Here is a 144,179-nt window from a genome sequence, read left to right as displayed (position 1 = left end):
GCCGCGTCGCAGCGCCTACCATGCCTTTCGCGTTGAAAATAAAGGGCGGAAAATTAAGCACTCACATCACACAACTTTATTTAGTACGGAGAGACCGTTCATATCTTAACCGAGCGAAGCCAGTGAAGCAGCCCACCGATACCTTTTGTGAAAGCCTGCGGTAACGAATCGACGCAGGAATATTTTTTTATCTACAACAGGCTAGAGCGGACTCATTTGCATTCTGAAGAGGTTTCCTTTTTATTTTTCATCCCGGGACACAGGCAGCGCCATGCGGCTACCACGACCACCTATGCTGGAGCCTCTAGCAATATGGCCGCCGCCAGCCTCACTGGCTCCCGTAGGCGGCGGCTGGGACGGCCACTCAACAAGTTCCCGTGTCGCAGAAAATCGGGCTCGTGGGCGTCGGCGGCGTTGCCCGTATGAGAAAATTGAACTAATCGAATTCCTCAAAGTAAAATGCGTTCAGAAATTCGTAATGGGCCACTTGCACACAACCTCCAGGCATGATAGCGTGGGATTGTAATTTGAATGTACAAGGAAACATAATTCTGTTGCATGGAGACTCAAACACAAACGCCTTTTCCTGAAGAACCAGAAAGCGCTTGCCTTTGTGTATCGCGTTCGCCGCCAACGATTCCACGAAAACATTACGGTTACATAAGCAGCTTTTTCCGCGAAGGTGAGAAGCAGTCATGAATCTTAATGCAATTCGCAAGTTTCTCAGACTGTCACGCCACCCTGGTGCCATCGGCGAAATCTTTAAAGGGTAGCTTTCTTTGCCTCTTCCTTCGACTTTCCCACGGTTGCTGCTGCTGGGGCTGCTGCTGTCCGGCACACCAGTCGGAGGTTAGTTCAGAGGGCGTATGTAAATGGAAGGAGCGTGGCAGAGAAGAAAAGAGACGCGAGCAACTCGTTTCAACCACACCGCGTCGAATGTACACATCATCCTCTGGAGCTCCCGGATCGTCGCCACGTTTGCATCTTGACAGCTGTAAGTACCCGTGACCCCCCGCAAGCGCTTACTTTTCTACCAATGTGCAACTCCGAAGGGGAGCTATAGGTTGGCTACAACGTTAGAAAAAAGGGGGCTGCAAGGCGGAAGCCCACGAGATTTCCACCGAATGACACGCACTCTGGACCTACATCATGAGCCGGGTGGCCGGGGACCCCACCGACGGAGAAGAGGGCCGCCCGCGCTTCGATCTGGCCAAGTCGCGTCAACTGTGTGCATCAGCCCTCGTCAGAGTGAATTCCCTAACTGTTTGTGATGGTCTATCATGCCGGAAACATTACTGCGAGCTTATGATGCGGCATGTGTGCCGCGTGCATTTATGCTGAGCCGTAATCCGGCGAAGAAGCATTGCAACGAGCATCGCCGACGCTGCGCTACGCTTTTCCTGAAAACAGGATCCCGCGGCGATCGCTGAGCACACATCCGGCGTGTTTGTTCCATGTTATTTTATTTCGCTCTCGAGTGAAGTTACGACGAGGAAAGTTTGCCAAAGACTTGGGCCAACTGGTAACAGCGGGTGTTTTCGTGTACTGTGTCGTTGCGTTTTTTGTCGGATGGGGTGAAGTGATGGAGCAAAACCATTCTCAGGAGAAATCAGAAAAGTCTGCGTGCATGAAACAAACCTACGAGTGTCTCAAGAGAAAATATTTGCAGAAGAAGCCTTCAACGCAAAGATATTGTAACAGATACGAAAGGCACGGACAAGAAGAGAAGAAAGAGAAGACGAAGAGAACGAGGAGCTTGAGAGGCCGGGCTGCGCTGCGATCACGCTACGACCATCGTCCATCTCCTGTAAATAAAAGCATACCTTCGCAACTCATCGTAACAGTTGTGGTGGAAGGTGCGGGGTAATCGACACCCGAAGACGGAGGCTGAATCACAAGTTCTTCGACGGAGCCGTCGCCTTGCTGGACTCCCACCGAATCCACCGGAGTTGAATATGTCCCACGACGCAGACGAACAACGGCCCATTCCAACTGCTGCACCGACCAGTTCCATTCTGCAACTGAGAGATGCGCGTCCCTTCGCCGGAAGATCGGACGAAGACGTCGAGGAGTGGCTCATCCATTATAACCGGGTGAGTGCCGCTAACAAGTGGAACAGCGCTTCTCAGCTTTCGAACGTCGTGTTCTATCTAACGGATACTGCGTTGTTGTGGTTCGACAATCACGAGGAAACGTTCACGACATGGGGAAGGTTTGTTTCGGAAATCAAAGAACGATTCGGCGACTCCGCGACGAAAAAGAAAAATTGGAGGACGCTTAAGCTTCGCCTTCAAGAGTGGGACGCGACAGCGTTCCCGTCGACCCGCCAAGGGGTATAAGACAATGCGCTACGGCACAGCAATCACTTACGATGCGCCCCGCATCGGACTTAGCGCCCACCTATCACGCGGTGAGCGTCGAGCAACGCAGCGTTGGGCGCGGCAACGAAACGTGCGCCTGAGCGAACGAAACGAACCAAAGAACTCGGTGTCTCGGAGGGGAAACGATCTACGCCGCCAAACGTCGTGATCGGCACGGGCAGAGAGATAGATAGTAATCTAAACCGGAAGCACGGCGAAGCGTCGTCAGGGGAGAGGGAGTCCCGCGACGCGCCTGGCAGCGGTCCCAATGCGCGCGCGGCGCGCCTCCTGTCGGGGCAGCGCCGTACATTGAGAGGAGGGGGTCTTCTGTGTTTGCCGCAAGATGGCTCTGCGTGTGCGGAAAGCGCAGAAGAAATGCAGCGGAAACGCACTTCGCAACTCGTGTAATTGTGACTTCTGTACGTTACATGTTCATAATTACCGATATACACCGCAGTATAACTTTCCACGGCTCGTTTCGAAGGCAACACCGCATTCACTAGAGGCGCGTTTGCACCGCTTGGAAGCATCGAACTCGTGGCTGAGTGGTAGCGTCTCCGTCTCACACTCCGGAGACCTGGGTTCGATTCCCACCGGGCCAATCTTGGAAGTTGCTTTTTATTTATGAAGCGCCTGCCGTGATTTATCGCTCACGGTCAACGCCGCCGACGCCGACACCCGACGCCGACGACACCGGCTTTTCTGCGACACGAGCTCCTTAACGCTATCGCGTTAAAAGGGCAGAACAAACGCTACTGCAACGTGCGCAAGTGCCAGGCGAAACCTGCACGACCTACATGGAGGTAGTTATAAAACTGTGTAGGGTGGTGGACTCCGGAATTTCCAAGGAAGACAAAGTCGGGCACATCCTAAAAGGAATTGCCGAGGATGTTTATAACTTCCTCATCGCAAAAGACAACCTGGCTTCCGTCGCTGACATCATCCGGCACTGTCGTACTTTCGAGCAACTGAAGACAAGGCGCATCACGCCGAAGTTTGGCAGGCTAGCCAATGTGACGACAGTTGCTAGCGTGGACACCAACCAGCCCCTCGATCTGGCATCAACGATCCGACAAATAGTTCGGGAAGAGCTAAGCCTGCACGCGCAAGTGACACATCCAGGCTCTCATAGCTGCCGCCTATCACCAGATTTCGAGCCTAACGTAGCATCCTTCTCCCCGTATCCTGCGGCGAGAGGCACTGAGGATTATGAACTCCCGCCCCAACAGCAGCCACGTCTCTACAACAGAGGCCCTACCTATGACGCTCGGCCGCAACGAGAGCAGCCGCGTTTTCACCCCCGAGGCCCTATCACTTCTGTCAGGCCGCGACAAGAACAGCACCGACCCTATTACCACGACGCGACTTATGCACGATATAACGGATCTCAGCAAGCAGCAGAGACACGTTATCCACATGACAACGAACTTTCTCGCCGACCGCAGCTGCCTACCATTCGTTTTGAGGAAGACGCTGTGAACCGCGACCCTCCCATGCGCTACAATTGCGGTTCCGCAGGCCCTATAGCTCGGTATTGTCGCCAAGGCCGTCAACCACGTAGGACACCACCGATGTTCTCGCCACCCAGAACCCGTACTTCATATGACTTGCGGACGACCGATTTGCCCCCAATGGACCACTTCTCACATGAGACCAGGCGCAGCGATTCGCCAGCATCTGAGCGGAGTTTGACGCCACCAAATAACCGTCCCTGTCGCTCTCCGCCCTCTCGGCGCCGTTCTTCCTCACCGCCGCCGGGAAACTAGCATCCGCGGCAAGTGGAGGTGCGGTCGCCGGACGGTCTTCGCAAGAAATACCTCTGCCTGTTGTGATGTTCAAAAACAAAGTGAATGTCTCGATTGACGGAATACCGACCATGGCGTTAGTTCATACTGGGCGACTGTGTCTGTGATGAGCCTCGTTTTCAAAAACCGGCTAGGCCACAATGTTATGTTTTCTTGGAACGGTGGTATTACCTTTCGTAGAGTAGGCGGCGAGTGGCTTCATCCCCTTGGTGTTTGTGCTGTGAGTGTTTTGTTGGCTGGGAAAGTGTTTGTGTCGGAATTCCTTGTTCTTTCTCGTTGTTCGCACGACGTTATTCTTGGTATCGATTTTCTTGGACAGTGCGGTGCTTCCGTGGGCTGTGGTTGTGGCGAAATCTCATTCAACAATTTCTTTATATCAGCACATTCCGAACAAAGCTTGGGTGGTGAAGACGGAGACACAGACACACTCAGTGTTTTTGATGAAGTGATTGCACCATCGTGGTGCCTGACGCCCGTTCGTGTTTCTACAACTACTGTTGATGCTGATTGTGTTGACCTTGTAGTTAGGCCTCTCTGCGTAAACTGTGCTAAAAAAATATACTCATGCCCTGCTCGGTCGTGTGCATGACGAGAGGAGTCGCCACATTGTGGGCGCTGAACTGTTCCGCCACGCCGGTTGTCCTTCCTCGCGGTATGAAAATCGCTCTTTTCGATGAAGCCGCATGTAGCTCAATAGCGGCACTAACTACGGACGTCTCTGCAGCTTGCTCTCCTTGCGATAATCGCCATTCGAAAGAGCTAATGCTTGGCATGATCAGCAAGGCTCTCAGTACATCGGAACGGCAAGCACTGGTACAAGTCCTTGCCAGGCATGAGGCTGCATTCGACTTCACGCATGGAGATGCACCCCTTCATTTACCGTCGTCCCACGCTCGTCACAGAATAGACACCGGCTCAGCACACGCCATCCGCCAGAAGCCTTACCGAGTGTCATCGTCCGAGCGCAAAGTTATTGCCGAGCAAGTCAAGGAGATGATGAACAAAGGTGTCGTTGAAGAGTCATCTAGTCCATGGGCAGCCCCAGTAATCCTGATCCGAAAAAAAGATGGCTGCTGGAGATTCTGCGTGGATTACCGACATCTAAACGCAGTGACGAAGAAGGATGTCTATCCCCTACCACGAATCGATGACGTCATTGATTGCTTACACGCTGCTTCTTACTTCTCGACACTTGATTTGCGATCGGGGTATTAGCAAATACCTATGGACCCTGCCGACAAGGAAAAGACCGCTTTCGTGACTCCAGATGGCCTATTCGAATTTAATGTTATGCCTTTTGGCCTTTGCAATGCTCCTTCCACCTTTGAAAGATTCATGGACACAGTACTACTTGGTCTAAAGTGGGAGATATGCATGTGTTACCTCGATGATGTTGTAATCTTTGGCCGCATGTTTGAAGAACATAACGAACGCCTCAGCCTCGTTCTCGACTCCATTGAGAAAGCTGGACTGGTCCTAAACTCAAAAAAGTGTCGGTTCGGCGAACGTCAAACACTGGTCCTGGGACACTTAGTCGACAAGGATGGCGTCAGACCCGATCCTCGTAAGATTGAAGCAGTGAGCTCCTTCAAGCCACCGCAGTCAGCACGAGAACTCCGCTCATTCATTGGCCTATGTTCGTATTTTCGTCGTTTTGTTCCCCGGTTTGCCGACATCGTTTACCCGTTGACAAGTATTTTGCGACAAAATGCATCCTTCCATTGGACACCAGAGTGTGACGCATCATTCTCTCAACTGAAGTTTATACTAACGTCAGCACCCCTCTTGCGTCACTGCGATCCATCTTGCCCGACTGAAGTTCACACTGATGCTAGTGGAATCGGGATAGGAGCGGTGCTTGTACAACGTCACAGTGGCGCAGAGCATGTTGTCGCATATGCCAGCCGTTGTCTGAGCAAACCTGAACGCACTTATACGGTTACGGAACAGGAATGCCTGGCAGCCGTTTTCGCCGTACAAAAGTTTCGATGTTATGTTTACGGCAGACCATTCAAGATTATCACCGACCATCATTCTTTATGCTGGCTGGTCAGTTTGCGTGATCCCTCTGGTCGCCTCGCACGTTGGGCGCTGCGCCTGCAGGAATACGACTTTGTGGTATCGTACAAGAGTGGCCGTCGTCACGCTGACGCAGACTGCCTCTCTCGGATTCCTCTTGCGACTTCCAACTGCGATGCTGAGAATTTTGACGACTGTCTCGCTGCTGTTACTCCTACGTTCCCTGACGCGGCAGACTTTGAGCGAGAACAACGGGATGATATTACCCTTGTTCCGCTTTTTGTCGCCGCCCGTACTTCTAAAGGCAGCAGTCGCTTTACTGTCCGTGATAAATTGCTGTACAAAACTAATTACTCCGGGCATGGAGCGCGTTTTCTGCTTGTTGTCCCCGAGTCTCCGCTCCGACGTTCTACGCGCCATGCATGACGATGTGACATCCGGCCATTTCGGCTTCATACGAACGCTGCACCGCACGCAGGAGCGCTTTTACTGGCCCAAGATGTACGAAACAACCAAGCGCTATGTCGCTAGTTGTGAAACGTGCCAACGTCACAAGCGACCGACCACCGCAGCCCCGGGTCCCCTTCGGCCATTGACACTGCCCAGTACGCCGTTCGAGCAAGTGGGCATTGACCTTTTGGGTCCATTCCCGTTATCCAACAACAAGAACCGCTGGATAATTGTCTGCGTAGACCATCTTACACGGTATGCAGAAACTGCAGCCATACCGTCTTCCACTGCTGCTTGCGTGGCGGTGTTCCTGCTCCGTTCCGTGGTCCTTCGCCATGGCCCACCACGTGTCATCATCAGCGACCGTGGTCGCCAGTTCACGGCTGATGCCATTGAACAGTTGCTTCGTTTGTGCACTTCACAGTTTCGTCATTCCACGCCGTATCATCCACAGACCAATGGCCTCGTTGAAAAGACGAACAGAACGCTGAATAACATGCTTGCCATGTACGTCTCCTCCGATCATAAGAACTGGGACGACGTGCTGCCTTTCATCACCTATGCGTACAACACGGCGAAGCACGAAACCACGAGAGAGAGCGTAAACTTTTATTTCAAATCAGCAAGATTTGAGTCCGGCGTCTTTTAGTGGGTCTGGGCACCCGCCGCGGACGCGGTTCCGAGACCTTGTCTCGAAGCGGCTTCCTCGGTTCGCTGGACGGCCCAGAGTTGTGCTGTCAGGTCAGAGCTGAGCAGTGCGGTCATCCAGCGTGACTGGAGGCTGGCGGTGGAAGAGACGGAGGGGTCGGCACTGCCCGACTTGTTTGTTAGGTCCCGACACTCCCATAACATGTGATTTAGTGTGGCAACCTCGCCACACGATGTGCATCTGTTTGTAGTTTACATGTCTGGATACATGATGTGCATGAGTCTGGAGTTTCTGTAAGAGTCTGTTTGTAATTGTCTGAAGTGTACTGCTTGCGTCCTGTCTAACCTAGCTTGAGGGAATGGGTATATGCGTCTTTGTAATTGGTAGTGTGCCGTGATGTGAAAAGTGGTCATACGATCCTCCCATGCCCAGACGTTTGCAGTACCCCGCGGGGGCTCTTCCTCCGATGATGCTCGGTGAGTGAGGCCTCGAGCAACGCCGTGAGCCGCTTCGTTGGGGGTGCTCATTCCAGTGTGTGCCGGGATCCATAGCAAATGCCTTCGGTTGTCAACGTCGGCCTCTCCCTGGTGTATGGGATGTCGCTGGAGTATCTGATACGCCTCTTGCGAGATGCACCCATTTGCTAAATTGCGAATTGCCGTTTGCGTGTCACAGATCACGTATGTAGCTTTGGTTTGTGTGAGGGCCAGTGCTATGGCCGCTTCCTCTGCCGCTTCGGCATGTGCCGTGTTCACGGTGACGCTCGTCAGGTGGTTGCCTCGGTGGCTAGTAACTGCTGCCACGAAACTCCTCCGGTCTCGGTAGCGGGTTGCGTCGGTGAAGACCGCCTCCTTGTCGTTAGAGTAACTTTTGTTCATTTGTTGTGCCCTGGCTTTACGCCTCCCCGTGTGGTGTTGGGGGTGCATGTTGCGAGGCAATGGGGGTAGGTATAGTTGCTCGCGTATGGGTCTTGGAATGTCTACTTTGACGCCGTGTTGCGAGTGGTATGTGATGCCGAGATTTTCAAGCACGTGTCTGCCCGGGCGGGTCTTGGATAGGCGTTCAAGTTGGGACACTTGTTGCGCCTCCACGAGTTCTTCGAGCGTATTGTGTAGGCCTAGTTCTAAGAGCTTGGTGGTGCTAACTCCAGGCGCAAGTCCCAACGCACATTTGTACGCCTTGCGTATGAGCGCGTTGAGCTTGTTTTTTTCCGCAACCGTCCATTTGTGAAACGCTGCCGTGTACCTTATCTGAGAAATGACGAAGGCTTCTATGAGTCGGATGATGCTGCCTTCGCGCATGCCCGCGTGTTTGTTGGTGATGCGTCGAATGAGCTGCATCGTGCTGGTGGCCTTTGCCGTTATCTTGCGAAGTGCTTCGCCATTGCCACCCTTATGCTCTATCATCATTCCTAGTACCCGGATTTTCTCTACTATCGGGATGGGTAGGCCATTTGATGCCGTTAATTGGATCTTTTGCTTTTCCAGGGGGGTGTAGCATTTAGGTGGGCGCCCCTTTCTGGCTGGTCTATACAGCAGCAGTTCGGATTTTTCGGCCGAGCAGGCGAGTCCCGTGCCCACGAGGTAGTTTTCTACGCATTGGATGGCCTGTTGTAAACGTTGCTCGATCGCTCCGTCGCTGCCCGTTGTCTTCCAGATCGTAATATCATCCGCGTATAGCGTGTGATGCAGTCCTTCGATTTGAAACAATCGGTCGGGCAACCCCAGCAGGACGAGGTTGAAGAGCATTGGCGAGATCACCGAGCCTTGCGGGGTGCCCGAGCTGCCGATGTTGATTCGCTCTGACTGTACTTGCCCCACTCGCACGCAAGCGGTTCTTCCCGTGAGGAAGTCTCGGACGTAGTTGTACGTGCGCAGGCCGAGATTTAGCTTGTCTATTTGTCGCAATAAGGCAGCGTGGCTAACGTTATCGAAGGCCCTCTTCAGGTCCAGCCCGAGGATGGCTCTCGTCGAACGCCCCGGATTGCCTATGATTTGGTGTTTTAGTTGCAGAAGGGCCTCTTGCGTGGAGAGATGTCTTCTGAACCCAATCATGGTGTGTGGAAATAAGTCGTTGTCCTCGAGGTAATCCGTGAGTCTATTGAGAAACGCGTGCTCCATTAACTTACAGCTGGAGAACCTGCGCCCCATCTCCCTCACGAAACCACGAACCATAGCCCATTTTATCTCCTGTATGCAAGGTTTCCGCGAAGCCCTCTGGACACTTTCTTACCCTTCGTTCTGCACAGTGATGATTCTATATCGGAGACTTTGTGTCTCGCCGAAGAAGCGCGTCGAATAGCTCGTATTCGTACTCTGGCCTCGCAAAGTCGTTCGAAAGAGCGATACGATGACCGTCACGTACAAGTATCGCTGCAAAAAGGTGACTTAGTCCTTCTTTCGACACTGCAACGCAAGCGTGGATTGTGCCAAAAGTTCCTGTCACAATATTCAGGCCCATATGTAGTTGTGGACCGCCTGAGCGAACTCACTTACGTCATAGCTCGCCTACTGTGCAATGGTCGGCGATTAAGCAGAACTCAGCTGACTCACATTGCTCGCCTGAAGCCTTTCTACTCTCCTTGTCCGTCCTGACTCGCCCCATGGGCTTCGTCTGCTTGCGGGGAAGTGTAACAGATACGAAAGGCACGGACAAGAAGAGATGAAAGAGAAGACGAAGAGAACGAGGAGCTTGAGAGGCCGGGCTGCGCTGCGATCACGCTACGACCATCGTCCATCTCCTGTAAATAAAAGCATACCTTCGCAACTCATCGTAACAATATGTTGCCGTCAACTTAGCGTGAAGGATCACTGTGAGCAGCGAGATACCGGAGCTTCAAGCGTCGGTGTTTGAGCGTTTTGTAGCACCGTCGATTGATTGTGGTCCACCAGTGCTCACTGCATGTGCAAGCTGTAGAATGTGTTCTGTGACACAGCCATGCATAAGGTGTATTGCCAGCGCTCGATGTGCTTTCCCACAACACAGCTCCGCGCTGTTTTTCGATTCTCGTGATAAGTTGCAATTAAAAATTCCTAAGACAGTATTAAGAGAATGGTAAAAAGAAAAAAAAACATACGAGAAGTAAGGCACAGCAGCTTGTGAAGCCGCTCCTAATACTCTCTACCCGCGTTTGTTTGCAAAAGTGTGTGTGTGTTTTCTTGCGTTTGGACTAATTTATTTATTTCCCACATTTATTCACATATGAAATTTTTTTAGTTTGGACGTTTTTGTGTGAATATGAGCGTGCTTCCATACGTGTCTGACCTTACTCTTATATCTGTCCTTTTATTTTATATTAGCATTTGCTTTTGCTAGTTTGCTTTCAGCAGTCCTTTTACACATTTTTATTAACCCATCTTATTCAAAGCACTAACTCTTCTAAACTACAGGGCTGGCCTGTTCAATCTCATTAAAGCATTTGTCACTGGTCTACCTCGTCTTCTCAATCTACCTACTCGCTCTTTTCTGTCCTTAACGTGTTATTGCCGTAATGTGATTAACCAACTTGCTCAGAGCAAATGTTGATCACCCAGCAGAAACAGATAGGTTTACAGATACATTTTCTTATATATAGGAAGAGGGCCAGGGAGGAGAGGAGGCAGAGAATTGGTAGTACCGACGCAATCGCGTCGCCACTCTTGCCACTCTTCGGTCGCACTTCTCATACAAATGCAAAGGGGGGGTGTGGAGGGAGGGATACGGATAAGGCGACGTGAGAAGGCAAGAAAATGCTGGATATGTTCGAGATACGGTACGGGGCGTTTTGCTATTTCTGAAAAATAAAACCATGCAAATATGTCTAGCGGACAACTTCCGCAGGGCGTACAGACAAATCAACACTTCTGTGCTCGCTGCGATGGCTTTGCATCATACAGGCAAGAAAAGTCATTCGAGCTCTACCTGCTAGAAGGAATGCCACCTGACTGACGAGGCAACGAAGGTTTTTGTTGTTTTTTGTGTTTTTTTTTTCGAGAATCCCCAGCCCGCAAACTTTTGTTTATGACTTTTGGTATCGGCGACTGCACATATGTGGGGTAGCCAAGAATAAACACTGGAGACAGTAGACCACTTCAGGCGCGGAGTCTTGGTGGACTCGGATCTGCAGTCGGTGTTCAAGAAGTGTAATGAGCAGACGACGCTACTGGCGGACCTGTTATTGCAAAGGAAATCCATCCTGGATATTGCTTTAGGCCACGTCTGCTGGAGAATTTCATCCACAAGAAACTCGTGAAAGCTTAGACCAAGGATTATCTTGGCACTCGACTTGCAGCATGGTACGCAGCAGTCCGGAATGTTACTGAAGAATACAGCAAATTATACGCGGAATCTTAGCCCAGATTACAAAAACAAATTGCTGGCCTGAAGTCAATGCGGTATAAGAACGTGCAAATTCGTAGGAAAACATATATCCTCGTCGCACAGGGCCTCCAGCAGCAGCATTTCCAAGGAACAGGCAGAGTAGTTTGAGGCTTGAAAGAGAAGTCGCTTCAGAACCACTGATGCCTCGTGGGAACTTCACAATGTAAACGTGACGCGCGTGCAAGCGCCCCGAGTAATTAATATGGCTGGAACATCAGAGCGGAGAAAATATATTGCAAAATTGTTATTATTACGGTGGTGTCTGCGTATGAAGGCTTCCGAGAACATAGCACTCAACCAGAGAACGTATCCATGCAGTGAGCGCGATGATGTAATACGTTTACTTTGAAAGAGAAAAGCGAGCGCAAAAAGAATAAGAAAGAATGGCAAGCGCGGTAAGGGAAAGGGCTTAGGCACAGCGGTCACTCATTTGCCGGAATACCATGTCTCAAGGCATATGCAATGCGCCAGATTAAGTCGCGTAAACACCCTGCCTGTGCCTTAGTGGTATCTCGATCGTATTGTGCTACAAATAACAACCCTCACTGTTGAAAAGCGACCTAAAATACAGCAAGTTTTAGCAGCCAACACGTTTAACTATTCTTAAACGTCGGCTGTAGCAGAGAGCACAATTCTAGTTCATGAGTTTGTGTACTCGAAGCGGCGGGCACTACTTAAAAAAAAAAAGATTGAAATGCATAATCAACTAATTAACAAAGATTGGCTAATTTTTAGCTAATGAGCTAATGACCTTATGGCCCATGTTGCAATTTACAAATTCTAGCTGTGGAGTTCGCAAGGGGGTACACTGGGAACGAATTCTCAGAATTACACCAGTTCCGAGATAATAACTCCCGAACTTTGCGGAGAAATGCATTGGCATTCCAGATACTTTTGTGCTTCAATGCGCAAAACGACGTTTTGTTAAGAAATTAACTGGAACGCCCATGCGTTTATCCACGAAGTTCGGTAATTAATATCTCGAAATTGCTGTCATCCTAAGATATTCGTTCCAAGTGGATCCGTATTACGCACTCCACTGCTAGAATTTGTAACTTTAAATATGGGCCATAGGCTCTTAGCTAGAAAGTTAATCTGATAGTCTTTGTTAATTAGTTCATTATGCATATCATTTTTTGCAAGTAGTGCCCACCGCTTCGAGTAGACCAGCTCATGAACTAGAATTGTGCTGTCAGCTACAGCCAACCTTTAAAATTTTGGAAAGTGTTCGCTGAAACACCTGGTATATAACCATGTGGAAACTAGGGGGGCGGGGTTACATTGCTGCGCACTGAGCGTGCTCCTTCGTGCTTTTCCATGCGGGCAATTCTGGCCTACTGCGGTGTCTTCCTCGCTCGCTTGCTTCGCGGCGTCAGACAGACACCGCCGATTTCGCGAGCTGGAAAGGGCTAAAACCCCTTCAACTTCGTCAAGTAGTGCCACGCTTTGAAGAACGCCTCTTCCTCCTTGCGCGCTCTGGCTGAGGCCGACGCCGCGTCGCTATTGGCCTAATAGTATTACGTGTGCCCTCAAGCCGTGCATCAGCGCCATTTTTGCTCGGGAAGCCACTACGGCGTGGCGAGCAGCACATGTCGGCGCCGTTGCTACGCTCGAGCAGTGTAGGCGGCGCCACGGTCAAGGAGGGAGCGTGAAAGAAAGGGGAAACGAGGAGGAGGGAAGGCGGAGGAGGGGTGTGTCATTACGAAGTTTAAGGGCTTTTAGCCAGGGCGAATTCACACCGCCAAGCGGGAAACCGGGGATGCGTGGCGGCGCGAGCGCGGAGTTGTTCAGACCGCCGCGTGCGTCTATTTGTCGCACAAAAATCCCTCGCGTGACCTGATCCTAGGCGCCTAGGAACAGCGTCGTTTAGGGATTTTAGAGAAGGCGCCATGCTGGCGCCGAGCGACGCCGTGGCGTGATCGTTCTCTGGACCGCGCGTTGTTCAACATTGCTCATGTGATTGTACGTGCGTTGCTTGCTTGCGTGTTAATCATATTGACCGCAAAAAAGACGGGGACATAGGAAGAAAACACATAAAAAGCACAGGCGGTACCGCCTGTGCTGTTTATGTGTTTTCTTCCTATGTCCCCGTCTTTTTTGCGGTCAATATGATTTGCAGTAAATACCAACTAGGCCAAACTGAAGTTCTTCTGCTTGCGTGTTGGTTGTAGGTTCTGTGTTACTTGGCGGAAAGCCGTGAGTAGTGGTGGTGCGGCAGCACGGCTTTGGCCTCGATGAGCTCTGGCAATACAGAAACTGCATTGTGTGACCCGTGCTTTCTTGAGAACCCGGTGGTGGTAACAATTGGAAGTATCGAAGTGGCCTAGAGCCTCGGCAGCGAAGTTCTGCGAACCGCGATGTGGCGTCGCCGTGTCCGACTTTGCTTAATGGACATCGATGGATGTGCTGCTCGCTGCTAGTCATGTAAATGCAAGTGCGTCGACCGCCTACTGTTCAGCGCTGAATGTGTGTTTGTTGTGCTGTGCTTGAAACGAGTGGTGCAGCCGTGCAGCGGGGGTGGTGGAGGAGCAGAGGGGCTTAGGGGCTCGGTTTGCGCGTTCACAGACATGCGCTCCCTTCTTGGTCTCATTAGCGTCTGTCGCGGTATTGTGGTGTGCTAGCTCCTTGCCTAGTATGAAGTTTACGACTCTAACACACAGCATGTTCACGTTTTTCCGCGCTATATGTCATTTGCATGACGGCCGAGTTGAAAACGAGACGTATGTCTATGTTCTTTGCGTTTGTGTGTCGTAAATTACCTTCTATTGTGAATGTTCTGGGAGTCTTATTACGCAAGCAGTGCGAACGTAAACATAAACACGTGTGTCTGAAATTTTGAATTACCCATAATACCCTTTAGGACTGATAAGCGGGCTACACGGCCTATGTGAATCAGCTATCGTATGTTGCGACGCTCTTCCGTGTGGTAGACTGATGCATGGTGCGCGTTTATTTCTGTACTGTAGTGAAAACCATCCCTTTGTTCACTCAAAACAAATGTACGGCTTCTTCGCCGCAGTACATTTTAGTTAGGCGGTGAAGCATATTAAAAGTGGGAGGCAACCGCTAGCAGCCAGCATAGTATGTCCACTTAGGCGACCTGAGAGGCGGCGGGTGCGCGAGTGTGTGATTGAAGAACTCTTATGTCCAGTGACAGTGGCCCCTTTTCACTTTTAGTGTGCTTCACCGCAGTACATTGCTTAGGCTTCACGGCGAAATGTTAGTGTGTTGCGAAAAAGATAATCGTAAAAAGCCTAATTAGGCAACGTTTCTTTCGTAGCTTGCTACACCGCAATACAGCGGTGTAAATAAGCATATTGCAGTAAAGCATACTAAGAGTAGTAGAAAAGGCACATAGGTTTCACTGTGCTCATTATTTTCAGTTGTTACATAATTTCCAAGTGTATCTGTGCTCGATTCATTGACAAATATTTGTACATTACAAATTCATATTGCAAGGAAGCTTACTAAAGCACATTCGCCATATTGTAACATTATTCACCTTCAATGCAGGAGCACAATGCGGATTCTTGCCCCCCTGCTTTTGGCTGGACTGCGCATGCTCTTTGCGAATTGATTCATTGTTCATAAGTGCACTGGTACTTAACTATAAACTGGAGGGCTCAAGCTCATATGGAAGCACAATGTTTATTAAGGGGACAAGATGCTGCCGAGACGGGTGCAGCACAGCTTTTTTGTTTCTTCCAGGCACCTTTTCTACTTGAAGCTTCCATGGCAGTGTTTCGAGCCTCTCTGAACCAGCACATAGTGTATATGAAAATTGGACACTGGTTGGGAACATAACCTAAGTTCATGGCTATCTATAGTAAAAAGATTTAGCACGACCAGACAAAATAAAAGAAGGGGGTGGGCTGCAGCAATATTAAGTGTTAAATGGTGCTTTATCCTTTCCCTTTAGTTTTCTGTTTTTGTGCTTTTTATAGATCCTCCGCAGTAACCACGCGAGTGCCGAACTTGATCTTTTTGGTTTTAAGTCTCATTGTTGTTACAACAGAACAGTGTGATAAACGAACAAAGGCTTGGAAGCATCCGTTCACCTTGCTTGCCTGATGGTGCTGCTTCATAAGCACCGTGAGCATCCAGGCCAACTGGGAAAGGACGTTTGTTGCAGTCGCTTCTGCACTGTATTGCCACCAAACGAACAGTGCTCTCAATGACAGCTTTTGGACAGTAGAATGCTTGCACCCAGCAAAGTTGTAAGAAGGAAGCATTCAGGATGTGCAAAGTGGGCTTTTGAAGCTGGCAGCATTGCTGAAGGGGCTTTGCCCATCTGCCCTCTTTATGGATACACAAAGATTATTTCCTCTTAAGGAGGGATTGTTTCAGAGGTCGTTACATGGCAACAGTGTTGGGTGTTTAGTAGCTTGTCTTTGCCCACTGTTAATAATATGTTCCTTCTCCAGTGCCCCTGTAAAGTGCCTACTTTTTGGACACAATGTGCTCTCCATGCATGCATGCATCTTTAGCTTGTAAAGAAATCTATTACCTCTTGCCTCATGCTGGTCCTTGCTGATGTCACCCAAGAAGACAATGGGGAGTATGGCAATGCACACTTACAAAACACTGTTGATACCAGTGAAACCAAATAATGGAGCTGCTGTTCTTTTTTTTCCACTCCATCCTGGTTAGTTACAATAAGCAATGTCCAAACAGAAGGCATATGTAGTTGGTCGTGCATAGCCTGCGCACTAAGACTTGTTGGCATGTTATGACCTTAGCACAGTGTTTATATGTAAAAACCTTCTGATGTGTTGATGACTTCCTTCTCTTTATCAAACTTTGCCTGATGGAGCCTGCAAGTGGGTCAATCAGATGTTCAACAGGCTTGCCACTAGTTTTCCCAGTCTCCTTTACCAGGGTGCTGCTCATAGATAACTGTTTTCTTGACCTTGCACTGCACTTCAACCATGGCCACACCTGCTAAACCTACAGCATGCGATCAAAAAAGTGCTGTACATCATGTTGCTCCAAACTCGTGGCCTATGCTACAAGGCCTTGAGGAACACCCTCATTTATTTACGCCCTCATCATACTGTACGAAGCTTTGCATGATAAGTGCAATGATTAACATCTGCTGGTTTTTCCGTGTTATTCCTGTCCAGTTTTCTGAAAGCTATGCCAAGTGTTTCAAATGCAAAAGACTGCTGCTGGAGAAGTGCATAAAACAAGGGCCGCTATAAGCACATATGTCACACAACATGAAAGAAGGGCACTGAGTGTACAGGCGGTTTACTTTATATGCAACAAGCTTGGTTCTCCCTCTGCAAGTGGGTCAACTCAACTTGCCCCAAAGACATGGCCTGTGACAAACTATGTGTCAGATGCTGTGTCCCCTGCAAAGATGAAGATGTGTACAAGATCCTGACACCCTTCAGTAGCTTCTACATTGGGCAAACTGATCACTATAAAAACGACTGCCTTTACTAACATGCTAATAACATGAAAACAGGCAGAAATGTGGCTATTCATTGGCCCCAACTGCAGCTGCAACCTATTCTTCCACCAGGTGTGTGTTGTTCACAAGAACTGGAGCTATACAAATGCAGATAAGAAGAATGATGTTTGAAAGTAGTAGAGTTGCACTATATTCTGGACAAGCAGTGCTACCTGCACCTCTAGTACCTTATAGCCAAAATTTACGGCTGCACTACTATGCAAAGGCACTATTCTTGAATTAACTTCTATTTATTATATTTATGGTGGCCATATACTGAAAATGTCACATCTGTCATGCCACCTGCAGTGGGTAGCAATCTTTCAAGCTTGGGTGACAGAGGGAAAACAGCAAAATCCTATAATCACACTCAAATGTAAAACAGCCTTGGAAACCATAAACCGACATCATATTGCACAGAATGAAAGGGCAAGACTCCATATAAGAACAGTCTATGGCACCACATAATTGACATGGTGTAAAACATGTTGACATGCCTTACCCATAAAGAAAAAAGCAACAAACACAGAAAACACGCCTTAAAATGCAATGTGCAGAGTCTGAAACCAAGAAAAAACAACCCGAAAAAGGTTTCGCTAAGTCTTTCAACGATTAAAATTGTCAAACTGTTTAATCAATTCTTAATGACCATGCACAGCTGAAAAGGAAGGAAGGAAAGCCCAATAGCAGGTCTGCAGAAAATGCCACCAAATAAATATACTTTGCTTACCAAGGATACCTGTGGTTTAGTTGTGGTCTGTGTATAAACTAATTGTGTATAAACTTTTCTTGTTTAGAATGGTTTAGCGGATAGGGAAAAAAATGACCATAAGAGCACCAGGTGTATGCATAGTCTACACTCAAAAAGCCACTGCTTTCTTTTTTTTTCTCTCCACTACTATTCATGAGTATTTAAGTGCCTTAATAGCACTGCTAACATCCTACTGCAAAACACAAAATTGGGCAAGTTGTGGCATAAAGAAAATTGCAGTTTCACTCATAATGTGAGACAATGATGCAGTAGCTGATGAAATATGCGCAGGAAGCTTGCTTCATGCAGTGTTTGTTGAAGTGAACACTTGCCACTGCAAGTCGGTAATCTCCTTTAAAAAGTCAAACAAGTAAGAGTCATATTTATTTGTGGGAGTTGTGCCTCCCAGTGTTGAAGTGGAAAGACTCGGCTTTTCTTCCTCCTCTTTCATATCTGGACTTTACCACTGGTCTACACCAAACATCCCTTTCGCTTCTTACTGCGGAATTCGTTTTGGTTTTCTCAAATCTATGTTTAGGCTACCCATTGCTAGGTCTCGCGCTTAATCAAAGAATGAATCAATGAAATGACTCAATTCTGAAAGAGCATGTGCAGTCCAGCCAAAAGCAGGGGCAAGAAGCCGCATTGTGCTCCTGCATTGAAGGTGAATAACACGTACCATAATGGCGAATGTGCTTACGTAAGCTTCCCTGTAACGTGAACATTGTTTAGCTGCGCGAACAAACGAACCACAGAGACAGCATGGGACAAGGACTGCGCCCGTGCTTGTCCCAAGCTGTCTCTGTGGTCCATTTGTTCGCGCAGTTAAACAATGTTCGCTAATATGTACCAACTCTCCCAACAACAAGTTCTTCTAAACCTGCAATATGAATTTGTAATGTAAAAAGAATTGTCAATGAAGCTTACCACGAGCACAGATGCAGTTGCAAATAATGTCACAATTGAAAATAATGAGCGCAGTGTAAATCTATGTGCCCTTTCCACTCTTAATATGCTTTACTGCACGATGCTTATTTACACCCCTGTATGGCGGTGTAGCTAGCTACAAAAGAAACGTTGCATAATTAGGCTTTTTTACGATTATCTTTCTTGCAACAGACTAATATTTCACGATGAAGCCTAAGCAGTGTACTGCGGTGAAGCATACTAAAAGTGAAAAGGGGCCACTGTCACTTTATTTATTTATTATTTATATTTATTTTACAATACTGCAGGCCCTCGTCGGGTCCATGCAGGAGTGGTTACAACATGAAATACAGTACAAAAGAAAAGAATAAAGGGAAACTAGTGTATCCAAAACAAAGAGCATTAGAACACACAAAAATGAGCATACTCAATAGATATATTCAGTTTGTTTAAATGAGCCGTCCGGGAAGCAGGAGAAACAGCGTTTCCCATAAGAATGCATGTACAGAGGCTGCATATGAAATACAGGTAATATCGCCATTCGAATTCCAGCTTTTCAATACTGTCAATAAATGCATTGGCAGATGGGCAATTTATGGCTCTAGAGGGCAATATGTTCCAATGGGAAATGGCGTGTGTGAATAAAGAGTACTTGTGAGTGTTATTATGGCTGGGATGGTGTCGTATTGATTTATTAAGGTTGGTTCGGGCAGAAAATCTGAATGGCATTTGAATGTATGTTGCTTGTGGTATTCGGTAGGAGCCGTGACAAAGTAAGTATAGAAATTTCAATCTGGGAGTCGTTCTACGTTGAGCCCGTGATTGAACGTTAGCCTTGACGCGCAGGTACATAATGCTCGTTTGACGTGAATATTGTGAATATCTAATAATAATAATAATAATAATAATAATAATAATAATAATAATAATAATAATAATAATAATAATAATAATAATAATATTGTGAATGTAATAATATGTAAATGCTAAGTTCTGTATGCGTTCTAGTTTCTCGGTTAAATACATCTGTTGCGGGGGCCAAATAATGTCGGCATACTCTAAAGCGGGTCTAATGAGGGTTCTGTATGCATTTAATTTAACACTAGGAGGTGTGTTTCTAAGTTTTCTTCTCAAGAAATGTAGTTTACCTAGGGCCTTGTCATATATGTTATTTATATGAGTTTCCCAATTTAATTTCGTTGTAAGAGTGACCCCGAGATATGTGACCTCCTCGTATTTTCTTAGTGATATATTCTCTATAGTGTATATAAACTGAAGCGCATTTCTCTTGTGTGTGAAGGCGATACAGGTAGTTTTTGATGGATTCAGTTTCATCCCGCATATGTTGCAACAATTTTGTATAGCAGCTAAAGAATCATTTAGTTTTACCTAATCCTCTCTGGTATTCATTGTTGTGTACACTGTGCAAATCGGCGAATAGACGCATTTGAATAGGCGGCTGAACGCATGAACGAATATCATTCATGTAAATCAGAATAGTAGGGCCGCAAGAACTGAGGCTTGTGGAACACCAGAAAAAACGTTGATGTTATCAGACGTATTATCATTCACAGCTACGCATTGCTTTCTGTTTTCGAGATGGTTCTTGATCCATGATACTGTTTTGCCGTGTACACCAATGTCAATTAGCTTAGTAATCCGATCTGGATGAGGAACAACATGAAAGGCTTTTGAAAAATCTAAGAAAATGGCATCTATTTGGCTTCTGTTATTTATTGCGGTAGCTACATCATGGGTTAACTCAGCTAACTGAGTAAGAGTACTTAGACCTGAACGGAATCCATGTTGGCGGCTGCATAGTAGGTTATTATTCTCTAACTGCAATATTATTGCCTTATAAATAATATGTTTTATTTATTTATTTATTTATTTATTTATTTATTATACATACTTTCAAGGCCCTAAGGCACTACAGAAAGGAGTGGTACATACAAAGCAATGTAATATGCAGACAATGGTATGCAGGCAACGTTAAGCCATAGTGTGGTAGACTGCTGTTTTGAATGAAGTTGCATCTGTGATCTGAACGATGGAAGCAGGAAGGTGGTTCCAGTCGACACTTGTGCGGGGTAAAAAAGAATCATGATACTTGTTCGTTCGGGAGGATGGGACGGCAACTTTATATCTGTGGTCTGAACGGGACGAAGTGTAGGAAGGTGGGGTGATAAGTTGATTCTTGAGCACCTGGTTTGAGTGATAAACCTTGTGAAATAGGCAAAGACGAGCACATTTGCGGCGTAAAGAAAGATCTGGCAGATTCAGGGTTATTTTCATACATGTAACACTGGAATGGCGGGAATAGTTAGATAATATAAAGCGAGCTGCTCGATTTTGAATTGCTTCAAGTGTTACGGTTAGTGATGCTTGATTGTTATCCCAAATGGCAGATGCGTATTCAAGTTTTGAGCGAACTAGGGTTTTGTAGAGCGTCAATTTTACCGAAGTAGGAACGTTAGAAAAGTTACGACGAAGATATCCTAGCATACGATTAGCATTAGCAGTAATATAATTAGTATGCAAATTCCATGAAAGATCATTAGTTATGTGAAGGCCAAGATATTTGTGAGCGTTAACGGATGCTAATGAAGTGTCATTCAGTACATATCGACACTGATTGCTATCGCTGGTTCTACGTGATATGCGCATTGATTTACACTTGTTAGCGTTAAGTTTCATGAGCCATTTTTTAGACCAGAGTGATATGTTGTGAAGATCTTCTTGCAGTTTATCTGAATCATCAGGGTTAGTAATCTTTCGGTATATTACGCAATCGTCTGCGAACAAATTAATTGATGATGACTTTACACAGTTAGGGAGATCATTAATATAAATCAAGAAGAGTAGAGGCCCCAAGACGGAGCCTTGTGGCACTCCGGATGTAACTGTTAACAATGCAGATGAAGAGTTATTGGTTGTGACATACTGAGTTCGATTAGAAAGAAACTGTTTAATCCAAGACAACACATTTGGGTCAATATTAAGCTGATTAAGTTTATGGATAAGTAGGTTATGACACACGGTATCGAAAGCTTTGGCAAAATCTAAAAAAATACAGTCAATATCGAATCCTTGATCTAAGGCGGCAAACAAATCGTTAGTGAAGCAAAGAAGTTGAGTATCGCATGAAAAAGTTTTTCTAAAACCGTGTTGAGATGGATGGAAGAACGAGTTGCTTTCCAGGAAATCGATGAGGTGAGAATAGATTACGTGTTCTAAGAGTTTGCATGGAATGCTGGTTAATGAGATGGGTCGGTAGTTCTCGGGACATAATGCGTTACCTGATTTATGGACTGGAACCACCCTCGCCGTTTTCCAGTCTGAAGGAAGCGATGAGCACTGTACTGACTGAGTATACAGTTTAGATAGAATTATAGATGAAAATAATGCAGTACATTTTAACATTTTTGAATTAATAAGATCAGGACCTGCAGAAGCTGAGATCTTTTGATTATCAATCAAACGGTTAATACCAACCCAATCAAATAATTCGAACAATTTACTGGATGCACATGTTAATGAAACAGGTCTATAGTTACTTAGGTCGAGTTTAGAGCCACTTTTTCGCACAGGTATTACTTTAGCCCTTCGCCAGTCGTCAGGTATCACTGAAATTTCCAAAGATCGTCTGTAAATTACGTATAAGTATTTTGACGTCCAAACTGCATGTTTTTGCAAAAATGCATTTGATATAAGATCAGGGCCACAGAGTTTCTTTAAATCCAGTTTATTTTAAGAGTCGAAAAATTCCTTGTTGGTCGATATCTATTTCAGGCATTGGATTCTCGAACTGATACCGTGGAGAGGGAGAGGGACCGTTAAAGGTAGTTCTGTTAAATACAGATTGAAGAAATTCATTAAATTTGGTTGCTATGACGTCAGGCTGAACAACTGTCTCGTTCGAAACAGTAATCTGCGATACGGTGTGCCGCCCCCTCGATAGGTAGCGCCAGAATTTTTGTGGTTTATTCGTCATGTAAGAAGGCAGAGTAACAGTGAAAAAACGCTCCTTGGCCATGTGGATCTTATCTTGTAGTAAGCGTACGAGATATTGAAGGTCACGTGTGGTTTTCTTTCTGCGCTTCCTTTTAATTTTTTGTTTTAAATTTATTATTTCGTGCGATACCCAAGGATGTTCTCTGTTCACTCGTTTCATTCTTGAGAGAATGTATATTTCTTCACAAAACCGTACAATACGCTTAAAACGTAACCATAATTCATTTACATCATGAAGCAATGAAAACTGCAGAAAGCAGGCGTTTAAATATTCTGAGATAGCATTGTCATCCGCTCTTGAGTAATCCCTGATAACAGCAACCGATAGCTTAACGCGTTCACGGTTTCCTAAAATTGGGCAGGAGAATACAATCATTTTATGGTCCGAAATGCCATTTTCAACGTTTAATGTGTTTCGACTCGGCGTCCTTTGGGAAGCGACGACTTGTTGGCGAGCCTTGACAACATGTACGACCCATCCTCATTCTTTCAGCGGGTCAAGGACTTTGTGCGTGAGGAAGTTGCGCGCCAACTTTCTTTAGTCCCCTTCACTCAGGAGCCCACCTCCCGTCTTCCAAACACGCTCCGCACCCTCATTTCCGAAGAGGTCGCCCAAGTTGTCCCTTCCGCACCACATCAGCCGCCTGCAGCCGTGAATCTCAACTCTACGCGGGCAGTGCAGCCTGTCGCCACGCCTCTCACCTATGCGCAGCCAGTCCTGACTGTGGCCGCGCCTCTTACTTACGCCCAGGCAGTACGCAGGCCTCCACCGGCGTCTTTCACGACCCAGTCCCAACCGCTGCCACCGGAAGCCCATGCTACATCTTGGACCGCACCGCGAGCTAATCCTTGGCGGACACCTGACAATCGACCCATCTGTTATTCTTGCTGCACTCCCGGACACGTCGCCCGATATTGCCGCCGTCGTCCTCAAGCGTTCGGCGACGCCTCGCGGCCCTTCCAGTACGGCAGCCAGCCATTTCGCCAATACGCCACTCCTTCCCCCCAACCGTGCGCTCGTGCTGACATCCCAGAATTTCCTTCGCGTCGCTCGTCATCCCCTCGCCGACGCTCGCTCTCCCCAATGCGTCGGCGACCCGCACCACCTGACCAGGAAAACTGAACGTCGCAGTTCAAGAGGCAAGAACTGCGCCCCATTCGAACTGTCAAAGTCCTCGCGCCTCTCCTGCTAACGTGGTCGAAATTTGTGTAGAAGGTGTTCCTGCATTCGCGCTTGTGGATACCGGCGCAGCCGTTTCTGTGATAGCCGCCAAACTGTGCCGTTCGCTGCGCAAGGTGACCACGCCGCTTTCTGGACTGTCGCTTCGTACGGCAAGCGCGCAGCCCGTCACTCCGCACGCAGCCTGTACTGTACGTGTGCTTATTCACGGCATTGTTTACATCGTCGAGTGTATTGTTCTTCCCACCTGCTCGCATGACGTCATCCTCGGATGGGACTTCTTATCCAGTCATAAAGCCGTGATCGACTGCGCACGCGCCGAAGTTGAATTTTCCCCTTGTGACGCACCCTTGGACGCAGATTGCGACCGCCCTTCTAAACTTACCGTGCGCGAGGACACAGATATTCCACCTGGCTCCTTCGCCCTCGTCCCCGTCTTTTGCGATGCCATCGCTGATGCAACGGTCCTCTTCACGCCGTCCGACGTCTTCATGAGCCGTAAATCTCTCCCACTACCCTTCGCGACGCTTGACATGGCTGGCGGCTGCAGCAATATCTACTTTTACAATCCCCTCTGTGCGCCTCTTACGTTGCTCGTTGGTGAATGCCTTGGCTTCGTGGACCTCCTCGACTCTTCGTCTTTGGTTGACGTCCCTGGAGACTCTTTTGACGTCGACCCCGGCCAAGCATCTTCGATGTCCGCGCTTGAAGAAACGTCCAGGGTTGCGTTCTCGCATGCCATCGCCGATACCCTCACACCTGCCGAACGCGCCGACCTTCTTGATCTCCTGCACGAATTTAGAAGTTCATTCGACGTTTCACAACCTCACCTGGGCCGCACGTCGGAAGTGCAGCACTACATTGACACCGGTTCACATCAGCCGTTACGTCAACGACCCTATCGCGTCTCTGCCGAAGAGCGTCGTGTCATTACCACCCAAGTCGAAGATATGCTGCGCCGTGATGTTATTCAACCTTCGCACAGTCCCTGGGCATCTCCTGTCGTTCTCGTTCGCAAGAAGGACGGGTCTATTCGCTTTTGCGTCGACTACCGTCGGTTAAATAAGGTAACGCGCAAAGACGTCTATCCTTTGCCGCGCATCGATGACGCCCTCGACAGTCTTCAGGGCGCAGAATTTTTCTCGTCCCTTGACTTGCGCTCAGGGTACTGGCAGGTCCCCATGGCTGCGGCCGATCGCCAGAAAACCGCGTTCATTACACCTGACGGTTTATATGAATTTAAGGTGATGCCTTTCGGGCTTTGTAACGCCCCTGCCACCTTTGAACGGCTCATGGACAACACGCTGCGTGGCCTCAAGTGGTCTATATGTCTGTGTTACCTCGACGATGTCGTGGTTTTCTCGCCTGATTTTCCTACTCACCTGCTCCGCCTTAGACAAGTTTTGACCTGTCTAACGAACGCTGGCCTTCAACTCAACCTCAAGAAGTGCCGCTTCGCCGCGCGAGAGCTCACCACTTTAGGCCACGTTGTGTCCAAGCACGGCGTTCTACCCGATCCTGCAAAACTTCGAGCAGTCGCCGAGTTTCCGAAGCCTCAGACCATCAAAGAACTTCGAAGCTTCGTGGGCCTATGCTCATATTTCCGGCGCTTTGTTCGAAATTTCGCATCGATCATGGCGCCATTGACTCAGCTTCTACGCGGTGACGCCGGCCTCTCCTGCTGGTCCCCTGCATGTGACTCCGCCTTTGCTACGCTGCGTCGTCTTCTCATCTCCCCACCTATTCTTCGCCATTTCGACCCGTCAGCTGCAACTGAAGTACATACAGATGCCAGCGGGGTCGGTCTCGGCGCCGTACTCGCCCAACGAAAGGCGGGCTACCCCGAATATGTAGTCGCCTATGCGAGTCGCACACTGACGAAGCCTGAGGCCAATTACAGCGTGATCGAAAAAGAGTGCTTGGCTTTAGTATGGGCACTTGGCAAGTTCCGACCATACCTGTACGGGCGCCCATTCGACTTGGTCACAGATCACCATGCGCTTTGTTGGCTCGCCAACTTGAAAGATCCCACTGGCCGCCTAGCCCGTTGGGCACTACGCATCCAGGAGTACGATATTCGCGTCGTCTACCGCAGTGGACGCACACACTCCGACGCAGATGCCTTGTCTCGTTCACCTTTACCTCCAGACTCGGCCTGGGCAACAACTTCCGCACATTCCGTGTCATCTCTCGACATGGACTCCTTCGCAACCGCACAACGTCGTGACCCGTGGGTCGCTTCTCTTTTCGGCTATCTTTCTGGATCGTCGACCATCCCTGTATCCCGAACCCTCCGACGCCAAGCAGTTCATTTTGCCATTCGTGACCAGCTGCTGCACCGACGCAATTACGCTCCTGATGGTCGTCGGTGGCTTCTGGTGGTTCCCCGCAGCTTAAGGTCTCAAATATGTGCCGCTTTCCACAACGATCCGCAGTGTGGCCATGCCGGAGTCTTCAAGACGTACGAACGAATTCGCCACCGCTACTACTGGCGCGGCATGTACAATTTTGTACACAAGTTTGTTCGGTGCTGTCTTGACTGTCAACGCCGCAAATCGCCGCCTTTACGCCCATCTGGTGCCTTGCAGCCGCTCCCGTGCCCTGCCACACCCTTCGATCGCGTCGGCATCGACCTATACGGCCCGCTTCCTATGACACCAGACGGCAATCGGTGGATCGTCGTTGCTATTGATCATTTGACACGCTACGCCGAAACTGCTGCTTTACCAAGTGCTACAGCGCGGGATGTCGCCTCTTTCGTCCTACATCGCTTCGTGCTTCGACACGGCGCACCTCGGGAACTCCTCAGCGATCGAGGTCGCGCCTTCCTCTCCGAAGTCGTCGAAAGTTTGCTTTCGGAATGCCATATTATTCATCGGACAAGCACGGCATACCATCCACAGACTAACGGGCTCACAGAGCGATTTAACCGCACACTTGGTGATATGCTCTCTATGTACGTGGCATCTGATCATGGTAACTGGGACCACATCCTTCCATTCATCACGTTCGCGTACAACACCACGATCCAGGCCACTACGGGATTTTCACCTTTCTTCCTCCTGTATGGCCGCGAGCCTACGCATACCATAGACACGCTCCTTCCATACCGTCCTGACGCCTCCGAGTGTCTACCTGTTTCCGACGTCGCCCGTCAAGCCGAAGAATGCCGCCAGCTAGCGCGCTCCTTTACGGCAGAGCAACAGCAGCGCCAAAAAGAAAACCGCCTCGACACGCATCCAAGAACGACCTACGCTCCAGGCGTTCTTGTGTGGCTGTCGGTCCCTTTCCAAACGCCGGGGCTTTCCTCGAAACTCGTCCCAAAATTCGAAAGGCCTTACCGAGTCTTGGAGCAAACATCCTCGGTGAATTTTCTCATTGAGCCCCTGTCACCACCTGAAGACTTGCGCCGGCGTGGACGTGACATTGTCCACGTCTCGCGTCTCAAGCCTTACCACGACCCTCTGCCTCCCGATTCTTAAGGCGCCAGGATGGCTCTTTTTGTCCCGGGGGAGATTGTGAAGAAGAAGACGCGCCTCGCGGCACAGCCGCATCACCAACGCGCGGCTCATCTCGGCTCGCGCTGTTGATTGCTGGAGTCCGTTTGGACAGTGCTTCGGGCTGCTTCGCCGTTCCCGGTTGCTGTGCCGTTACATTAGGAGCCGCCAATAAACCTTTTCTCATTTTGAAATAGACTGCTTACGAAGATCAGATCAAGCACAGAACATGACGGACGAGCTATTCTAGTCGGTTCGGAAACTAGCTGGTCTAGAGAGAAGGTAAATGACATAAACAATAGTGATTCAACACTTTTTGCGTCAGAGCTGTTGTGGGAAAGATTAGACCAATTGATTCCTGGTAAATTGAAATCACCTGTGATGATAATATTGGAATGTGAATTAGTGTGTTGTGCAATGTAATTGTGCATAACGTCTAGGTATTCAGGGGGTGCATTCGGAGGTCGGTATACGCCACCCAGAAATATGCTGTTTCCATTAACTGTAAGTTTACGCCATATGCTTTAATGCTCAGGTATGCTGTTTAAAACTGTGAATTTTATGTTAGATTTATTTGCGACAGTTACACCTCCCCTCCGCGATTCTCTGTCTTTCCGTATGAGCCGAAAAGAAGGTGGAAACATTTCGGAATCCTGGACGCTTTCGTGAAGCCAGGTTTCCGTGATGACTATAACGCGTGGTTGATGGGCTGCAACTATGCTTTCAAGTAGGCTGAACTTATTCACTACGTTGCGCACAGTCAGTGATAACACTCTTATACATTTCGTACGTTGTTATCACGTGCCATCGCGAGCTGCTGGGCCAGCGTGTGCAGAAGTTATCGGTTTAGAAAGTTCAATTCTTCGGTCCTCAAACTCATTCCATATAAAGGTTTTCCCATTCATTTTTAGTTTATCGAAGGCCAGAGATACCTTTGCCCCTTTCGCCTTGTCACTTACTGCAGAACGCCATAATTTAGCACGTGTGTCGCGTTCTTTCTTTGAGAAATCTTCGGATATTGAAATCTGGGTGTTTTTCAGCTTGCAGCAGCTTGATAATATTTTGTTTTTCTCATCGAAGTTGAATAGCCTGATAATAACGGGGTGTGTCCTTTGGCTTTGCATTGTACCGATTCTGTGAAATCGTTCTATTGAGATAATTTCTATTCCTAGAATCTTCTTAAATATACTGTCTCGCACTCCTTCTTCAAGTGTTTTAACATCTTCATCAGAGATCTCTCTTAATCCACAAATTACTTGGTTATTCCGCCTACTTCTATTTTTTAAATCATGGGCCTTCCATGCCAGAAATTCTACTTGCGTCATGATAGATATACAAGATTCCTCGCAGTGTCTTCGCATTCTTTCCATAATCCCCTTTCATTCTCAATAACTTTCATTCTTTCTTGCAAATATGCAACTATCATCTCCACGTGCTTGATATTTGAAGACAGTTGTTGCAGTGTTTTGTTCGTTTCCTCTTGTTCTCTTAGAATGCGTTTCATTAGTTCCCGTTTCGAACATTCATCTGAATCAGAGTCAGGGCCTGGATTTTGTTCAACGTCTCCGGATGCTAGTAACATTAAGCGGACAACGTTAAAACAATCCCGCAAAATAGCAACACAGCATTGTGGACTTGGGAGCACCGTTAACGTTACGTCATTGTCTCTAACTGAAGAGACTAAATGCTTGTCACTAACCTGTGCGATCAGAAAAAAACTGATCAGCATCAGTGCTCGTTCGGTGCTTCCAAGTCCACTGAAGGGAACGTCGAAAAGGCTGCTGCTTTTATCCGGGTGCCACGATGTCTCCGTCGACGTCACCGTGCTGGTCAGGTGGTCCCAGTGCCGTGCACTTGGTACAGCTTGCTGCGACTTATTTCGTCCGATGAAGCCAGCAGGGCAGACAGCCGGAGGTAGCAGTAGCTGGGCCTGATGCAGCGCATGCTCAGACCCTGCGTCGATGAATCCGGTCCTCGACAGCACGATCTCTGCGATCGCAACAAATTTGACTAGCATCCGTGCTCGTTCGGTGCTTCCAATCCACTGAAGGGAACGTCGAAAAGGCTGCTGCTTTTATCCGGGTGCCACGATGTCTCCGTCGACGTCACCGTGCTGGTCAGGTGGTCCCAGTGCCGTGCACTTGGTACAGCTTGCTGCGACTTATTTCGTCCGATGAAGCCAGCAGGGCAGACAGCCGGTGGTAGCAGTAGACAGGCCTGATGCAGCGCATGCTCAGACTCTGCGTAGACGAATCCGGTCCTCGACAGTACGATCTGGGCGATCAGAAAAAAATTCATCAGCATCCGTGCTCGTTCGGTGCTTCCAAGTCCACATAATAAGAGTTCTTTAATTATACAATCGCGCACCAGCCGCCTCTCAGGTCGCCTAAGTGGACACACTATGCTGGCTGATAGTGGTTCTCTCCCACTTTTAGTATGCTACACCGCGTAACTAAAATGTACTGCGGCGAAGAAGCCGTACATTTGTTTTGAGGGAACAAAGTAATGGTTGTTACAACACTGCAGAAATAAACGCGCACCATGCATCAGTCTACCACACGGAAGAGCGTCGCAACATACGGTAGCTGATTCACACAGGCCGCGTAGCCCGCTTATCAGTCGTAAAGGGTATTATGGGTAATTCAAAATTTCAGACACACATAAGTGTATGTTTACGTTCGCACTCCTTGCCTAATAAGACTCCCAAAATTTCCACAATAGAAAGTAATTTACCACACACAATCGCAAATAACACAGACATCTGTAGCGCAGCTGGTTGGCGGAAAGCTTTGCGTCTGGGAGTGAGCGGCCGGAGAAATCTGGTAGGTGTTTGTATGGCGGACCGAGCAGAAAGATGGAATGTCCAAACTTGCTATTTACTACTGAACGACGCTTGTATAAGGCAGATAGCGGGCACGCTTTCCCGACAGTCAGAACGAATTGGAGCAGGAGACATGGCCTCAAGCTCACGGCGAACAATTCGCGTGGTATCTTCCGGTCCTGTGGGCTGAACGAAGCGCGGCTGGTCTTCGCAAGAAGATGTCGCGGCGGTATTGGGCGACTGGTCGAAAGTTTGAGCGATGCGGCGGCCCTTCGCTTGTTCGAAGCGCCGGCACTCCTTTATAATTGCATCTACAGTGGCACAATCCTTACACATCAGGAGATTGTAGGCATCGTCTGTAATATCTTTCAGTATGTGACCAATCTTGTCTTTGTTGGTCATGTTGTTATCAGCCTTGCGACAGAGGGCCAGGACATCCTGTATGTAGACGACATAGGATTCTGTGGACGTCTGAGCGCGACATGCAAGTTCTTTTTTTGCTGCCAGCTGACGACCGACAGGTCTGCCAAACAGCTCTCGCATTTTTTCGTTGCAGACATCCCAGCTCGTTAGGTCAGCTTCGTGTGTGTCGTGGCATTGCCTCGCAGTTCCTGTTAGATAAAATATCACGTTTGCTAGTATCATCGTTGGATCTCACCTGTTGTTGTCGCGCACTCGTTCGTACATCGTAAGCCAGTCCTCGACGTCGGCGTTGTCCGTGCCACGAAATGTCCCTCGGTTCCGCAGATGAGTGAGGGTGGCCGTTGGCACGGGCTGCGGATGCGTTGTCGCTTGTGGCGGTTGATTTGCCATTGTGGCGGCAGGTAGATGGCGTCCGCTGCGAAGTTCCGTGATTGTACCCCGCACCTTCCAGCAAAATGTTGCAGTAAGAATGCAGGCCCACGCCTGTAAAATAACGTATATTTACAACTGGCGTATATGGCGTTCAGGCAACTGCCAGACTTCGTCTAGTCTAATTCAGCTTCTTCGTTCCCTTCACCGTAACAATATTTCAATTGTCAACACCACCGGATTCTCAAGAAAGCATGGGTGACACAACGCAGATTCCTTGCTGCCAGAGCTCACCGAGGCCAAAGCCGCACTGCCACACCGCCACTACTCACGGATTTCCGCCTAGTAACACAGAACCTACAACGAACACACAAGCGACGCACGCACAATCACTTGAGCAATGTCGAACAACGCGCGGTCCAGAGAACGATCACGCCGAGGACGAACCCGCCACGGCGTCGCTCGCCACCAGCGTCGCGCCTTCTCAAAAATCCCTAAATGATGCTGCCGCTAGGCACCTAGGATCAGGTCACGTGACAGATTTTTGTACGACAAATAGACGCACGCCAGACCACCCGATGGGCCGCCCGCGGCGGAGCCTCGCGCTTTCACGAGCGCCCCGAGAGCTTGCGCCGCTTGCAGCACTTTCGACAAACGAGCCGTTCGTGCGCTTTCGCTGCTCTCGCTTGCTAACCACTTGTGAAGAATGATCAGCTCGAACGAAGAAGACGAAATAGTTGGCATTCAAGTCGCCGCTTCTTTAGCAACTTTTCAAGACGAGCATCAGAAGGCTCGAAGGGAGACAGCCCGCCAACGCCGCTGGTGAGTTCGCTGCGCCTTGCAAGAACGAGAGAGAACGGGTCATGCCAATGCATTGCTGCCTCATGTTCATTCGCAGTATGTGCAATACTTCAGACAGTGAGTCTCCATTCTGCACTCCTGCGATTTGTTGCACTGTCCTAGTTCAGGCGCGTACATGACACTCTAGAGCGAATCAGTAGTACGTTACGCAGCACATGTGCTTTTTCTGCAGCTGTTTGAGGATGCCCCCGCACTTCATCGACACGTAATTACAACTCCTGAAACCACGAATACAGAAAGCTGACACAAACTACCGAAGGGCAATTCCTCCAGAGCACCAGCTGGCGCTAGCTGGCAGGAAAGGCTTCAGTGCTATTATTTAGGGCTTTTTGTTGCTTTTATTTTCTTAGCAAATGTTTTCTTACTCGGCGACTGAGCGGCACCGTGCGTACACTTTCGTGTTTTTCAACGCGTCTTTTGGCTCAGGTTCTCTTGGCTGCAGGGGAGACGCGGCGCTCCTCATTTTTCTATTTTCTATCTGGCTGGTTGCCTGATTGTCGCCGAAGTATGCCAGCCCATTTTGGACGTCCTTGGGCCGATTTACGTCGCTCGGCCATCTACCGCGGATGAATGGCTAAAGGTAACCTATTCGGTGTCGTCTATGCATGGTTAATGTTACTGTCGATGTTGCTGTGCACTGACTGTATTGCACAAATAATTGAAACATTTGGTAGCAATGTTATTTATAATAAAAAATTAATTTTTTTACCGCATCTCCAAAGGGCTAACTAGATCTCAATTTCTTACCTTTTGCGCTGCTGACCACAGGAAGCGAGGGACTTTGAGGACAAGTGGAACATGCCACGTTGCCTGGGTGCGATAGACGGAAAACACGAGAATGTTGAGTGTCCGTCAGACTCTGGAAGCAGAGACCGAAACTACAAAAATTCGTTCAGCAAGACGCTGCTCGCATTGAATGACGCCAACTACAGGTACGTTTAATAAATCGTACCATCTCGCTCAATAACAGTTTGAGCAAGAAGTTTAGTTTAAAGAAATGTTGTTTTATTTATTCTTCTAAGCTTTAACTAACCAGTATGACCACTATTGAATACCGTTTCGTGCTACTTTGATGCCAAATCGTGTCCCCGTTATTTCTCACAAATAGGGTTATGCACAATGCCTCTTCGCGATTTTCTTTACACTTCAGTATCCAAGTGGTGTTCACTGAGAATTGAATCTGTGTGAAATCATGCATCTAATAAAAAATTCTGTGAAAGTTATCTGATAGTTGTTCAGCCTTTGCGGGGCAATTTTTTCACGAAATGCGGGTCAAGATTTAATATCTTCGTAGAGAACTGTCCTGAAAAAAAATTGCGTAGTTTTTATAGAAACCGCATTATGACAAAAATGATTTTCGCGGTAAAGATGTATTGCTTGTCCATGAATAATAAGAATAAAATAATAAAGAAACTTAGAATAAGAATAAGAAAAGTAGATGCACTGGAATGAACATAATTCCCAGCGGCAATCAGTTTTCGCGATCCTCAAGACAGGAAACGCGCAGGAATGCCGGCAGCGTTTGTACATATCAGCGCCAACCTGTGAGCAGCTGTAGTCGCAACCCTGTGTGCAATAAACAAACGAGCGTCAAGAAATCACCCTTTGAGAGGCTGCAAGCCAGATAGACATCACTGCCTGCAAGAGCGCAACAAAGGCAAACATCCACTGAGATAAAATTGAAGCTAAAATAGAGGAAAAATAACGGTACAGCAATATGACCTTTACTCCACCACTTTTCTGCATGGACTATTATTCATTTCAATTCATCTATAGCTCAAAGTGCTCATGAACAGTTAGAAAACTTGGTAAAAGAGCACTTGATGTTCACAAATAAGAAAACAAAATTAAACCTAGTCATCGGTGCAAGACGTGTATATAAGGAAATGCTTTATGTAAATACTAAACAGAAATCAATCGAAGAGTACACACTGTAATGAAAAGGTTGTGCTGTTGCTTTAAAATTTTTAAGATGACAAGAGAAGCGCGTCCAGTTTCCTTTTACTCTTACTACCACTCCAAAAAGTGAGAAAGATCTTATGTCAACACGGCATCCTAAATCATTATTTGTAAATTTTGCACAATTTAGTTTTTCTTATACTGATGAATGACAGATCTCTTACGTATCAGTGATATGTTTCTGCGTACCAGTTCTCATTCCAGCTTCCTGCATGTTGAAATCAGCCACCATGAAAGCGAATCAGATGGTGGCATCTTCAGCAGGAGCTAGGGCTACCGAATCCATGTGGTAGCCCTAGCGAAAATAACAAAGATTTTCAATAGCGAGTGCTGGGCCAAAGGAGACTTGCCCCAAGAGTGGAAATTGGCTAAAATAATCATGATCCCCCAAGAAAAAAAGAATCCCTCGATTGACACACTTCGGCCGATGTCGCTCACGTCCTGCCTGGGTAAGCTCTACGAAAGGTTTATCCATAGCAGATTGCAGCGATACCTGGAAGAGCGAAGCTGGTTCCCGGACTCCATGATAGGATTTCGCAAGGGTTTATCTAGCCAGGACGCGTTCCTCCTACTTAGAGACGAAATTCTAACTGATATACCGTACGGCAACGAGAGACTAGTCCTAGCACTAGACCTCAAATGAGCTTTCGACAACGTCTCGGCCGCCGCAATATTGGAGGAACTCGAACTCGCGGGTTTTGGTGAGCGCACATACAATTACTTAAGAGCGTTTTTTTCCAACCGCGAGGCGAGCATCAGTATTGGCCAAATCACTTCGGATTTATTTAAGATGCCTAACAAAGGAACACCTAAAGGAGCTATATTATCTCCTCTTCTCTTCACCATGGCAATCTGTCGCCTCGCGCGCAATCTGGACCGGGTACCCGACCTAGGGGACACGCTCAGCGCGGACGACATCACGCTGTGGACGAGCAGAGGTTAACTAGGGGATAAGGAATATGCACTCCAAAGCACGGTATTAGCGGTGGAGAAATTTTCTACATGGAGGGGTCTTAAGTGCGCACCCGCAAAATCTGAGGTCATACGGATACACGCGAAAGGCTACAAATCCAGAGGATCGATTAACATTGTGGTTGAGGGCCAATCAGTCCGAGAGGTACCCACGGTGCGAGTTCTGGTTTTGTGGCTTCAGAGCGACGGGAGAGCAGTACAAACACTCAAGACCCTCAAATCCACAGTGCACAAAATAGCTCAAATGATACGTCGCGTAGCGTATCGAACAGTGGGAATGCGAGAAGACGATACCCTAAGGCTCGTACAGGCCTTAGTGATTAGTCGAAAAACGTATGGCTTACCGTACCAAATCCTGAACAGGGAGGAGGAAAGGCAGGCTAAGACAATAATCCGAACCACTTTCAAAGCTGCTTCGGGCCTGCCTAAATGTACTTCAACGGAGCACATGTTAGCTTTGGGAGTACACAATGCTTTGGACGAACTGAGGCAGGCCACCCTGGTGCGATAGAGGGAGCGCCTCAGTTTCACAAAAACTGGTAGGGCAATATTGGCTATACTCAATATGCCAGCATACCCCGTTTATCTCACAGAGCAGGCCGTACCTCTCGCTCCTTTGATTAGATCCAAAATTACAGTAGCTCCAATTCCAAAGAACATGCATCCCGAGTACAAGAAAGAAAGGCGCAAAGCACGCGCACAACACAATCAATCAGCGTACTCTAATAACCATAGGTACAACACGTACTACACCGATGCAGCTGTGTATGCAGAGGCGACCGGGCAGCGCTACCAAAGGAAGTACGCCCTGGAAGTCGTGAACGCGATCAGCCAACAGCAAATTACCGCGTCACCCACGGCGGATCCCCCACCTCGGCTGATATATTAGCCGTGGCGATCGCACTCGCTCAAGCGGAACGTTCGCAAAGGGACTCGGTCGTGGTCACGGACTCCCAGGAGACACGTCGCATGTTTCTCAAGGGGCACGTGACTGCGGCTAGCCTCGCGATAATCCCCAAATCCTTCAACCACCATCATCGCCTACTCTGGTGCCCGGGCCGCGCGGGGGTACAAGGGAACGAAAAGACTAATGCGTTACCTCGAGGGTTCACTAACCGAGCGACGACGTCCTTTTCTAACCCCAACCACCCGCACTATCCTTCACAAAATTCCACCAGTTTAAATGCCAAAGACATCCTTGCTCATCAGCGCGGAGTCCGCAGAAAATACCCGCCGCCTCACCCTCAAATTAGCGGGGAAAAGGCCGCCGATTGACGTAAAATAGAGACCGGGGTATTCCCGCATATAAAATTGCTAAACGCCATGTATCCCACTCGTTATAGGGCCAACTGTCCTTGGTGCGATGGCATACCTACCCTAATACATATAACCTGGAAGTGCAGTAAGCACCCTCATAGGCCAACTACCAGTACGATAATGAAGCAGTGGGAGGCACAGCTCACCGGCTCCGACCTGGCAGGAGAAAAGCCCTTAATTAGCCAGATCAGGCAGGCGGCAGAGGCCAGTGGGGCCCTGGACTGAGAGGCTCCGGCCACCCCTCCTTCCATTCTTTTCCATTACAATAAGGTTTCTATCTATCTATCAGCAGGAGCAACTGACAAACAAAAATTATTGTGTCGATTAACGCATCCAGTGATTAACGCATCCTCGTTAACGCATCCGGTGTCCAACCAGATCCGGATAAAGTTCGCGCCGTACGTACTTTTCAAGTGGCACGTTCTGCTTCTGACATGCGCTGCTTTGTCTGCCTCTGTTCTTCCTCTCGCCGACGTTGCTCGGCCTTTCAGATATTTTCGAAAGAAGAACACGCCATTTTCATGGGGCCCGGAGCAGGCTCACGCGTTCGCCGCTCTCCTCAGGTTTCTAAGCACCCCTCCCATACTTGCCCACTTTGATCCTTGTGCACCGACCGAAGTCTACACTGACGCAAGCGCCCACGGCATCGGTGGTGTTCTCAGCCAACAGAAGAATGGTACCGAGTACATGATAGCTTACGCGAAGCGCCTGCTGTCACCTGCCGGGAGAAATTACTCCATCACTGAACGGGAGTGCTTGGCTATAGTTTCGGCTGTCACCAAGTACCGGCAATATTTGTACGGCCGCACGTTTTCGGTCGTTACAGACCACCACGCCCTCTGCTACCTGTCTTCCCTACGGGACCCCACAGGACGGCTTGGTTGCTCGGCTTTGCGGCTCCGGGAATTTTCATTTCTTCTCAATTATAGGTCTGGACGTCTGCACAAGGAAGTGACTCATGCGTCACCCCGTGGATCCCCCTCATCCTGTTGCGCATGATCTGGTGACCTGCGTGATGGCTTTGACTGACATGACCGGGATGCGCGCTGAACAACGACGCGACGCATCCTTACAGTCCATCATCGCCGGTATGGAATCTGGCAGCACCGACGGCATGTGCCGCATGTTCGTGCTGCATCACGGCATCCTCCATTGCCGTAATATCAACCCTGACGATCCTGAGTTGCTCCTTGTTCTTCCTCGTCATCTGCGAACCGTCGTGCCCGAACAACTTCACGATGCACCGACGGCGGGACACCTTGGAGGTAAACGTACATACGACCGCGTGCGACGCCGGTTCTTCTGGCCACGTCTCTACCACTTTGTGCGTCGTTATGTCGCAACTTGCGAATTGTGTCAGCGCCAGCAGAAACTTCCCTGCCACCTGTCGGCCGACTCCATCCAACTGACGTTCCCTCTGAACCATTCTTTCGCGTAGGCCTTCACCTTCTTGGCCTTTTTCCGACGACAATTAGAGGGAATAAGTGGATCACCGTCGCTACCGATTACGCGACATGCTACGCGATAACAAAGGCGTTGCCGACTAGTTGCGCAAGAGACGTCGCTAATTTTCTCTTTCGCGACGTCATTCTCCACCACGGTGCACCTCGACAGTTACTTACAGACCGCGACCGCTCGTTCTTGTCTCGAGTTGTAAACAAACTCCTCCGCTCTTGTGCCGCTGAGCACAAGCAGTCCACCGCCTACAACCCACAAACCAACGCTCTTACGGAATGTCTTGACCGAGCACTGTCGGTTGATGCTGTCGATGTACGTTTCTAACGATCACCGCGACTGGGACGCCACGCTGGCGTACGTGACATTCGCCTATATCTCGTCCCTACATTACACCGCAGGATATTCACCCTTTTGTCTTTTGTATGGCCGCGACCTCAGATTGCCCTTTGACACCATCATAGGTTCTGTGCCCGGCGTTGCTACTGAGTACGCTCACGAGGTCATCGATCGCGCTCACATGGCGCGTCAAGTCGCCCGATCTTCCTTATTAGCCTCGAAGCATATGTAAAACGAGTGTTACGACCGGTGCCATCACGATGTTCAGTTCGCCCCAGGTGCATGGGTGCTGCTTTGGTCACCATGTCGTCGGGTCGGCCTCTCGCAGAAGTCTCTCTCTCGCTACCCAGGGTCTTATTTTTTTTATTTATTTAAAATACCTTACAGGCCCTATGGGGGCATTGTGTAAGGGGGGTTACAGAGTAAGCAGCCTTCTAAAGTGGTATACAAGAGATACACCTCAATACAGCGCTGACCAACATTACTATCAAGATTGAAACATGAAACAAACAACTGAAGTAATGAAAGGCCACAAAGGTACACTTAAGGAAATAACTTGAGTAAAACTTAATGTAAGGCATTATTACAAGAAAGTAAAACACACAAAAAATGAACATATCAGGGAGTACAATTCTTGAAGTGATATTCAGGGAAAAAGACGCAAAAGAGCAATAATATATACAGGGCATACAAGTGAACACACGACACAGCATAACATAGCAATTTACAAGAGCGAGATAGCAATGCATCAAAAAACAATATCACAAGAAGTTCTAAGCAGATTGCCAAGTGTTAGAAACAAGATAAAGTGATTTGTAAGTGCTATTATGAAAAATGCTCGTGTAGGAGATGTCGAAATTTTTCTTGATCTGACTCGGAAGCAATGTGATCAGGCAGATTGTTCCACAATCGAATGGCCGTAGGGAGTGCGGAAAAGTTAAACGCATGTGTCGTACCGTACATGCGCGCAAAACTTAAGTGGTTATTTAATCGACGAGACGTGCTCGAGCCGGTCTGGATATGTAGTGTGGATTGTGTGGCATTATAAACATATTTGTGAAGCAAGGATAACAGAGCGATATAACGGCGAAGAACTAAAGGCTGTATGGAATGATCCAGTTTCATTTGCGTTACGCTGGAGTGATGGCTATAATTACGTGAAATGAAACGGGCAGCTCGGTTCTGGACTGATTCAAGCATGTCGATTAAGTATGTAGGATGTGGGGACCAAATGGATGATGCATACTCGAGCTGTGGACGAACAAATGTCTGATAGGCCAATTTGCGGATGTTTGAAGGTGAATTACCCAGATTACGATATAGGTAACCTAATGTCCTTGAAGCTATTGCGCAAACGGCTGCAATATGGTCTGTCCAGGCGAGTTTTTCGGTTAGGTGAACACCCAAATATTTATACGATACTGTATGTAACAATTCTTTATTATTGACGTTGTATAAAAAATGTGAGTTGTCACGCTTACGACTAAAAGAAATTACCTGACATTTTGATACATTTAAAGCCATTAACCAGGTGTTACACCAATTATGAATTAGGCTAAGGTCATTTTGAAGGGCCAGGTGGTCATCAGTACTGTTAATTGATCTGTAAATAATGCAGTTGTCAGCGAAAATACGTAAGCGAGAAGAAACATTAGGTGCCAAATCATTTATGTAAATTAGGAACAGTAAAGGGCCCAAAACGCTGCCCTGAGGCACACCAGAAGTAACGTAAGTAGGAGACGAGGCAATAATATTAACTACTGTGAATTGTAGACGATTCGAAAGAAAATTACGAAGCCATGTTAAAGTGAAGGAGTCAATTCGAAGAGCAGTTAATTTAGCAATAAGGCGACAATGAGCTACACGATCAAATGCTTTGGAAAAGTTAAGGAAAATGCAATCGGTCTGCTGGTTATTGTTCATGTTAAGGTGCAGGTCAGTCGTGAATTCGAGTAACTGTGTCTCACATGATAATCCTTTCCTGAAACCATGTTGATGGCGAAAAAAGAAATTATTGGACTCTAGGTGGTTATAAATATGAGAAGCAATTATATGTTCGAGCATCTTGCAGCAAATGCAGGTCAATGAAATTGGGCGGTAATTTTCCGGGGAGTGTTTATTCCCAGTTTTAAATATGGGTATGATTTTCGCCATTTTCCAGTCATTGGGCAGCTGTCCCGATAACAAAGACTGCTTGAATATATGGTACAGAATGTTACTGGATATAGAAATGGTATTTTTTAATATCTTGGAACTAATATTGTCAATACCAGATGAAGTAGAAAACTTCAAATTATTAATAAGACATGCAATTCCCTCCACCGAGATTTCAATACTTTCCATGAATTTCCAGTCATAATCAGCAACATCAGGTACATTGGTATGATCCTCGCGACTGAAAATCGATGAAAAAAACGTATTAAACGCAGAGGGGCACTCATTGTCAGGAAGGGGAGTATTTGTATCGCTATGCAAGGCTATCCGGTTAGAGTCACGGTCAGGTGATATAACTCGCCAAAACTTTTTCGGATTCGAATTTAAGAGAGAAGGTAAATCTGTGGAGAAATATTTATTTTTAGCTGCAGCTAAGGCAAAACAGTACGTTTTTAAGCAAAGGCTGTACCTTTCCCACGAAGGAGCAGTATTGACGCGTTTAGCGGTATTGTACAGACATTTCTTTTTATTCCTGAGCTTACGTAGGGCATTAGTAAACCAAGGATTTGTTTTGTCATTTGTTATCGAGATCAACGGGATATATTTGTTAATTAGAGCAGACATTTTATTCTTGAAACATACCCAGTTATCTTCCACCGAGCGATTATAAAAAGAAGGAAGTAGCGTGTGGTTGAAAAATACTTCAAGTTCATCGTTTATTTTAGAGTAGTTTGCTTTGTTATAATCACGTATTATTTTCTTTGAGATCCCTGAAAAGGGTAGGGGAACACTGATTGTTAGCTGAAGTAGATCATGATCGCTAAAGCCGTTTAGATGAACTACGGTTTCAATCGTTTCGGGAGTGTTGGTGAGTATAAGGTCTAGAATGTTAGTACCATGGGTTGGTTTGTTAACGACCTGGAACAGGTGAAGATCTAAAGTTAAGTTAAGAAAATCCACAGATGTTCGACAAGACGATGATAAATTACGCCAATTTATGAGCGGAAAGTTAAAATCACCGAATAAGTAAACAGAATGCGCAGGACAGAGCTGTAGGGCCGTGGTTATGCTATTGCGTAGTTCAGTAACGAAAGAAGTGCTGTAGTCAGGTGGACGGTAACAGGCACTAGTCCTATGAAGTCCTACATAAAGTTAACGACGTCAATTACGAGATCGCGCCGTTATAGTTTGATCCATCTTCAAGTCCGCCACCTGTTGACGTCGTCCAGGTTTTGCGGCTGAAACCATATTTCGCTCGCCGTTCTTTGCCTACCATGCGCCGAGACGGCGCTTTACTACCCGGGGGTCCTATTACGGAAGGATGAACGAAGAGAAGAAGATCGCGAGACGCTGGCTGCTGCGGGTTGTTGGTTATCAGCCATTTTAACTACTCGGACTTATTTTGTATATGTATTGTAAATATAATCTTCTACACTCCCAACATCCCCGTAATATTATAAATACTTTGGTATATGGATAAACGAAGGCAGTATATATGTGGAAACACAGGAAGAAACAATAATAGTAAAGGGAAAAGAAATGCGGTAATAATGAAACTCAGAGTGCTGTGGGGATACGATAGGTACCAGGTTCTTTGTAGTACTTGGAAAGGCGGAATGGGTTCCAGACTTGCATTCGTAAATGTGGTTGTTGGTTTGAAATCAGGGCTTAAATCAGGACTCGATGGCAAGCAAAGGTCAATGGGATGCGTCGCATTGGGCGCTCACGGGAAGACTACAAGTGACACTGTGCGGCGTGATATGAGCTCGATAAGCTTCGATGTGAGAGAAGCTCACAGTAAAATTGATTATGAAGAGCGACTGAGGAACATGGAAGACAGTAAATGGGCTGGGAGAGCTTTCAGTATTTGTAGAGTAACAATATTGATTCACAGCGGAGGAAGGGAACTAGGAAGCTTACCAGCAAGTATGCGGCCTGTATGGTGTGCAACAATGCAACAAAGAACGTCAAGCGGAACGTCAGAAGCCCATGAGGTAATCTCATTGGTGCCGGCTATGGAATAGAAACGTGCAATGAGTAACTACATAAGAAGAAAAAACGCAATCAGGAAAGAAACAGTTTATGGTAACTAAACGGGAAGCTCATTACTTTTCGAAGCGAGATCAGGATGCCTAATAGAACACGCGCTTATTAAGCGAGATGTAAGAAGAAAGAAGAAGCATGTGCTTGCTGCGGTAAAGCTATGGGAAACCACGGAGCATGTATTATTAGAATGTGAGCGTATTTGCCCAGGGGTCGATTTAGGCGCCACTGGCCTTCTTGAAGCGCTTGGGTTCAACGAGAGCTGGGGGAAGAGAAACATGTCCGCAATGAAGATTACTACGAGGCAATTGGAAGATTTGTGGAAGAAAACTAGGGAAACGACGACAACTAAAGGCTTACAAAAACAAAGTTCACAATAAGGGTTCAGAAACTTTGATCAGGGGAATTCATCGCGAGTTTCTTTTTTTTATTTTTATGTTTTTTAACCATAGGTAGGAATAAATGAATGACTATGTGCTGTTCAGTTGCGCAAGGGCCAGATTTGAACTAGGGTGGTTGCTTGGGCTAGTTGGTCATTCATGACCAACAATAACGTACAGCGCGAAGGACAAGAACAGCGATAGACGACATATACAGCGCTGATTTCCAACAATATTTTATTGCATTGGCACATCGTGTGTATATATACAAGAAAGGGCATGCGCAAAAATGTAAGACAGTCACATGGGGTGTTCTAACAGCAAGTCACTGAACTAAGAGCATGGTCATCTGAAAAAAATAAAAACATTAAGCATTACGATTTGTATCTGTTTAGATATGTGACTTCCCCAGGGGTCAGCGCGATAGAGGGGGCACTAACGCAAATACTACCAAGTTTTCTGATGAAATCAGCTTCTACAATTTCCCGGGTGAGCTGCGAGCTATGTCTCGCTAAAACTTCAGTATCTTCAAAGAATGGCACGCAGCCGCAGTCCCGGCAATGGATGCCCAAGTGGCCTTGTACAGTGCTGCGGACGCTGTTACAGTGCTCTCTTAGTCGATCGTTCAAGCACCTGCTTGTCTGTCCAACATATTTACTGCCGCAAGACAGGGGAATCTGGTAGGCTACATTCGTTGTGCACGTCACAAAACGTTTCCTGTGCCCGACAGAACAACTCTGATGCGATTTAGGCGCGTTTACACGCTTACAGAGCCTTGCCAATTTTTTCGGGGCTGAGAAAACGACTGTGATTCCTGCACGCTGCTCAATTTTCTTTAGCCTTTGGGAGGCATCATGCACATACGACAGCACTGAAAACCTGCGTCTTTCAGCCCGCAGGTTGCCTGATTGCGCGGGATCATCGCGATTTGTGCGCCTCAGAAGCTGTTCCGCTGTGGCTTAAATTAATGCCAAAAGGTAACCAGCCCAAGAAAGGCGATCAACCTGAGCAGCAAGACTATGTGCTGCATCTGGTGTTGGCACGATTTATTGAGGCTGGTAACGAGACATAACTTTTTAATACCTCGCTTAACGAGTTTTGAGTGTGCGGAGTTAAAGGGCAAGAGTGGCTTCTTACTTCTCGGTTCGAAGCACCAGCGCACATGTTTGTTAGCAAGGCTCAGCCTGAGATCTAGAAAGCGCAAGGAATCATCAATGGGGGTCTCATGCGTAAGTTCTACAGGCTCCAGGTCTTTCTTAAACATCTCCAAGACTTAAGAAACAGCCGGCTCAAACGTACGTACGTAACTGATAAACTTCGTCGGTGCGCCCTCTTTTTCTGAGGGCGATCACGGAGTGAAGGAAAGAAGTTATCCATAAAGATATGTGAGAGTTCGGCAGTAACGCTAGTCACCCACCACAGAGTCCTACAAGGGGACGCTGCAGGACCTGCGAAACACGGCCTGCAAACGCCAGCTGTACATTGCCACTATAACCAAGCATGAAATAACCTAGGTTGGCTATTCACACAAGGTTAACCCTTGCTGCCTGGAATAACTGGAAGTAAAGGGGAAACCAGAAGAAGACAGGAAAGGTGGAAAGTAAGGGAAAGACGAAGGTTGTAGGGAGAGAGAGAGACAGGAAAAGGCAAACCATAGGTAGGACATTAGGCAAAAAAAAAATACCAAGAGCCTGGTGGTGCAACCCACCGCCCCGTTCCTAAGGGGACGCTCATAACATCCATGCATCCGTTCTCGCATTGTTCCTTCGTGACAACTCCGCTTTGAGACGCTGTCGTTGAGGCGTTGCGCCTCTGGTCGCATACGCAGGCATGGCACTTGCTTCCAAGTACGTTGCTCTAGGGTGCCTCGATGTCCTCCTCGCCCCCAGCTCCGTACAGAGCAGCGGGCGAGGAGGACATTGAGGCGCTCTGGCAGTACCACCTAGAGAAAAGTTTTCTAGAAGGTGTTGGCTCTGCGTTGCTTGAGGAGATGGCGCTCAAAGTACCGCTTGGCTTCCGTGTATGGGTAAGGGAAGCGCTCCCTACAACATAATGCAATATTGGGGGTGAGGACTTAAGGAGTCGCCGTCTATCGGAAAGAACATGTATGAGCAGTATGAGGGATAACGTATGAGGGATAAGCAGTATGAGGGAACACAAAGAACGGTACGAGGGATAACGCAAAGCTCTCCTCATAGGTTTGATGTCTGCGCTCAATAAAAACACCATGCGGGAGACGTCCTGGGCAAAGGAGGAAATGGGGTATTAAGGTTACTCCTTTAGGCGAGGCATTTATCTGCATCAACCATTCCTCCCTTTAGGGGGTAAGTGCTAGGCGATGACCTGTTACTCCCCATGCCATTACTCCTCCGAGGACTAACAGTTGCCCTTTCCCAATGCTCCTCACGGGAGCAACGGTAATTATTTCCGATGCTACTTAAAGATGGAATTAATGAAATTAGGCATTATACCCTGATAATAAAGATTACTGTGCTGAAAAAAAAAGAAAAAGGGGGCCCGGAAGTACAAGTCGAACTCACGTCCTCGCGCTCACAAGTCAGGTACTCTAACCACTGCACAACGGCAATCTTTTGTTTTTCTTTCTTTCATGGTATTAATTATAGTAGCATTCAACCCGACGTTCACCAGTTCTGCATAGTCAAAGAATGGAGGGGACAATAAAAGTCACACACAGAAAAGGCAGCGTTCATACTGTGAGTAGAAAGGTTGGTTTCACTTTAGAAGGGTGGTAAGGATAAGCACCTCACCAAAATAGGGTACCAGTCCGCTTTCATATCGAGTCCATCGTAAACATGTTTAGTTGTAAAGTCATTTGGATAAAATGTACCCTTGTAGGCACCATCGCTTCGGCGTTCCGGTCCATCATTCGCGTTTTCCACGAATTGTGCATTCCCATGTGAAAAAAAAAACATATCGAAAGGTGCACTATTATCAGAGGTTGGCAGCAGGTATCGCACAGTATGAGCGTTAATCTCAGTCTTACCTTAAAGTTCGTTGGAGGACATTCCAAAATATGATGGCGTTGGTGCAGCTAATAAAACAATGCTCAATTTTCTCTGGTACATCACAAAGGCGACAGTTAACAGAAGAGACAAAGATACCCTTTTTTGTAGCCATGCTTTCACCGGTATGGTTTCAGTATGAAGTTGATAAAAGGATGTTTTGCAGCAAGGGGATAAATACATTTTGCGAAATCGCTTTAGTACATTGTGGCCTGGCCATTTAATATATAGTAGTCGCTAAAATGAAGGCGGAAATAGCATGGACAGTCAATCTTTGTACAGCGTTTTACGCTACACAGCTTACAAGTATTCAGTGGAAAACCAAACTGTCAGAAAACGAACCGCCATGTTCTCGTTCTAACACAACTTGCCCTACCTACGCACTTAATGATTGCCTCCTTCAATCCGTTACATGCTACCGTTATCTTGGCATTCATATAACTAGCGATCTTTCTTGGATGAGGCATGTACAATATGTAATATCTGAAGCTAACCGCTCCTTAGGACATTTGAAGAGAATTTTTTCGTTTGCGCCAGTTTTATTAAAACGGTTGTTGTACACGGCATACGTCCACCCCCAATTAGAATATGCCTCCTCCGTTTGGGATTCTCGTCAGATCGCATCAATTAGCGAAATTGAATCAGTGCCAAATCGCTCTGTTCGTTTCATCTTAGCTAACTACCATCGCACTGCTAGTGTTACATTAATGAAGAGTACCGTTGAAATACCATTATTATCTCTTCGCAGAAAAGAATCACGCATTTCCATTTTTTGTAAAATCTACTACAACAACACATTTTTTCGCCCTCTTTGGATCCAACCTGCACCTTATTATTGGGCTCGTCGTGACCACTTACATAAAGTTAACGTACCCCGTCATAACACCATTTCGTGCTCACAATCATTCCTTCCTAGGACTACAGTCGACTGGAATAATCTGCCTACATCATTAGTAGGCATCAGTGACCCCACTCGCGTTAAGAAAGAAGAAGAAGAATTTGAAGTTTATTCAAAATAGGAAAGTACACAGGAAATGTTGTACAGGACCTCTGGATCCCTAGCTCAAGGCTAGTTGGGATCCATGCTAGTTATTAATTCACATTCTTAACATCAATACGAAGAAGTATAAGTAAGTCATATATACAAGAATGCACATATATATATTATATATATATGCACATATATATTCATATATTAAGAATGCACTAATCAACATAAAGTAATGTATGGCGGCAAATGGCATGATTATGTACTTATTCGTGAAGATTGTCTGCTTGCTAAAGTGTATTCTTTCCGTATTTTCATGTCATGTAAGTCTCTGTAATTTGTTATGAATGCATTACTACTTTATTTCATATTGCTTTTGTTCCTTGGAAATTCCTGGAACTCATCCTGTATTTTTTACTCTTGGAGTGTATTCTCTCCCCTCCCCTCTGAAATGTACAATTATGTACCTTGAGGGCATCACAAATAAAAATAAAATAAAAATAACCTTGTTCAATGAACCCCCACAAGCATAAACGGGAAGAAAAATTTGAAGAAACAACTAAATCAGGTGACGCATTAACAAGTGCGACTTGCATATATGATCAAATTATAAGATGCGAAGTACTGCGAAAAAAAGAAGAAACGAGACACTATTTATCGCACATAAAGATATACTAAGCCCCGCCCACCCTCACTAACAGGCCTACAAATATTACGACAGAAAGCTGTACTAGTTGGTAAGGATTCATTATGCCAAAAGGTGAGGCGTGCAGACAGGACACAAGTGGACAACACGAACGCCGACTATCAACTGAAGGGAGCACTGAGGCGAAAAGAATAAAGATGATACAAAACTCATCTGCGCAAGCTCTGGAATGGTATCACCACGTGTCAGTCGGATACATGTGCCGGTCTACGCTAGAGGTAGCTGTTAAGGCACTTAACCTCTTCCTTACGTAAAGTAATCGAAAGCTGACTCACGCACGCACTTCCACCTTTATAGATGTGCCAAGCCTCTACCATTAGACCCGTATCTTTATTCTTGTGCCTGTACAATATCGCGCATTCATATAACTTTGACGTGCAGTTACAAACCTGGCAATGTAAGGAAAGATTAGAAGGCGATCCACCGGTTACCGACCTTTTTTGTTCCATTAGCCTCTGATTGATACACCGCCCCGTTTGCCCTACGTACAACTGGTCACAGCAAAGGGGAATTTCAGAAACCACACCCACACGACTGTCCATGAAACTGTTGTTCTTATTGTGCTTTACTGGACAAGTATCTGTTCTTTTATTGCCTTCTACCTGCTCCTTTTTCCTCTGTACGGCACTGCATATCTTACCTAGCTTATTGGGAGCAGTGAAAGCAACATTACCATCATATCTACTTGCAATTTTTTAGCCTGTGTGTCACTGAATGAATGTACGGAGTAGCCGCTACTATTTTTTTTTTTGCTATTACTGCTTTCTGTAATCACGTCCGTCCCCCTCGAAACCGACTTCTTTAGGCGCTCAGCCACAGTGGCCACTGTGGCTGAGCGTCAGTAAAGCTTTTGTTCTTATTGTGCTTGACAGGACAAATATCTGTTCTTTTTAGCCTTTTACCTGCTCATTTTTCCTCTGCACGGCAAAATGTTGTCTGGCCTCATGGGCTAAAAAGTTGAAGACCATATGAAGGTTGCAAAGATACGGGGGAAGCGTTGGATGTATAGTCAAGCACAATGAATAACTTGCAATACATACTAAATTTTTGTTGCCAAGAACTTGTTGCAGGCTTCGGCTTTCCCAAAGATAGAAAGTCATTGTGGAACGAATGTCTGGGCATAACTTTGTAGGGCCGAAACCCGTTATTTCCAATAGTGTGCGCTTAATTTATATGCGTCTAGCGGCACGCCAAGAAACTTTGGCGGGACATCAGTCCACATAACGCCTGCAAACTATTCTGGTCTATAGCACCGTGAGCCAAGCCAGAAGCCTAAACTTTTTGAGGGTATAATTCGTGCTCCTGATACGCTGCCAAATCGTTCAATTGTCGATGCTACCTTTTCAACACTGGACTTATCCGTGCAGAAGAACGCTAGATCATCTGCATAAGCTAAGACTTTTACTTAATTACCCAGTATATTAAAGCCATGGATGTAACTCGACTGTATTACACTTAAGCATAGTGATTCCAGGTAAACGGCGAATAGCAGTGGGGGACGTCGGGCACCCTTGTTTTACTGATGAGCAAATAGAAACGCGTTCGGAGAGTTGGCCATTAAGAACTAAACGAGTAGTACAACAGGTGTAGCAAAGCCTAACGCTTTTAAGCACAATGGAGCCAACATTGGCATGCTCCAGAAGAGGAAATAAATAGGCGTGACTGACACGATCAAAAGCTTTAGCAAGGTCTACCTTGAGCATTGCAAGCTGCTCAGTAGAACCATAACAGTATTGAAGAAGTGTACGTGCGATATGTATGTTGGTTTGAATTGATCGGCCCCTTATTCCACACGTCTCATGGGAGCCAATTAGAATTGACATCGCAAATTGCAATATATTAGATAAAACTTTTGCAAAAATTTTGTAATCGACGTTTTACAATGTCATTGGTCGGTAGCTTTCAACAGAACACAGTTTCTCTTTATCTGAACTTTTGGGAATTAAAACTGTGTGGGTCTTGCAAAACGATTGCCGAAGGGCGTGCGCCTCTAAACTTGTAATAAATGTGACCAATATTATGGGGCTGATAGTTGATTTGAAAGGTTTGTAAAATTCACTGGAAAGTCCATCGGGGCCGGCTGTTTTCTACAAAGGCAGCTGATCAATAGCTAGCTTAATTTCTTGGATCGTAAGGCTACCACTGATGACTGCACAGTCATCATCCTGTAACGGTTTTACAAGAGATACAAAACTTTCTTAAGCTTTTGCATTGTGATTGTCTGGAGGGGCACTAAACAACGCAGTGTAGTAAGTTTCGAACTGAGAAATTATGCCATTCGTATTTGGTAGAAGACTACTTTCGGAGAATATTTCCGGAATTTAGAAATACCTTGACATCGTTCGCCAAGTAAATCTTGACGTGTTGGTTGCTCAGACTGCAGAGCACGCCTATTTCGGGATCGAATTCGCGCCACCTCTGTAACGCAGTGCATCATACTTTTGTAACTCACATTTAAGAATTTCTATGTCAACAATGTAAGTGCCTGGAATTTCGCATTCCATCTCAAACAGGCTACATAGCTCTTAAGAATCACTTTTTTCTTAATTCTTTCTATAGAATGATTTCACCGATCCAATTTATATGAGCCACTGCACGAACCTCTTGTTTAACGAGCTCCCAAACTGCAAATAATGGTAAGTCAGTGGAAAGAGAATTTGTTAGGGCCATGCGCACGCGATTAATAAATTTCTGATCATTTAGGAGCTCAGAGTTAAAGGGACACTAAAGGTTAATATTATGTCAACATGGACTGATGAAATACTATCTGAAAAACCTCGAAATGCTTGTTTCAAGCGAAGAAGAGATTTATTTTAAGAGAAAATGCGTTCTGAAGCGTCCGGGTACCTCTAGCGCAGTTCAAATCGCCCGCCCTCCTATCGAGGAGTGGTGACGTCATAGTCTCATAGGGACGTTGCGCCGTCAGTGAGTAAAACGGCGCCCGCAGACGGCGCTACAGCTTTTCTGTGCAAAACGCAAACGCGCGGCCAGAAACAGAGCCACGACAGAGCCGATAGCAGCGCGAAAGCGGAACTATGGTGGCTGGCGGAAGGGAAAGCGCGCGACGATAAGCTGGTTCTTTATTTTATGACCCCAACTTTGACGATTGTTGCAATAGACGACCCTGACAACGACACATTGGCTCGCCATACTGGGCGCGACCTCAGCGATTTAAGCACTAATTAACGTGGATGGATGGATGAATAGATGTTATGAGCGTCCCCTTTGGAACGTGGTGGTGGTTTGCCCCGCCAGGCTTTTTCTACTATACTGCCTAATAGCCTACCTAGGCTAAACAATGAAAAAGAAAACACTATCAACTACCATGCCCAAATTTTCTGATCCCCTATTGCGAACTGCACCTTTGTACGTCTCCGTCTTTTGTCGGTTGCTTACTTTTCTTCCACCAATCCTCCAATCGCCTCTTACTAATGTCTGTTGCAGACATGTTTACTTTACCACTGCTCCCGCTGAACCCAAGGGCTTCAAGGAGGCCAGTGGCGCCTAAATCAACCGCTGGGTAGACGTCTTCACATTCTGATAAAACGTGCTTCGTCGTTTCCCTAGCTTTACCGCAGGAAGTACATGCTTCTTCTCCCTTCTTATATCTCGATTTATAGGTGCGTGTTCTAAGGCATCCCGATCTCGCTTCGAAAAGTAATGAGCTTCCCTTTGAGTTATCATAAATGGTTTCTTTCCTGATTTCATTTTTTCCTCTTAAGTAGTTACTCATGGCAGGTTTCTTTTCCATTGCTGCCACCCATGAGATTAATTCAGCCTCTCTGACTTACCGCTTGACCTTCTTTGTTGCTGTGTTGCCCACCCTACAGGCTGCATACTGGCTGGTAAGGTTCCTAGTTCTTTTCCTCCACTGTGAATCAGTGTTTTTCCTGTACAGATACCTGAACACTCTCTCAGCCCATTTACTTTCTTCCATATTCCTCTGCCGTTCTTAATACTCAATTTTACTGCGAACTTCCCTCACTTCAAAACTAGTCCAGCCCATATCACCCTGCACAGCTTCATTTATAGTCTTCCCGTGAGCGACCAATACGAGGCGACCCACTGACCTTTGATTCCCGTCGAGTCCTGACTGTACCTCTGATTTAAAGCAAACAACCGCATTTCCAAAAGTAAATCCTGGAACAATTACACCTTTCCACATACCTCGGAGGACCTCGTACCTATTGTATCCCCATAGCGCTCTGTGCTTCATTATGGCTGCATTTCTCCTCCCCTTTACTGCTATGGCTTTTTCCTGTGTTTCCATACAACCATTGCCTTCCGTTCGTAGAAAATTGCTACAAAGGAAACCTTTACGGGTTCCTGGAAAGAAAATGGATATTCATTACTTCTCTCCACCTTGCGCGTTTCCGCAGAACTACTACGTCAAACACTTGCCTTTGCTTCGTGTTGTCGACAAATTCTACTTCGCCCTGCCATCTGCTAGCCGCCTGGTTAGCTCAGATGGTAGAGCGGCTGCCCCGGAAAGGCGGTGATCCCGGGTTTGAGTCCCGGACCAGGACGAATTTTTCTTCAACCCTGAGCCTTTTCTTTCGAGGAACCCGTAAAGATTTCCTTGGTAGCAATTGCTACGAACAGGTGGATGTCTGATTTTCCCATTATTCCTGTGCGGGGAGAGTGTAAGGTTGAGTGTACAAGCAACCGTAAGCGAGCGCGAAACGAAATCTGCCTTTGTATTCTTGTGGTGATTTAAACTGAGGCACGACGCGATGTAAACGTGTAGCGAGCTCAAACGGGGCGCCTAAGACGACAGAGAAGGCCAATTTCTCTGTCGATTAGTGTGTGCCGTGTGAGCTACACATCGCTTCAGTTGAGTTCGTAATCTCTTTGGAACAGAAGGAACTTAGGTACTGTTTACCAGCAAAATCTGGCAGTCTGTTAATGATTTGCGCGTTTAATATGTATCGCTTACTTATGGCGTGCGTACGAAGAGCATGGCTCTTCACAATCCAGCTTTTAAATTTCACGTAATTTTCTCACGAAGAGGCAAAGTGCTGCTTTGCATGTAGTTCATTACATAGTGCACGAACTTCGACCTATTCACGACTTATAGATAATAGCGTTTTTGCCGCAACACTCCACGACACGGACGAAAACAGGCGGAGTGCATGAGCAGGAACTGTTGCCGTTCGTCCTCCCGTTGCTTTTTTTCCGAGCAGGGACTAAACACTTACTCTGAGAAATTTGCACACGGCACGCGCATTCATGCAGTTACTCCCTTGAGGGACGAAAGCGCCCTTTTAACTGACCAGTTTCTTCCGTTTTCCCTGGGATTTTTCTTAGAGTTGGATATGCTTTCGAAACGAGGGAAGTTTTTTTTTACTTTTAAATAATCACCTTCATCAAACAGCACAGAATGGTTTACAGACGCTATCTCTTTACTGGGTACGTACAGTGAACGCCCTCTGCGCGCGGCCGCCACCATAGTGTCCCAAACCGGTTTCTTGCGTGAAAGGTAGGCAGTCGCTGAGAGCAAACTATGTGCTGACAGCGAGCTTTCTCTGTAACCAAATAGACCATAACAGAACCACGCCGCAATGCAGTGATCACATTGGTTCGCAGCGGTGGGTGGCTCCTCTGCAGCGGGTCCGTGCACAATGTGTTGCTTTCGCTGCCAGCCCATTTTCACGCAGTGCTGTTAGTTTATAGGTCGCAGAATATGAGTATTTCAGAGTACACAAGAAACAATTGTGGCGTGGAAGCTATCACAGTTGGTAAAAATAATTTCACTATAACTATAGGGACTTCAACATCTACATCGACTTGTGATATGCCGTCACGACGATTCAACCATTGTTTCTTTTCTTCAAAATTTTTGGACGTTTATGCATAATTTCCCAAGTTGCGTCGCACTGCATGTTTGTCGGCCTTCTCAGCGAGCAATTTCCGCTGCTTCTTTTTCTAAATCCAGTACATGCATTGTTCGCATGAACACAAGCATCAGCATATGCAATGCCTTTTTTTAATGCGCTTCTTACCTTTCTCTTTCCATTCTAGTGAACATGTCAGTATCCAGCATCAACAAGTTCATAGACCAGAGTTTCATGACATTAGCCAAGCAGCGCGCGCACACAAGCGTCTAAGTGCGTGCTTTCTGCTACTCACTGCGAACATCGCAGCCTCGACTTCGTAGCAGAAATCTTCCTCGCTGAAGTGCCTGCTGCACAACCGAGTTGCAGCCGATGGCTGCTTACCGGTTCTCATTTCAGTGATCCACGCTTCACGCAGCTTCTTGTCCTGCGGATACGAGTGAAGGCTGACACGGTGCTGCATTGCTTACGTCTGGCACTGCGGATAGACTACCGCGTTGGATGCCTTGAAAGGCAGCCACTACGTATTTAGTGCTTTCAAGTGTTATCAAGCAAACACCCGAAGAGGGAAAACCTCTCCACTTAATCAGAATCAAAGCCCAGGTGGGACTTTAAACTTTCCTTTCAAGCTTGCTTGAGCTGTTTCCAAGCAACTGACGCGGCCGCCGTGTCCACGTGATCCCTCATCCCACGCCGAGCCGACAGTGGCGCCAGTTTCTCCAGTGGTGGACCTCGCCCATAATAGTGCCGCAAATAAACATCCACCAATGCCTTCTTAACGTATTCTTGAAAAGTAAGTGGGGTTGAATCGGGATAATTTTAATGCGATAGCGCAATAGGAGTGCGTGTCGCAGAAAATCTGTCGTCAGCGTCGTTGCCAAATAGGAAGAGAACTTGGCACCCGGAGGTACCGCGTCCCAGACCTTACATTTACTCAACCCAACATCGTTCGGTACATTGAGCTCTGCGCTCCCCATCTAGCTGGGTTGACTGGGCGGGGGGCTTCAGTTCGGGCCAACGGTCCTTCGCGCACAATATAGCTACTGCACTCAACACACGAACAATCATTTCGGTATTACAAGACACGAGCCTGACGTTCCCTCGCACTCTGTTCCGTTGTCAGGGGGGGAAGAAGACTTGTCACCAGGAGGTGCCATGTCCCAGAGCTTATATGTACTCATCAACCCAACATAATCCGATACATTAACCCCGACACTCCCCCTCTACCCGGGCTGACTGGTCGGGGGGCATTGGTTCGGGCCAACGGTCTTTCCCAGACAAGGGGGCTGTTGTGGCAAAGCACAACTGAGTTACTGCGCTCAGCACGCAAGCATCCATGTCGGTTTTACAGGACACAAGCGTGAGCGACCCTCGGACTGCCTTGATGCAAAAGAGGTCAATGCATACAACCATGGAAACCACCAAAGCCATCCGCGGAGCAGCGCGACCACACGATGGTGCGCCACGACCGGTTCCAGCTATGGGTTCCACTGAGACAAACAAAGCCTCGTAGATCAACTGGCACACACGGCCGAGTCGGGCGTCCTTCGGAGCATCCATCACAACTTAATGGAGAGCTGTCCACATGACTCATCAGAACTCACAGTAGGACGAGCCCACACTTCTAGAAACTTCTTTTCGCCTAAGCGATGCCGATCCCGGGTGAGATAGAACCCGACCTCCTTCCGTGCTTCGTTAGCAAGCACTTCGTTAAGACCCGGCGCCCGTCACTCGAAAATTGCATCACAGCGTGCCAATCAAACTAGGTATGAGCACTCAGCGAGAAGAAGCTCGAACTCGTTGATCACCTGATTAGGCGAAGGGTGCAGAAGGCTGCGTGGCACCATGGTTCGAATGCCGGTGTCGCGGAATTTGCCACCGGATTAAAAAAAAAATACGCGTGTTGATAAAATTGCATAAACAGGCCTGGAGTGCGGCTTCATCCTGGTGACCGGAACTGGTAACACTCCCTTACCAGAGTAGAATTGGCCACCCTGGCCAAGTACTCGGCCACAACTTCCTGTATGAATAGAATTCCAAGAAAAGGGAAGCGTAGCAGGGGGCGGCAGAAAGTTCGGTGGGCAGATGATATTAACAAGTTTGCAGGGAGATGGCTATAAGAGAACATGACCGGGGTAGTTGGAGAAGTATGCCTTTTCTCTGCAGTGGGCGTAGCTAGCCTGATGATGATGCAAAAACCGAACCGTCTGATACGGGACACCTGGGAACTTGAAGAGACTAGCAATCCATTGGAGAAGAGCTGCAGAAAGCAAACAGTGCGTAAATATATGAATCCAGTACATGCGACCGTAACAAGAGGTGCACACCTCACGATCCGGTACGGCTGTGAAGGGCCTGTACCTCAACGGCAGGCACCTTCCGTCCGGCGTCCCGCGCGATGTCTATGGCCGGAAGTCGTTTCTGGAAAAAGATTTCGGAACGACCCATATCTAGGCCATCCATTTAACGCAAGGGAATTACTGAATCAATTGAATTTCTTAAGCTAAAATACGTGAAAATATCGTAAACTACGACAAACACTCAACGTACAGATATGATTCCTCTCCTATTGTAATTTGGCTATACGAGTAAACATAATTCTGCGAAACCTCAAAGAAACATCTTTTCCTGCGTTTCCGCATTTCACAGACCCACCGCGGCATCCGCCATTTGCGCACGCCGGCGCGTGTGTGTTTCGGGGGCCAGGGAGCTGCGGGCCCGGTTCCTTGTAATACCTGCAGCTGGCGTTCGCAGCCGCCGCATCGCTGCCCACGGATGAGATCTTTTTTTGACTAGAAAGCCCGCCTTCGTGCATAGCGTTCGCCGCGAGCATTTCGAAGCAAACAGCGCGGTTAAATACGCTGCAGTTGCCGGGAAGCCTGAGAAACAGTCACAGATCTTTGAATGCTGTCGCGTACCACTCTTAAAGGCGAAGCTTAAGCGTTCTCCACAATCCTTTTTCGTTATCCATTAATATCAAACATTTCAGCAGCGCAATTTCACAAGTATGCGTGTCGGACTTTGGGTTCAAAGTGTTAGTTTAAAAGATGTGAAGGGCGCTTAAGAATTTTTGTCCTAAAATTCCTGTGTTGTGGTTGCCCATAGTGCTAATGAAAAGTATAGACGAAATTAGCAGACGAATGGAGGGCCAGGCTATGAGCCTTCTTCGTTCGCTTGCTTCACGAGCTGGCAAGTTACGCTTGCGCGTGAAAACGCCCAAGAAGTGTCTTGCGGAGAAAACTGCATGGGAGTCTTGTGCCAGCGGCTACACGCGTATACCGCCGATTGTGTTGCTGTATACGCCTTGAAAAGTGTCGGCTCTCTGTAAGAGCATTTTGGTGCAATAGAATGCAATGGTGCTTGAATGCAATAGAATGCATTCAAGTATCACCAAAATAATACATGACCTAGGACTCATCCCATTGCAGACTAGAAGAAAGATATCTCGGCTAACATTCTTCCACCAGCTTTTTCATAACCCAAATATATTCTCTCAGGCACACATCTTACCAGCCAAAAGAAAATTCTCACGAATTGATCACGAATTTAAGGTCGAACAACCATTTGCACGTACCAACCTATTGCAGTTTTCGCGTCTGCACTTAGCCATTTCGGAATGGAATCATCTCCCAAGTAATATAGCTGAAATAACTGACCATATTTTATTCAAACAAGCACTTCATGAAACATTCGTGAATTAATAACATTAACATTTCTTCTTGCCTTTCTTCAGATGTCATATTATTGTTTGTATAATTTAATAATTATTGGCGTATGATGTTGTCGAATTAGAAGTGATGTTAAGGTTGTATAGCATTGTACTACTTCATATAAGGATGGTCGACTTACAATGTATATTGTATATCATTTTATATTGTATATCAATTGTTCTCCCCCCCCCTATGTAATGCCCAAGCTGGGCCTTTAGGGTAAATAAATGAAAAAAAAATGAAAAAAATGAATGCATAAAGTAAATATTTTTCTAGGATGAGAAAACCCTACTTAACAACGGCAGTTCACCGTTTCAGCGATATACAATTTGCGAGTCAAGAAGCTACGAACGCCATCAGAATTTAAGTTAGCGATCACTTTTCCATTTCTGCGTACTCCAGAAGCAAACAGAAACACTTTTTTCGTAAGCACAGTAACATTGATTTCCTTGGAGCCACTTGTGGTGCCCACGGCGACGGAAGACACTTTCACGTTAGCGACACCGCAATTCGCCGCACACCGGTTCGCAGACCACAGGCCGACTGCGGTCTTGCTGGCAAATGGCGAGATCTCTATGGTACACAAAGAATCGCCCTACAAGATCTCCCTGCGCTAGAACGATGTGGCCATTCAGTGACAGACGAGTGGTCGCGGCTACGTTCTGGCGTCGCCGGCAGCCTGACAGTCGCTCATCGCTTGCCACCGATATCCTCGTTGGACCTTTTTGCAGCTCACATGGAATCTGTTGCTGACGGCATTTCAGAAGGAACCAGTGACGCTCTCAAGCAGCAATGTTTCGTTGCGTTGGTTGCCTCTCCTAGCAATAGTTTCACACTAAGAAAGCGTGCTGAGAATTTCGGCAGCTGCAACGCGAGCGCGGGCGTTTCGGTTCGATGTGCGCCGCCATGCACTGCAGCGGAATTTCTATCAGAACTCTAGTTGGTGCTAAATGTTTAAACGGGGACATCGTTTTTTTTTTCAGTAAAAGGAACAATACGCGCCACTTGAGCCTGGCATAGAAGCTGCGTAAGCAAGGTTAATGTCGCCGCGCGACGCACCATCGCAGCCTCCGTGCGCAATTTCTGCAGCAAAGACTCACCGTTTATGTTCACCCTGAGACTGCATGATTTTGTCAGCAGGCACTGTCAAAGACACGACGCAGCACTGAAAACCCAGCGGGCATTCGTATACACTGGCTGGCGCTGCCATTAGGGCGCACCCCCAAAAATGTCGGTTGTATTTATTCTTGCACTAAAAACATGTATGCATTTTTCTATTAGAATGGTTGCAATTTTCGCTTCCAATGAAATGAAGTGCACACGGATATCTTTATGGATGAGCTGTCTAGATAGTTGGAACGGCATGCGATCGCGCTTAGGGTTGGCGATTTCTATGGATGATTAACCGATTAAATGTATCTCGCAACACGCTTTTTTCTTCATTGATATCGACCATTCATTTGATCGACTTAATGAATTATAACTATTCGAATAATCGTTTCGGGAATTTGACAGGAGTGGCGTGAAAATTTTGAAATGGTAGTCGAATGGAGGCGTGCGAGCAGTCACTTTTGCACGGCTGTGGTAGACCGACTGTCGACTGTTCTTCCGAGTCAAGAATGATGCCGAGCCGAGTGCAAGCCCTCTCTTCCCCCAAACCGCACACGCCGCCAGAAGTAACCCAGTCATCAATCATGCTGCCACTCCTAATCCACTAAATACGTGGCACGGCATGCACGCTGGTTTGAAGCATGTATTTGACAGAGCAATCCAGTTCATGGCGATTCTAGCAAATATATAGTATCCAAGCGTCTATTTTCACATGCTGGCTGTGTGGCCATTCAAAAATGGGTTGGTTTCAGCCAAACATCCCAGCCACTTGACATTCATTCGCTCTGTAGAGAAATTAAAAATCATAAACCAGTAACTTTCTTTTACCCCGTGCACATTGCAATAGTTGAACTTCACCTTTCAATTTTGCCATTTTACAGGGAGGCTGTTCATGGCCAGGGTTCCGTGCATTTTTGGCGTCTATCAACAAATCTGTGTGAGCGAAATTTGTCAGCATCAGCAGTGGCTCGTGCCACTGCTCGCTCAACCATCGTCTTCTTGCACCGCTGGCTCCGTTGCCTCTCATCATGCCAGCGTTCCCCCTGCGAAGGCACTGACGGCACTGGCCCACTGTCAGTCAATGCGGTGATATCGGTCTGAAATTCTTTGCCTGAGTATATCGCCAAATAAAAACACGAATGTATGTAACGAATGTATAACACGAATGATCGCGGATGTATAAAAAATTGGAGGACGCTTAAGCTTCGCCTTCAAGAGTGGGACGCGACAGCGTTCCCGTCGACCCGCCAAGGGGTATAAGACAATGCGCTACGGCACAGCAATCACTTACGATGCGCCCCGCATCGGACTTAGCGCCCACCTATCACGCGGTGAACGTCGAGCAACGCAGCGTTCGGCGCGACAACGAAACGTGCGCCTGAGCGAACGAAACGAACCAAAGAACTCGGTGTCTCGGAGGGGAAACGATCTACGCCTCCCAAACGTCGTGATCGGCACGGGCAGAGAGATAGATAGTAATCTAAACCAGGAGCCCGGCGAAGCGTCGTCAGGGGAGAGGGAGTCCCGCGACGCGCCTGGCAGCGGTCCCAATGCGCGCGCGGCGCGCCTCCTGTCGGGGCAGCGCCGTACATTGAGAGGAGGGGGTCTTCTGTGTTTGCCGCAAGATGGCTCTGCGTGTGCGGAAAGCGCAAAAGAAATGCAGCGGAAACGCACTTCGCAACTCGTGTAATTGTGACTTCTGTACGTTACATGTTCATAATTACCGATATACACCGCAGTATAACTTTCCACGGCTGGTTTCGAAGGCAACACCGCATTCACTAGAGGCGCGTTTGCACCGCTTGGAAGCATCGAACTCGTGGCTGAGTGGTAGCGTCTCCGTCTCACACTCCGGAGACCTGGGTTCGATTCCCGCCGGGCCAATCTTGGAAGTTGCTTTTTATTTATGAAGCGCCTGCCGTGATTTATCGCTCACGGTCAACGCCGCCGACGCCGACACCCGACGCCGACGACACCGGCTTTTCTGCGACACGAGCTCCTTAACGCTATCGCGTTAAAATAAATGTGTGCGCGTACCGTTCGTCACGATGACCACCGATCGAGACAATAAATGCATTCGTACCTTGGTTCAAAATTCTGTGTCACCTTTTTGTCGTGTGCTGCACAGTTTCGGTGGTCATCCACCTCACCAGATCGGGATGGCTGATAATTCTTTACAGCGAAGCTGTTAAGGGCTACTTTCCCCACTATCGTTGCCGCGTGTAGAAAAAAAGTCCCGAAGATAATGCAATCCCGGGCCGACCCGCGGCAGAGGTGAAGCAGGCATTAAGCACTCCCCATAGGAGTTACGATCCCGAAGATAGTGCAATGTCAAGTAGGCCCGCGGTGGAGGTGCAGTTCGCCATTAGGGGCCCACACACACAGCTTCACTGGTCATCCTTCTTCACAGAGTGGAAAGCACTGAGTTATTGTTCATCTTCTCAAAGGCCATTAGTGCCAACTCTAATTAGGCTTTAACAAGTGAAAGCTTATTCTTTATGAAATCTTTATATATTTGTGTTTCAAACTTGGTTCCGCCTCTAAAACACAAAAATAAGGTCCTACAATAGTATATAACTCTCTTTCAAGTTTTAGTGTCACCGGCAAAATTTGCATTAGTCAATTATTCGAAGAAGCAACCTGCATCGAAAGCGATTAATTGATTCTGTAAAGACTAAAGTGATGAATGATTTCATTTCATTTATTATATCCTCAAGGCCTCTGAAGGCTTTAAAGAGGGGAGTGGGTTACAGGTAAATTCAGAACAGTAAGTATTACAAGAGAAAGAAATACAACATAAAAATACAATTTGACAAATAACTCAGTAGGAATACAATGAGCAATTACAAAAGCTATTACGAAAAAAGACAAGAACCGTTAATCGAATGAAAAAGTTAATCGGCATTCCTAATATCACCTGCCTGAATGCAACGTCGCCGTCACTCATAATCGTAGTTTTCACGAAAAATAATAGAAATATATGGTTATGTTACGGCTTTTCAAGTTGTGGCAATTAACGCCGCAGGAATAACGACGGCCTTGAAGCTTTATTTGACGCGGTTTTTGCACTGCGTACCGCCGCTGGCTATTTTCGTCTGATCGTATGACAAAGAAATGAGCGCGATGTGCGCAATGGGGCGCTGCGACAGCTCGAAACTCCAGCACTTCCGCATATTTGCAAACCTGCCCTCCTCGAAAGTTTCGCACGTTAGTGCCATCAGCTAGACGCAAAGATTTCTGCGGAAACGGCTCGCGTGTTCCAGCTCATAATTAACGCCATAGTGCATGAATCGCATGGCACCCTTCTTTCAATGCTCTTTGCTGCAGTGCGACCACATGCTCCTCGCCCCTTCCTTCCGTGCACGTGCGCATGCAGGTGGTCTGCTCCTCTCGATCACGTGAGCGGTTTCCTTCCTAATGGACCCTGCTCCCCCTCACTGCTCCGGAACAAATTGCACACCCTCGCTTCGATTGCTTGGGTGGCGGCCGCCCGTCGCGCGCTCCTTCCGCCGGATTCAGAGGGCGAAAGCGACTGCAGGTACCTTTTCTCTTCCTGCCTCGATCGTGTCAATTCCAGCGCTCTTAAGACAACCCAAAAATTTGCTCTGTTCTTGTTTCGAGGACTTCGATTGGCACATCACGATATATGAAATGTGGGAATCCATGGCGTGCAGGTGTTACATAAAGAGGTGCACATAAAAACGGAGAAAAGCTGAAATTGTGGGCCAGTTGGCTATTCAATGCTTCTGATAAGCGCATGGTTTTGCACAAAACCAATACAGGAATGTCCTTGGAACAGAACACGGCAATAACCACACACAACATGGAAAGGGGTGCTCTAAAAATTGTGCAGATCCCACGCACTGTGGGAATTGGTGTACGCGAAGCTTTCCCTGCTGGATGCTTTGATTGACGATAATTGGCGGGGATGTTGACGGCTAAAGCTTAACTTCTTCAACGTTTAGGCAGAGTCCTTCCATTTTTTTTTCTGGTCACGAAACTGCCGCCTTAGTTTCATATAGTGCCAGCGCCCGCCGCTAGAGGCGCAACCGTGTATGAGAGGGCATGCGAACGCCGCTACCGCTGTGGTTGTGTGTGTGGCAGCCTCGGTATTCTAGCTTTCTCAACTTCCTCAACCGTCGCTTTAGTTTCACGTAACTATTTTTAACATTGAATATGCTTAAATTACTGCCTGAGCGCGTCTTCTGCCGTGATATGAGCGCCTGGGACGAAAAAAAAAGTCGCTCATAACATGGAGCTTGCGGCGGTGTCAGACAAAAAAAAAAGAAAAGACATCTGGGATTTTAAGAGCCAGAACCGCGATACGATTATGAGGCACGCCGTAGTGGGGCACTCAGGATTTATTTTGACGCCCTGGGATCCTTTAATATGCTCCTAACTTTAAATAAACGGGTGTTTTGCATTTCGCCCCCGTCGAAATGCGTCCGCTGTCTCGGTCCAGATTTCTTCATCATCGTCGTTCGCCTCAACACTTCGGTGGGCTCCGCTTTTTAATATTTGCCTGAAATTAAATATCGCGCATTCGCAACAAAGCGCCAGTGGTCCCACTTATCACCAGATGCAAACATATAGGCTGGTGCACCCTCGCTTACTCGTAAGCGCCAATTAACTCTCCGTTGCGCATAGCGCCAGATTGTTCGCCGAGCACAGGTATTCACTTTCTGTTAAACTGTGGCAGAGAAGGACTCTGACTATGGGCAGTATCATATAAGGAGATCAAAAGAATGAAAGCGTTATTGCTAACGGCTGCTGCCGTAGAATACTTAATCACAAAGAAAAGGAAATTGAGCTGCTCCGTGCGCTTAAGATTCCTCTGCAAAGCGATGCCATTTCTGAATGAGGTTTAGGTAGGATTAATGCAAGACAAACGTCGCTACTGAATGTCTTCGGTATGGCTTTTAGCAACGCATTACCCGCCCGAACTTCAAGGTGCACTGCAGTCTGCAGACAAGGACACACAACTATGGGCCGTCCAGCAGGCCCGGGGTGCGCTCGAAAAGCACAAGCCTCATGACCCACTACAAACGGGCCCAACTGGGCTAGTGCAGAATAGGGTATAACCCCGGGTCGACGCTTGGCCAGCGTCACGACGCGTTAAACCATCGGTTGCCGGCACTTTATTGAAGTTATTCCTTAAGGCGAACGTGAAGTGCTATGACCTGCGCAGTTGATACTAGCTGTACTGTAATTAGGCAATTACCACAGAGCTGCGTGACTGGCACCTTCTTTGAGACATGACAGAAACGAAATTAACCAAAACGTCAGTCACATTACCATTTCAACTTTGTTTAGGGCCTGAAATTTAATTTACTAATAATTTGTTAAGGTTGCTTTGAGCAGTGCTCCTCTTTGGCTTCCTTTCTGGCGCTCACTGGTTATGACCTGGGGATTAATTGTATTGCTACGGAACAGTATTTGCGATCACGAAGAGGCGAGCAGTGTAAAGACGACGACGACGATTAGAGGCTAGCGCAGGCTGTTGCCTCTTGGCCAAGTGTGGCGTATTTTCTTGTAAATATAGCTGTTCATATCTTTTCATCTGCGTCTTCTTACGTAACATATCTGGTGGAGGTGGATGTTCCCTGTACCTCGTCACGGAGCTTCGCAGTGGACGGTCCGTCGAGCCTTCCTTCATGGCTCCCGGCGACGACAACTCGACTCCGCCGGCTCCGACACCTGCTGCAACTTCGGCGGCCTACATCACTCTCCGCGCTCCCCGTGATCCTGGCGTATTCTCGGGCAAAGATAGGGAAGGCGTCGATGACTGGATCAGCCTGTACGAACTCATCAGCCGTAATAACGGGTGGGACCCTACTATCATGCTCGCCAACGTAGTCTTTTACCTCAGTGGTACACCTCGAGTTTGGTGGCGCACCTCGTGGCACACCGCGAGCTTCGAGACTTGTTCGGCAACCCCTACGGCCACCAACTTGCCGCGCAGAAGGCGCTTTCTGGCCATGTGCAGACGTCAACAGAGCCCTATGCCACGTTCATTCAGGTCGTCTTGGCTCTGTGCCGCAAAGTTCACCAACACATGACGGAGTCAGACAAGGTTTCCCACATCCTCAAAGGCATTGCCAATGACGCCTTCCACTTCCTCGTTTGCAACAACATGGCGACGGTGGATGCAGTTATAAAAGAGTGCCGCTGCCTGGAACTCGCTAAAAGCCGCCGTATCGACCAGCAGTTTGCGCGTCTGTCCAAAACCCCAGCGACATCTTCCTGTGCCGACGCTCCTCCTTCCAACAACCCTGGCGATGTTACCAGGGCCGTCCGGCGTGATATCGAGGCCGCCTATCCGGCAGCCTTCGACTCCAGCCCCACCAACGCACCTGCCGTAACGGTTTCCCTGATCCAGGCAGTTGTCCGCCAGAAGTTCGAAAACATGAGTCTTCACACCATCTGCTCGGCCCATCGCCGCGATACTCACCCGGCTTCTTCGATTCTGCCCCGTCCCGCATCTTCTTACTCACCACGTTTCCGCAGCCTATCTGAATTGCGCACTGCTGACGACAAGTACATTTGTTTTCATTGCCATCGAATCGGGCACATTTCTCGGCACTGTCGCAGTCGCTGGAGTTCCGCAACTCGATCTACTTATGGTGCCTAGTCTCGCCCCTCCAAGTGGCCCTTTTCGTGCCTATGCCACACGCTCCGATAATTCCGCCACTGATTCTCCTGCACTGAACCGCCCCAATTCTCGTTCGCCTTCGCCCCAACGACGACAATCTCACTATCCCCAGCCCCGTCGCTCGTATTCGCCGACTCCCTTCGGACGCCGCTCCCGGCCGGAAAACTAGACGATGCAGTGCCACGAGGTGACGTTGCATTGCTCCCTACGCCGCCAAATCCTCTACTGACGTTGCCCACTCATCTGAACCTTCTTGACGTGCAAGTCGACGGTGTATCTGTGTCTGTTCTTAAAGACACTGCGGCGCATTTGTCGGTAAGGAGCGCTGACCTTCGTAACCGGCTCAAGAAAATAATCCCGCCCGCCACGGCACCTGTTGTCCGTGTCACCGATGGCGGAACAGCACCCGTAATTGGTATGTGTACCGCCCGCGTCTCCTTCGCCGATCGCTCCACTATAGTGCTATCCACAGTCATCACCCACTGTCCCCACGACATGATCCTCGCCTTAGACTTCCTCTCCGCACGCTCTGCTCTCATCGAATGTTCCGCCAGTACTTTCCCCCTTGAGCTGCCTGTTCTGGATCCCGCTGAATCACACCCCAGTCACCTCAGTTCTGGTGACTTCGTTCGCTTGCCACCTTCGGCACTGACTTACGTTGATTTAGTGTCATCCCTACCAGTCCCCGACCGTCACTACATCGCGGCTCCTATGCAAGACGTCCTCCTCACACACGGGATCACAGTACCTCATAAAGTTTTATCTATTACGGCCAATTGCGTCTGCCTGCCAGTTGCCAATTTTGGCTTGACGACACAAGTGCTGCCACAGGAGATGTCTCTGGCCCAGCTTTGCTCATTCAAAAATCTCTCAGTAGCATCTATTGTTGTAGGCGACTATTCATCCGATCGTCCTCTACTATCGCAGTCGGCAACTTGTACCATCACCTATTTACAGAAAATCATCGGGCCCGAAATGCCGTCCGAGCACGCTCGTGAGCTCTACCACGTTCCGTTTTCGTACCACGATATTATCACGTGGCGGCGACGTTCAAGAACACAGTAGCAATACTGTGAAAGACAAAACTAACTTTTATTGGGCGAAACTGTGCCCACAAAACAGGCTACACTTCTAGCACAACGATAGCGGCGAACGCGGTCGGCGATCGTCGAAAATCTGATCAGCGGGTCAAGCGCGTCGGCTTTTATAGATCAGTCGTCGAATGTTCCAGACTAATCGTTCGGACCCGTGTGCCTCCCACAAAGTTCTACACCATTCGCCTCACGCGATGAAATCAGATAACGCAAGGTTCGGCGACAACAGACAGTTGGGTAGAAGCATCGATAACTTTCCAGAAACTTCGGATACAAGCAGGCGCGTCCCGCGCTGTGCGATTGCATTTGTTAGGCGGCGAAACGTGGTCGCCCAATAAAGATGAGTACACTTGTCAATATTTTTGACTTTAAAGACCGTCCATTGGCCCAAACTACAGCTGTTGAACATCGCAATAATACAGGCGATGCCCCTCCTATTAATCGCCGCCCGTATTGAGTGTCATCGGCTTAGCGTCAAGGTATTCACGCAGTAGTTCGCAAAATGCTTGCCAAGAACGTTATTGAACCGTCATGTAGTCCATGGGCGTCACCTGTTGTACTGGTCAAAAAGAATGATGGCTCATGGCGCTTTTGCGTAGCTTATCGGCACCTTAACAGGGTTGCCAAAAAGGACGCGCATCCCCTACCTCGGATTGATGACGCCCTTGATTGCCTCCGTGGTGCTCGCTATTTCTCCTCTATTAACTTTCTTTCCGGCTATTGGCAGAATACTGTCGAAGATCTCGACCGCGAGAAGACTGCTTTTGTAACACCCGATGGTCTTTATCAATTCAAAGTGATGCTGTCCGGTCTATGTAACGCCCCCGCCACTTTTGAACGCACGGTGGACTCCCTTCTTCGTGGCTTGAAATGGTCCACGTGCCTGGGCTACTAGGACGATGTTATTGTAGTATACCCAACGTTCGCTACGCACCTCGAGCGTCTCTCAGCAGTCATTTCATTTCATTTCATTTCATTTATTGTACCTTCAAGGCCCGAAGGCGTTACAGAAGGGAGTGGAACTAAATATACAGCAGGTGCAGATAACAGGGTATAATAATAACAAGAAAAAAATTAGAAAGTGCGGATTAACAAAAGTATTCTTCGATATAGTCGTGGATGTTTTTCGTCCAGCCGGTCTGCAACTCAACGCATCGAAGTTCCAATTGGGCCGTCGCCAGATTACCGTCCTTGGATATATCGTTGACGCGAACGGAGTGCAACCGGACCCACGCAAGATCCATGTTGATACGCACTTCCCTTTTCCGAAGTGTGTCAAGGATGTGCGCAGCTTCATCGGCCTTTGTTCGTACTTCTGCCGTTTCTTGAAAATTTTCGCCGCGATGGCACGACCACTAACCGAGCTTTTGAAAAAGGTCGCCCCTTTCCTCCAGTGGGGCGATAACGAGGCCTCTGCATTCTCGCATCTAATCGACCTTCTCACAACGCCTCCCGTTCTGGCCCATTTCGATCCTTCTGCGCCTACCGAAGTCCGCACTGATGCCAGCTGTCACGGAATTGGCGCTGTACTGGCACAACGCCAGGGGTGCCATGACCGTGTTATCGCTTACACCAGCAGGCTCCTTTCACCCACGGAGCGCAACTATTCCATCACTGAGCGTGAGTGCCTGGCCCTAGTTTTGGCGGTTACGAAATTCCGCCCATACTTATATGGCGGGCCCTTTTCCGTTGTCACGGACAATCACGCGCTTTGCTGGTTATGCTCGCTGAAAGATCCTACAGGAAGACTTGGTCGCTGGGCGTTACGCCTCCAAGAATATTCGTTCTCTGTCACCTACAAATCTGGCCGACTACACAAGGACGCTGACTGCCTGTCTCGCTACCCGGTAGACGAGCCTGACGACGCCGACAGTAGTACCGCCGACGGCATCTTCTCTGTGTCTCCCTTCGCTAACATCGCCGATGAGCAGCACCGAGACCTATCGCTGCGAGCATTCATCAAGCGTCTGCGCTCTACACCTACCGACGCATCCGTTCGCCAATATGTCCTCCAGGGCGGCATTCTGTATCGAAGGAACTTCCTCCCTGATGGCTCTGATCTTCGTCTTGTCGTGCCAAAACATCTACGACAGACTGTGCTCTTTGAGATGCATAATGCACCCACTGCAGGACATCTTGGGGTAACCCACACTACGACCGCGTCCACCGCCGCTTCTATTGGCCTGGTCTCACTCGCTCCGTCCGACACTATGTTGCTGCCTGTGATACCTGCCAGCGTCGGAAAACACCTCAGGTGCTACCTGCCGGTCATCTCCAGCCGATCACGGTCCCTGTGCAACCGTTCTTTCGTGTTGGATTAGACCTCATTATTCAAAAGACTAGCGCGAAATAGCGCTCGTCCTGTCGTCTTCTCTGTCTTTGTCCCTGCAATTTTGCGCTAGTCTTTTGGATAATGATGACACACCAACTAGCCCAGCTTTCTGCCTTGATGGATTAGACCTCCTCGGTCCCTTTCCCACGTCGTCCTCTCGGAACAAATGGGTAGCCGTGGCAACTGATTACGCCACCCGATACGCTATCACGCGGGCTCTCCCCACCAGTTGCGCCACTGATGTTGCGGACTTTCTCTTACGTGACATTACCTTGCTTCATGCGCCCCGCGACAGCTGCATACTGACCTAGGTCCAAACTTCCTCTCGAAAGTTATCGCCGGCATTATGCGTTCCTGCTCCATTCAACACAAGCTGACCACCTCATACCATCCTGAGACCAATTGTGTGACAGAGCCGTTATACCGTACACTTACCGATATGCCGTCCAAGTACGTTTCCAAGGACCACCACGACTGGGACATCCTGAGACCGATTGCGTGACAGAGCGGTTAAACCGTACACTTACCGATATGCCGTCCAAGTATGTTTCCAAGGACCACCACGACTGGGACATTGGCCTTCCTTACGTCACATTTGCGTACAATTCTTCCCGGCACGACACCGCCGGATTTTCTCCATTTTATCTACTATACGGTCGCGAACCTACCTTAATCCTAACACAGCACTTCCTCTTGCTGCGATCTCAACAAGCGAGTATGCGCGCGATACCATCGCCCGCTTGCCCGCTCGCCAGCTTGCCCGTGCTCGACTGACAGCCTCACAAACCACTCAGCAGTGTCAGTACAACGCCCGCCATCGTGACGTAGTTTTCGCCTGCTGCGCTCGTGCTCCTGTGGTCGCTCTCTCGTCATGTCAGACTTTCAGAGATAGATAGAATAAACTTTAATGTCCAACGGAAAAGGTGATCTACACACCCCCGACACGCAGGTCAGGGGGCGAGTGCCACCGCCTCAGGTGCAGACTGGGAGGTCTTGGGTCCCAGCAGCCTCTTCAGCCAGTTGGACGAGCCGGAGCTGGAGCTCAGAGTTCGAGTTGCACAGTAGAAGCTCCTTTCGCGATACACATGGCCCTACCGCGTGCTGCGCCAGGTGACGCTTATTACGTACAAAATTGCTCCTGTGTGGTCAACCTCGTCCTCTACTCTGGCATCCAGTGATGTCGTGCATGTCAGTAGGCTCAAGGCCTAATACACTGATTCTGAGTCCGGCCTTTAGTCGTGTCGAGACGGCGCTTTTGCCGCCCAGGGTAGTGCTACGTAACAGTATTTGCGATCACGAAGAGGCGAGCAGTGTGAAGACGACGACGACGATTAGAGGCTAGCGCGGGCTGTTGCCTCTTGGCGAAGTGCGGCGTATTTGCTTGTAAATATACTTGTATATACCTTTTCGTCTGCATCTTCCTACGTAACAATATTGCCTGGAATATATCGAGGGGGGGGGGGGGGGGTTGGTCGCTTGACTCATCGCAGTTCGGGCGCTGTGCGGACTCGGTGAATAAAAATTGGAGGACGCTTAAGCTTCGCCTTCAAGAGTGGGACGCGACAGCGTTCCCGTCGACCCGCCAAGGGGTATAAGACAATGCGCTACGGCACAGCAATCACTTACGATGCGCCCCGCATCGGACTTAGCGCCCACCTATCACGCGGTGAGCGTCGAGCAACGCAGCGTTCGGCGCGGCAACGAAACGTGCGCCTGAGCGAACGAAACGAACCAAAGAACTCGGTGTCTCGGAGGGGAAACGATCTACGCCAGCCAAACGTCGTGATCGGCACGGGCAGAGTGATAGATAGTAATCTAAACCGGGAGCACGGCGAAGCGTCGACAGGGGAGAGGGAGTCCCGCGACGCGCCTGGCAGCGGTCCCAATGCGCGCGCGGCGCGCCTCCTGTCGGGGCAGCGCCGTACATTGAGAGGAGGGGGTCTTCTGTGTTTGCCGCAAGATGGCTCTGCGTGTGCGGAAAGCGCAGAAGAAATGCAGCGGAAACGCACTTCGCAACTCGTGTAATTGTGACTTCTGTACGTTACATGTTCATAATTACCGATATACACCGCAGTATAACTTTCCACGGCTCGTTTCCAAGGCGACACCGCATTCACTAGAGGCGCGTTTGCACCGCTTGGAAGCATCGAACTCGTAGCCTTAAAAAGGAGTTGCCCTTAAGTGCTTTCGGAATACGCTTCCTGCCATGCGCGGAACCAGAGGGAGTGCCTGTCGATCTGTTAATGCTTTTGTGCATGCACAGTGTGTGGCGAACGCGTATGGATATTAGACATGAGCGCATTGTTCAGGCCCCTGCACATGAATATTTCATTGAAAGTGTGTTATATATACGCGAATTTTTCTGTGCACAGAGTGACCCTCCTGATTGGCTAAGTGCTTTGGACAAAGTGACTAGCCTACATCGTTCTTATCACACCACACTGATCCGGCATTGACTAGTTGTTTTTATGGCCATGTAATACTCACATTGTACCTTCTTTTGCCAAGCCGGTAATAAAGAAAAAAAAAAAAAAAAAAAACTCGTGGCTGAGTGGTAGCGTCTCCGTCTCACACTCCGGAGACCCGGGTTCGATTCCCACCGGGCCAATCTTGGAAGTTGCTTTTTATTTATGAAGCGCCTGCCGTGATTTATCGCTCACGGTCAACGCCGCCGACGCCGACACCCGACGCCGACGACACCGGCTTTTCTGCGACACGAGCTCCTTAACGCTATCGCGTTAAAATGTTATTTCCGAGCCTACGACCTGCAGCCAACCCTCCCTCCATGATGGCCATTGGACCTGGTCCTCCTGGCGAGCCCGGGACTTCGAGCCGGAGCTGAGCCTGCTGAGCGGCCAAGGCCTCTTCAAAGAGCGCTGATGGGCGCCCTCTTCATGGCGGTGGACGGGTTGTTGTGATCAGCCGTTCGCCCCGCGACACCCCTCGGTCGCGGCTCGCACGATTATGGCGAAAGGGCAGACGGCCTCGTAGGGGTGGTTCTCGACACCGATGAGTTATGGCTAGCGCGGGAGTGCCTCGTCCGTGAGAGGTATAAAGTACGAGTTAAAATACACTCATTTATTTACAGGTATCCATCTTGATCACTTCTTTCTCTTCCCCCCTGCTGTTCTTGTCTCTTCTGTCTTCTTCTTCTTCGCCGGAACATCACATCCTCCCGGACTTCGGTTTTCATCCCTCCTGGGATGATAGGGTATGACATTTCCCACTGTTGCTATTTCAGTTTTTCCTTCCGGTCCCAAATAGTGTAGCGATTTCAAGATTCCTTGTTGCTTGACGGTCTTTATCACTGTGTAGGGCCCAGAAAATTTGGACTTCGGTCCATCTAAACTCCTCCGGACTAAAACTGTATCTCCAGGCTCTATTACAGGCATCTTTGCGCTATGTCGCAGATCGAAGTGTCTCTTCATTGTTGATCTGTAGCGTGAAAGCTCCTCTTCTGTTTTGCGCCTTTCCTGCAGATCTACTTTCCCAACGATTCCAAGGTCGTAGTCGGCCGGTAGCCAAGTTGCTTCGCCTGATGCAGCAAAGTTAGGCGTGCATCCTAATCCCATGGTATGAGAATGATTGTGGTGCCTGACTGCTGCTTCCAAGGCACACTTCCATCTTCCATGGAAATCATGGTAAATTGCGATGAATGTTTTCAAATCCCGAATGAGCCTCTCAGCTAGGCCGTTTCCTTCTGGATGGTAGGGTGTGGCAAATCTCAGGGCAATTCCTCTATCACGGGCCCATTCTTGAAGCTTCTTACTGCGGAAAGCTGGCCCGTTGTCGGAGACCACTACCTTGGTGTTCTTGAACATATTCCGCTCCAGTAACGTCAAAACAGAATTGGCGTCTTCCTTTCCTGGCTTTGCAGCAGCCATGCGTGTGCATTCATCTATTGCGACAAGGAATACCTGAGTCTTACTGACTCCCTCTCCTCGCTTTTTTTAGTTCGGCAAAATCTAGATGAATTACTTCAAATGGGACTTGGGAATGATGAGCGATGACCATTTGATTCCCTCTTGGACGATACTTGGCCTTGTTAATTTGGCACTGGTGACATGTTTGCACGTAGTTCTTGATATCTTCCTTCATATTTTTCCAGATGAATCGACTTTTTATCTTCCAATAAGTTTTCCAGAATCCATCATGCCCTCCTGACTCTGGGCTGTCATGGTACAGCTTCAAAACCTTTTTCACCAAAGTTCCTGGCACACAAGATTTGCCATTATTGCAAGTCAGATCTTCGTTGCCTTCCCACAAGCTGCAAACATGTTCATGATCAGATGTTCTCACTTCTGTGATGTGAAGCCTGGAAAGTGCATCTGCGTCAGGAAGCTTATCACCAGGTCGATGGCTTACATCGAAAGTGAACTGTTGTATTTCACTGATCCAACGCGCCACTCTGCCCTTGGGCTGGGTTAATCCCAAGAGGTAGGTTAACGCTCGGTTGTCAGTGAAAAGCCGGAAATGACGACCCTCTATGTAGCTTCTGAAATACCGGAGTGCCATCACAACAGCCAGAGCCTCTTTTTCTGTGGTCGTGTAATGTTCTTGAGCTTTTGAGAACGTAGAAGAATAATAGCCAATCACCTTGAGCTGGCGTCCTTGCTGTTCCGATGTGTCTCGTTGATATAGAACGGCCCCTGTACCATATTGTGAAGCGTCCGTACACAGCTCGAAAGGCTTGTTGAAGTCAGGTAGCACAAGCACAGGATCCGACGATATAGCTTCAACAAGGTACTCGTACGCTTTCTCGCACTCTTCACTCCAGATAAATGGCACATCCTTTTGCGTCAGCTTGGTGAGGCATCTTGTTTTTGCAGCGTAATCCTTAATGAACGCACGAAAATGACCGGCGAGTCCGAGGAAAACACGGAGTGAGTGTAGGTCATATGGCTTGACGAGCTTCTTCATCCTTTGTATAGACTCCTCTTTGGTTGTTTTAGTTTTGCCGTCAAAAACTCTTCCTAGAAAGACAACATTTGTCTGAAAAAATTCACTCTTGTTCTTGTTAATCTTTAACTTTGACTTGCAGAGGGCTTCTAACACGCACGAGAGGTGTTTTTCATGTTCTTCTCTTGTACGTGAGTATATGATGATGTCGTCAATGTATACGTTACAAAACTTTCCCAGGAACTCATCAAGAATGCCATTCATCATTTTCTGAAACCAAGCTCCAGAATTCTTCCAACCGAATGGTAAGCGGTTGTACTCGTACACATCGAAAGGTGTTACAAAAGCAGTGTACTGCTTGTAATCTTCTTGTAGTGGCACCTGCCAGTATCCTTTACAGAGGTCGATCCGAGAGAAAACATTTGATCCACCAGTTTCATTGATGATCTCGTCTATTCGGGGCATGGGAAAAGGAAACAAATCAGTCTGGCCGTTGATCTGCCGGTAATCTGTGCAAAGGCGAAATGAGCCATCGTCTTTCGGTACTATGGTGACTGGTGACGCGAAAGTGGATGTTGATGGCCTTATAATACCGGCATTTAGCATTTGCTGCAGTTCGGCCTTTAGCCAGGTCTTTTTCTCGAGGGAAAGACTGTACGGCTTTTTACGCACTACTGTGACGTCACGAAGCTTAAACGGTACCTCGAAGAGATCTGCTGCTGGCGGGTACGTCTCAACACAAATAAGTTCGGGAAAATTTGTCAGTATCTCATCAGCATTTCTAACTCTTCGATGTGAATTTTCAATTCCACGCAAGTTAGGCTTAAATGATCCGTCAATAGTCACTTCGTCTCTCCAAGAAATATTCATCTTCAATCGCTTCATATCAGGCCGAGATAAAAGAAACAGGAAATCAACACCCTGCATGACAAGGGCATCTACTTTTAGGTGATGTCCACCAAATTCAACCTCTACTTCTGCCCAGTGTTGCAACCTTCTAGTTTTTCCATCATAGCTTTGAACACTAACTATTCTTCCTTCATAAACCTTACTCGGTTGGATGATTTCCTGATTTACCAAGCTTACAGATGCTCCAGTATCAACCAGGGAGTCCAGACATTTTCCATTTACCATCATTTTAACAAATAGGAGATTTGACTTCAGAAGGTATACATTTTCCATCGTGTCACATTCGTTGGACTCGGTATTAAAATATTCTACCGTTTCGCCATGTGCGTCAATGCTCAGTGGTAGAGTACTATGCCTTTTGATGGGACCGTGAATCAGAAAATCACTGGACACATACTTAAGGCAAGCAAGTAAGTCATCCGTGGAGGTTGGACGGTGTACACAAACCTCTCTTTGCGATTCGTTAGTCATGCCTTGAATTATCAGGGGAAGGATTGCAGAGTCTGGTAGATTAGGGTCGGCAATGTAGAGTAAACGTCTCTTCTCGAAAAAATAATCCATGACTGTCCCTTCTCTGTGTCTGAAAGCTAATGCGTCGTCCCATCTGTCAACCGGATTTCGCTCAAAAGCAGAAAGAAAACTATCTTTCCACTTCTTCCATGAATCACGGCATTGACTTGCGATTCGCATGTCCCACCATGTTCTGGCATTGCCAGATAAAAAACGGCGCATGTTACACACTTTGTCGTCCAATGACGTCCAGTGGTTTTGCGCACATGCATATTCATAAAATCTGAGCCACAAGTTGGCGGCATTAGACACCCCATCGAAACTATCGGGCTTGAACTCTTCTTGATGTGGTTTCTGTGCTCTTAGTGAGTCGCTAACTGCTTCGAAAATCAGTCGCTGTTGCTCATACTGCGTGGTCTGCTGCTGAAACAGCGCTTGCAACAAGGCGTTATGCGAGTGCTCAGTCTCGTTCTTGGAATCTATCCTTGAATGTCCCGGAAACATAACCTCAAATTCAGACATAGAAGCATCGATTCTTACCACACCTTTCTCAACGAGGGCTGCTTCGTTCAGTTGACTCTTCTCAGCGATGATGCGAAGCAGTTCCGATGAAGTCGCTGATTCCTGAAGAAGCACTGGATCTTCGCCGTCAAGCTGGTAGGTCTTCACGGTCGTCTGCCCATCTGTTCTTCTTGCCAACGTTACTTCGAGCCACATGGTCAGCTGCGCCAAATATAAAGTACGAGTTAAAATACACTCATTTATTTACAGGCATCCATCTTGATCACTTCTTTCTCTTCCCCCCTGCTGTTCTTGTCTCTTCTGTCTTCTTCTTCTTCGCCGGAACATCACGAGAGGTTTCAGCGATTAGCCAAAACTGGCATGTCCAAACGAGAGATGCGCTCAGTATGCCCTGGCCCGCTCAGTATGACCCTCTCAGTGTACGATCAGCGTCGGTGAAAAGGGCGACCTACCTCCGGATTAGTGGGACCTGATGTCATCGACTCCCTGGTACTAGATTGGGCGAAGTGACTAAACAAATATCACACACGGCATAAAAGGTGCTACTGACGGCTGGAGAGATGAGCGACTACCACTTTATCATCAACTTTTCTGTATTTCTTTGCATTTCTCTGTATTCCTTTGCATTTTCTTGCACTTATGTAAATATATTCGTTTTATCCAATCGTCCTGAGTATCGGACCCAGCCTCACGTTCACTTACCCCTCCACGAGAAAAAAGGTTCTCACGTCTTCGAACCCCTAGTCACAACAACTCTAAAAGCTAGGGCGGGTATCGCAGAAGTGAAGCGGCCGATTTACTCTTCAAATCGCTGTTTTACTCTCAGAAAATGTCGAGTGGAGTGAAATGCATTGTTCACTCTACCAGCAAAGAGAGAGCGAAATGTGCTTTTCACTCTGCCCTGAGTAGAATGCCAGTTCTACTCTTGCGGCAATAGAAAACAAAACGAAGCGTAAGCTTCTGCTTCAGCTCTAGGAGGCTGGTCCCGAACATGGCGATGTATCACTCACGCACGCTGAGCAATGAACACACCGTTTTGCTTCTAAGAGAACAGGCAGCCACAGTTCAAATCAACGTGGAGCGAGTGCTCTACTTTTTCGCTCGGACTTGCTCCACAGCGCGCGCGCTCAACATCGCGGATAAGCACTGCACCGGAGAAAGTTGATCCGTCCAGCGAGCATCAACGAAGGCCATAGGGAGATCGTGTGTCAGCCATGTAGCGCCGCCGCGAAAACACAACAGTCATTCGTCATTCGTTGGATTAACAACAAATCCTCCACGGTAAGCGATTTCTAACTTAGGTGCGGATTCTGCGTATTTGACGTTCTATCGCCAGGAGGTGGTCGCGGCGCTTGGTCGACGCGATTGACAATGGACTAGGCAAGCGCGCTGTGTCTGTCGATATCAATCGAAAAAGCCAGTCGTCGCGATAACTGCTTGTGACTTCATAACTTGCCGCTATCCGTAAGAGCTTGAAAATCGCAAACGCTGCCGGAACCATGGTTAGTTGAATAAGGCGTGAGCCGAAAGGAGGCTTAACATGGTTTGTTCGCCAGCCCTTGATTCCGAGCCTGTGCGGATCGTTTTTAGCGTGCGTTTTGTATGTTTGAATTTATTCAGTTTGGCAGTCTACTGGTGTACGTAACGATGTTCAAATAAGGAGTCACATAACAAAAGGCTTCATTTTGCTGCCAGCATGTTTCGTTATAAATAAGGCACGCGCTTGATGGTGTCTCGCCCATGGTTAATCTGCGACCACTGAAGTTACGTGCAGCACCAGTGTCAGTTAGAAATTTTGCCGCAGGCATTATGCTGAATGCTGCATAAGGTCAGTTGGGCGCGTTATCCTGAACTGACTGAAAACGCATGAAGAATACATGTTTTACGCTGAATAAAGTATAAACCCCCTATAAGCGATCTTGCGCGCGACAGCTACAAGCGATGCGATGGAGATGCCAGTCGCGTTCGATCGTCGCCTACAAGTCGTACTCCGTGTGAGCGACGATATTGAGCGACGTCTCCCCGGTTGTTGCCGGGATGTAATTTTAGTTGATGTATTTTACTGTAAAAAGTGACATAAAATATTTCTGAAAGACTTGCAGTAGATTCTTGTCCTTGCACGAATAAAAAGTCAATCGCTTGCTCCTTCCGCGCGACAATCGGTAGTATTTGAGCGATGTACATCCACTTCCGGCTTCGCGCTATTGGCTAGGCGCCCATAGCACTTCCGGGCGACCAGCGACGATTTCAAGGTTTCCAGAACTGAGCGATCCGTTCGAGCGATGGCCCGTTTTCTCGCTCGTCGCCGTCACGCACTAAATCGCTCTCATGGGGTTTAGCCCTAAGACAACTGCTTTTGCTCATGTACTGAAATGGGGTGGTTATATGTCTGATTTTATGTCTCCTGTTGCTGTTTTCGAGCACGGTGCGAACTGAAAAGGGGCTTATGTCTACGAACTAGGGGAATTGTCAAGCAGCGAGTTATGCATCGGCGTCAAATATAACGGCTGCTGTGTGGAATTACAATTGCAGGGGCGCCTTGCATACGCTTATTGTTTTGGACATGCCTGTGCATTTGCTTATATAAGTTGGTGTTTCAGAGTTAATTCATATCAACAGCTAAATCACCCTTCCTCTGGGGGTTGCAAGCGTAATGTGTGCATCTTGCTACTGCATGGCAGACCAAAATGTGTTCGTTGCTTTGATATTTTTAATGGAGAAAATAAATATCAAAATAAAATGTTGCTTTAATTCCGTGTTACCACTCGTTTGTCGCACACAAAACGAAGAGTTGGTCTAGTACACTAATAACTGCGATCTAACGAACTTTTACATGCCTTCAAGAATATAAAATGCTAAATTTCAAACTGCAGCAGTAGTCGGGTCTGTCAGCAAGGAACTCCATTGCGCACCTCATAAATGAAAGTAAGTACATGCTTTTTAGTAAGATTTAATGCTGGCCGCAGTGAGCTTTCTTGTTAGTATTGAAATGCGGCTGAGCTTGCCGTAACAAGTCTTGTTGCCCTTTCTTATAGGCACATCCAGTCATATCCATTGAACTGGAGGACCATATTTTCATCCCTGCTGAGCATCATGTTTGCAGATATGATCCTCAAATTGCTCTTGTTGTGCGACTGCTCAACCATTCTGGTTGAGCAGTCGCACAGCCAGAGATGGTGCGGGGGGCACACTAGGCACGTGCTTAGGATGTGTAACAAGTGTTGTTTGCAACACATGAGACTAATGACCGACTTATGACGTCTGACATTGGCCAATATTCTATTTCTTAGTAGGAGTATTTTACCATTGGTGTGGAGCGAGGATGAATTGTCGGTTATTCCTTTTTTGTTTAAATCTAAAAATTGAAGTTTGTTTAGCAGTTGACTGTTGCAGTCATTTAGATATTTCGCGTGCATTTCAGCAGGAAGACCAAGAGCTAAGCCTTTCTTTTAGTGCCATGACCTTACTTGACTGTCTTGATGTTGTGTTACACCATGTTCTGTTGACTTTTGCACATGATATCTTTCGGGCACCCGCTTTATATAACGCAAGAAGGCAGCTGCAAGGACACAAGGATGTCAAAGAGCCAGCCCAGCGTGACTCCACGTAGTGCATAGGAGCATACGCCAAAGAATCAAAATACATTGCCATGCAATTTGGACGAGAAAACTAGAATGTGGGTATATTTCGTGAACCATTTGACTAAATGTCAGCAAAACTTTCAAAATACAGTATGCCACAACAAGATGAAGAGAGAGAGAGTGAAAAGGAAAGGCAGGGAGGTTAACCAGATGTGAGTCTCCGGTTTGCTACCCTGCACTGGGGATGGGGGATAGGGGTTAGAAAGATGGCAGAGGAAAACGCTAAAAAAAGGAAAAAAAAAGACACGCACAGATGGAGGCGCACACACAAATGGCGTTCCAGTTAAAGTCGTTCACACAGGCCGGTAGATCGTAAAAAGCGCAATAGCGCTTGCACGGCCTTCTTCTGTGACGATAGGTCCTTTCGATGTTGTAGAATTAATTTTTCGGATAGCGGTTGGTCATCCAGTTGGTCAAGTGCGTGGCGAAGGCATGCCCTCTGGGAACTGTACTGCGGGCAGGCACACAAGATATGGCCAATTGATTCTTCAAGGCCGCAGTGGTCACAGGTTGGGCTGTCGGTCATCCCTATGCGGAATGCATAGGCTTTAGTAAAGGCAACGCCCAACCAAAGTCGATATAAAAGCGTGGCGTCTCTACGGCGAAGCTGTGATGGCGGTCGAAGACTTAGTGTGGGATCAAGTGAGTACAGTCGCGTGTTTCTTAAATGTGGCTCATTCCATTGCGACGCGGTGCACTGCCGAGCAAGTAGGCGGAGCTTCCGTACTGCGTCAATTCTAGAAAGAGGAATTGGGACGTGGCGCTCCTCAGTATGGGCTGAGCGGGCAGCGTGATCCGCCCGTTCATTGCCGATAATCCCGCAATGACTTGGAAGCCACTGAAAGGGTATTTCTCGCCTGCATCACTTGTATGTTGTAACATTTCTGTAATATGGAATATTAGCTGTTCGTGCGGTCCGCGTCGTAAAGGTGACAGCAGAGACTGCAGTGCCGCCTTCGAATCGCAGAATATTGTCCATTTGTGTGGTGGTTCATCACCAATGTCTTGAAGGGCAGTAAAGAGCGCTGCGAGCTCTGCTGCCGTCGATGTTGTGGCGTGAGTCGTCTTAAATTTTATTGTTGTAGCTTTCGCTGGTATGACAATTGCCGCCGCGGAGCTTCTTGGAAGGACAGATCCATCTGTGTAAATATGCGTAGAATCACGGTAGTTCTCGTACAAATATAGTAGCGTGAGCTGTCTAAGGGCTGGCGATGATAGATCAGCTTTTTTCGAGATACCAGGTATAGCGAGGTTGATTTTTGGCTGAGCGAGGCACCATGGAGGAATCGAAGGTCTCGCAGCCGGGGTGAAACAAGCTGGCAATGACTCATTATATGCGGTTATCGTCTGGCTGAAAGATGTGTGTGGTCTGTCCGTTGTTAGGGAAGCCAGGTGGTGACGGGGAGTCCTGGCCAGATGCCTTATATGTGTCCTGAGTACTTCAATTTCAGTGTGGGCCCTGACAAGGTGGCCACTGTCGCTGCACTCTGAGGCAGGCCTAGACAGATCCGGAGCACTTGACCCTGAAGACTTTGTATTGTGCGTACATTTGTTTTACCTGTGCTGCTTATTGCTGGCAAGCTGTATCGCAGAAATCCTAGAAAAAGCACCCTATACAGTTGCAACATGGCACTGGGCGACATTCCCCAGGTCTTGCCAGCGAAAAACTTGAGCAGGTGACAGATGCCTGTCAACCTTTTTCTCACGTATGATACGTGTGCGCTCCATGACAAGTCCCTGTCGATTATGACACCTAGGAACTTGTGCGATCGGACACGTCGTATTATTTGGCCATTTACCATTACGCTGTAATTGGCCATGGGTTTGCGCGTAAATGGCACTAGTGCGCATTTCTCTGAGGAAATTTCCAGGCCTCGATTACGGAGGTAGATAACAGTTTGTGTGGCGGCTCTCTGAATTCTCGCTCTCAACTGTAGGCGTGTTACTGCAGACGTCCATATGCAAATGTCATCGGCGTACATTGAAAGCCTGACTGTGGTTGGCACGTGCTCAAGGAGAGCAATTAGTGTTAGGTTAAATAACACAGGGCTAAGTACACCGCCCTGGGGGACGCCGCGGTAGCTGTAATGTAGAGAAGTATGGCCTCCCTCGGTGCTTACAAAGAAGGATCGCATGGATAGATAGCTCCGTATCCATTGAAACATTTGACCACCCACTCCTACCTCTGCGAGAGCAGAGAGTACGGCTTCATGCGTAACGTTGTCATACGCCCCTTTAACGTCGAGGAATAAAGAAGCGCAGAGACGCTTACGGCCTTTCTCATGTTGAATGTAGGTGACCAGGTCGATGACGTTACCGATCGATGATCGACCACGTCGGAAGCCCGCCATGGCATCTGGGTAGGTGTTGTGGTACTCCAGGTACCACTCCAGACGTCCTAGGACCATCCTCTCCATTACTTTGCCCACACAGCTCGCCAAAGCGATCGGGCGATAGGATGAGAGCTCCAACGGCGATTCGCCAGGCTTCAGCAGTGGAACAAGGCGACTTGCCTTCCAGGTTGTTGGTAGCGTGCCATTTCTCCAAGATTCATTGTACACCTCGAAGAGAACTCCTCTCGCTCGCTCCCCCAGGTGACACAGAGCTCGGTAGGAAATTCCGTCTGGTACTGGCACTGATGTGCGGCTACACAAAGCTAATGCTGCCTTAAGTTCGTGGACTGAGAATGGTAGATCCAACCGGTGATCACGTGGTGGCGGACAGCTGCTCGAAGGTGATAGAATGTTGGTAGCTGTGAGTTGGCCGGATAGTCTGGCGCAGAAATCCTCTGCCAAGTCAATCTCCGATCTCTTTTGAAAGAGGGCAAGCGCTTTGAATGGGAATCGCTGTACGGGAAGTGTCCGGAGACCGCGCACCGTTCTCCATAGTTGAGATAAAGGCTTGCGTGGATCTAGCGACTCACAGAAGGCAGCCCAACGTTGCGAATCGAGCTTGTCTAACCGGCGCTGTATCTTCTTTTGCGTGCGCCTGGCGGTCCGTAGATCGTCCATTGTCTTCGTACGTCGGTATCTTCGTTCAGCACGTCGTCGGATTGCTCGAAGTCGTTCTAGTTCCACATCAAAGTCATTCAGTCTCGAAGAGCATGTGAGAGTACGCATAGTGTCTTGCACCGCGCTCTTGATTGCCTCTTCCAAGTCGAAAGGTGGATTGGCGTCGCAGTGTTCTTCCATAATAGATTGAAATTTAGGCCAGTCCACTCTTTGGATCGTATCCCTTATTTTGGAAGGGGACAATCCTCTGATCTTGATGTACGTGGGGATATGGTCACTTCCGTGCGTCTCTATGTCCGCAAACCACCCTGCGCGTCTGACTAGGCTTTGTGAGATGAAAGCCAAGTCAAGACAGCTGCTGTACGTGGAGCCACGTAAGAACGTAGGACTTCCATCATTCAGCAGCCAAAGTTCATTACTGGAGGCGAAAGATACCAGAGATCTGCCTCTTCCGTTGATCATCGGACTTCCCCAGATTGTATGGTGGGCGTTGAAATCTCCAATAATGACCCAGGGATGGGAGGTTGAGGAAAGGATGTCTTGTAGTCTTTTGTTATCAAATCGACTTGACGGAGATAGGTATGCGCCCACAAAAGTAAAGGCCAAGTTCTTTTTCCTTACGTTTAGGCATATATATTGGTTATTGTCATTAGGTGGGACAGGCTGATGAGTGTAGGTGAGGTCACGGCGAATACACACCAAAACCTTACTGTTTTCAGAAACAGTTGACGACATGAATAATTCATATCCAGAAAGCCTGATTGTGTTCGATAAGTTCGGCTCGCAAATGACGATAATGGGAAACAGATTGGCGTACACGAAGAGACGGAAATCCGAAAGGCGCGCTCTGAGTCCGCGCGCATTCCACTGGAAAACAGCTGCTTGTCGGACCTCTTCCCTAAAAGACCGTGGCTGTGGAGCCATGATCTACTCAAGGGTTGCCAGCACAGGACTCAGAGCGTCCAGTACTTGAAGCGCACTTCTGGCAGACGGTGTGTGCATGTTGCTTAGCAACACGCGAATGGCATTCATTAAAGGCCTAATAAGTGCTATCACTTGCTCATCGGTTTTCCGCGACTCCTCGGATACAGCACCTTGCTGTACAGGGGGCGGCTTCTTCTGCGGCTCTTCTGGCGGTCGTGTACGCGGAAGTGGCGGCCATTCCTTTGTGGAGAGAGATGTGGCAGTATTCTCCCTTCCAACATCGGTGTTCGGAGTGCTGGAAACTACCGCTGATGATGATGATGCTTGACGCATTGACTTTTCCTGGAAGCTTGACGTTTTCCGTCGTGAAGACCTTCGACGGTGACGTCGTCTTCGCCGTACTTTCACAGCGGCCTCTTTGTGGGTAGAATTGTCTCTCACCATTTGTTTAAGAATGGTGATCTCTTTCTTGACCTGGGGACAGTCTTTGAAAGAGGCGCAGTGATCACCCTGACAGTTAGGACACTTCAATGTGGTTGCGCTGCAGTTGTCTTCTGAGTGGGGTTCGGCACATCCAGGGCACACGGCCGAATTTCTGCAGACACCCTTCACATGACCAATCTTCTGACAATTGTAGCATTGCATTGGTCTTGGGATAAATGGTCGAACCTGGTGGCGAAAGTGGCCGACCTTCACGTAGGGTGGAAGGCAGTCGCCTTTGAACGTTAGCCTCACACAACGTGTGTTGCCGAGGCGACAAATATGCACAATCACGTTGTGTTCACTTGCTGGTTTTATGAGAACTGGGAGGTCTGCATTAGGAATTTCATTGTCAATGTCATAGATCACTCCTGTTATTGTGGCACCATTCGTTGGCATAATGGGTCGGACCTTGATGTTTCCCAGCTGCGTTACATGTTGTAGTATGGTCAGCGCGCTCGGGTTCATCACATCGATTGCCAGGATGTTGCGCCTAGTGTTTATCCTGACATCCTTGATCTCGTTTGGCACAGTGCTTTCGAGATACACAGAGAGGGCTTGCCTGTTGAGGACGCGCAGGTTGTCGCTAGCGTTCTGTGGCACAAACAAGATGGAGTGAGGCCATCGTTGAGGCGCTGTTTTCACAGTGTTCGAGCTGGACGCCGAAGATCAGTTGATAATTCTTCGCTTGGCCTTGCGGTATTGGACAAGTCGAAAGCTGTCTTCCGAAGACTCGTCACCTGATGCGGAGTACAGCTCTGTGTCCTCGCTACCACTCGACGTATTCCCTCGCTTCCTCGAACCGATGTCCGCGGGTGAACGGGAACCGGGAGGATCCTCCGGGTGTTGCACATCCATCACCGTGACGGAGGGGGCTGTAGACCTCACAGGTGCAGTGAGAAGTCCAGAAAAGCACAGAGACGGGCGAGATGTGTTCCACAAGATGAAAATTCTCACATGCTCTAGGCAGTGATCTTAACATGGTGTATTTATGTAATGTCTCTGGTGGAAAAGTCAAAATTAAGTATGCTCTCTGGAGACAGACAAAGGAGCAAGTGTAATTGAAAAGTTAGAAATGTGTTTAAAGAAAAGCTTATTAGTTTTGTGAGAAATGACTGATGCTCGTCTTGCCTCTCAACAGATATATCCATGTGATAAAAAATAGTGGTACAATTAAATTGCATATTTCTTTAGTGCATGATACATACTTGCAATAAGCACAGTGCATGCGTTGACTATAAAAAGCAACAGCTCATGCTTGGTTAGGTGCTTACATGTATTTAACATTTAACAGCACATAAATGCAGGGGGTGCGAATACAAACCACTGTCATTGTGTATTTTAAGCGCTGACATGAAACAGACAGATGTTCATGTCTTCCTTTTTACCTATTTTTGGCACCTACTTTTAGAAAAATGGCTTCCTTTTAAGCTCCAGAAAGGAGAAGCATTGGGGGAAGAGAGTACCGTGTTTAAGAAATGATTATCGTTTACGTGCATGCTCACGAAACCAATTCATCAGAACTGCTCGTGCCTCCCGAAGCGAAAGCAAGGAGAAATTAAGACCGTTAACTGTGTATAACGTGCTGCACACTTTACGTCTTAGAAGCCGGAGAGTCACTTGGAATTGAAAAATTTTTTAAATGTAAACTTGTGGTTTCTCCTTCTGTGAAATATTCATATGATAGGTTCTGGCAGGTGTTTGATATTATGATTAGGGTGACAGCATCTACTTGCCAACCAAACATGGTAGTGGAGGTAGAGATGCGCTCAGTGCAAAGAACTGAGAGCCTCTGAGTAGAACACTTGTTCATCAATTGGCGGATGTAAACATGTAATGTTAAGCAAAAGCCCCTTAGTTTCGTGGCGTCTGTAGACACATCTTTTATAAGGCAAAATAAAAGTGAAGCATTTTTGCACACGGTAACTTTCTGGACATTAGATAGAGGGCACAGTCAGGTGATGTATTAAACTTGACAGACACATATCTACTTGTCCTGAGACAAAGATTCTGTGAAGTGCGATACTTTTTGTTACTTTAGAGCATTTTACACTTCAGTAGAAAAAAAAGTTTTGATTTCAGGCAGTTGGTTCATTGTGCAAGTACGAGCATACTCGCATGCAAAATCCATGGACGGGATATTTGAAACAGGATGGTGCCTTTTTCAAGTTACGATTTGCTTCTTTGTTTGTCTTTTTCGTGTCCTTCCCTGCCTGTCCTTATGCTTATGTCGCCTTTGGTGCATCAGATTCGTCACATCTGATTTTCAGTTAACATCTGAAGCCATGCTATACTTTAGTAGATTGCATTTTCAACGAGTCACAGTAATTTATCATGCAACTATGCAAGCTGCTCCTCGGAATTATGGCATTCTTACCGTAATTGTAATGAAAAGCTACTATATGTCACAAGAAATTTGAAGCGCAAGATTTTAATGGCATTGCTCCTTGCACTTTTATACTCATTTTCTACACAGTAGATAATATTGTAAATTTTATTTATTTGTGAGAAAGTCTAACGGATAAATGCCAACAGCACCAGGAAACTACTTTCGTGAGGAGGCGAACCGAATAGGGAATAGTGCGCCCCTGTACTGCTGTGAGACCGGGCAGGTTATTGCTGCAGAACCACGACAAGACACACTTAGAAAGAATGGGGTGCAGCCCATACATGATTAAGTTTATGTGCAATATAAGCAAAACTAGCTAGACCTGCGGCTTCACATGAGAATGTACAACACAGTTATAAATGCACTGTACTCTCACCAACATCCATACGCTGCACAGGACGTTATCAAATGAATTGCTGTCTTAGAATTTGGCACACAAAAAGTTTTTTTGCACAATTTATCTACATTACCAGCCCCATGCTTAGCAGCTCATCTGGTAACCTCTCCAAGTCCACGTGTTTTGTGCCAGAAATGCGTTTGCTGGCCAGTAATGTGGCGCATATTTCTCTTCGATCATAGTGTCAGTACTTTGTAGGTTTACACACATTTGTTCTATGTTTAACTTTCCATTGTATATTTTATTTTTGAAGAGAAAGAGACAGTTGATATAAAGTATATTTCTACACTGTAATCCTGCAATAACTTCAGACAATATACTAATGTTTTATTACAAGATCTATTCTAAAGTTCACGGGCATCATTGTAATCTGATTTTCTGTGTTGGTCAGTATGTTTCTCAAATAATCAGTTTGTCTTGTGACTGATCGTTAAAACTGTTCACCCTTTAAGAGAGAAAAGGTTTCGTTTCAGTAACTCGACTTCTACAGATTACATCCCATTCACTAAGCTTAAGTGCAGTAGCTGCTTATGAAGCAATGAAATATTCCCCACATGCAAGTATTGCAAATCCCTTCTAACGTGACCATGGATCTACATAGTGCCTTCACTCTAATGGAAAGAGTACTAGCACTCTGTCCTGGAGGAGTACAAGCACTCTGTTCGGGGGAGTAGAAGCACTCGGTCTCGGGGAGTACTATTACCCCTGTGGGGAGGATATTAGCACTCTGCAGAAGAATACTGGCACTTCCTCGAGGTTGGAGGAGTTATCCTACTCTCTCTCAAAGAGGGTCGATCTACTCTCGAAAATAGAGGGACATATAGGACAAACACATACTCTCTCGAAGAGAGTACCTGGATCTCTCTCTGTTTTTAGAGTGTAGGTGCACATTAAAAACCCCAGGTGGTCAAAATTTCCGGATTCCTCCATTCCGGTGTGCCCATAATAATCAGGTGGTTTTGGCCCGTACAACCCCATATTAAATTTAATTTTATAAGACTTTCCTTCGGAGTGCGCTTCAGTACGCATCTATGAATTGCGACCCGCATACAGAAAATAGCATAAACTCCCTGCAAATAATTCAAAGGAAGGGATGCAGTAAGTTTTATTTCCCACATATCAAGCAGATTTGATTCTCTTACAAAACTAATGATTGAAAACAATATTACGCTTCTTTCACAGCGCTGCAAAATAAATCTTATTCCTCCGCCAAATTCACTCGCAAGAAGTAAATATTCCCATTCCTAACTATATTCAAACCTCAACTTCCGGACGAACGCGAAACTCTAAGGAACACCAGTTACAGCTAATCTTTGCCTGAAAAAATTTATTCAAGCACAGTTTTTCCCCCAAACTATCTGATATGAAATTGGCTTCCTCAATCGCTCTTTCAATCTGCTAATTTTAGCAAGTCATTGGAATGTCATTTGCTTGATTATGTTGTATGATGTCGCACAGTTATTATAACTATTTTTGTTCGCTTGATCTCAGTTAACTATCGTGTGTCGTGTATTTTTCCGTCTTTTTCATCATTATCATCATCAGCCTGGTTACGCCCATTGCAGGGCAAGGGCATCTCCCATGCTTCTCCAACTACCCCGGTCATGTACTAATTGTGGCCATGTTGTCCCTGCAAACTTCTTAATCTCATCCACCCACCTAACTTTCTGCCGACCTCTGCTACGCTTCCCTTCCCTTGGAATCCATTCCGTATCTCTTAATGACCATCGGTTATCTTCCCTCCTCATTACGTGTCCTGCCCATTTCTTTTTCTTGATTTCTACTTAGATATCATTAACTCGCCTTTGTTCCCTCACCCAATCTGCTCTTTTCTTATCCCTTAACGTTACACATATCATTCTTCTTTCAATAGCTCATTGCGTCGTCCTCAATTTAAGTAGAACCCTTTCCGTAAGCCTACAGGTTTCTGCCACGTACGTGAGCACTGGCAAGACACAGCTGTTATAAACTTTTCTCTTGAGGGATAATGGCAGCCTGCTGTTCATGACCTGAGAATGCCTGCCAAACGCACCCCAGCTCACTCTTTATTTCTGATTATTTCAGTCTCATGATCCGGATCCGCAGTCACTACCTGTCCTAAGTAGATGTATTCCCTTACCACTTCCAGTGCCCCACTACTTCTCGTGAACTGCTGTTTTCTTCCGAGACTGTTAAGCATTACTTTAGTTTTCTGCAGATTAATTTTTAGACCCACCCTTCGGCTTTGCCTTTCCAGGTCAGTGAGCATGCATTGCAGTTGGTTCCCTGAATTACTAAGCAAGGCAATACCATCAGCGAATCGCAAGTTACTAAGGTATCCTCCATTAACTCGTATCTCCAATTCTTGCCAATCCAGGTCTCTGAATACCTCCTGTAAACACGCGGTGAATAGCATTGTAGAGATCGTATCTCCCTGCCTGACGCCTTTCTTTATTGGGATTTTGTTGCTTGCTTTATGGAGGGCTACGGTGGCTGTGGAGCCGCTGTAGATATCTTTCAGTGTTTTTACATACGGCTCGTCTACACCCTGATTGCGCAATGCCTCCATGACTGCTGAGGTTTCGACTGAATCAAACGTTTTCTCGTAATCAATGAAAGCTATATATAAGGGTTAGTTATATTCCGCACATTTCTCTATCACCTGATTGATAGTGTGAATATGATCTATGGTTGAGTAGCTTTTACGGAATCCTGCCTGTTCCTTTGCTTGACAGAAGTCTAAGGTGTTCCTGGTTCTATTTGCGATTACCTTAGTAAATAGTTTGTAGGCAACGGATAGTAAGCTGATCGGTCTATAATTTTTCGTGTCTTTGGCGTCCCCTTTCTTATGAATTAGGATTATGTTAGCGTTTTTCCAAGATTCCGGTACGCTCGAGGTCATGAGGCATTGCGTATACAGGGTGGCTAGTTTCTCTAGAACAATCTGTCCACCATCCTTCAACAAATCTGCTGTCACCTGATCCTCCCCAGCTGCCTTCCCCCGTTGCATAGGTCTTAAGGCTTTCTCTACTTCTTCCGGCGTTACCTGTGGGATTTCGAATTCTTCTCGACTATTCTGTCTTCCATTATCGTCGTGGGTGCCACTGGTACTGTATAAATCTCTATAGAACTCCTCAGCCACTTGAACTATCTCATCCACATTAGTAATGAGATTGCCGGCTTTGTCTCTTAACGCATACATCTGATTCTTGCCAATTCCTAGTTTCTTCTTCACTGCTTTTAGGCTTCCTCCGTTCCTGAGAGCATGTTCAATTGTATCCATATTATACTTCTTTAGGTTAGCTGTCTTACGCTTGTTGATTAACTTCGAATGTTCTGCCAGTTCTATTCTAGCTGTAGGTTTAGAGGCTTTCATACATTTTTATGGTGAATATTAGGTTGTATGACCCTTCTGCTTAGGTCACTAGACCTTTTGTCTGTTGAAATTAATTAATTTCCAAATATTTATTTGCCAAAATTCAGACTATCAGTTAAACTCGCCTCACTGCTCCATTCTTGAGAACCATTATATTTGGGCTAGATGGTGCATACTTGAACGAAGAAAGAACAGCGCGAACTAACACGATCGCGAGCGGGAGAACGACACAGGACGAGCGCCAGTTTCATGCTCGTGATCATCTTACTCGGCGGCTGTTCCTTGCTAGTTCACTGCTCCATTCGTCTACCATTATGCTTCGTCCAGAAGGGTAGGTTGCCCTTCACGCGGTTTATGTTATTCCCCGTATTCTGAATGTCCCTTGATTCCAGTAGTAGTCTCTTTCGCCAGTTCGTCTCCGTTTGAAGGATTTCAGTTTCCTGGAAAGCAATTTTGTGGTCGGCGTCTTCAGAGTGTTTAGCGACGGCGCTGCGAATACGGTTGAATGTCCTGACGTCGTTCTCGTGTTGTCTGATCCTTTCTTTTAGATTTTTGGTTTCCCCGATGTACGACGCCGGACAGTCGGCACAACTGATTTTGTAGACGACGCCTTGAGCTTTTTCTTTAGGTGGACGATCTTTTGGTTAGGGAGGAGGATATTGAAAGTGTTTATTGGTTTGTGTGCCACTTTGAGGCCTTCTGTTTTTAATATTCGGCTGAGCGCCTCGCTGGTACCTCTGACGTACGGGATGGACACTCGCTTCTGGGGTTGGGGAGAAGTTAACGGCTGAAGGTCCCGCATTTTGCTGCTTCTTTTTTGTTTTCTGGTTGTTCTTCGAATGAAGTCATCTGTGTAGCGAGTCAGTCTCAAGTCGTAATCAATTTCCCGACCAGACAGGCAATTCTGTCGATTTGTTTAGCTTCAAGGCTTGTATGGCTGTATTGCAGAATGGCTTGGGTGAGCTCTGGTGTAAAGGCTGTTCCTCTGTCGGTGATGAGGACTTCTGGGGCACCATGTCGCAGCAGGATGTTCTCGACCAAAATTTCACCAATTCGGCTGCGCTGCCTTTCGGTACAGCATTAGTTTCAGCGAAGCGGGTGAGATAGTCCGTCGCCACGACGATCCACCTATTTCTTGATGTTGACGCCGGAAAGGGTCCCAACAAATCCATCTCGATCTGCTGAAGTGGTAGGCAAGGAGTAATGATGCTGGCATTGTTGGTGGTGTCTTTTGTCGCTTACGGGCTCGGCATGTCTTGACTAATACTTCTCCTGTACCCTCGACAGCGTTAGGGAGAAGCCAAAATGCCCAGTGGTTGGATCGCCATGTGGGGCGTGCAGTACTTCAAGACGCAGCGCTGACGGAGCAAGAAGGTAGCTGGCGCAGAGTGCTGAGAAGTTCTTTACGAGCAGGTTGTTTTGTAACGTGAACGAAGACAATGCGCGCCTAAATGCCCTACGGACTACGTCGGTGTTGCCTTCCAAATATTTGACGAGGCCTTTTAGCTCTGGGCCTGATCGTTGCTATTTAGTGAAGTCTTCCGCACGTATTATTCAGAGGAAGGCGTCGTCGTCATCATCGTCTTCCGGCGTGGGATAGATGGGGCGCCTAATAGGCAGTCGGCGTCAGTGTTTTCGTCCGGACTTGTAGATTACCACGACGTCATATTCTTGCCATTTGAGGCTCCACCTCGCCAGCCGTCCTCAAGGGTCCTTTAAGTTAGCTAGCCAAGACAACGCGTGATGGTAGCTGGCGACTTTGAATGGCCTGCCATAGAGGTAGAGGCGGAATGATGCTGTAGCCCAAATGATGGCGAGGCATTCCTTTTCAGTCGTAGAATAATTGCCTTCCGCTTATGTCAGCGACCGGCTAGAATAAGATATCGCCCGTTCGTGGCCGTCTTCTGGACTAGGACGCCACCGAGGCCTAGGCTAACGGCGTCAGTGTGGATTTCAGTATCAGCGTTTTCATCGAATTGTGCAAGTACCGGCGGCGACTGCATGCGTCGTTTTAGCTCTTGAAATTCGTCAGCCTACGGCGTTTGCCTTTTGAACTCGACATCAGATTTGATTAGATGCGTTAGCGGCTCAGCGATGCATGAAAAGTCCTTGACAAAGCGCCTGTAGTAGGCACACATGCCAAGGAATTTACGAACTGCCTTCTTGTCCATGGGCTGCGGGAACATTGAGATGGCAGCTGTTTTCTGCAGGTCGGGCCGTACTCCGGATTTGCTTATGACTTGGTCTTGGAAGAGAAGCTCACCGTAAGCGAAGCGGCACTTTTCCGGCTTCAGAGTGAGCCCTGATAACTTGATCGCCTCTAATACTGTGTCGCAAGCCGCCTAAGGTGATCGTCGAAATTTGCGGCGAAGACAACGACGTCATCCAAGTAAACAAGTCACGTCTGCCAGTTCAATCCTGCCAACACCGTGTCCATGACGCGCTGAAACGTTGCAGGCGCCGAGCACAGCCCGAATGGCATGACCTTTAACTAGTAGAGGCCGTCTGCCGTGATGAAGGCGGTCTTTTCGCCATTTCTCTTGTCTACTTCTTTTTGCCAGTAGCCAGACTTGAGGTCGTTCGAGGAGAAGTATTTAGCGTTGCAGAGCCGATCCAATGCGTCGTGTCTCCATGGAAGGGGGTGTACTTCTTTCTTCGTGATCTTGTTCAGTCGCCGATAATCGACGCAAAAACGTAGGGCCTTCTTCACCGTCACTACTACGTGACAATGTATTAGTGTAGCGAGTACACTAGGGAATCGACAGCGACTTGATGGCACCTAACAGAAAAGACAAAATCAGTCAGTCAGTCAATATAACGATCAAATTAATCGTTTGATTTTTATTTATTTATTAATTTATGTATTTATATACAGCATACTGAAGGCCGTGTGGCCCAAGCAGGAGGGGCATGGTAACAAATAAAAGTACATGTATAAAAGGCAGAATTGCAAAAATATGAAATTCAAGAAATTAAACAATATAACACGAAACAGCAATGTTAGTCAGGAAATACTAATAATATGAGTTTGAATTGATTCAGGTGAGTTCAGGTGATGGAAAGGGATGAGGTTCCATTCTTCTATGGTTCGAGGAAAGAATGAAAATTTAAAGAGGTTTGTCCTGGCAACGTAAGGGGAGAGAGCGAGGGGGTGGGAATGACGGGTTTTCGTGGATGTGGAAACTGTTATGTACGGACTGGGATCTAAAGAAAATTTACGGTTTATCAAGGAGTAGAGGAACTGCAGGCGTATTATTTTTCGCCTCGTTTGAAGGGTGTGAAAGCCATTTGTCCGCAGTAATTCAGAAACAGACTCTTCTCGGCCGTATTTGGAAAAAATAAAACGTATGGCTCTTCTCTGTATCCATTCAAGGGCGTAAATGTTGATTTTGGTAAACGGGTCCCAAAACACGCAAGAGTATTCCGATTCAGAATCAGAAGGAATCAGGCATATGAGGGGAACTTTTGCTGTTCATTCTCATGCTCATGTGCACACTTACGCACTGCTGTTTAGGCCTCTCGAAAGGGCTCACAGTGTCATTAAATGAATAAATAATAAATTTGATGTTGTTTCTACGATCGCTTTACGCGATATTGATATTACGAATGTAAAATATAATAGAATTGTTCTCCTTCAGCTGGTTTTTACGTTGAGGTGGACATTAGTTGCGCAACAAATTACACTACAATCGACCTATCTAAGAAAAATTCACTAATTGCGGTTTTAAGTAATAACTCCGAAATTGTGCGTTGAAAATAAAACGGTTTCTGATTCTGGTTCTGAAGGTAGGTAGTGATGGCCGATCCGGATCATGAAACTGAAATAATTAGAACAATAGGAATGAGCTGGGGCGCGTTTGGCAGGCATTCTCAGACATTGAACAGCAGGTTGTCATTATTCCTCAGAGGAAAAGTGTATAATAACTTTGCCTTACCAGTACTCACGTTCGGGGCAGAAACCTGCGGGCTAACGAAAAGGGTTCTACTTAAATTGAGGACGACGCAACGAGCTATGGAAAGAAGAATATTGGGTGTAACGTTAAGGGGATAAGAAGAGAACAGATTTGGTGAGAGAGCAAACACTAGTTAATGACAGCTTAGTTGAAATCCAGAAAAAGAAATGGGCATGGGCAGGACATGTAATGAGGAGGGAAGATGACCGATGGTATTTTAAGGTTACGGACTGGATTCCAGGAGAATGGTAGCGTAGGTAGGGGGCGGCAGAAAGTTACGTGGGCGGATGAGATTAAGAAGTTCGCAGCGACATCATGGCCACAATTAGCACATGACCGCGGTGGTTGGCGAAGTATGGGAGAGGCCTTTGCCCTACAGCGGGCGTAGCCAGGCTGCTGCTGATGATGATAACTTGTGTCACGCAGAGAATTCGTTGGAAGTGGATACACTTTTGCACTTTCATGGCTAAAATTTTGAAATTCGAATGTGTGCAGTTACGTAAATAGTTACCAGCTTATATAGTGAAATTTTGTTTTTAATCGATTATGCATTTTCATTGCTTGTGCAAGTAATCTCCGCATTTTCGTGTAGACCAGCTCAAAGACTATAACTGTGCTATCTGCCACCGGCGATGACTAACACTTGCTTGATGCCTTCCCAGAAACATCTGCAAATTTCAGATTGATGAACATGAACTGAAATTTGATGCAGCCATTTTTCACTAGAAGCTTAGTTTTCGATTCGTTTAGCTTGGGAAGAAGTTCGCACTGAAACCATCTTCCCTGTTTCAAGGCGACTATTCCGAACAGTGGAAACCTCGATGTCTACCACGGAATCTGGAGATCTTCTTTCACCAGCTTCCACTAAACGTTGCAGCGGCATCATCCAAACTTACCATCATGTCACATGAGCGAACATTGCGGCTACTCGCCTCTTCTTCGTCTCATGATGGTCTCAGTAACGATTTGGATATTGAAACCGCACTTCTCCGTTTCACGAGTCTTTCGCGCTGCTTCTCAGAATTATACCAAACACGGCAGCACACGAGGACGAAACAGCCGGCTATTAGTAAAAAATTAACGGGTATTTCAACGTGCTCCTAAAGCTAAGTACACCGGTGTTTTCGCATTACGCCCCCATCGAAATGCGGCCACCATGGCCGGGATTCGATTCCGTGACCTCGTGCTCAGCAGCCCGACACCGTACCCACTAAGCAACCACGGCGGGTCCGGTTATTAGTAGCAAATGTTATTAGGTCCTGTTATTAGTAGCAATTATGCGCCTAATTTATTTCTGTGTAATGAGTCAATATGCTTGATATCTAAACTATGGCCCACACATGTGGTTTCATCAAGATATTTTCTTTTGGAGTAGCCGTCAAGTTGCAACAGGAACTGTTACAACTTGGATCACCTCTGACACTTATCCTGCTAGCGATAGCGTTACTAGATCATCATCCACTCTGTTCTTTTTTTTCTTTTTTCTTCTGCGCACATTCCGCTGTAGCCTTTATTCTCCTTCGTCCCATTCGCTACAGAATAGCATGTAGGCGAAAGTACGCCGGCTAAGGACTGCTTTTCCAATAAACAGCTCTCTCTCTCGCTCGCTCGCTCTCTCTCAAGGCAAAAATGCATACTTTTCTAACTAACGCAATGCATGAGCATTATTTGCTTCGAGTGAACAGCTCGTTTCTTAATGCGTTCGCGCTTCTAGAGGAAGCAGGAAAAGCATGAAAATAGATAAATAAAATTCCGTTTCTTTATTGGCAGGCGCAAGGTGGACATTCTGTCGAGTAGCACTACTTGTAGAAGTCAACGTCATGTGCCTCAAGCATGACTTCCCATCGTGACCGTGCGCCGGGCTGCGTGTCCATTCGGACACGTCGCGTACCGCCATCGATGTGCCCGCGCCACTTCCCACCACGCAGAGGCAAGGTTACGCCAACACCATCCGGACAGGTGGCACCGTAGGCACTCGCGTGGCGCCAATGGATGCGTGACGTCACGCACACAGAGCGGCGGGAATGTACCGTTGCCCTCCCCCCGCCCCTTCGCTATGCGTCGGGTGGCAGTGCGCGCGTGGTGTATGGGCCGCCGTCGCGGCAAGGTCTCACTGGTTGCCCTGCTGCGCTTGGCTGGTGACGGCCCATCCGGCCACCTGCTAACCACGACCGGCGTCACCCGCGATGCGCTCGAGGCCATGCACGCAACTTCGAAGTTCGCGTTACACAAACGCTATTAGAAGGAAGCCGTGCACGGACGCATTTCTCAGGCGTTCCTGAATGTCATGCACTTGTTAAGCAGGCTTACTACCGAATAACACCTCCATCCGACACAGTGTGCTTAGCCGAAGTCGACAGCAGCAGACGACGACAGGAAGCCGTGTTTGCGACGCATGGGCTCGATGAAGTTACGCGGGCACCTTCAGACCTGCACATTCCTGCAAATATGTTTACATAAATGATTGCCCGATTCGCTATAATTATGTGTGGGTTACATACGTACCTTGGTCACACAAAGGCGCCAGCAAACAATTTCGGGAACTGCCCAACGCGGCGAGCCTGCGGCTTCTGTCGAAGGGAGGCGATCACTACACTTCTATGCGAAACAACTGTGCCTTCTCTATTCAACAGTCTGATCCGCCAAGGCAAAATTAATTTCAATTTGATGGCTGTACAGAGAGAGGGAAACATTTATTATATTCCAGCCCCCTTCTTGTGTACTACTGGGTTTTGTGATGGCAGGGAGATGCTACTAGAGACGAGCATCACGTTGCAACATAGATGACGTCGTTTCTTGATTAGAGTAGGTCCGCTTCGTCTTCCTTCGAGCCTTCGAGACTGTTCACAACTGGGCCATATAAAGGGTGATCATTTTAAAGTTCTATGGGATATTTAAAAATCGCCTATGGCAGCCAGCATAATTCTTGTCGCTGAGCTGGGTTATTCCAAGAGGCGGACATTACTAGCACAAGAAATTATAACACATGTTCAACTAATTTGAGAAAAACAATATTTCTTTCGATTTTCCAGTTGAGTAAGGTGAGCCTCTAGCCACAATCCAGATCATGGAGTAGAATTATATGATCTGCAACAGCCAATTACTAAAGATCCCAAATGATCTCGCTGTACATATAGTTTCGATTGGTTTATTGCGCGTCGTGGAAGCAGCCTTGATTGAGGATTTATAGACTCATTTCATGTTTACTATTCCCTGCAAATTAGCATGTAATCAAATAGAAGATGGTCATTTGCATTTTGATAAGCTCCTCTGTCTCTCTAGGCAGGGAGATACGATCTCTCCAATGCTATTCACAGCGTGTTCACAGGAGGTATTCGGAGACCTGGATTGGAAAGAATGGGGTATAAGAGTTTTTAGAGAATACCTTAGTAACTTGAGATTCGCTGATGATACTGCCTTGCTTAGTAACTCAGGGAACCAACTGCAATGCATGCTCACTGACCTGGAGAGGCAAAGCCGAAGGGTGGGTCTAAAAATGAATCTGCAGAAAACTAAACTAATGTTTAACAGTCTCGGAAGGGTAGAGCAGTTTACGAAATGTAGCGAGGTACTGGAAGTGGTAAGGGAATACATCTACTTAGGACAGGCAGTGGCTGCAGATCCAGGTCATGAGACTGAAATAATCAGACGAATAAGAATGGGCTGGGGGTGCGTTTGGCGGGCATTCTCAAATCATGAACAACAGGTTGCCATTATCCCTCACGAGAAGAGTATATAACAGATGTGTCTTACCAGTACTCACGTGCGGGGCAGCAACATGAAGGCTTACGAAAATGGTTCTACCTAAATTGACGACGGCGCAACGAGCTATGGAAAGAAGAATGATGGGTGTAACGTTAAGGGATAGAAAAGAGCAGATTGGGTGAGGGAACAAACGCGAGTTAATGATATCTTAGTTTAAATCAAGAAAAAGAAATGGGTATGGGCCGGACATGTAATGAGGAGGGAAGATAACCGATGGACATTCAGGTTTACGGACTGGATTCCAAGGGAAGGGAAGCGTAGCAGGGGGCGGCAGAAAGTTAAGTTGGCGGATGAGATTAAGTTTGCAGGGACGACATGGCCAGAATTAGTACATGACCGGGGTTATTGGAGAGGTATGGGAGAGGCCTTTTCCCTGAATTGAGAGTAATCAGGCCGATGATTATGATGATTCTCGCAAACTATGTTTTTTCTTTAAGGAAGCTTGCAAAGGCAACGGTGAATGTTAAACTTCAAGCGTACAATGTCATTATCAGGTGTAAATTGGAATATGCATCCGTTGTATGTGATCCCCACACACACAAAAAAAAAGCCTACAGTGCTTGGAACACTTGCAAAGGAAAGAAATCAGTTTTCTATAGAATAAATATAAAAGGCTGGTTTCTCCAACTAAGCTCATGATTGCGCGTAACATCCCCACATTAATTGCACGCAGAAAATCGAGTCGACTAATATACTTCCGCAATATTTTGTCTATAAAAATAAATATATCTGCACCCCCATATAGGCACCGTCTAACGTCCACAGCAAAAAGACCAACGCGTAACACAAACACTCCCTACAACCAAGTATTGCCGAAGCAGAGGTCTTTAAACAGTTTTTTCCCACGCACAGTTTTGGATTGGAACACCGAAACTGTCTACCTGAATTTGTTTGTGAGGCGGAAAACTTTGACGAAGCCCTTGAACTGCATTTGTTGTGTTAAATGTCGACCCAGCCAAGCTGTTGTATTATTTCTAGTGCAAGTACTGTTGTAACTTATTTGCGTTGTTCTTTTCATGTGTGCCTGTGATAAATATCGTCCTAGTTCAACCAATGTAATATATTGTGCGAATGTTGTTGGAAATTATTTCTTTGCCGTTCTTTTCCTATGTCAATGTATTTCCACTCCTGCTTGTGCCACGTTGTCCTGCAGTATTGTGAAATAAAAAAAAAAAACATGCACATGACAATGAATAGAAGTAAAGGCTTATATGGCACAAGACAGGGCCGCGAAAAAAAAAGTTGAGTAAACACGTATTACATTTTTTTTATTTTGATAACAAATCAACGAATAGTTATTTGGGTTGGGCTTTTTTTAACATAGCTGCAGCGCTCGAAGGCACTATTGCAGGGGCTATGAATACACAGTATGGTAGCCAGCGTGGAAAAAACCACAAACTACCACATACGCCATTATACATCCAACAACAAAGCTGCAGACAACACTTCAGTTCAGCATTCAGTAATTTTTTGTGGCAGTTGATTCCATGGATTGATAGTTTACGGGAAAAATATTAGCCACGAAAGACATTTGTTCCACAATTATTTTTTCGTATTTTCCATTGATGATCCCGCATTTGAGATGAATGGGCTTAGCAGCACTCCGACGATACGATTCACTGACGCCCGACGCCTTTTCGCATTACAGGTGTTCACAAGATTCTGCTTTCCCGTTGGCACCTGCTGTTCTGCCGGAGTCACAACAAAGCCTACGGGCACGCCCGGCTTAAGGTGTGTTGGCTTGCGGGATGCACTTACCTGGCGGATCATTCTCGGTCGTCTGCCAGGGAATTCCAATGCTTACCGACGCTCGGCACCGTCTAACGTCTACAGTCTGCCTTCATGCGAAGTGTAGACTCGCCCTACCCTTAACGCGCTGGTGCTACAGACAGGCTAATCTCGTCTACCCTCCAGTGCTCCTAAAATGACGCAAGCGCCGTGGACTACTGCGCCGATGCGTCCTCGAACGGAAATTCACCGCATTTATCGTCTTCATGCAACCCTGCCTCAGCCGACGCATCGACAGAGACATCAACCTTCACGCATAAAACACGTCACCCCCTCGCTCTCATCAGTGGGCTTGCCAGCACTCCGAAAATGCGGTTCACTGACGCCCGACGCCTTTTCGCATTACAAGTAACAACCAATTGCACTATTTATGTGCGTCGTTCCTGCTATGCCTCTTTGCTAGTGCTGCTAAGCGTAGGCTGCTGCATTACCATTCTTTGTGACTGCATGCCTGTTATCCTTCAACTTCTTGCTCTCTCTGGCGACATAGAATTGAATCCCAGCCCTAACGCCCGTTCCAGTTCTACGCACGCATTCTGTGACATAATTACAGCATTGGAGAAAATAAGCTCAGGTCAGGCGTCTCTTCTAAACGAAATGAAATTAATTTGTAATAAACTATCACAGGACGATAGAATGTTTGACGACATTAAGAGGCGACTAACAAATTTGAAGTTGTTTTCTCCATAACTGCACTGAAGACCGAAATTGGTTGTATCAGGACAGTGGTCAATGCAAACACAAAAGCCATTTGCTACATATCATCACAACAAAACGATTCAGAAGATAATGCTCGTCGTTGCAACCTTGTGTTTTTTGGGGTGACTGACACTGAGCGTGAAACGTGGCATGAAACAGAGAACAAGATTGTGGAACTTTGTACTTCTAACTTATTATCAAGTTAGACCCCTTAGATATCGAGCGCGCTCATAGAATTGGCAAATACAGCTCTAAGAGAAACAGACCTATAATTATCAAATCACCAGATTTCAAAGTACAATAACCTATTCTTTCAAATGCTAAACAACTAAGAGGCTCAAACCACAGCATATCAGAAGACAACTGCGCTAACACTCGGCATGCACGTAAACAACTATTGGAGTTCGGCAAGTTGCAGCAGAAACCTTTTAAACTTCGGTACGATAAACTAATCTTGGAAAACAGAACTTACAAGTATGACAACACTGCAAGCAGAGTTATATGTTATTCATAGCTACCATCACGCACTACCGCAAAACCTGATAGCAGCCCTGTATCATTCTTTCATATTAACATTAGAAGTTGGTTGCCCAAACGAGAAGCACTCTATAACCTCATCGATTCTTCTGATTGTAAGCTTCTTGTACTAACACAAATGTGGCTGAATTTTACCGTCGATAACACAGAGCTTAATTCTTTCCTCCCTGATCTTGACATCTTTAGGCGAGATCGTGTAGGCAAACGTGTAGGTGTTCTCATGACTGCGCATCGCAGCCTTTGTTGCTCCTTTGTCAATATCATTTCACCTCTAAAAATTTTATTCGTATAGTGCAATGCATCATGCCTACAAATTATTATCGGTGTATGTTATCAACCCCCCCGACGCAGATGCTTCCTTCACTATTCATTTCCACGAGGCACTGCAAACTGTTACGACGTCGTTTAATCATGCGCAACTACTCCTCTTAGGTAACTAACTTTCATGATATAACATGGTCCGAACCAGGCATAACACTGTCTAAGAATATCCTCGAGTGTAATTTTCTTAACACATGCCTCACCTTTGGTATGACGCAGCTAGTACCAACCCCAACGCGAAAAAACTAACAGTGCTCTAACATACTCAACCTTATTTTAACATCCCATTCCGACAGTGTTTCTTCTGTAACACATCTACCAGAACTATGTGATCACTCAATTCTGCATACATAATTATCCTGGCAGCTACCTCAGTGCAATAAAACAAAAACGAAAATAACACTTTACGATAAAGGTAATTACGTCAGCATCAACAGTGCACTAACCAAGTTTTACAGCTGGAGCATTATAGATTTCCCGAAGCGCACAGTAGACGCCAACTGGATGCTTCTTAAAAATAAAAGGATCAAACACACTGAGACTTACACACCAACTATCATCTCAACAGAGCGACCATCGTCCCCATGATTCAACAACACGATAAAGCGACTAAACAATAACAAAAAAATTGTTTCGTAAAGCAAAGCATTCCAGTACCGCTCCTGCCTGGGAAAAATATTACGTCAGTGAAAAGGCGTTTGATTCTTTGGCCGCAACAGCTAAACGAACCTTCTACTCAACAATACACGGCGCACATCTCTAGTGTATTTTTATGCCACATCTTTCAGGAATAATTATCATCTGGAGTGGTGCCGCAAGTCTGTAAAATAGGTAAAATATTTCCAGTACCAAAAAAAGGATCATCATCATCGTGCCACAATTACCGTCCAATTTCCCTCGTGAGTGTTTGTTCTAATCTAAGGGAGCATATAATTTATTCTCATATTGTAAGCTATCTAACATCCGCAAATTTTTTTAATCCTAATCAGCCTGGTTTTCGAAAAGGCATGTCCTGTGAAACTCAACTAGATATTTTGGTTAATGACATCAAGCTCGCATCTCGATCAAAACATACCCATAGATATCCTCTTCGTAGATTTCCAAAAGGCTTTCGACAACATTCTTCATAAACGGCTCTTCCTAAAACTATCGCGTCTTAATCTCAGCCCTTATGTTCTCCAATGGATACGCAACTTTCTGACTAACCGTCAACAGTTCGTTTACGCCAACCAGTGCTCGTCTAATTTATCACCCGTTATCTCTAGCGTGCCACAAGGCAGAGTCCTGGAGCTATACTCTTCTTAATGTAGATTAACGACTTACCAATAGGTTGTTCTTCCAAAAGTCGTTTATATGCTGATGATTGTGTAATCTATCGTCCTATTACTAACGACGCTGGTTCTCGTGCTCTCCAGTCCGACCTTAACGTCATTGAAACTTGGTGTAATAATTGGCCATTGTCCCTCAACGTCAAAAACACATCGCTACTTACTTTCCATCGTCGCCAATAATTTATTTCAGCTAATTACGTTATCGCCGGTTCGGAAACATGTGCTGTGATTTCTCATTAGTACTTAGGTATTAGCTTGTCCAGTAACCTCGGTTGGCCCTCGCAGATTTGCAGCATCAGCAATGATATCAATCGTGTACTATGCTACCTGCGCCGTAATTTACGTCTTGATGAATAAATTGCGGTCACTGACCAAGTCAAGGTGAAAATAACACACAGACGTTTCGGGACCCGTACGGTTTCCTCGATCACACTAAAAAAGTGTTTTAGTACGATCACGTCTCTGTGGTATTTTCGCCTTGACTTGGTCAGTGGCCACAATTTCTTTCATCATCATGTTACCTGACCAGACTAATTTTCGTCGAACTCTTGACTCCAAGGCTACGTCTTGTCCTCCCCCCCCCCCATAAAACTTCCCGCATATTTAAGAATCGTTCCACCCAAACTGGAATACGCATGCTCAGTGTTAGACCCCCACCAATCTAACCAGGCAACAACACTGGAATCCGTACAGAATCGTGCAGCAAGGTTCATTCATTCTGACTACTCTTACCACACTAGCATTACTAAACTTAAGTCTTCCCTGAACCTTCCAACCCTCGAGCACCGCCACAAAACCGCAAGACTGGGCCTCTTTTACAAATTTTATCGCTCTCTGCTTCACCGGACCTACATCACGCCTGCGCATCGCACTTCATCGCGTTATAGCCATTCAAAGCCTGTTTATCCCCCTCCAGCTCACACCACCGCTTATCTTAACTCTTTCTTCGTCCTAACAGCGAAAGACTGGAATCATCTACCTGCTGAAGCGGTGCACCACTCCAGTCAGTCATCGTTCAAGGCATTCATTGAAAATATTATCTAAATATGCCCACCCTTCATGAAAACCCCAAATGGGGTATTTGAAGTAAGAATAAATAAATAAATAAATAAATAAATAAATAAATAAATAAATAAATAAATAAATAAATAAATAAATAAATGTAAAATGAGGAGGCGATATGTGTCTTTGCCTGCCTACTTTTATCACGCCAGAATAAAATTTGAAAATATTGCATGTTCTATTTTCAATGCGCCAGCTTAATAATTTCCATCCCAGCCCATGTTTAAGTGTAGTAACACTAGAAGCAAAGTAATAATTGTGAGAAACAAATCGAGCAGCGCGGTTTTCTGCGAGTTCAAGCTCATTATAAAGGGTACTAGTTTAGTGGTCCCAGACCACACAGGCGTACTCTAATATGAATGTTACATTAGTAAAGTAATTGTCCAATTTCGGAAGCCGCTGTCCTTGCAGTTGTGTTTGACGAAATTCGGCATTTCGCAAGATCTCACTGTTACATATTCAACCTGCTGATTTCGAGTCGGATGCAAAATTAACGAGATATTTATTCTCACTGACTCGTGATAACTTTACAGCATCTAATGTATCAAACAGGTATGAATTGCGTTTATGTGTGGAGGAGATGAACTGACCCTTACAAGTGACTAATGCACAATGTGTTCTGCATAAAGCCGCAAGATTGGTGTGCTGTATTACTTAGCCACTACTCGAGTGACCAATTAAATGGTACCCCCATGAGCTCTGTGAAAGAGAGCACAGAAACCGACAGTCAAGAGGCCACAATGGCTCAGCCTCTGTGTCAAACGTAAACTGTCCTACAAAAAACATGTATTATGGCAAACTGGGTTTGCATTCACATGTATTATTCGTACCGGCACATAACAAATAAAATTGCATTTCTTCCCGCATTGCTCACCATTGTAAAATTAATTATAAATAATTATAAATAAATAAATTGTGAAATTGTGAAATTGCAGAGCTGTATATGTGGGTATACAACGCACACACACAATAAAATGAGCTGACAAATCAAAGCTGTGGTAATTCAGTATTTTGAAAGCAGCTTTGTATGCGCCTTAGATAATTTAATCCTCGTACATAAGCGCCACCTTAGTATCAGCCCCTTTCTGTACTGCACGCTAACTGTTTATACATGGTGCCACCAGGCACTATTTTCCTGCGAACCCACTAGAAAAAGTCGGCTGTGCAGAAACATCCCTTTCGACCGATCTGAAATGATCGTGGTGCATATTTGCTATCAGAATAGGCTTATAAGCACAACCGTCTAGAATTAAAGAAAGCCTGTCAAATGTAAGGGATGATGACGCTCAGCGTTGCTGGTGCCACGTTTTACACTTATACGGCAAGATCACATCAGTGGTTAGGTCAAACACAAAACTAAAACTTGTGTTGTGACCTTCCAGTCACAATGCAGGTAGTTTTGTGTGGTTTTCTCTATGGTAATTAGGAATAAAAATATGAACAAACCTGTAAATTCAAAACTGTTGTAAGTAAACAGACACCATGAAAAGCTAAATAACACTCAGGTGTACAGATGTTATTTTATCACATCAGATTTTTGTGCTACAGGTCACGGAGCCCCGAAAAGCACAGCCCGTGTTCCTACAGCACCATCTCGTGCTATCTACATGAAGCGCCTCAGAGGCGAGCACATCCAGAACACACTGCCCCTATTCTAGTAGACTGTACTTATTCTAGTACACTGTACCGTCGTCTGCTACAGCAGGTCCAGCACGGGCGTCGCCACCATCGAGGCCGCGACGAGCGGAGGAGAGATAAGTCGTTGGCGCTACTTTTGCAGATGGGAGAGGTTACCCGCAGTACGTGCCACATGGCTCTACACTAAGCATGCCCTGCCGTCGCCTAGCAACGGACACAATGGAGACGCGTGCTCCGCGATCGCTGCCGGAAGCAGCCGTAGATACGTGAGCGACTACACACTCGTGTTTAATGCAGCGTGCGCTAGCATACGCCTAGTGCAGACGACTAAGAGGACCCAATAAAATATGTCGCTTTGCAGCAGCCGAAATGAAGCTTCTCAGAACTTGGAGGATACGAAGGCTGTCAGGTAGGCATATCTTAAAGAAATATTGCACCTCGAGCTGCTGCAACAGGCATTTATATGTGCTGCATGCAGACAGCCGCAGCCACCCGCGGCTGTGTCCTTCTTTGGTGAAGATATTGAAGGTTCGCGTGAGTGTTGCTCTACTCCATCCGCACGTTTCTCCTGTACAGCTCATTCATTTGAGCGTTTCAGTACTACCTTATGGTAAACGCGGCAAATATTGCAATAGCTAGCACATGCAAACCTGGTGTCGCTACCACTTCGCAACGGTAGCAACGGTGATGCGCTTCTTTATTTATCGTACGGCTGTTCCGGCTGCGTTAAAACTGGGTCTCAGGGGGGTGCGCTGCTGCGGCGGATGCGGGTATGTCCAAATAACGCACGTATTGCGCAGCATATGGGGCATATGGCTTCCGCATTTGTCTTTGAGGGCCAGTATAGTGGCCCCCAATGCCATTCAAGCGAGACATCCACGCATGTACAAGCAAAATATCTTGAACAACAACAACAAAAAGCCAACACTGGCAGCCGCACTGACCACTTCATAAATGGCTGTTGTGCGCGCGCACATTACGATTATCGCACTAATGCACGAAGAGAAAATTAGGACTGCCGACCACGATGCATGAAGAGTCAGAACATAGTTTATTTCTGCTAACACATCCTTAGTATAAACACACACAACAGAATTAGGAAGGTCGCGTATTCGAGGACTTGCCACGGCAAGTAAGACAAATGTTGCAAGAAGAAAGCTAGATTACAGGCATACATTTACTATACACTATTATAAATGAATGTAACAAATTGTTAAATCAGCATAAGGCTGACATTGGAAAGTAATGAGTAATATATATATACATATATATATATATATATATATATATATATATATATATATATATATATATGTATATATATTTTTTATCAATCGATCAATATTTATTTTGACAAAAGAAATACAAGATGGGTATAAGTACAACATTCGGAGGTCCCGAAGTAACAACTGTCGGGGGGACCTCCTAACAAAACATGAAAAGGGGATAGTAGGATCGAGGCAAACAGTGAGTCATGTGATATATTATAGTTTCTACATTGGAAATAAACGATAAGATAGAAAAAAATCTGTTAACAATATCACAGGTATATTCACAGAGTTAAGAAGAAAAAATAATTGAAGAAATCTTAAAAATAACATGCAACAATTAAAACGAGGATAAATGGCACGTAAAGCTAACAACGAGGAGAAGTATCATTTAAGGCAAAATTTAGTAACTTATGTGAGCTAAGTGAGCTAAGTACACATAGGCAACACAGAAATAAATATATCATGTCATATACTACAAAAACACTGCAGCAACCCACAAAGACAGCATGTCTTCATCTACCACACAAGACACACCAGGCAGGGGTAAAGACAGACACGTGCTAACTTCCAAGAGATTGATTTGCAGAAGCGTCCCACACATATAAATGGCGATGAACAAGGGCATGCACAATTGCCTTTGTAACATTTCACGTGATACACGCACGAAGAAGAGGCCAATACAACAATCAAGCAAAAGTTGACTTTCCAAGCACATGATGGATAGTTCAGCTGTAAACTGCAATAAAGAAACTAAAATTTTTGTCGGGTTGTTTCTTGTTGCGCTTCCCGCCAAGTGTTTCACTCCATTAGGTTGAGATAACTTTTTGTATTAAATCAACCAAATGTGCGCACTCACACACATCTCCCCCAAAAATGTTCAACCAAGATTCTCAAAAAACATGGAAGGCTACGGCGACCACTATTTCCAGCTAAGTTTCAAATAAATGAAATACCAACACATTTCAAACGTCGCACATTGTGAAGGAAAGAAACAAATGAAGGTGTCACGCAAAATGTCTCTGTCATCCTGCCAAATATTACAGTCTACATCTCACTAACCTAACAGTACGAACCAACAAAGAATATAACACTACATAATTGGAGCATTCAATACGAGACAGTCACAGCTAAAAAAACATTGGCATACAAGCTACGAAGGATGCAAATGAAAAAAACGGATTTATTTATATTAGTATTTTTACTTCCAAGTACCAAACATATATGTATGCTTACAATTATCACAATGGCGATTTGTAAGATTCCCTCACAATTTCAGCCTTTCTGCCCACCCTTACCCGGGAAACCCAGTGCTCATTCTGGCGGAGATTGTCCTTATGTATCTGCAATTTCTTCATTGCAATTCCAGGTGCTGGTGATGCCAATGCTCTCATTTTTGCTTTCACACATGAGCACCCGTTTGTAGGTGAACCTCTAAAAGCAATGCCATTGCTCGTGGTGACATTTTTTTTTTCAGCGACCATTCTTAGCTCATGTAACGAGCCAAACAAGTGCTTGAACACTGTGTAATAATGAATGTAGTGCACGGAAGACAGTATGCTCTTCGTTATAACCCTTATCTTCGATTTGAAATGGTGCCTGCTCTGTTCAGATGTTTTCTGCAAATCACACTCAAGATGTTCAGTGACTACATCACCTCGCTCTTCAATGTATCATGTGCCAGAAGATGTGTAGCCTGTAACAGCATGGGCAGCCATATTCGGCCCTTCCCTGTATTCTACAGGTAGACGTGATAAACATAAACCATAAACATAAACATAAACATAAACCATAAACAAGCAAAGAAACTGCAACAAAATGCTTGCATGACACTTTTGACCTGTTGAAGTCGAAGCATGTACAGCTCGAAGTCCTGAAGTTAACTTTATGAAAGCCCTCATCCTCATTCACAGAACGAACACGGAACGTTCCTTCTTCTCTGCCAACTTCCATGTCTTCGGACCTGTAATCAGACGTTCGTGCAAGGCGCTCCATAATGTGTTTTGCTACAACAGGGGGCCTCCCATGGAGCAACTCAGGCAGAGCATGTTGGTAAAGACGGTATGAAGGTGAAGAACTCAGATTCGCCAGCATGAACTGCACCTCTTTCTCTGGAAAAATTCAACCAAGACTTTTAAAAGCCCCTGCAGATTACGGCGAAGCTATGTCCAGCTAAGTATGTCCTAAGCTCCTTGTTTTTTTTAAAATTAGGTTTTATTGTTCGTGCCAAAAGGGAGGTCCATCCTATACATCTTTACCCACATTTTCTTTACTGAGAGCAATTTACTGCTTATGCAGGCTTGCAACTTGTCATTTTCCTTCCATTGTGGTGCCGGCTTCACAGCTTCAATCGCTATTGTTAGATCATCCTCATTCATGCTGGATGCTACTTGCCTGAGCATTTTATTCACAATGTCGATATCATCTATTTCACTTTCTTTTTCCGAAATCCACCTGTGCTAAGCCTGTTCTCTGTGAAAATCACACAGGTCTGGCCGACTGCTCGGGAGGGCAGCAGAAAGTGCGCCGATTTCCGCCTGGCTGTAGTTTACTATCCAAAACTTAGGACTCAGAGTTTTGTTAAAGGCCTCAAAGGTGTTTAGCGCCTCTTCGATGCTATCAGCCGTTTCAGACTGTACCATGAAGGCACCTGCAATAGCATGGGAACTTGCAGTCTTCACTGCCATCAGGAATAACGGTAGGGCATAATCCGTTGTTTCACATTTAGCGTCAAGACATACCACATCATCACTATACATGAGCATCAGTTCCCTCATGAACTCAGTCTGAATGCAAAGCAGCAGTGTCTGCTCGCATTCCTGTGCCACAGTTTCCAAAGCGTCACAGTAAGGTAACTCATCCTGTGGCTCCTCTTGCCATTCTGAGTGATTTTCCATTGACTTCACATGACAGGGTAGAAAAAGACATCTTGTTCCAGGTGCTTTCTCAATCATTTGTCAACATACATTGCTACATTTTCGTTATCAACTCAACTGAATATATCCTTACGGAGTGCCTTCTGGATATTATTTTGTATGTCTGTCTTTGTAGGGTAGAAATCTCTGCATGTTGTTCGGGGGCACTGCTTGTTTGAGAATAATGCATCTCAGACAAAAAAACCTCAGACAGCCCTCAACTGTTTTACAGATGTCACACATTGTTGTACAAGCTCACAATGTTTTTGACGCTTCTGAATTTATTGGCGGCGCATAGCCTGCATACTGTGCATTAATGTCGTGGTTCCAGTGACTTTGCCTGTCGGATATTCAGACATTGAAGCAATGCTGGCATAGCACAGGTTTAGCACTAGCTTCTTCTTGCAATGTCAACCTCAGCCGGGACATCGCTTCCTTCGAAGCTGTCTCGTGCGGCCATTTGGTAAATTGTTTTGAGATATTAATCTAAAGAAAACAAAAGAGCAGATTGTAAAGAGAGTAAACAAAATTAAGTGGTTCTGAATTTTGTCTGATGCAAATGATAACCTTTTTCAGTGATAGAGAATAGAGATGAAATCGACCAACAAAATAAAAGGCATGAGAGCTAAAATGCATAGGTATTAGAAGCTCATGTCATTATATTGGTGACATTACAGAGCAATAATATCAATACAATACTTCTACAATAATGCTAAGCAACATTTTACAGCTTTATCAGCATTATCTAAGGGGTCTATGCATGGCCAAGCATTCTTTATCCACAAATACTGGAATTCAGTGCTGTAAAGCACACTTTTTTTAATGCTTCTCGACCGACACTTTCATCTGTGGCATCAAATGCTAAGATCTTGCATCAAGAATTGCAGTATGAGTAAGTGAAAAGATCCAAACAAAGGCAAGAAGTAATAATGACAACAAACAAGATGAATTTTGTACATTTACGCAACAGTCTATTGTATTACAAAATTGAAGCTGCTCATGTTTGTCAAGAAGCATTTCAAGATGTCTATACAACACTCTTGGTTTTCTGGGCCTTGTAACACGCGTTAGCAATTGCACTGTGAAATCAAACTCATGCGCTGACCCAGCGTTCCAAAAGAAGTGTAGAGAGGGATATATCTCATCTCAACAAGCATGCTTGGGATTATAAGGCTTTTGTCATGACACAGAAAGAATTTAATAAAACACGTAGTTACGTTCACAAGCTTAATAACATGACATTCAGTGATTGCAAAAACAGTCACAAATAAATGTAGGTTGAATAATTGTCTACAGATCTCCAAAAAATGTATTATTAAAGCACGGGTTCAGAGGCGGAGACATGTACTAAAATTTAAAATTGCCGATACTCATAGACATTACCCCGTCAGTACAGCCACTTTCAACCACTTTCAACCAGACACATTTCCCCACTCGAAGAGCATCAAAGAATGTCATTCAGAACTGGCTGCATAATCCACATGCATTCACAAAAACATGTCTTTCAAAGCGCATACTTCAAACCACAAGTTTCTTTCACAAAATTAGGGCCAGCTAGTCTTCCGCAATGGATGCCCCCAATTTTAACAGTATAAAATTGTCCTAAAATAATTAATTAGGGTCAATGCATGGATAGGGTAAGAGCTTTTTTATGGAAAAGAAAAAATGCGAATTTAGCCATTGTTTGATATTCGCTGCATGTAAGTTCATTAGTTATTTGACTGCAAAAATCAACATTTTATTCATGGCTGCTAAGATGATGAAGTGATTGGCTATGCTAAAATGGTCCAATTTCAAGTCCCGTAATTTAAAAATAAACATGCAATTAAGCAAGGCTGTTTACGTTACCATCAATGTTGATCTTCCGTGGGTTCCAGCGAGTACATAAATCCCAAATTGAAAAAGATATACATTGGCGATATGTGTTTTTGCTTACACAGAATTCCGGGAACCACTCCACTTGTTTTACATGCATCATTGCAGTGCAGCCCTTCCTCTTCGTTCCTTGTAACTTCCTCTTTTTTGTTCGAAGGTAGCTGCTGACCACTCTGCGTCTTTCTCCTATTGAATGAAGTGAGATATCGAACACCAGTACGCTATAAATAACAATTACATTTGGATGACTGCATGCAGCTGGTGCATTCATTATGAGTGCAGTATTAGTTCCTTGCTCATGCACGTCCTTTATGGAACAAAGTCTCGTGGTCGCTTTCGCTCCTGCCAGTTGTCAATATTATAATTTAGCTTCGGAGCCGCGCGCCGCATCTTCCCTTGGGCACAGGCGCCACACCATTTGGCTCACATTTAAATTGCCATTATAGATCAACCCTCCCTCCCTAACTCCTCCGCTCTTCATCCCCCCCCCCCGAATTCCGTGGTTTTTACAACGAATGTTATCGTGTATACTGGTAGAAATGCTAATAAGGATGGGTACTTAAACACATTAATCTGATTAACACGAAACGTTGGAGTAATTAACTATCTTTTAACTATCGCTTTACTGATTTACAAGCATATAGTACATAAAAAGGAGGAAAACTGCATTTGAAGGACTCAAATCATTTTTAATGATGTCCACTTTCATATAATTTGATGCTCCCTGTGCTACTCATTTATGGATTTGCCTCACCTCTGCTGTGTTAATTTTGCAGCATGCCTTTGGTTACAAATAAACCCTGCAGCAAACAAGCTGGTTCTTATGTGTCTTACAATACACAAGAGAGTTCATGTTCACTCCTGCTTTTTAAGCAGTTCCTAAGGCACCAGAAGAATGACGTGGATAACATATTCTGCAATATCTTCACCAATTTGTTTCGGGTTAATGTCGACTTTATTAACGGGACACCCACTCGCCTTCGTAATTTTCCGTGCTACTAATAGCAGGCTTACAAATTTCACTCACTATATTTTTCTGTGAGTTCTTCCATGAAACACAGCATTGGAAGCCCTGCTACTAGAATACGCTTTACCTCAGTCTAACCACTCACAAGTGCTTGTCACATTTTAGATGGTATTTTTGACTGATATCAAGGTCATTGTCATTATGGCTATATTAAATTGATCAACAGGTGAATGGGTAAATTTCGACACCATGAATATTAACTAATTTCAGAAATATGAAAGCATCCTGAATAAACATTAAACGTTAAAATGTTGACAAGCATATACTTGAATGGATGCATGCTCCTCTTTTGTTTCCTCAGAAGCATCTCCATTGCTCAGTTCTAACAGTATTTTATCATTACAGAAACGATATAAATACTTACTTAGAATACTTGTCCATAAATCTGTTTCAGGTAAGCTCCTGTTCTCTGTAAGTACTCACGACCAGTTTCCTCACTCCACATCCACCCAGTTCACTTCTACCAACAGCTATTCATTACCACAACCTAGAACTAATTAGGGTAAATTACCTACTAACTTTTCTGCCACACAACTCAGGAGCTCATTAACTTGTCGTAATAAGATACACTCTCATTTAAACGAGAAGAAAGGGGGTTAACCCAGAAGCCCAATTTTTATTAGTGATATCATAAGAAGCCAACAAACACTGACACCAAGGACAACATAGGGGAAACTTGTGCTTAATAAATGAAACTAAAGAAAAGATAAACTAATGGAAATTAAAATGGATAAAAAACAACATGCCGCAGGTGGGAACCGAACCCACAACCTTCGCATTTCGCGTGCGACGCTCTACCAACTGAGCTACCGCGGCGCCATTTTTCCATCCATTTTCTTGGGTATTTATGTGTCCTAGTAGAACCCTGGGAGTGTTAGCCAGCGCCACCATTCACAGACTTTGGCGGCGGACGTCCGCCGCCAAGGTCTGTGAGTGGTGGCCTTACAGTGTTAACTACCTTACAGTGTTAACTACCTTAAATAACTCACAGTGTTAACTATAGTTTCTCATTTTGAGACAGTGTCTTGTGTGGCATACAGGTGCCTTGTATTTACTTAGTAACGTGACAGCGTTAAGGAGCTCGTGTTGCAGAAAAGCCGGTGTGATTGGCGTCCTCGGCGTTGGCCATGAGCGACAAATCCCGGAAGGCAATTCATAAAGAAAAACAACTTGCAAGATCGGCTGGGTGGTAATCGAACCAGGGTCTCCGGAGTGTGAGACGGAGACGCTACCACTCCGCTATGAGTTCTATGCTTCAAAGCGGGACAAAGGCGCCGCTAGTGAATGCTGTGCTGCCTTAGAAACGTGTCGTAGAAAGTTAAAATGCGGTGTATATCGGTAACTATGAGCATGTCAATTACAGAAGTCGCAGTTCAAGGAGCAGTGAAGTACGTTCCCGCTACATTTTTTTTTTTGCGCTTGGCGCACACGCATCATCATCATCAGCCTGGTTACGCGCACTGCAGGGCAAAGGCCACTCCCATACTCCTCCAACTACCGCCGTCATGTAGTAATTGTGGCCATGTTGTCCCTGCAAACTTCTTAATCTCATCCGCCCACCTAACTTTCTGCCGCCCTCTGCTACGCTTCCCTTCCCTTGGAATCTATTCCGTAACTCTTAATGACCATCGGTTATCTTCCTTCCTCATTACGTGTCTTGCCCACGCCTATTTCTTTTTCTTGATTTCAACCAAGATATCATTACCTCCCGTTTGTTCCCTCACCCACTCTGCCCTTTTCTTGTTGTGTTCATATAGGAGGTTGTGGCCAAGTACTGCACCAGGGTGGCCAATCCTGCTCTGGTGAGGGAGTGCGTTACCGGTTCTGGTCACGGGGATCAGGCCACACTCGAGGCCTGTTTATGCAATTTTATCAACACGCGGATTTTTTTTAATTAGGTGGAAAATTGCACGGCACCGGGATTCAAACCATGGACCTCTTGCACGCGAGGCGGGTGTTCTACCTCTACGCCACCGCTGCACGCCACAGACATCGCACAGACATCTTGCGGCAAACACAGAAGACCCCCTCCTCGCAATTTACGACGCTGCCCCTTACAGATGGCGTGCCACTCGCCCGCTTCTCCCCTTCGTCTCGTTTGAGTGCATTGGGGCCGTGCGGGGACCGATGCGAGGATGCCCCGATACGCTTGCATTTAATAAGTTTTCTCGCTCTCTCCCCTTCCAACTTCCAGCGTGCGTCACTCGAACCTACGTGTTCAGGCGACGCGGCTCCTCTTTCCGCTCACAGCGCGATTCCTAGGGGCAGCGTCCGATGCGGGACGCCTCTGACGTGATTGCTGCGCCATAGCGGGTCTGGTGGGAAAGCGTCCCTTCCGATGTGTACCGTGCTGCTGGCGAGGAGTCATGAGTCTGCGTGGTGCTCCCAGGCAAGATCCCATCGAGGCGTCAGCCCCATGATCGCGGCAGCCTTCATGGTGCATCGCGGCACGGCTGTTCGTGCCGATCACGGCGTTTGGCTCGCGTAGATCGTTTCTCCTTCCGAGACACCGAGTTCCTTAGTTCGTTCCGCTTGTTTAGGCGCACGTTTCGTTGCCTCGCCAAACGCTGCATTGCTCGGCGCTCACCACGTGATTGGTGGGTGCAAAGTCCGATGCGGGGTGCCTCGTAAGTTGTGCTGTGGACTTAGAAGTGTTTTATATGAAAGCTATGTCTTTGTGTGACTCAAGAGCATGCTGAGCGAATGACTGGGCGGTGCGAACGGCGGGCTGCGATAACACTATGGCATTCCACTCTTGAAGGCAAAGCTTAAGCGTCCTCCAATTTTTCTACTCATCTCTAGCGGAAGGTTCTTTGTAAATTCTGTCGACTATGGTACCTTCCGCTTTATGCATGTATTATTCCCATTTAAAGCCTCTAAAAATTCATAGCCTTATTTCACTGCAGTGATGCGGATGGCATATACGCTATCGTGAATGCGCATGAGCAGACTTTCGTGCGACGTACCGATGCTTGCACGCTTCAGTGCGTAAGACAGAAGCGCGTTCTACCCATATCTGCTCCATGTAGCATCCATGCAATTGTCACGTACTTGTCGAGCACTTCTTGAATCTTGCACCTTGTGAAGGTCTCGCCCAAAGAGGCAGCCCCTGTCCACGGTTTGGATAACATTAAAAGGCATGTCCTCATTCACGACCACACGTCTGCGCTAATTGCTGCACATCAGCCTACCTTATATAAAATAAATATTTGTATCATCATACCCTCGATCCTGACACGGTACGTACGTACTACAAATTATGAACAAACCATGTATTAATCTGAAATTTTCATTTCAAGGCACAACATTAGAGCGCGTTCGCAAGCAAAAATTTCTTGGTGTTTGAGGAAAACATGTCGTGGAATACCCATGTGTCCAGGCTTGCTTCTGAATTGGGCAAAACTGTAGGCTGTCTGTACAGGTTATCAAACCTAGTTCCATTATGGCTAAAGAAAGCTATATATTACGGCCACTTCTACTCTCGCTTGTCTTACTGCGCGCTAGTATGGGCAAAAACGACTGTTCAAAACCTAAACAGACTCGAAGTGTTGCAGAAGAAGGTTCTCAGAATATTTGAAAATTTTTATGGGCACCCTCGCGAACTGCGTACTCATCAGCTATTCATAAAGCACGATATTACTAGAGCAAGTGATCTTTATACATATAAACTACTACTTTATACAAAAAAGGAGAAGCTTTATGAGCATTCATTTGATAGCTCCCCCCGATACTCTCTCCATAATCAACCCTTACCAGTTCCTTTTTCCCGTACAAGCTACGGAGAATGTCTTCTTCAATACCAGATACCAGCAATACTGAGCAAATTCATAACTTGTACCAAATTCGAACTACCAGAATATAAATTCAAGAAACATGTGCGAAATATGCTTTTAAACAAGTAAGAATCATTGGAACAACATCTTTATTTTGCTATTTGGTATATATTTCATTTTGATGTATAAAATTATTTTTTGCCTTTGCACAAGTGCTTATAAGGATTTTGTGACATCTGCATTATATGCAACTATGTTGTGCACTAAAAGTGTTGCGTTGCGTGTATTATATTTCATGCCTATATTTTTGTACAGCGTTTCAGATGATTATTTTTGCAATCTGTCTGCTGCTGTTTAATGGGTCCTTGGGCACTCTCAAGATGTCTGCGACATCTTTTCGCCCAAGAGCCTCCGACTCGGTGTTGGAAATAAACTTCACTTCACTACACACTTGCGATGAACATACCTTATGGCTTCACGGAGTGCTCAGTTTGGAAGCACACATTGACAGCGGCGAGGTCCCTCAGAAGCACTTCGTATACTTCTTTGGAGTGTACATAACCTGTCAAGGTGTTTCCACACTTTTTTCATGTCCCGCACGTACCTCTTTAAGACTTCTTCAGCTGCTGCCGGCACGTCAAGCTCCATGGTGCCCCCCGCCACAGAAAAAGTGGCGCGATAATCTGCACACGGTGACGCTGCAGGCTCAATAAATGTTTTCCCAATCCAATCCAGTCACGGCATTGGCACGCCTGGTGATAAAGCCGTATAATATAGTTTGCGATTCTCCAGATTCAACTTGCGCGCGCTCATCCGATTCTCGTCTGCTGCACGCGCCGGCGCAAGCGGTGGTACCGTTGCTAGGCGATGGCCGGGCACGCGCAGTGTAGAGCCATGTGGCACAATTGAGGGGCTTTACTATGCGATGGAGGCAGCGGCCTCTGGAGGTACTGCAAAGAAGCGGGCGCGCCGCTGCATGGTATCCAAGACACTCGCGTGAAGCCACATGAAAGGCGCACATCGCGGTTGGTCTATTGATGGTAGAAAGGCCGGGAAGGGTTTTTTTTTAGTTTTCGCGTAACAGAATTGTGTTTTCTCGTATAGTCAAATTACAATCCGACGCTATCAAGTCTGTAGGTTGCGTGAAAGTCGTATTTTACAATTTTCTATATACTTAAGCTTGAGAAATTCAACTAGTTCAGGGACTTCCTTGCGCCACATGGAGGGCCTGTGTATGGGTGATCCGAGATCTTTTTTGCTGAAATGACGTCTGATACCGGACGCCCCCAGCAGACATTCTGCGACTGAGGGCCTTAAGGCAGGGGGGGGGACACTCCGTATACATCCCATTGGCCGTTTTCGAGCAGACGCTCTATCGACGCTAGCGCCAAGGTCCCCTTCAGTTACGGCCCTAACCAATGGGCGACGCATTAGGCAAAATGGCGGCGCGCATGATTGTTTACGTTGTCATGGCAACAGCAGCAACGCGGCACCTCCTCTCCCAAACGTTTTTCTTTACTTTTTGTTTATATTATGCCGACCTGCTCCACTCTCTTTCCCCCATGCCGCGCGCGCCGCTCTTTTTTTTTACCGGTAAGCTGCGCGTTTTTTCTTCTTTTTTATAGCGCGCTTGTTACCACGTGCCAGCTCGCAAGCAATGCGCGTGCTATGCCACGCATTGGCATTACTTGCGAGCTGGCGCGTGGTGCGCCGTGGGCTATGCGTTCGCACGCACGCAGTCTTGCCCATACTTATATTATACCAGCATGTGCCGGAACATAAAAAAAATTCCACTTCCAACACAACAGATGTTTAGCCTCGCTTTATTGACTTCGTTTCCGAAAAGAGATTTTTCTTACAACGTGGTGTGATACACGCTCAAAAAATGAGCAAAAGTGAGAGGTGCATGACATATACAGGAGTACTAAAAACAAAAGTGCACAGATGGTGAAATAACAAAAGAAAGTGCTAGAAAACGCGAAGGCCATTTCATGTACACACATATAAAAACAAGATTTTTATATAACGTCCTCAAGACCTAAATGTAGACGAGCTCCTGATATGTGCACTAAGATATTGCACAAGATTGGACGACGTGTATGACATAGTCTTGACAACTATAATAAGGGAAAACTCACTAGTAATGGCAAAAACAATGACACGCAAAATACCTGAAAGATAGAATAAAATGCTAACATTGTTTGATTGAGAGCCATACCAAAAGAAAGCTTACTTATGAATCTGCACGAAAGTATATGAAATGCTTGACATGTTCATTACTGCTGAACAAATTGAAAAACATGGCAGAAAAAAATAACATTGTACTAAAAACTGAAACACACATTATCACATTATTTTGCACTTCGCCACAACTTGAGTAACGGTGGCAAGGGGAACAGAAGATAGTCGGCTTTTGCAGCAGCACATAGAAAACATTCGCAGAAAGGCTTATTCCTCAATCAAAGACCAGGTAAAACAGGCCAACACGACTTTTCTTTATACCCGAATGCAATGCTTAGCAATAAAATTACGTCACTTAAAGGGGTGGAGACATCAAAATTTTCGTTCATGCGTTTGTTGATTCAAACGTTGCGTCATGCTCCAGGGAGCACGATACACACAGCGGGATTCATATATATCCGATAAATAATTTGATAATAGCAGGCACGTACCCAGGATTTTTTTTCGGGGGGGGCCCACCACCTCCATCATCATCATCATCGTCGTCATCATCATCATCATCAGCCAGTTTTATGTCCACTGCAGGACGAAGGCCTCTCCCTGCGATCTCCAATTACCCCTGTCCTGCGCCAACCGATTCCAACTAGCGCCCGCGAATTTCCTAATTTCGTCGCTCCACCTAGTGTTTTGCTGTCCTCGATTGCGTTTTTCTTCTCTTGGTACCCATTCTGTAACCCTAATGGTCCAACGGTTACCTAACCGGCGCATTACATGACCTACCTAGCTACAATTATTCCTCTTGATGTCAAAAAGAATATCGTCTATAGCCGTTCGATCTCTGATCCAAGCCACTCTCTTTCTCTCTTAACGTTATGCCTAGCAATCTTCGTTCGATCGCTCTTTGCGTGGTCCTTAACTTGCTCTCAAGTCTCTGCCCCATATGCACTGGCAAAATGCACTGGGAAATGCACTGGCAAATGCATTGGCACTGGACATATTGCACTGGCAAAATGCACTGATTGCATACCTTACTTTTCGATAGTAATGGTAAGCTTCCAGTGAGGAGCTGGAAATGTCTGCCGTATGCGATCCAACCTATTTTTATTCTTCTGTGAATTTCCTTCTCATGATCAGGGTTCCCTCTGATTAATTGACCTAGGTAAACGTATTCCTTCACAGTCTCTAGGGGCCTACTGGCCATCCTGATCTCTTGTTCCTTTGCCCGGCTATTTATCATTATCTTCATCTTCTGCATAATAATATTCAACCTCACTCTTACACTCTCTCTGTTAAGGTCTCCAATCATTAGTTGTAACTTGTCTGCATTGTTGTTGAATAGAACAATGTCATCGGCAAACCGAAGGTTGCTCAGATATTTGTCGTCGATCTTTACTGCTAAGCCTTCCCAGTTTAATAGCTTGAATTCTTCTAAGCACGCAGAAAATAGCTTTGGAGAAATTGTGTCTCCCTCTCTGACCCCTTTCTCTATGGGTACCTCCCTGCTTTTCTTGTGTAGAATTAAGGTAGCTGTAGAACCTCGTAGATATTCTAACGCGAAAGACGAGTCAGTAAGACGAGAAACTATATACAGATTATATTTACAACAACGGTTGCAGCGCTGACCGGTTAGATTCACAGCGCGAGTCCAGTTCGTTCTTCCTTCTCTTTTCTGGAGTGATGGCGCCTACGCGCCTCGTTCAAACAAACAGATACCTCACGCATGTAGCAATATTTTCTAAGCTTTTTACGTAAGCGTTCTGTACTTTTTGATTACGTAGTGCCTCTACGATTGCTGGTATCTCTACTGAATCAAATGCATTTTCGTAATCTATATAAGCCACACAGAGAGGCTTATTGTACTCTGCAGATTTCGCGATAACCTGGTTGATGACATGGATGTGATCCATTGTAAAGTATCTCTTCCTGAAGCCAGCCTGTCCCCTTGGTTGACAAAATCCAGTGTTAACCTTATTCTATTGGAGATTAATTTGGTACATATTTTATATAATGCTGGGAGCAAGGTAATGGTCCTATAATTGTTCACTTCTTTAACGTCTCCTTTTTTTTGTGGATTAGTATAATGTCTGCATTCTTCCAGTTTTTTGGGACCCTTGCAGTCGATAGACACTTCGTATAAAGAGCCGCCAATTTTCCAAGCATTATGTCGCCTCCATTTTTGATTAAATCGACTGTTATTCCACCTTATCCTGCCGCTCTTCATCGTTTCATGTCTTGCAGGGCCCTTCTGACCTCATCGCTAGTTATAGGAGAGTTTCTGTATCCTGTTCATTACTGTTTCTAAGTGAACTATCGGGACTCCTTTGGGTACTGTATACAGGTCAGCTTAGAATTTTTCCGCTGCTTTTACTATATCTTCGAGATTGCTGATGATATTATCCTTCTTATCTTTTAGTGCATACATCATAGTTTGTCCTATTTCAGGTTTCTTTTTTACTGATTTCAGGCTGCGTTCATTTTTACGGCTTCTTCAGTCTTTCTCATGTTATAGTTTCGAATATCAGTTATTTTCACCTTGTTGATCAGTTTTGACAGTTCCGCGAGTTGCGCAACGCCGTGCGGCCGCCAGTCCCATACAACCGCGTAGATCGCAGGACTCTGCGATTCTAGACGTACTGCGCTCACTGCGAAAGGTTAGAAAAACACCCACATAAGCACAGCAGAGAAGTGGCTACGTGTGGCGGTTCGACCGATAACTGTAGAAGCGTCATTCAAAACAAGTAATCGTTCTCCACTTCCGGCGGCCTTTCCTCTACTTCCTTTTTCAATAAAAAGATGTTGATCCATAAATATTCTCATAAACAACGGTTAACTTTTTTTTATTATTCGCTTTTGCTTGCAGTTTGGTTGTTGCCTTGGCTCTCCCTTAGTAGATCGCTTAATTTCTCAACTCCTTGCGATTTTTGTTTCCAGTTGCCAATTTTGCATGAAAAGTGCTATACAGTTAGGGAAAAACAGACGAGGTAACGGGCGACAGTCATCTTGCTTATGGGTTTAAGGGTTATTGCAGGGTTTCATGATGGACGCTCTTTCACATTATTTCCCACCTTATCTAACCCATATCACGTGTATATGGTTCCGGGCATCTGCCAGCGTCGGGGTGAGCCGTAACTCAAGGAAACAATGAAGCAAAGGGATAAGTTAAACGCAATTGACGTTTTCTCCGGCCGCAACTCGTTCCATGAGAGTGCAGACCAGCTGAGTAACAGCCGCATCCCTCTTATGGTCCCAGGATCAGCCTAAACAAAGAAGGTTGAACTAACAAAAGCAACAGCTATGCGCGTGACGGTTGAATAGGTGGTGACAACTGACCGCATCTCGAGTTAATCGCGCGGGTGCGGAATCTACGAGAAACATGTCCTTCACATTACAAGAGATGCCGATAACTACCGCCATCTAAAAGGATTGAAAAAGGCAGCATAATGCTGAAACGATGAACAGCTGCGAAGTCTCAACATTGATCTGGCGGCGCTTTAGGAATGTGTGAGGAGTGGTGGCGTGGGTGAGGAGGGGGGGGGGTGTATGCCACTTGATTTCGGGGGGGGCCCGGGCCCCCCCGGGCCCCCCCCTGGGTACGTGCCTGGATAATAGCATTATTATACCGAGCGATTTCGGTTTCGGTTTCTGGGGGATGCTATGACGTCACAGAGGAGGAAACGCAACATGGCTTGGTCACGTGGGCCACAAAAAATAGTGACGTAAAACTATGCTGCGTCGTCTGCTCGCGCATACGCGTGCTCTGCCAGCAGAGGTCAACTGGCGATTCGAAGTGCATGTCGCGATTATTATAATTATTGCGAAGAGCGACAACAACGGTAAGAAAATATTGCGGCTTGTGAGAGTCGGTGATTCATTCCGAAGCGCCGTAAGCTTTAGCTTCGAAGTGAACCGGAAAAGGCCTAGCCACGATATCGGCGGCGCCGAACGATCGGAGGCGGTGAAGCTGCCGTCGGTGCACAGAGTGACCACTACTCGGACGCTGATTGGCCGCTTCGCCGTACGGCTGCCGCACAAATGGGTCCCGGGCCCGTGCTCTCTACGTCTAGGAAATCTCGCCGTTCGCGAGCAAAACCGCCGTCGCACGGGGGCCCACGAACGGCAAACGGCGTGCGGCGAGTTTCCGTGCCGGTAGACGGGCCTTCACATTGAGAAAGGCCAAGCGAAGGAGAGAGCGCTCCGAGCTGCCGAACTCGGCGACTATGTGAGGAGAGAAGCGGACAACACGAACGCCGCATATCCTGGGTCCGTTTCGGAGTCGGCCGGCTACTGTTTCACACTCAAACGTGCAAAGGCCCGTCGGCACGGCAACTCGCCGTACGCAGTTTGGCATTCGCGGGCCGCCGTGCGGCGTTCGTGTTGTCCACTTCTCTCCTCCTGTGTCCTTGTCTGCACGCCTTAGCCCTTCTTTGCATTAAGAAAGGATTTCTATATGCCTGTAGCTCGGTCATAGTGGAGGCTATGCTCGGTCGCTCGGCTCAGCAGGCTCCATAATCGGCATTTCATCGCTACTCATCATACGTCACGTTCTTGTGCTGGTGTGCTATGACGTCAATATTTTCGTTCCTCCTCTGTGATGTAGTAGCTGCCGCGCTAGCGATGGGTCTCGACTACGAAAAGGAGTTTTTAATGACTTTTTGGAGCTGAATTAAAATTATTTTGAAATGTTTGCAGCGTCCGATACCTCGTTCTGGGTGTCCCTGCATACGGAAGCAGCCTACAACATGCTTTTTATAGCCTCAAAATTTGGTGTCCCAACCCCTTTAAGGCACGAAGTCGTACCTACTGGGCTCTCCCTTGTATAATAAACACGAACTGCCAAAATCTGCATGTAGGACACTTGCAATGCTCATGCTTTCCAGAGGAAGAAAAAGCGTATCATGCCTACACATGAAGGTTGTTCGCGCGGTTTTCCCATCGGGGGTTACTGAGATAGTACACAAACACTAACAGTAATTTTTTAGCTGTTAGTTGGTTTGTAGAACGTGATACACAGAAAAAGCACTGAGGGCGGTATGGAAAGCTGGGCAAGTTACTGAAGTTGCAGAATGAGACTTGGCACAGAAAAACGCAAGTCACAGACCAGGTGACAATGAGGAGGAACATCTATTTGTCAGCTTTCTCTACCGGGAAGAGGCAAGTGTAGCACAATCAAGGCGCAACGACGTCCGGAGCCTCATAGAGTACACAAATGGACAGGGCTGTGTTCGTGTACATGCGCCTTCTGATGTCCTTGGGTCTGAGCGCTCACCTGTTGTCTTTAGGCACCCGGAACAACCTTGCAGGACTTGTTTTTTAGGTATTTGTGCACCATTGCACGATGCACGAGCGGTACGAGTCGTGAAACGGGTAAAACATCGCGGAGCACAAGCACACAGCTACCGAGGACCACAGAACTGACGAAACTAGCCACGTCGGACAACGCACAGCAGTGCACGCATCTCGATGACAGTAGATAACAAAAATAAAGCGTTACGTAGCGGACTAAGCAGCAGCCGGGCCGGCGGGGATGGCACGGCGGCGCGGGCGCGTAGACAGTCGAAGGTGAGGGAGTTGAGAGGGTATTACGAGAGAGGGCGTAGGGAGAGGAATTGAGTGGGGGGAAGGGCTTGGCCACCTGGATCGGCGCGCGTGCGCGCGACGATCTACTAGGCCATGCAAGGGAAACGGATTTTTTGCGTCGCCCATTACAGAGATGGCGCCAATTTCCTGTGCCACCGGAACCGGGGAGTGTCCCCCCCCCCCCCTGCTTAAGGCACGTTTATAGCATAGAGAAAGGAATTCAACAAGAGCGGACACTCCCATAGAGCCCAGCGGCCGAATTGACTGCAGTGCACCAAGCCGTGGATGTTAGAACCTGAAGCACACTTCCGGTTTCGGTATTGTGCCCGCGTGTTTTGAATTCTAGCTGGTGCGCGTCACGCCGGCTCCGTTTTTTTTTTTGCTTTTGCAGCAAATATTTATTTACATATTTATCTTTATTTATTAAATATTTATTTGCAAATTATTTTATTAAGTAAAATTGATTGCGCACGATCTTCACAAGCCTCCATTGAATATGTGCCACGTGCAATTTGATAAAGACGCAAGACACCTTGTGAAATGTGGAAAAAATTTACGTTTATTCTTTGCAAATGCTCGTTGCGGTCTTTTTGTGCATTCATCCAGCGTTGTGGCACCAGGTAAGCAGCAGTAGTTTTCCGCAGGAAGCTCCACCAGACGACGTGAGCTGAAAAAAATTACAAGCGTTATTTTGGTATTAACATGTAAGAATAATGCCTGTAGAGGCGAAGCGTGCGAAAGGGGTGAGTGGGTGGCATTACAAACAAAAGCAATTCTTATTTACACACACGGCGTAGAAAATACCCGACTCATCCCAAGCAATACCGTACATACCACAAACACATTCTAATTCGAACCATTCCGCTCTTCCCAATACTCATTTCCTGCATTTTCATAGCACGAATGCGCGGGCAACGGCGCGTTTCGCGAACTTGGCTACAACCAACGCGATAGTACGCTACGAATACACAGAGGCGGCCACAACACAGGCTCTCAACAAGAGCATACTGGACGCTCGCAGAATTCCTTCTACTCGCACTCAAGACAAAATGCGTGGGTGCCGTTCAGAAGACAGAATTTTCGAGTTATTAGTTCCTTGCGTTTGAGCTCCTTGGCTTATCACTTGTGCGTTCTGCAGGCGCAAGCAACGCACTCCCGTGTTATCACTCTTGATGATTGCTCGTCGCGTTTTCGACAAGCGTGGGTACCGAAAGAAGGCTTAAATTGTTGCGGAAACATAAAAATTGCGACAACTTTGTCGCAGTAAGATTCAGTACGCGCCAAACTAACTGTCACCACGGCCGAGCTGCTTTTCACTGCGTCACAACAGGCGCGGCGAGCGGGCCTCATAACGTAAAAGCATCGAAAATAATTTTCAACAATGTTGGGCGCCAGAGAAAGAAAAGCGCCATGAACTTGTCAGTGTATTAAGGCGCGAAACTGCGCACCGTGGCCGAGCTGATTTTTGCTAACCGAGTCACAGCGCCAGGCTGTGACTCGGTTAGCAAAAACCGAACGCCCACTGCGCTCGAAAGGTAGCCAAAAAGTAATGAAATTAGTTTCAATAATATTGGCAGTCAGAGAAAGCGCCAAAACTTGTTGCAGTAAAATTTAGTACGTGCGAAACTGCGTCACAGCACCCTGTGCGACTAGCGTGCCCAAACGCAACCGAAATTAGTTAAAACAATATTGGGGCTTATAGGAAGCGTCGCAAACATCTCCCAGTACGATTCTTTAATTCAAATTAACTGCTCCACGATGACCACGCTGTTTTTTCGTTAGCCTAGTTGCCGGGCAGTAAGCCTAAGTGCTTGAAGTTCGTCGCAGACTGTCGAACAAAGTTTCTCACATATCTCACATATCCAAATGCCCGTATTCTTCTTTTTGGTGATTTTAATTACCCGGATATTGATTGGCAGAACATAGCTAGTTCCACAATAACGTGTCATGCAGAGGCGAAGAACTTCATCGATGTCTGTTTAAATTTTAACCTCACCCAATTAATTTCCCAACCAACCCGTGTCTCACGAGATTCAGCAAACACGCTCGACCTGATACTAACAAGCAGCCCCGAGAATGTATCATCCATCAGTTACCTTCCTGAAATCAGCGATCACAAAGTCATGCATGCTTTATTCCCGTTTACCTCGACTCAAAAACAGACATCCGATAAAACGATGCAACTCTACGATAAGGGTAACTATAATGCAATAACTGAAGAACTTAACACCTTTTTTCCTGAATACGTATCCGCATTTCACACTCGCTCACTTCATGAAAACTGGCTGATATTCAAGAACAAATTAAATCATCTCCCAAATATGTTCGTACCAAGGACTACCTTTCATACTAATCGCAATAAACCATGGTTTACCCAGCACTTAAAACGACTCGAAAACAACAAGAAACGATTGTTTCGTACCGCCAAACGAAACGACACGCCTGCCGCATGGGGAAAATACTTCGAGGCCGAAAAATCATACCTACTTTCTGTTCGTAACGCGAAGTACTCACTTTATCACAATGACTTACCAAACTTACTTATAAGAAACCCCAAGCAATTCTGGCAAGTTTTAAACCCAACACATCCTCCCGATATTAAACTGACGAATTATTCACATGAAGCGGTGATTGACCATGACTGCGCAGAAATATTTAACCATGCATTCACATCTGTGTTCACTACCGAACTCGACGCACCTTCACAATTATCACTCTTTAACTTAGATACCCCCATGCCGGCAGTCACGTTCGTCGAAGAAGGCATTTCATCCATAATTCATAATATGAAACTTTCATCAGCAGCTGGTATGGACCTGATTAATTCAAAACTATTGAAAAATGTGGAATCAATTTGTGCATCATATTTATGTCTTATTTTCTCACAGTCACTCTCCTCAGGAATTTTGCCTCTTGATTGGAAAACGGGGAAGGTCGTTCCAGTCTACAAATCAGGTAACAGAGACTCACCCTTGAATTACCGCCCCATTTCATTGACTAGTGTGCCCTGTAAAATCATGGAACATGTCATCTACTCACAAATCATGAACTTCTTGGACCGAAACCATTTTTTTCACCCTTCACAACATGGGTTTCGTAAGGGCCTCTCTTGCGAAACCCAACTAGCGCTTTTCCTTCACGACTTGCTCACTAATCTAGACCGTAATATGCAGACCGACACCATCTTTCTTGATTTCGCAAAAGGTTTTGACAAGGTTCCCCACCACCGGCTATTACTAAAACTCTCAAAGCTGAGCCTACCCCCTAATATTCTCAAATGGATTGAAGAATTCCTGACTAACCGTTCTCAGTCAGTCTATCTTAACGGCCATCTCTCTACATCTCTCCCGGTTACTTCAGGCGTGCCACAAGGTTCTGTCCTCGGTCCCCTCCTATTCTTTATATATATTAACGACTGGTCCCTGCATGTTTCCTGTAGTATTCGAATTTTCGCAGATGATTGTGTTATTTACCGCACCATTAATAATTGTCACGATAAATACACTCTTCAGACAGAGCTTAACAGCGTACTAAATTGGTGTAATAACTGGCTAATGTCCCTCAATCCTAGTAAATGTAAACTCATGTCCTTCACTCGTCGTCACAATCCATATCTCTTTCATTATTTAATTTCTAACACACAGATTGAGCAAGCACAATCATATAAATATCTAGGAGTCACCCTCTCTTCTAATCTATCATGGCAGGTTCACGTCGGTAACATCATTTCAGCATCAAACAAAACACTCGGTTTTCTAAAACGTCACCTTCGTCTTGCCCCACCACATGTTAAATTGCTCGCGTATAAATCACTTATAAGACCCAAATTAGAATATGCATCCCCCATCTGGAGCCCACATCAAGCATATCTAATCACCGCATTGGAAGCTGTGCAGAATCGTGCTGCCCGATTCATTCATTCTTCATACTCATATGACGTCAGTGTTTCATCCTTGAAAGCTACATCCGGACTGCCACCCCTCTCTTTTCGTCGTCGCATTGCTAGCCTCACTCTTTATCACAAATTCTTTTATTCTCCTCTAAATCAAGCACCGTATATCACCGCCGCATCACGCATATCCCACCGCACCTGTCATCCCCTTCAAGTTGCCCACCCACTATCACGTACTACTACGTTTTCAGCTTCATTATTTCTTCGAGCAGCCACGGACTGGAACGGCCTACCCCATGACATCGTCGCCATCGCTTCAACACCTGCTTTTCAAGAACGCGTAACAGATCACCTTCAATGTTAAATCACCATCGCTGTTTGTTTTCCTCACTACAAAGGTAACCCCAACCCTTATGTAACACCCCCTGAAATGGGGGCCTTTAAGGAATAAAACTGAACTGAACTGAACTTCAACGCGCGCGCGGTCCGCAAAAGCCGTCTGCGGAGTTGCGTTGGCGCCTTTTTTCTTCGCGCACAATGCATTGTGGGTTGACGTGGTTGGCGGCGCCGGCGCGCGAATGGAGCAGGAGCCAAATTTGCGCCGTTGCCGTCAGGGCGCGCTGGCATCCGCCGGTTACTAAAGCCCCTCAATTTTCCAAAAGTAGCGCCATTCTTATGGCGTTTTTCACTGGTCGATCTGGAGCAGCCGCCTGAATCCTCGAGCGAGCGCTCGGCTTTCACCAATCCGAGTCTGCCAGTGGAGCGCACGAACGCTCCGCGGGAGATCACACAGGAAGTCTGCGTGCACGTGATACAACCCGGTTACGCAAACTATGCCCAACACAATGTTGTGCGTACCGACCGGGTACCGATTTCGCTTGAAGACGGAAGTGACGCCATGTGACACGTTCTATTTCCGCCCGAATCTGCGTCTCGGCGGCGGAGCAAGTGAGAGCGATCCGGCGCGGAGCGAGTTGATCCGAAACGACCAGTGGAACGCGCGAACCCGCTCCAGATCGACCAGTGAAATTCGGATTCGTTGCCGCGGAGCAAAAAAACCTGCTCCGAATCGACCAGTGAAAAACGCCATTAGATCTTTCCGCCACCCGGCTCACCCAGGCGCTTCCTCCTCCACTCCTCCTGTCGCCCCAGCCTCCTCCGCTCCCCCGTTGGCCAATCTGTGTCACGTGAAAGCGGGCCCCGCGCTTTTGTATATTTTTTTCTTTCCGGCGCAGAGCAGGCGCCGCGCTTTTGTATATCTTTTCTATCCAGCGCGCTGCGACCCCCAATCTTGGGCCTGCGACCCCCATTTTTGGGCCTGCGCGACGAAGTACGGCAGGCGGTTTGAAGGAGCGCGGTAGTTTTATACAATGTGTTAGGGCCGAGTGCTTAATTGCGATGCCGTGCTGCTGCGCCTACGGTTGCCACAACAGACCCAGTGACGGCAAAAAGCTTTTTGTTTTACCATCCGCCGGGCGCAACGCAAAACGAAGAAAAGTGTGGATTCACAAGATCGGGCGGGCTGACTTCGAGCAAGTGGCAAAGAACGCGCGGCTTTGTGAAGTGACACGGCTCCTCCAACCTCTTCTTTTGACGCCCGTGTCCAGTGCATTGGGGGTGCGTTAAAGAACCCCAGCTGCAAAAAAAAAAAAAAAAAAATTAATCCAGAGCCCCCATTATGGCGTGCCTTATGAGATCGTGGTGTTGGGATGTAAAACCCAAGAATCAACTTTTCTTCTGTCTTGTGTGCCTTGATTGTTCCAGTTAACGCAACACTGCTTCCTTGTGAAAAGTTACAACGCAAAAGAATACAGACGCACGTAGTATACAGAGATAAAATTAGCACTTCAACAAAAGTGTTGCTGGTGCCAATGAGGGAGGGGGATAATTATTTTCTGAACCTCTTTCCAGTTGTCCCATCAAGTTCCTTCTTTCTTTTCTATCAAATTCTAACCATTTGCACTGTAATAAATAAATAACGATTTCATATGCTGGTACGCTGTTAAAATTATCTATACCGCCTATGTGTGAAAACGTTGCTCATGGCCACCACAACCTGTGCATGAGCTACGTACATCTGTAAAAGGCGCGGAACAGAAACGGCCCTGCTGCCAGGCATTGCTGACCGCAGACAGTCGGAATCTCTCACGCGCCGGCCGAACAAAAGCATCCTGCAGGTACGTAAATTAACCTACGAAACCACGTGCACATACTTTCGCGCTGTCAAAACCTGAAACTCTGGTAATTACTCGCGTGTCTGAGCACACCGCGTGCTTGTGTCGTGTTTCAGCAACACGAACTTTCAACGTGCGCGCGCTTTACGCCTTAAATACGCCTTGAATAATGGTGCTTTTCTCTATTTCTTCCGCAAATCCGACACGACATTCTTAAGGCCAGTTACCGACTGACAAAGCAAGATCTAGATTGAAAAAACTGCTCCGCAGGACTCGAACGAACTTTTCAGCGGATTTCCTCCCGTAGCGTGTCATGCTATGTTCAGACTACGTTCGTAAGGCGCCGATTTTTCGTAACATACGTAAGCGGAAGCGCAACAAGCGTATGCGTCTAGTTCAGACTGCGAACGTAAAGGTACCAACGTGCGCAATTCTCGCAAAAATCGTGGGTGAAAGCGTTAAAGGGTCGGCAACATTTACGACTGTTATGTTACGACCGTTGCGACACAGCCAATGACCGATAAGCTTTCGGCTTTCAACAACCGGTGACGACACTTCCGTCCTCCCGTCTGCAGACAGCTCCGGGCGCGGGAAGTGCCATTCCGCCATTCCGTGCGCACGATTGGCTGTGTTCGTGAAAATTTTTGCAGTGCGCCTTCCGAGACTGTTTTCAGTTCATCTGGTTTATCCGCCGAGGAAATCGATGGCCGCAGATGCGTGCTCCGAACTTCGATGAGTGGTCTCATTAGGTTTTCAAGGAAGCGGAACTGCTGGGGCGACATGCGCATGATGTTATGAAACATCGCAGCGTCACCAACTCGGAACTTGGCGAAAAGGTTGTGAAAATCGCCGTCCACGGCCCTGTCGAGAAATACTTGCCGCACCCAAACCCTTCTGCGTCGCCTTCGTCGTCTTTGGGCGATTGAATACATGACTATAAGTTTGTTTTGAGCGTGAATTTCTTCGATCTCGGCCAGCGCTCGCATGTTGGCAGGAGCCATATTGGACCGCTGGTGACGTCGATTCTGCCGCTCCAAATTTGATTGGCCTGTTGTAAAAGCCATAATTTAAGCAGCAGTAAATGTGAACAAAGGTGCCGGCTTAACTGCCGTAACGTTTTTTACAGCCGTTACGTTCGATACGCCAAAAGAGCTGTTACGCGCGTTACGACCGTAGTGTGAACATAGCATTAGCCGTCGTCTGCTACGGCAGGCCCACCACCAGCGGCGCCACCGTCGAGGCCGCGCCGAGCGGAGGAGGAGGGAAGTGAATGGCGCTACTTTGGGAGATTGAGGGGCTTTACCGGTTACGTCGGCGCTGCAGTGCGTCGGACTATAGAAGGAGTTGTTTTCGCCAACGTAACGTAGCGTGCGCGAACGCGCGCGCGTTACCTCGGACTATATTTACGCCTTTACCACTATCGCATAGAAAATTCGCCTTTCATCGCTTCGATAGCGAAACTGCACTCACAAAGAACTGCCCCCGTGCAGTTTCCCGCCTCGTTTTGTTTCTTTCACTCAGTTGGTTGAACACCTGTGCATGCCTCTTATGCTATCTCTCGAAGATCATGTCTGGGCTACGTACCATCGCTGACGGTACAAACTCGCGACAACGGAATAAATGCCCCAGTGCCTCATGACAACGGGCTGCTTCTTTGTCATGACAACGTCGACAATAACGTTGGAAGTGCCTCCAGCACTGTGCTGGCGTCAAGTTTCGGTGTCGGAGCGAGAAAAGGTGAGTTTCTGTCGACGAATGTCTCCAGAACGAATTGTGTTTTTTTAAAATCGCCTAAATCAATGGTATTTCCTGCAGCGTGCTCCGCCAATGCTACCGCAGCAGCAATTGTGGTAAAAGCAGCAGTTGAAAAAAGTTAACCATTCGGTTATTGCGATAGCAGTTATATCGACACTCCAGGCACACCTCTGTCGTCAACGTCGGCGTCGCCGTGAAGTTCCATGTAAGGTCCAAGGGCGATAAAACCGTTGCCGCGCGCCGTATGCTGTATGTGCGAGTGAAGGTGGCCAGAGTGAGCGAGCGAACCCGGCTCAATCTCGCCTGCACGAGCGAGGTAAGCAAGGCGGAAACCCTTCTGTCGCGAACGAAGCGATGGGGGGAGCGTTCTTCCCCGTCAGCGGTTAGGCGGCTGTTGCTTACGACGCGGCCGTGCGGGCGCCATATCTTGAAAGCGATCTGTGACTCGGCTGAAGTGCGCGCCCGCGCGGGCTTCATTTGGAAACGACCCGCGATGTTTGCGGAGTGCGCATTGTGCCGGTCGGTTCGTAAGCGCTGTATTTTAGACGTTTCGCTCTCGTTCACGTGAGAGATGCACGACGGTCAAATCACTCGTTGCTGCTACCGGGATTCCTCGCTGCAACGTTTTCACAGCGGGTTTCCGCAGTCATCGAGCGTGATGTGTTCGTGTTTACATGCGCGCGCGTGACACCGTGCTTGTTAATGTAGTTAGAAAACGAATGTTTATATGTTTATGCGGCCAATAAAGCTACTATCTTTACTTCGTATAGCTATCTACTAATTTGCAATCGCAATCGATGCTTTGCCTTTCGGGCGAAATTGCGACTTTCTTGAAGTTAAAACCTACTGCGACATCGGCACGACCATCCGTCGTGCTGAATGAACGAATAATACAAAGCATCATCGTATCGGTTGAATCCTTCATTTTAAAAATCTGTTTTTATTAAAATAGGGCACGCGGTATATTTTCGTCCCTATATAGGTCTATGAGTGTGTATGTTGTACGTGTGTATAGTGTGCCATACATACCATACATACGTACATACCATACATACGTAATGTGATTTTACGCAACATACTAATGCACATCAACTTTTCTAAAACGGCAACCTTTTGCAATCTCTAATTTTTTATACGTGTCGTTCTTTTTTCCTCCCTCACTTTTTCCCGTTAGTATTACGCAGTTTTCACAATATGAAGAAATTACGCAGTTTTCACAATATGAAGATTAACGCCATTGTTTTCAGCGGCACCTCAACGTAATAAAGGTGGTATAAAAGAGGAATAATTGGGCAGATTCCACGCACATCTTGGTATATATGTGAAGCGATTCTTTCGTAAAGAGGTTGCTCAGAAAGGTATAAATTTGAGCACACGATTCTTCGGCGCAAGAAGAAACCGGCTCGCACTCGTGCCACGCAATGTTGCGGCGATCATCTCGAGTTGGCACGACACTTGCTCTCGTCACCTTCCGTGCTTGGCGGCCGAGGTTCGAATGGGGAACGTAATTCAATTTTCGTAAAGTGTGAGCTATAACAGGAGGACAATAGGTAAAGCCACGGCCCGAAAAGCCTGCTGTCATGGGTCTCACATCTGTTCAGCACAACTCATCCACTAAGCATCATCGTTCACGGAGCGTGAGCCATACTGCAGGTGTCTCTGCTTCTACGCGCCAGCATGGCGTCGATCGTGACGGCGTGCCCGTTTCCTCCAATGGCGACGCTCACCTCTCGCACGCACAGCGTCACGTTCGCCCGTGCAGAGCGCGTGCCGCCGGAAGTCGCTCAAGTGCGCTTCTCCTTGAAAGAGCTGCCGTGGCCAGCAAGCCCACCGCAGCACGACCGATACGTGTCGATGGGGCGATACACAAATGCTTTATCGCGACTGCCAGGAATTTGGAAGGCCCAAAGGACCGAAAACTGCTTGCGGCCGGAAAGCACTTCGCTGCCCTCGGTAATACGCGGGCAAACAAAGCTGAGTAGGAATATTGCGTGAGCAGTGTCAACATAAGCTCGCCCTCAGGATTACCGATGACTGTTCGCCTAGCTTCCAGAGGGCGCGCGTGGGTTCATCGCTGTTTGCACGCGTCAATCGGTGTGCACACGGCTTGTCGCGAACAAGCGGCTTCCGTTGGGCACTCCAGTGGAGGAGACGAGTGAGAAGGCGCGTTTTGTGGCGTGTGACAAAGTATATAACAAGTATTCCAATTTAGGCGGAGCTCTAGTAAAATGTGCAATTAAACCCTGTGCATATTAGTGCAATGCGTATAATTGTGTTTATTTCTATCCTATGCAACTTCTATTTTGATACAGAAATGAAGATTGCTATATCATGCAATGTTTACGTACTACACCATCACCAACTGGCTGAATGAAAGAACCAAATAAAGCGTATACACACTTTGGCAATTGCACGCAGCGGTGTTACAAGGACAAAGGCAATGTATGATTCTTGTCGCGGTAAGAATGGCGATGAGATGGCCACGCATATGCAGATAAGCACAATAACATATAACCTATATAACTATCTTTAAGGTTCCCGTAACTCTTGGTTCACATGCCGTAACAGAAACCTCTTCAGTAGTAATGGCCAGGAATGCGCTCACACCCAGTGGCATTATGTTAACAGTCCAAGGATGGGATAGCGAAAAAAGATACTCAGGTGCCTGGGCCGAAAGGGTCGCTCCTCGTGAGGGGTCATTCTAGGACTCGGGCCTGCCAGATCATAACTGAGCAGAGTCTCAATAAAGTTGTTACCACCACCACCGGGCAGCAACTCCACAAAAGTTGCCTAAGTATCGGTAAGCATTGTGCTACTTGCTTATCTCCATGCCAGCAATGGTATGGTGTCGTTAGGAATCTTCTCGGGCACCTACGCAGGATCTCTTACGGGGGGGGGGGGGGCAATCAAGGGTAACTTCTATGCAAATGAGGGGTGGGTTATACATTGACTAGTACAACGGTGAATTACGCCCACCATTCGACATCACGACGGGTAAACTCGCAAAAGAGAAATGAAATTAGGTGTATCTCACAAGTACTCCGGTGAGATACACCTCTCCTTTACTTGGCAAACAAGGAACCACGTCATGGCAGAAAAGAAGCGTAAAATAAAGATTATTATAGTACAGTACAACGTAAAAAGCAGCAGTTGGCAACCAAGGCGCACGGATGGCGCGGGTTTTCGTTACTCCGCCAGCCAATCACAGAAGCAAACAATATCGTCGTCATGCGGCCTTTTCAAAATGGCGTCGTACCTAATACTTCCGGAGCGTCTGCTGTTCTTGAAGAGCCCTTTCATCGGCGGAAGCATTGAGGTGTGCAACCAACATGGACAAAGCGTATGGAGTCTGAGCATTTCACTCTTCAAAAGTCTGAGGTAAAGTACATTTCACTGCTGAACCCATTTTACTCATGAAACTTCACTTCCAACTGAAGCGAAACTTGACGATAAATAGTTGCAGTGAAGCAAGCATTTTATTTGAGTTGAACAAAGAATTAGGCTTTCGCCATACTACTTTAAAAGCGAGAGAAAACGTACAAAATTACGAGGTAATAATACATTTTTGTAGTTACCGCCTTATTCGTATAACAGGAAAAGTTTGAAGTATGAATTATTCGAATTATTCGGGAAGAATTGGGGACAGAAGTTAATGGAGAATACCTCAGTAAATTGATATTCGCTAATGATATTGCCTTGCTTAGTAACTCAGGGGATGAATTGCAAGTCATGCTCACTGACCCGGAGAGGCAAAGCAGAAGAGTGGGTCAGAAAAGTATTCTGCAGAGAACTAAATTAATGTTTAACAGTCTTGGAAGAGAACAGCAATTTGTGATAGGCAGCAAGGCACTGGAAGTGGTAAGGGAATACATCTACTTAGGGCAGGAAGTGATGGCGGATCCGGATCATGAGACGGAAATAATCAGAAGAATAAGAATGGGCTGGGGTTGCGTTTGGCAGACATTCTCAGACATTGAACAGCAGGTTGTCATTATCCCTCAGAAGAAAAGTGTGTAATAACTTTGCCGTACCAGTACTCACCTACGGGGCAGAAACCTGGAGGCTTGCGAAAAGGGTTCTACTCAAATTGAGGACGACGCATCGAGCCATGGAAAGAAGAATGATAGCTGTAACGTTAAGGGATAAGAGCAGATTGGGTGAGGGAACAAACGCGAGTTAATGACGTCTTAGTTGAAATCAAGAAAAACAAATGGGCATGGGCAGGACATGTAATGAGGAGGGAACATAACCGATGGTCATTAAGGGTTACGGACTGGATTCCAAGGGAAGGGAAGCGTAGCAGGGGGTGACAGAAAGATAGGTGGGCGGACGAGATTAAGAAGTTTGCAGGGACGACATGGCCACAATTAGTACATGACCGGGGTTGTTGGAGAAGTATGGGAGTGGCCTTTGCCCTGCAGTGGGCGTAACCAGGCTGATGATGATAATGATGAAGCTTCATGGCACCTGGCTGGAGAGGCCTGACCTGATGTACGGAGGCCTGCAGAACAGGATGACAGAAGATTAGGCGGATGCCTCCCAGTGCTGCCGCTGCTGCCAAGTGGACGTGAAATGAAGAGTGAAGCGTGAAATGCTCGGACTCCATACACTCTGCCCATGTCTGTTACACACCTCACTATTTCCGTCGACGAAAAGACTCTTCAAGAACAGCAGGTGGTATCAAGTACGACGCCATTTTGAAAAGACCGCATGACAACGATTTTGTTTGCCTCTGTGATTGGCTGGCGGAGTAACACAACCCCGCTTGGGCCGTGTGCCTTTGTTGGCAAGAGCTGTTTTTTTAAGTAGTATGCTACCATATAAATTTTAGTTTACACTTTCGCTTTTTTAGTTGTTCTTGGCAGTTTTCTTCCTGTGCATCTTTCCTGCGTGAGTCCATTTTATGTGGTTCCTTGTTTGCGGAGTAAAAGACAGGTGTATCTCACAGGCGTACCTGCAAGATAAACCTTATTTCATTTCTTTTTTGCGGGTTTACTCGTCTTTATGGCGAATGGCGGGCGTTATTCCCATTTATAGTAGCAAAGGTACCAAGCCCCCCATTTGCATAGAACAGTTACCTTGAGTTGCCCCCCCTCCGAAAAAAAATCATGGGTACGTACCTGCTCTGTACTATAATTACTTACCGCAGCAGCTTACCTATTTAATGGTGGATTCAGGAGGTATGCAATTCCTCTAGGCCCAAACAATGAAATCTTCCTTACCTTAGTAAGGAAGCCTTCATTGCGGTGAGGCCACCTTATGCCACTCTCAAAGCTTCCTTACTGAGAGGCCATCAGCGAAGGCTTCCTTGGTGCTTCCTCAGCGTAAGGTAGCTCCAAAGCCACCTTCATGCGTCCTTGCGCCGCTACTGTCTTAAAAAGAACGATGCTCTTCACCTCACTGCTTAGCCACGTGACGTTTGCGTGCGCATGCGCGCTGTCGCCGGCCTTCGGAGAAGCGCGAGCACAGTACTTCCTGCCAGGCATGTTCATTTCAGTCGCGCGATCAACGTGAGTGGCGTTGCCAGGGGCCGAATCTTATAACGGTTCGCTTGGGGAACCGTTCCTTTGGCCTCACCTGATTGGCCAAAATTTTGATTACGTCACAGGTCGTCAGAGGCAGCGGGGCGGTATCGCAATTTTCGAATACGTCACGCATCTGTCAATCATCTTCAAAGCGAACCAGTCGTAGGAACCGGCGAAGGCGTAGTCCGCTTTTGGTTCCGTTGCTGTGGCTTGGCTGTTGGCTTGTGACCGCGCGCGCCGGTCGCGCTTCGCCGGAGACACGCGGGCGTTGCGCGCGCGTGCGTTGATTGCTTCGGAGGCTATTACTTGCCTTCGTCGTCTCCGCTTGGCGTTGCTCTTTCGGTGTCGACCACGGCTAGAAATGGAATACGCTTGACCGATAATCACGGATAATGACGGATAATGAGTTGCACCACCCTTGCTGGCTTTCTAAGTAGACCTTTTGCAGGCTACGCTATCAAATGGAGGAGACTCGGGTGCAAGCGTACGAGTGGTCATTCCACGCAGAGGAAGGAATATTGCGCGCTGGGGTTCATTGCCACCGGCCTGCAGCTCTCAGAGCTCTGTCGGACACGAATCATTCGTCGGAATTGCCTAGATCTCTGCTGCCGACATTGTCCACAAAGTTGCTCTCGCAATTACTGTGTTGGCCCGTTGAAGGGCTGGGTCAGCTTTGCCGTGATCGCAGCTTCAAAGTCAATGCCAAGGAGATATTTGCATGGTGAGATCCAATTCCCAGTGCTATCGCCAGTGTGAATAGCTCGCCGATCGCCGTTCAGCAGTCACAAGGGTTCAACCTAGGCTGGTTCAGCCCTTCCTTCGTTCGGCTGATAAAACTATACAGTCAGGACGGGAAGGTATTGTAGAGCTCTTTTATTTGGCTGCCCTTCTTTCTCTATTTCGGGAGTGCCATACTTTGTTTCTCAATTTCAAGGCACAGCGCACACCGTCAGCACCACACTCTTCGATTTGACTTCACGCAGGAAATGCAGGGCCCGTATACCGTAATGTTCGATTCAAGTTCCATTGCTTCTATCACGCGACGCGCAGTAGGGCAGATCGCAGGGATAGCGGCAGCGCGGCGGCGAGCGAGTCATGTCCGAGCCGATGACGAAGGGCGAAAAAAGAAGGAAAATTGATATAGTCGGCAAGTAAAGGTGTCCCTAAGAACCAGTTCACGGTTTTATCGCGCTATATATTTGAGAAGTGCTGGTAATGCGTTCCTGTTGCATGCATCGTGCGAGCTCCTGGTAGCAGACGACATAGTGCTGCGCTCTGCCCACTCCGTGGCCAACTCATCATTATTTACGCTTACGATACCGCCTGTGGGCTGAGAATGAAAAAGAATGACATTAATAAATTACTTCTGCATTGCGTAAACGCCCAGCACCACAAGTTTAAACTTCAAAACTTGGCGTATTATATTTAATTTATATTTTACATTTGTTTAGCAAGCAGAAACATTCTGCAATTCCTCGATTAGCTCGTCATATAGTGACGTACACTTCAGAGGTGGCACCCTCTCATCTATTGGTCGCGTCCTCCCCTTCTTGCACCGCCGGCTTGGGAGTGGCACGTCAAGTGACGTAAGTGGCGAAGCGAATGGTTCGTATTCCGAACCGTTATAAGATTCGGCCCCAGGCTTTGCACGACGCCGGCGTGCCAGCGTTGCTGGATCACACCAAATTTTGAGCAATAATGTGATAGTAAGCAAAACTAGAAGACAGTGTCCACGCGTTTCAATATTTACACTTCAATTGAAAAATTGTGTGACAATACATCATTTTTTTGTGGAATAATGGTGTAGGCGCAAAGTTTTTAAGAGATCCTCTTGAACTCAGCCGTGCGGCAACCGTTCCTTACGTGATGACGGGCGAAGGGAGTTTTCAGAGTATGCTCGCTTCCTCCATCGGTCCTTCGCTGTAAGGAGGCCTCACATAAGGTTAGGAAGTGGTCGAAGGAAAGGGACGTTTTATTGTTTGGGCCATAGTCTTTTTGAATCCAGCGATAGCAAATTTTTCAGAATACCGACACCTCCTATTCCCTTGGCACAAAAATTCCTTTCACGCCAGAAAAACTGAAGTAATTTTTACCCGGTTACTCTGTCCAACGTCATCATTAAACTTTTATCGTCACAGAGCTGGTCTTGCACCTTCCCCCTCTGTGCCTATTCTGTGCAGTAGATGAGGCCACATATCTTTTTCTTCTTTGAGGAAAAATTTTAGAACCAACGTTCGCGCAACTTGGCTTACATTTTACTATTTTAAATATACTTTCTCTAGGAGCCCGCTTTCTTGGAAACCACCGCAGGGTTGTCTGCTCAGCCATGAAGGAATTCATATTTGTTTAAAGACGATTCTTTTAAGTTCTTCATAAATTATTGTTATGCCCTTCCACCGGACACTTTTACCAGTTTTTGTAATCCCAACATCTTCCTAATACCATCCAAATCTGTGGGTACGTGCCATCAAAGAAGTTTTTCCTATCCTATCAAAATTACATACAGGCGATATGACACCGACAAGCGAGGGTTCTTAGGCCGGATTCTGCTTTTAACGATGATAATAAACAATCCAAGAAACCGAGGCAACAACGCTTACGACGCATTGAAACCGCAACCAGGCCGGCTCAAACTGGTCTTCATCGACCTGACACTGGCACGACGCGAATAGTTCGATGTAATAAAACGTGCGGCTCCATTAAAAGTCTCGCAGATCGTGCAGCACACGGCCGATACGTAGAAATGAAGGCCTTTTTTAAAGTCATTATTGATCTGTAACTAAAGGTGAGGCTGGCGCCTTCATTGGAACCGGCAGCTTCGCATCGCAGGGCAAGCAAGACTGCAAGCGAAAATGACTGAACAGTGGACGCAGTCAAGTATTACGGACATTCGCTTAGTTCCATACGCGAGCCAATTCATGCAAAGGGAGTAAAAGGATACGCACACAAGTTAAGAGTTGAGCGGATGAGAAGGCAGAAGCTGTCAATGCATACCTACATAACAAAACGCGTACCATGTAAAAAAAATCACACGTCAGCTATATGTAAGCAAACTGTGGTATTAAAAAAAAATTACTACTGGACTCAACCGCAAACGTTTACTATGAACGTGATGTCTGTGCATGTTCGATGAAATATTTTAAAAGATGCGCGGGTTTCTTCCCTGCATGGCGGTCGTGTCCAGCGGAGCACACTGCCTGCTTCGAGTTTACGTCCTTGTGAACGTGTCAATCACGCGTTCACTCCAGCGTGGTCAACTTGATCCGGAAAATGATTTCCTTTCTGCGCGCGAAAGGGTTCGTGCCATCTGCGAAGACTCGGGGCGCTCAATGGTCCGGAAGGCGGGGTGGACACTGCCGGACCCTGAACCCTTTCTCCGATGGCCGTTCGTGAGCGCAGTCGGGGGATGGGTTCACGCGCCTGCGCACGCGTGAGTGCCCGTGGCCACTGCGGTTCTTTCGGAGAGAGCGAGCTGCATCGCTCTGCTGCATATGCCTACTTTTATTTCTCCCTTCATGTCGCGAGGAGGGATCATAGTGGCGATGAGAAAGCTTTTTCACGGGCGACACTCCACCGAGCTCACCTCTGCAGTATATGTGGCGCGTCTCGAGGCGATGTCGCATATGTCGTCAGCGCTGCACACGTACCGACTTTAGTTGGCGTTACTGGGTCCAGAGAAACATACGAAAAGAAGGGGCTGGAAAAGGGGACATGCTGGCAACTGCGACCGTAAGGGGCGAGGCTCCTGCCTGTAACTCTGAGCGATATGGAAGAAAGACAATGGGCTGGGAGAGTGTTAAGGTACAGGTTTAACATTGATTTGCAGTGGAGAAAAAGAACCAGCTGCTGACTAGCAAATATGTGGCCTGTATGGTGAGCAACATGGCCACAAAGAACATCAACCGGAAAGTGAGAGAGGCTGAAATAATCTCATGAGTGGCGGCAATGGAAAAGAAACCTGCCACGAGTAACTACTTAAGAGGAAAAAAACGAAATCAGGAAAGAAACGATTTATGATAACTCAAAGGGAAGCTCATTACTTTTCGAAGCGAGATCAGCACGCCTTAGAACACGGCACCTACAAAGCGAGATATAAGACGGAAGAAGAAGCATGTGCTTACTGCGGCACAACTGTGTAAACGATGGAACATGTTTCATCAGAATGTGAAAATATCTGCCCAGCGGTCGATTTAGGCACCACTGGCCTCTTTGAAGCCCTTGGGATCAACGAGAGCAAGGAGAAAGTAAACATGTCCACAATAGAGACTAGTAAGAGGCGATTCGAAATTAGTGGAATAAAAGTGGGGTACGACAAAAAAAACGGAAACGTACAAAAACAAAGTTCCCAATAGGGGGTCCGAAAATTTGGTTGTAGGCATTCATCGTGTTATCTTATTTGTTTACTTTTTTTACCTTGGGCAGGACATTGCGCAGTATAATAGCAATAGCTTGGTGGCGCAACGCACTGCCCCGTTCAAAAGGGCACACTCATAACATCAATCCATCCATCCACTCTGGAAAAAGGAGCCAGAGACACGACTAGGGAAGGTGGGAATCAAGGAAGGAAAACGGGAAAAAGAAAGATGAAACGCCGCGAAGACTCAACTATAGTGCAACGAAAAAAGAAATATACCGTGCACGAGTTTGAGAACAGAGGAAAGTAGAATAAGTGAAGGTTACACGAGAGAACATGCTGAGAAAACGTCGGCAAAGCAGTCAGCATTTCGTACTGTGGTGCAGTATCTTACGTAAACTCATCTCACGCGGGATTGTAGTATCTTATTTCGTGCTTGTCCGGTGCGTCATTTTCGTGGGTTAAATAAGTTCTGCTTTGCACACTGCAACACAATGGAATGAATGGACTGACATTGTTTTTGGCTTCATTGTTTTCTGGAAGCCGGCGTTCGAAGTACTGGCGCTCTCGTGGCACGTATAGTTAAGTTGCGCTGATCAGCCCACCCTGCCCACAGCTTGAGTCATATAGAATATAGTCAAGGGATCTGGACAGAATCTGTAAAGAAACTGCAAGCCACATACGAGAGTGTCTATTTTCGTCGTTTATTTTCTTCAGAGGGTCGACCATCTGGAGTCACAAAACCGGAATGCATGGTGTTGAAAACTTACAAGTGCGGTGGAAAACATCACAGGCGTACTAGAAAAACTTGTTGAAGTAAAATGACAGCGTACCATGCAAGGAGTATTTCTTTTTCTGCATAACCGCCTGTGCTGACACGATTCTCCATGATACCTAGAATGGCCGTCGCTTGCAAAAAGTCCACAACGCCGACTAAAGCGGGGCAAAATGCTGACTTCAGTTTGATATTGTGTTCACCCCACAAATCGCACACACCGAGCGAACGCGATTTAGCACACTGCGAGAAACAAAATAAGAGTGCGAATGTATGGTGATATTTGAAAAGGAAACCAAGAAGAACATAGTTTGTGAGGGTGATGTGATTTGCAACAAAGTGCGTACTTCTTTCTAATGGTCTATTTAGCATAGAGACAGTGCAATATGAATGTTTGCTATATGTAGAGCTTTAATGTTATGCATAAAGGACGCCTTTATATCCTGTAGCGTGCAGTTACCTTGAATGCCGACGGAGGTTATATGTTGAGTGACCTCGACGTTGTGGCATCTGTTACGTATCCGACGGCTAGACGCCGAGAGCGGTAGGACGACCAGCCCAGGGAACAGACGGCCCACAGAGCGCCAGGAACCCTGACGTTTATTCTCTCAGCGACGCGCTTTTTTAAGCGCTGAGCAGCCAATCAGGGGGTGGCAAAAATAAATAAAAGATTGCGCGGCAAGCGGGGCAATCTTATCTGCAGATTACAACGTAGAATGCGACCAGCACTGCGAATGCTACGGCTCGGCCAAAGCTAGCCATTTCGGAAGGCGTTCAAGAGTATGACGCTTCTTGAACTGGAGGTAGGAAGAGGTAGGCAACGATGGCAACAAGATTGTTCAAGAACAGCACTGGAGCGTTTTGCAAGATCACATTGTCCTTGCGCTTGGCACAGGCGGGCACGTTGAGCGATACATTGCACAAATGGAGGAGAAGGCACCGAGCGTCTTCAGGCTCGAAGAACAGGCCCACGGAGAGGGGCTGGCGCGCCCAGGAGGAGGTTAAGCGCATAATTAGCACTGCTCGCCGAGTTCCGAAAGGCTACCGAGCACGTAGCGACAGGGAGCCGGCCGCAGACCTTAGGCGCAGGGTTCATCCGTCAGCCAGCGCGATAGGATCTGAAGTGGTGTTTTGAAAGAGCGGAAGTAACGCAGTAACAACGTCTGAAGCAACCTCGCGCCCATGTTTAGGAAAGGCCGGCAGCTGAATTCACTGGAAGCAGAACACGTGAAAACAGAACACGAGAATGTAAAGGACTTGCATGGACTGGCACGCACGCGAGAAAACAAAAATGAGAAAAATAGGGAATGCGGCAGTCAGCATTGGCATGGCGTTTGTCTTTCTTGTGCCGCACTAGGAAATCGAACTGTTGCGAGACTCCACCTCATGAAGCGATCATTTTTGTTTGAGATTTGGTTCAACCGCACTAAGTGGGAGTGATCGGTTTCAAAAACCAAGGAAGAACCTTTCAGATAACACGAGAGCTTTTCAGGAGCCCACACTAACAAGCGCATTCTTTTTCTGTTCTGCTGTAGGCTTGTTCGCGTGACGTTAGCTTTCGACTTGCGTAGACTACAGGGTGCTTCTCGCCTTTTTCCATTACCTGACTTAAAACAACGACCATTCCGCGGTCACTGGCGTCACACTGAACTAGGAAATGAGAGAGTAATCTGGTGCCACGAGAACCGGTTTGCTGACAAGAATCTTTTTAATCACAGCAAATGCGTTCTTACGCGCCGTATTCCAACGCACAATAGTAGGCTCGGTCTTGCGCAGAGCATCTGTAAGAGGACTAGCGACACGTGCGAAGTCTGTAATGTAGCTTGTGTAATAGCTAAACCCGAAAAAGAACGCAACTTAGTCTTTGATTTTGGCATCGGAAAGCTAGTGATTGCCTCAACTTTTGGTTCGGTATAGGGCGTAGCTTCCCTTGGCCAACAACGTGCCCCAAGTAGTGGACTTCAGTTTTTGACAGACACCGTTTGTTCAGTTTGAGAATAAAGCCTGCTTCGCGTATTCGAAGGAATACCTGCTGCAAATCTTCCAAATGGTGTTTGCAAGTGCTCGAGAAAACAGCGATGTCATCGAGGTAGGGCACAGCGAAAGACTCGATGACTGTGAGCACGTGATTCATTAGTTTTGAAAATACGAATGGTGCATTCTTGAGGCCAAAAGTGAGCACCAGGGGGGGATATGTGCCTGTTGGAGAAACGAAAGCGGCAAGTTTAGTGGCCTTCTCCGTCAATGACACTTGCCAGAAGCCGCGTATCATATCTAACGTAGATATGCACAGTGCCGCGGAAACTTTGTCGATCAAAGCTTCAACATTATGAATGGGAAACGTCTTCGTTTTTGTTGTCGCATTCAGCTTACGATAGTCAACGCAGGGTCTCGGTTCCTTGCCTGGACTTTCTACGATAAACATCGGTGTCACGTTTTCGCTTTCCCCTGGCACAATTAGACCCAGTGTCAAGATGTTCTGAACGGAATCGTTCAACAGATTCTCATGACGGGGCGAAAATCTGTGCATCCTTGTACGGAAGGCACGGGTTTCAGGCACCAGTCTCTTCGGAGGCGTGGGTTGGTGTCCCACCGCTGTCACCAGCTGTATTCGACGGCTAGACGGCCAGGGCGGCAGGGCGACCGGTCCAAGGAACAGACGACCCACGCAGTGCCAGGAAGACAATGATGTTCATTCTCTAAGCGACGCGCTTTTTGAACGCTAAGCAGCCAATCAGGGAGTGGCAAAAATAAAGAAAAGATATTGTGGCAAGCGAGGCAATCTTATCTGCAGATTTCAAAGTAGAACGCGACCAGCACCGCGAATGTTACACGTCGTTATCATCATTATAATCATTTTTGTCGTCATATGTTCTCATTTATTTTGTTCATGTTTCGAGAGCGCAGCTCATAGGCGCCCGTTCCTGGATTGGGCGTTGGCACCCCTCG

At 46.8% G+C, this 144,179-nt stretch overlaps 1 protein-coding gene and 1 non-coding gene across 3 annotated transcripts; one reads left to right on the top strand and one right to left on the bottom strand.

The window, feature by feature from the left end:
- The first annotated feature begins 31,704 nt into the window (after positions 1-31,704).
- Positions 31,705-102,443, top strand: LOC135901717 (uncharacterized). 2 transcript variants are annotated; one of them, XR_010564241.1, is made up of 4 exons: positions 31,705-31,901; positions 32,367-32,520; positions 32,709-32,872; positions 58,812-58,993. XR_010564241.1 is itself a non-coding variant. In XM_070529011.1 (4 exons), the coding sequence occupies exons 1-4, from the start codon at positions 31,786-31,788 to the stop codon at positions 102,423-102,425; spliced, it is 462 nt and encodes a 153-aa protein (XP_070385112.1). In that variant the 5' UTR covers positions 31,705-31,785; the 3' UTR covers positions 102,426-102,443. The 2 variants fall into 2 exon arrangements, 1 of the variants encoding a protein (XP_070385112.1); XM_070529011.1 differs by lacking the exon at positions 58,812-58,993 and adding an exon at positions 102,398-102,443.
- Positions 102,444-111,967: 9,524 nt separating this feature from the next.
- Positions 111,968-112,040, bottom strand: TRNAS-CGA (transfer RNA serine (anticodon CGA)). The gene has a single exon. It is a non-coding gene; the product is annotated as a tRNA-Ser (tRNA).
- Between the last annotated feature and the right edge of the window lie 32,139 nt (positions 112,041-144,179).

This window comes from Dermacentor albipictus, unplaced genomic scaffold (genome assembly GCF_038994185.2).
Source record: "Dermacentor albipictus isolate Rhodes 1998 colony unplaced genomic scaffold, USDA_Dalb.pri_finalv2 scaffold_16, whole genome shotgun sequence".
In the NCBI taxonomy this organism is placed as follows: domain Eukaryota; kingdom Metazoa; phylum Arthropoda; class Arachnida; order Ixodida; family Ixodidae; genus Dermacentor; species Dermacentor albipictus.
Note: the sequence above shows the minus strand (reverse complement) of the source record. Positions and strands in the feature narration are given on the sequence as shown.

What these genes read in the sequence shown, in the direction of transcription:
- LOC135901717 (XM_070529011.1), top strand. Translation starts at nt 31,786, where the DNA reads ATGATCAGCTCGAACGAAGAAGACGAAATAGTTGGCATTCAAGTCGCC. An exon ending in ACAGCCCGCCAACGCCGCTG is followed by an intron (nt 31,902 to 32,366) that starts GTGAGTTCGCTG and finishes CTTTTGGCTCAG; the next exon opens with GTTCTCTTGGCTGCAGGGGA. An exon ending in TTGAATGACGCCAACTACAG is followed by an intron (nt 32,873 to 102,397) that starts GTACGTTTAATA and finishes TCGTCCTAACAG; the next exon opens with CGAAAGACTGGAATCATCTA.